Source organism: Triturus cristatus, chromosome 5_2 (assembly GCF_964204655.1).
Source record: "Triturus cristatus chromosome 5_2, aTriCri1.1, whole genome shotgun sequence".
In the NCBI taxonomy this organism is placed as follows: Eukaryota; Metazoa; Chordata; class Amphibia; order Caudata; family Salamandridae; genus Triturus; species Triturus cristatus.
In genome coordinates, this window is record NC_140588.1 from 268,661,451 (window position 1) to 268,805,629 (window position 144,179).

Consider the following 144,179-nt stretch of genomic DNA (forward strand, 5'->3'; position numbering starts at 1 on the left):
TGTCCTGGAAACCCCACTTAGCAAAGATGCTGTTGGGACATAAGAGAGTGGCTGTAGTAATAGGGAAAGAACACCGCCTTTAACACACTAGGCCGGTAGCCCCCGCCCTCCAAGTTTATTACGCTAAAGCAGTTAGCTCTGCTCTCTACGGAGCAGAGGTCTGGGGTTTTGAGAAGCTTGACGAGCTCTGTCGATAGCAACACAAACTTTTAAGAGATCTGGTCACGGTACCCAAATATGTTCCCCTTACCCCTCTAGTGTTGGATTTGGGCAGGCGGTCGATTGGTGACGTAACAAGGTTACGCCCATTACTCTTTTGGGCTCGTATTAGGCAGACCCCTGAGCTTCTTCCTTATGCCGAAGCCCTCTCCCAGATCATCCACCTAGACACTGGCTGCAAAATAGGCTGGATCTCCAATATTAAAAAAATGTTGGCAGCCATTGGACTCTGAGCCTGCTGGGATAGCCAGGAACCCCCAAGAAGAGAAAAGCTTGAACGCCTATATTGGGAATGGGTGGACCAACGAGAGAATCGCAGACCTAACGCGGGCAAATTAACAACAGAATTCTATTCTCACTAACAAACCAGACAATTTGAGCCCTTCCTCAACATAATTCAGATCCTCAGGGACAGAATGTTGTACATACACTTTAGGTTTGGAACCCTTCCTGTTCACGAGACGACAGTGAAATGGCACCCAAGCAATAGAAAAGATTGCCCATGCTGCAAAGTCTTGACAGAAAGTATTGCCCATGTAATGTTTGCCTGCCCGGCATACAATTCATCATGGGCCAAATGGCTAAAATTGATATGCCAGCAATTGGCCACAAGGACCATCACACAGCATTGCATATCCTCAGGTCCGATCCTAGGCCCTTTTTGCATGTTGTGAAGAAAAGTGTTTAGGACAAGCATGGCTTATAAGGTGGAAAGCTCTCTCGAAAATGTCATAGTTTAATAATTACATATAGACAGACACCTATGAAAATGATAAATGGATAGTAAAAGTGTTTGTACAATGTGCCTTTCAGTCCAACCTCTTTCTTGCTTTTGATACATTACCTTTCGGTTTATGTAATCACTGATGAGATCAGTGATATCATTCCTTTGTTATATGTGTAAGATAGATGTACTTTGTGTGGCTACATTAACAGGTACAGTTACTGAGGCTTTATATAGTCCCCTGAAGGTTGTCAGAATTATATATTGTTACAAGAGGTGTGTATAAAAGAACAAATGTAAACATGCATACCAAGAACACATCCAGTTTGCTCTTCAGTTCAATAATAGTATGTTTTTTACTTTGTCTATCCAGCCTATAGTTATTTTGTGACCACAAATAAGCCATCAATTGTTAACCTAGCTATAATAAATAGCTAGTGCTTCTGGAGACTCTTAGAAAATGAGATGTTGTGATTGGTGTTCCACGCTCACCTGTGTATGCAACACATGCACAGGCTCCTCTAAACTTAAGTGGCTGTGATACATCTGCTAAGGAAAACATACAAGTGGAATCATAACAAACTGAATTTCCCAGAGCGCCCTTGGACTCACTTGAGTCATACAGTATGTTGATATCCAGCTGAGATCCATTGAGTATAAATTCCTCATGGGTCAGAGCAGTCCTTGCTAAGCAATTGTGATACTTAAATGCTGCAGCCAGAATCTAGTTGCCAGGAAATTGGAATTAATTGTGCTTTCATGTTGTCAAGGACCTTGTTCTCAGAGAAGTGTTCTGGGTAAACATTAGAGACCAAGGACTTGTTTGTGCTATAGAATTTGGGTCATCCTTTGAAGAATTGTGAACTCTATATGATGGAGTCATTCTTTCTAGGACTATGAACTCAATTGCACCTATTCACAGGAGGCTAGGTAATTCTCTCTATTGTACAGATTGTTTTTATGTCACTTGAATCATATATGGTATTAGGTTATTGCTTGTGGTTAAAGAGTGAATGTATATTGTTGGGAGTGAAAACACAATGCTAATGAGCATTCATTGTGTGATAGCTGATGAACTGTAATTAATAAATATCATTCAGATCACAGACTCGATTTTTAAGTTACTAAAGGTAATTATAGATATAAGAATGTGTAATACAGTTGAGTTTTTTTCTGTACATTAATTATAGAAGTTATTATTGTCTTTAATCTCTAGGAAATTATAGTTTTTAGCAACCACGGATATTGCCACCTGGTATTTCAGATGTCATATCAGAAATAGAGAATCGTTATATTGACAAAATACTAAAATATTTATTTATTGCTCTAAATATCAATGCCTCTTGAGTTTTTTGGATTTTGGAGTCCAGTCCTGGTTTTACCGCTGACCGCTGAGACGCGCGAAGCTCAGAGGAAGAGAGGCTGCTACCACCGTGGCTCCTGCTCAGGCCCATTTTAGTATCTCGCAATTATCTACTAGAACCCACTCTGGTCGGATGGAACTTTTTACTTGCCCAATAGCGTGGAGGGAATAAACACAATTATCAAAAATGCTGTCCGCAATTTGTCATAATTAAGGACTCGAGACTTAATCTCTTGGCTCTCTGGCTTTTATTATCAGCATAAAGATTTGAAGATACAAAGTCCTCAATACGAGGCACAACAAGTACATAGGCACTAACACAAATGCTACTCTACGAAGAATCCGCATACGGCTAAAAATAACTAAAAGCACAATCTCTAAAAGCATGAGGTAGAAAACTACCAAGCCAATGTCGATATTAGGGACACTGGACCATACCATCTCTGTCCCTACTCTGTACTAGATGACATCCCTACTTAGCAATCCCTTGAGACCCTCAATCGAGTAAAAGGTGTCAGAGTGAAACTTCCTAAGAAGTCTTCTCTTAGAGAGCTTTGTCTAAGTTGCCCCCTCTAGCTCTTCGCCTAGCCTTTCTCTGCTCTGGGTTGCTCTGATCTGCTGTCCACCCTCGGGGCGCTTTCCCTAATACAGAACCCCAAGTCTCAGAACACGCCCTTTGCACCTCCTCTTCTGCGGGGTCGGCTTTCAGTAATTTTCCACAGAGCGCTGTCCAGTTCCATCGTCCATCGCTTGGCCTTGAGTCCCAGACGCCATCCGCACTAGGAGTTACGATTGGCACATTCCAATGCACTCCCATGTCTGGCTTTTACTACATAAGTCAATTCATGAACAAAGAGCTTCTCTACTAACGAGCAACTGTCCTTGCACCTGGGGTGAGATCATGCAAGGCAGACATACTTCACATCTTTTAACTTGCAATTTACTACAGCCTAAAACCTCTACTGGAATAAATCCCTTTTGGCCTATTGCCCTTGGCTAACATTAGAAAATACCAGGCCTTTCGCCTCAACGATATATGCGAATTCTGGCCACTACTACGGTTACACAAGCATGTCTAAATCACGGTATTGACATTTACGTCTTTCTTTCATGTGTGGTCAAACTAAACAGTCTACAGACACGAATTCTAAACTACACGTTTTTAGCATCACATTGTTCTAAATAACTAAACTCTATGGGCCCGATTCACAGAACAAACTTAAGACTAAATCCTAAACTTAGTACCATTCTGGTATTCACAGAATGCACCTAGTACTTCTGGTATTCACAGAATGAACTTACTACTTTTGCTATTCACAGAATGAACTTAGTACTTTTGCTATTCACAGAATGGATTTACGACTCCTAAACTTACGTCCGCACTCGGGCCGGAAATTCCGGCCCGGAGGCGGAGCTTCCGGCCCGGAGGCGGAGCTTCCGGGCCGGAGGCGGGGCTTCCGGGCCGGAGGCGGAGTTTCCGGCCCGGAGGTGGGGATTCCGGCCGATTTAGCTATGGCTGAAATCTCCACCTCTGGGCCGGAAGCTCCGCCTCCGGCCCGGAAGCTCCACCTCCGGGCCGGAAGCTCCGCCTCCGGGCCGGAAGCTCCGCCTCCGGGCCGGAATTTCCGGCCCGAGTGCGGACGTAAGTTTAGGAGTCGTAAATCCATTCTGTGAATAGCAAAAGTAGTAAGTTCATTCTGTGAATACCAGAAGTACTAGGTGCATTCTGTGAATACCAGAATGGTACTAAGTTTAGGATTTAGTCTTAAGTTTGTTCTGTGAATCGGGCCCTATGCATTTCTTTAATACATTCACAATATGCTTGTACATAGCTAACACTTCTATTGAAATCAATATAGATTATACAATTCTTAATACATTTGCACACAAAATACCTGAGTACACATTTGATTATATGCGGGTGCCGACTAACAGTGAATATAACGCACCCCTACGATTTTCAACCTTTTAAGCGCTACATCAGTTCCCCCCTTTGATGACATCTGTCATCACACCATCATAATCTTCTTCTTTGGAACTGATTTAAACCGTGCTGGTCATGACTCTGCCATGTCGAACTCCCTCCATTCTCTTAAGACTCTCATATTGCTGCTCCTGAAACTTCGCCATCCTTTTCTCGTTTGCCCTAAGAGCTCTTTCAACCTTGCCTCCCTGATACCACTTCCACGCTTTCACGCATCCCCACAAACAAATCACACAAACTGCAGCGATGATAATTGGCTTCAACACTGATCCAAGAAATCCTCTTCCCAAATTCGCAAACCACGTTCCCATTCTTCCAAATCCTTGTCCAATCTTTTCCCACACATTCTCCTCCGTCAAGTCCATAATCTCCTTGTGAATAGTTGTGATGTTATCTATGTACTTCCCTAACTCCTTCGTGTTGTCTGGAATATATGTGCAGCATTCTTGAACCTTCAATAATTTGCAGACTCCGCCTTCCTTGGCTAATAACACGTCTAACGCAAGGCGATTCTGCATAACCATATTTCGTATCGACAACATCTCTCCAGCCACCAACAACAACGACCTCGCCGTATTCATAGACAACTCATCAACTACAGTCGCCAGCCTCCTGATCTTCACGTCATTCAACACCACACCCATACTAGGTATCATTGCTCCATATATATCACCAATCACTGCACCTGCGTTTACAGCCCTACGTCTTCTAGAATGTTGTTTCGTCTCTAACAACTCCAAGTCCTCTGTGTGATAAATCTTCGGGAATATGATAGCCAAATAGCATATGCCATACCAATTTGCAGGTAGCCTGACATAAGCATTCTTCCCACATACATAATACACCGTCGGAATTACTTGTACTGGACCTTGCATAAAGTCCTTAACAGAAGCTTCCAGGGTGAAGGTCTGAGAACAGGTGCTATGTCCTACTGCAACCTTCTCCGTGGCCGATTGAGGCCGCCCAATACACAAATTCCCTCTCTGCACTTCATCTAACGCTATTGGTCCATAACTTCCCTTGGACTTGTGAGCCTTCTCCTCCTCTGTCCAATCTACTGGGCTATCTCCGGTGTCTCGTGTCTGGGTCAACTTTCTATATCTGTCCTCTACTTGATCAATGAATTTCTTCTCCGTCCCAGATAACGCACATGTCAGGTTATGCCTGTGAGCATGCGCAGTATCCAACTTCACAGTCGGTCTAAAATACTTCAGGAGTCTGTCCTCTTTCTTATAATAATCGTATTTATTCAGATGCTTGATTGCTGGAACTTCAGGAAGTACCGTATCAAAATTTGAAAAGAAATACTCGAACTGTCTCCTGTCGTAAAATAAACTGAGCAATAAACTACAAGAAATCCCATATGTTAATGGGAGATGATGATACTTGATACCTTCATCCACTGAAGCAGGCAACTGCATACACACATAACAATCCTTCACATCCATCGCATCCACATATTCGTACAACTTCGCATAAGCATTAAGCTTAAAATCACCCTTCGACAAATCCATGTGGAGTCTGCGATCCTCACTTAACTTTGATGTTCCCTGTTCCCTGATACTGACACCTCTCTGCTCTGGGGTACTAGGTGTAGGTGCTCCCTGAACCTTCCCCTCCTGCCTATGAGCCACCATGTACGAACTTATCACCACTGCAAATATAGTGGCTATCACAACCCCTATCAATGTGCCCATTATCAATTTAGCCCTACGGTGTGTGTTTGCAGGATCTGCCATCTTCGGAATATACTCAATGTCCAGTACAGTCTCTGGAAAGGTAAGTCTCTTTCTCATCAATGTCTCTTTCGTGAACTTAGGCAAACCCTCCCTAACTTTTCTTCGTTCTATAACGGAAAAATCCCTAATTTTGTTCTTCTTCCGCTCGGATCTAGGTTATCTTCTTCCCTGCTTGCAACCCTCTCAAATCAGTCCAACATAACTGCTGGTCCCAACAGTTCCAGGACTCCCTGCAATATTTCGAGCTTAAGGATGATCAGTTCTTGTGGATCTGGCACAGTAGTGAACGTCGGGAACTCTAAATTGTCCAAGATCATACCTCGAATGACACTCAGGAAAGGTGGACTCGGAATGTGGATCGTTAGAATTCCTTCGATCTCCAGTCCCGGAACTTTCAGTAACACTTCCACTCTCTGGAGCGGGACACTGTTGACCAATGTCATCGACCTCAATCTTCCCGTGCTCGGTAACCCTGGCATCAGTCACTGGATATGCCCACTCTGGTGAAGCGTACTTCCGACTTGGCACTCTAGTTCTCTTTGACCTTCTCACACTACCTTGAGGATACTCCTCGTCGCCTGATTCTTCGTCTGGCTCCTCCGAAACTGGTGCAAGATCTGTGTCCGGTACCACCCTCAGGTTTACCCGTTTCTGTCCTGCGGGCCAAACCCTGTCTGCTTCTGTGGCACCTCCGGTCTTCCCTTCGATACCCTCTTCGGCAGAACTTGATTCCGTACTACCCACTGCACCTCTTGCTCCTTCGCCTGTTTCTGGGTCAGTACTTCTTTCACGTCCTTCCTCAGCTCGATTCAGTGCACCACCAGCTGCTTCAGCAACCCTTACAGCTTGACTGGCCCTCTCAGGTGGTTCTGTCGGCTCAGCTAGATTCTCGTTCTCGAGAGGGGCTGTATCTTCTAAGGGTGCTGGAACTCTACGGGTATGGGAAGCATGCACCCAGTTCGGTAAACCTCCACACTTGACTGCTGTGTTCGTGATAAGAATCACTTGGAATGGTCCTCGCCACCTAGCATCCAGGCAACTCTTCCTCACGTGCTTTCGGACTAGGACCCAATCTCCTGGGCTTAAGTCGTGGCACAGGTCGCTCGCAGCTGGAACCGTTGCTGTCTGCACCTGCTGAGACACAGAACGGACCACGTCAGCAAGGCCTTTACAATAGTCCAGGATCATATCATCAGTGATATTTATCAGGGCTGTAGCGGGTATTGCAGGCAAACGCATCGCTCTTCCCATGAGGATTTCATGGGGTGACAACCCAGTCCTCCTATCAGGCACACTTCGGAGGCTCATAAGGACCAGAGGTAATGCATCAGGCCATTTCAGAGACGTAGACGAACACACTTTCGCTATCCGAGCCTTCAGAGTTCCATTCACCTGCTCCACTATCCCTGAAGCTTCTGGTCTATAGCTACAATGTAACCTCTGATCTATATTCAAGGCAGCACAAAGCAACTTCATAACTTCGCTATGGAAATGAGTTCCTCTGTCCGATTCAAAGGACGTCGGGAACCCGTACCTTGGAATGAGTTCTCTCAATAATAGTTTTGCTACCGTTAGTGTGTCACATCTGCGTGTAGGGTATGCCTCCACCCACCTGGAAAAGACACATACTATCACTAATATGTACCTCAACCCATTACACTTCGGCATTTCAACAAAATCCAGCTGCATCCTATTGAAGGGTCCACCTGACCTCCCTAAGTGACTCAACGTCACAGCGGTCCTTTTCCCTACATTCATCTGTTGACAAGTGACACACCTCTGGCACACGGTTTCAGCCACCGCCCGAAACTTTGGGTTATACCAAGTTTGACAAAACACTCTCATCATTGCGTCTCTACCAAGATGTACAGCACCATGTATCAACCTCGCCATGGGATTCAACAAACTTTACGGCAACACTGCTCGTCCATCATTCGAAACCCATATATCCACATCTCCTTTCTCACATCCCGCCCGTATCCAACTGTCTCGCTCCTGATCCGAGACTCCTTCCTGAAGCTGCTTCAGTTCCTCCCATGAGTCTGCCATTGCCAACATCTGATCATACACCAATTCTTCCTCAGTTTCTTCAATGTGAGTCTCCGTAAAATTGCATCCCTGCTCTGCACAAAACCGAGCTACCTCGTCGGCATAATTGTTACCCAATGAAACAAAATCATTTCCCTTCGTATGAGCAGCACATTTAACAACGGCAATTTCATCAGGTCCTTGCAATGCTTCAAGCAATTTTCGTACATGGTCACCATTTCTTATGGGTGAACCTGAAGACGTCATTAACCCTCTCTGGGACCATAGCTGTCCGAAGTCATGAACCACACCAAACCCATACTAGCTGTCCGTGTAAATCGTTACACGGATCTTATCGGCTGCTAAGCAGGCACGAGTCAAGGCAATGAGCTCGGCCACCTGCGCGGAGTATACTCCTTCTAAACAAGCGGCTTCAACCACACCCGTGATGGTGCATACAGCAAAAGCTGCTCTCAATCGACCGACACTGTCTCTTAAACATGAACCGTCCACAAAGAAAATCTCATCCGACACTGGGAGCGGTTCATCGACAATGTCAGGTCTCGGTTTGGTGCATAGTTCCGTAACGTCGAGACAATCATGGTCCTCACAATCTTCATTATCATCTATTTTTGGAACAGGTAACAATGTAGCAGTATTTAAAACAGCACACCTCTTCAATACCACGTTATCGGCTGCAAGAATAACTTGCTCATAACGAGTCAGCCTATTATTCGTGAGGTGCTGCGTTTTAGTCCTAGTCATCAACAATTCAACAGAATGTGGCACATGTACAGTAAGAGGATGACCCATTACAATGCTCTCACATCTCTCGATGCTGACACCTGTTGCCGCAACGGATCTGAGACATCCGGGCAACGCAGAAGCTACTGGATCTAAAGTAGCTGAGAAATAGGCAACTGGTCTACGGACACCTCCATGATTCTGAGTTAACACTGCTAATGCGCAACCTTCTCTTTCGCAGCAGAACAATGCAAATGCCTTGTTGTAATCCGGCATTCCCAACGCAGGAGCGCTACATAAGGCTTCCCTCAGCCTCAGAAATGATTTTAAACAGTCGTCGTCCCATGGTACCGGATCACTTACATCCTTTCGCGTCAGCCGCTGTAAAAGCTTTGCTTCAAAGGAAAAGTTTGGGATCCACTGGCGGCAATAGCCCACCATTCCCAAAAACATTCTAACTTCCCCCTGCGTCGAGGGAACTGGCATTCTCAGAATCGCATCAATGCGATCTGGAGACACCTTCCTTTTACCCTTCTCGATTCTGTGCCCCAAATACTGTACCTCAGGTAAACAGTATTGCAGCTTGTTTGGAGACACCTTGTGACCATTCTCTCCCAAGAAATTCAACAGCGCAATGGTATCAGCCCTGCAAGCGTCTTCTGTTTCTGACGCAACAAGCAGGTCGTCAATGTATTGCACCAAAACAGAGTTTCGCGGCAACACAAGACTTTCAAGATTCTTCTTTAGGAGCTGATTAAAAATCGATGGACTCTCCGTATACCCCTGTGGGATACGACACCACGTTAATACACGGTTTTCTAGTCTAAATGCAAAAAGAAATCTGCTCTCTTCATGTAGGGGAATCGAAAAAAATGCCTGACACAAGTCAATCACTGTGAACCATTCAGCTTCGCATGGGATCTGGAACAGTATCACAGATGGATTCGGTACCACTGGACAACATGGAACAACTATGTCGTTTATTTTCCGCAGGTCTTGCACTATCCTGAACTTCCCACTTGGTTTCTGCAGTCCCATAATGGGCGAATTACATGGACTACCCATGATCTCCACCAGTATTCCCTGCCTAATCATAGACTCGATCACAGGTTTAATCCCTGCAATCGTTTGAGGGGATAATTTATACTGAGGCGTTCTCGGGAATTCCGCGTTTGGCTTAACCTGTATCCTCACTGGTTCCACTCCCCTAACTAAGCCAATCTCCTCCCCACTTAGGTCCCACACGTCAGCCGATACTGACTCCCTCAAATCCTGTGGAAGCTCCTCCACTGTCAAAGCTGGGTACATTTCCACGCACACCCGCTGATTTGCAACCTTAAAGGTCGCATCATCATCCCTTGTCTGCACCTCTACTCCTTTCGGGGTACAGTAAATTGTGCAATTGAGCTTGCACAATAAGTCTCTTCCCAACAAACAAACAGGACTAGAATCACACACCACGAACTGATGTCGATCCCTAAAGTTTCCTATCCTGACTGGAATCGGTTCTGTCAAGGGGCTAACTAGCCTCTTGTTCGCCACTCCAACCACTTGTATGCTTTCTCCAGAAAGGGCTACCCCCGGAACTACCGCTGATCTTATAGTTGACCTGGTAGCCCCAGTATCAACCAAAAAGGTAGTAGGGTGTCCATCAAGTTCTGCTTCCCCAAAGGGTCCTCTCTGATCTACTTCTAAAATGGCCCTAAGTATGCAGTCATCATCTTGGCCTAAACTCAACCGAGCCAGTAAATCCATATCCTTCTCTTCGCTTACTTCAAACATGGGCATCTGCAAATAAGTTTGAGCTCCCTGCTGTATATTCTGTATCCTGGGTGGCTGGGGAATCTGCACTTGCGGGATGCCGGTCCCCCCTTGCATCATTCTCGGTACAGTCACCGTCTGTACCTGTTCCGCCCCAGGGACCTGACCCATTCCTCCCTCCATCTGTGGCTGATTATAGGGGTTCAAGGGACACTCGCGCCTCCAGTGTCCCACCTGATGACACTGGTGACAAGCTGTCGTCTTTTTCAGTATTGCTACGTCTATACCTGTCCTAGGGTCTACGGGCCTCGGCCTCCCTTGACCCTGCACGTTCTGATTCCCTGTCTGATAGTTTCCTTGTCTCCTCACCACTGGACCCCCATTCGGCGGTCCCTGAGCAGCTTGCATCTGAATGAGCAATAGGTTATCTTTCATCTTCTTGTGCTTCGACTCAATCTCATCCGCGCAGTACCTGGCGTACTGCAAGATTTCATCTACGGGCTTATTCTGCCAACAAATCAAATGCTGCTGTATCATAAGACTAACCTCGGGCTTCAAACCCAGCACGAACTTGGACACAAACTGTCCCATATCTTTTGTCTCTAACTCGTCTAGACCACTGTACTGCTTGAAAGCCTTCAAGAGTCTCTCATAAAATTCATGTACTGTCTCCTTTGGCTCCTGCACCGTCCTGTCTATTTTCACCCAATCAATGTCTTGGGGTGAAACCTTCGATTTCAACCAAGTAATTACTTTCTCATACAGCCTCATCACCGCTGGCGACGGACCATTTGTAATCATATTCCTCTCAGGCTCATAGTCCGGCCAATCAACAGCAACCTTACATGCGTTCCACAGATCTCCCGGAACCACAATATCGAATAAGGTATTTAGGTCTATCCACAATACCTTCGAAATCTTAACAAAACGCTCAACCTGCTTGTACCACTCTGCAGGCTTCTCCCTGAGCCTGGGAAAATCATTCGTAAATGATGCCAAATCCCCCCTGCTCCATGGTACATGCACATATCCTCCATTCGCCACTTCCCTCAGGGGAAAGGTCTTTGCTAGTAACAACCCCTCACCCGGAGTTCCTCCTTCCGCTCCCTTAGAGGTCTTTTTCTTTGACCATTTCTCCTCCCATTTTTCAAGCATCAGCCATGGCCGCATGGCTAGAACCAGTTCTCTGGCATGTGACCTCAATCCAACAACCCTCTTCTCCTCCAGCTCCCGCTCGGTATAGTGCATCCTATGACTTCCTTGCAACACCCTAGTCTTGGTTAAATCCACCTCATATTCCTTCGCCAATCCCCTCAATTTCTCGTGTGCCGTTCGTGCTTTCCGAGTCACATCTTTCGCTACAAAAAACAGTTCATCCGGACTGTAGGATACTATTCTCTCAAGAGGTAGACTTCCATATATAATTTCGTCTACCTCTGCCTTGAGCCTTACTATGTCTATCATGCCTGCCTTCAAGGCTCCTTTCAACACCTGACAACTTGCTCCACGTCTCTCGTCATATTCACATTCTGGTTCCTTCTCTCTCCTCTCTTCCGGTGTTTCTATAGGAGCAGAATAACTCCTAAAGTTATCCCGAGCTCTCTCCGATTGGACCACATTCGGGTTCAGATGCCTCTCTGACGGTACCCATGACCTTAAATCTGATCTCGACTCCATCAGATTCTTCGGCCTCACCGGTCTCGGTTCCTCTTCGCCCCTAGATGTATCTGATACCGCTACCAATGGTGTACTCCATTGTACAGGGCTTGGAGGTCGGGCCATTGCCCCTTCCAACCCACTTTCCTCGCTTTCTCTCCTCGTTCTTTCTGCCACTTGTGCAGACCTCTCTCTTTCCTCCGATTCCGGACTGTATATTGACACAATTGGTCCAATGGTGACCGGTACCCTCAATGCATCCGGTAACCTCATCTCTCTCTCAATCCTCCCACTAGCCTCAGACTGACTCCGTGGACTCTCTGTTTCAAACGAGACCAATCCTTCCACTCGAGTCTCGGGTTGCATTGTTACTCTTCTAGTTTCCCCTCTCTCACCCCACCTATCGTCTGCTTCATCTGGATTATAAGGAGGTGGTCTTTCGTCTAACAGTCTCTGCAATACTCTGTCATCGGAGTCACTCTCTTTATCCTGTGCTTTCACATGCCTTATCCCCGTCGAGTCTATCAATAAGGGATACAGTTTCTCTTCCTCAATTGTCTGCACTCTCCATCTTTTCTCCGCTGCGTCCCACTTGGCATCCTGAATTGCCCGGATCGACTTTCTCATCCTTTCCTGACTTCTTCCCTTTTCCTTATCATGCGCTGCTCTAATTCACGCATGTAATGCTTCGAACTGTGCCGGTCTCGGCAAGGGTCTTAAGGACCCCATCACCGACTTCAGCTGGTACAGCACCGCTAGTCTAAATGAGCCATACCTCGGGAAAGCTAGTTCCCCTTCGCCTTGTGTAATCTTGTGCCAATTCTCGATCCAAACTATAGTATGTAACCCCACATTCTTTGCCATGTAATGTGCTGGGGTGTCCTCGGGAGGGGCTTCTTCTCCCTCTCGAACAACCACATGCTTATCGCCTCTACACAATTCTCGCAAAACCCTAAGACACTTCATAACGAGCGAATTTGATCTCGCGCTCTGTTTACTTCTTGTTCCTAAATCCTACAATAACAGCGCGACTCACACCAACCGGCCTATCACAGCGCGACACTCTCTGACGTCACCTTCCTCCGTTCGCAGCAGTTCCCTTCTCCAAACACGTTTCACGCCCTTTCATACACTGAAATAACCGATTAAGTTACTTCTCTGGCTGTCCGTCCACAGCCTCTGACTGTTCGTCCACAGTCTCTTGACCTTGTTGACCTCGATTGGCGCCCGTCTGCCCCTGTCCGGCCAGACAGATCGCCACTGATAGGTTACTAACACTCCGATACACACACAACAACCCACGACCAGCGTTAAGTTGCCATACACACACACGTTCGCTCCCCCTATCTCGGTCCAGGTGATCGATGGTACCTCACGATCTCCTTTGGGTGGTCAACAAAATCTATCTCAGGTGTCTTCTACACCACAACTCCCGGGCTGCGCGCGCTCACAGCCTGATCTCACAATCACACGACATACACATCAACTCCGTAAGACATCACACAACAAATCAACACCGCAATCTACAACACCTCATTTTGTTCATACTCACTCCTGGAACTGCTGCTTCCTGCCGCACTGCTACTCGCCGTCGATGCTCATCTGCTGCCGTCTGCTACTCGCCATCTGATGATTCACCATCACTTATCGTCTTTTGGGCCTCAAGGATCACTTATCCCTATCTAATCTAATCGTTCCTCGCTATCGGAAGTAACCATCCGTCTCTGCTACCAACTGCTCAGGCCCATTTTAGTATCTCGTAATTATCTACTATTACCCACTCTGGTCGGATGGAACTTTTTACTTGCCCAATAGCGTGGAGGGAATAAACACAATTATCAAAAATGCTGTCCGCAATTTGTCATAATTAAGGACTCGAGACTTAATCTCTTGGCTCTCTGGCTTTTATTATCAGCATAAAGATTTGAAGATACAAAGTCCTCAATACGAGGCACAACAAGTACATAGGCACTAACACAAATGCTACTCTACGAAGAATCCGCATACGGCTAAAAATAACTAAAAGCACAATCTCTAAAAGCATGAGGTAGAAAACTACCAAGCCAATGTCGATATTAGGGACACTGGACCATACCATCTCTGTCCCTACTCTGTACTAGATGACATCCCTACTTAGCAATCCCTTGAGACCCTCAATCGAGTAAAAGGTGTCAGAGTGAAACTTCCTAAGAAGTCTTCTCTTAGAGAGCTTTGTCTAAGTTGCCCCCTCTAGCTCTTCGACTAGCCTTTCTCTGCTCTGGGCTGCTCTGATCTGCTGTCCACCCTCGGGGCGCTTTCCCTAATACAGAACCCCAAGTCTCAGTACACGCCCTTTGCACCTCCTCTTCTGCGGGGTCGGCTTTCAGTAATTTTCCACAGAGCGCTGTCCAGTTCCATCGTCCATCGCTTGGCCTTGAGTCCCAGACGCCATCCGCACTAGGAGTTACGATTGGCACATTGCAATGCACTCCCATGTCTGGCTTTTACTACATAAGTCAATTCATTAACAAAGAGCTTCTCTACTAACGAGCAACTGTCCTTGCACCTGGGGTGAGATCATGCAAGGCAGACATACTTCACATCTTTTAACTTGCAATTTACTACAGCCTAAAACCTCTACTGGAATAAATCCCTTTTGGCCTATTGCCCTTGGCTAACATAAGAAAATACCAGGCCTTTCGCCTCAACGATATATGCGAATTCTGGCCACTACTACGGTTACACAAGCATGTTTAAATCACGGTATTGACATTTACGTCTTTCTTTCATGTGTGGTCAAACTAAACAGTCTACAGACACGAATTCTAAACTACACATTTTTAGCATCACATTGTTCTAAATAACTAAACTCTATGCATTTCTTTAATACATTCACAATATGCTTGTACATAGCTAACACTTCTACTGAAATCAATATAGATTATACAATTCTTAATACATTTGCACACAAAATACCTGAGTACACATTTGATTATATGCGGGTGCCGACTAACAGTGAATATAACGCACCCCTACGATTTTCAACCTTTTAAGCGCTACATCACTCCCGAGGCCGGTAATTAATGACCACGGCATATGAGGGCAACCGGCAGCTGCCACGTACAGCCACAATCATAGCCGGTATCCGGTATCCACCCCCGCATCCTCCGCGGTCTCCCACGGTCCTTTCACATTCCTCACAGCCTGCCTGCCGCCAGCCTGCCTGGTGCTGCCAACATCGCCGCCGCTCCCCTGCTCCTCTTGAGCAGGAGCCTGTTCCGGTCCCAAGGTCCGTTGGTCCATTGGTCAGCTGGTGAGTCCGTTAGGGTACCGGTTGATGTCTGCTGCTGCTTGCCTCCCCCGCTCCCTGACCTCCGGCTAGGTGGGGCGAGGTGAAACGACCGAATCGACTGAGGTGGCTCGTGGGAGGCTTGTGCGAGGCTTGTGCAAGGCGGGCAAGTGAGCGGTAGCACCACAAGGTAAGGCAGCAAGTAGTAGAGTGGGAGCACCGAGCCGCCGCTGGAAAGCATTTAAGCGGATTAAGGGATGCTCGTGCAGAGGGAGCTGTTGCGTTACCATCAGGAGCCTCCCTGGCTTCTGGATTCTGGATTCAGTTCCCTGAACTCTGGACTCTGGATTTGGATTTGGATTCCAAAGTCCCTCGGAGTCTCTCATGACTGCATCCCTGTACCTGTGCCCAACCCTTGCCTGAGCCCGGACAAACATAGCGGCCCCTGCCTGACTGGCCGACTGTCAGCTGCCAGGGGGTGCTAGGTGGCTAGGATAGGCGAGGACAGGCAGCCACTGAGTTAGAGGTAATCAGGACTACCAACCTCTCGCAGCACCCACAGTTGTGGTGGTGGTGGTGGCTGCGCCTGTGGTGCTCGTCCTTGTGAATCTTGCCGCCGCCATCAACGCTGCGACTGGTTTTAGACCCTACGGAGAAAGTTGAGAGAGAATGGAAGCGGCAACAGTGACAGGAGCCGCATGAGCCTTCCCAGCGAGCAGCCTCAGGCGAGTATCCACAACTCTCCCTATAACAACAGGGCATCCTAGCCGCCGAAGCAAAGCCACAAAAGCAAGTAAAAAAAAAAAGGAAAAGGCAAGGGTAAAACACTAGCACAAGAACAAGCACTAGAACTTTTGCTCAGGATTTCTGGTCCTTATCTCATTGAGTTTCCTGCAAGAAGGGGGCTCCGGAAGCTCTCACTAAGAGAGAACTGTGCTCCGTAGGAGAGGGGGGGCACAGAAAAGAGTGAAGAAAAGTGGAGAAAAGTGGTGAAACCGGGGAAAAGTGGTGAAAGCGGGGAAAGGGGGCTGGTAAAGAAAAATGTAAAACAGCACAACCGCACTCGACCGCATTTAACCACAAACCAAAAAAAAAAAAAAAGAAATGAGATCAGGTAGAGTCAGGCAGACTCCAACCCAGAAGGTTAAGAGTGAAAAGCAAAGTAAACAAAAATACTCTCAAAACAAATAACCAAAACTGAAGGTTTGGATTTTAAGGAAAACAGCCCATTAATATCCTCAATAATAACAATGTTCAGAAATATAGAGGAAGACAATAAAAGGAAGTCAACTTTGAACGCAAGATTCTCACTCCTCAAAGATCCCAGATCAGTCATTTACTCAACATCAGCAGAGGTGGAAGGCCTTATAACACCATTAGCACCTCCAGAAAGCTACCTCAGTTTTAATTAAAAAAATATATATATACAAAACAAAGCCATACAAGATACAATTGAACCAATTAATCCATGGAGCACGCAAAAACAGAATGAGGACATGGACAAGTTAGGCACAAAAACAGTAGACCCAGAAGAGGTGTTTAAGGAAGTCAGCATAGATAAGAAAAATAAGGAGAAAACGCTCTTAAGCAAGGAACTGTTCTTGGGCAAAAGGATAAAAATTTCAGGTAACATAAGAGAGAACAAGGAAGGTAGAACGGATCACAAGAACAAATCACCAGGCCTACAACAGCATTGCCAAGAAGAGTTTGGATGTGGGGAAAAATCCGACTACCCCGCCGCAAACTTTATAATACCTCAAGATAACTTGATGTCCTCCACTTTTAAGTTTGAAAAAAACGAGATAACATCAAGGCTAAAAATAACAGCTAAATTCCATCAGGAGGACCAAGACGACCTCGAAGAGCAGACTGACCCATGTCAGAACGCTCCTAGGTCCGCATCAACCAAAGACTCTATACAAATGTCCATCATCGAATCAAGCGCCCCGATGGGGGAATGTTTAATGATAATGTACAAGACCATCCGGACTTACAAGTCCTAAAACCCACTCAAGTAAACAACAACAATAACTCCTTTAGGTTGACAAATTACATTGTTTATTCATATAATCAAGAACAAATGCTCAACCAAGAAACAAAATCAAAGATTCAACAAGGAGAGATATTGAGTGATCAAAGCAGCCTTTTAGAGCTTTTCAAATCATTATTACAAACCTTACAGACAACTACAAAGGCATTCAATATGCAAACAGATAAAATGGACATTCAAATAGACCTAATGAACATCATAGCACTACAAATTCCAGGAATAAACACAAAACTGGACAAAATGAATAACCTTATATGAAGAGTTCAATCCAAATACTCAGTCCAGTGTGCTTGCAGCCCAATTATTGATAAACTGAGTCTTTTACCAACACTACTAGAACAGATAATACTATTTAATAAATCAAATTTGGAAGCGAGAGACAATAAAGCAGAAGTTCAAAAAAATTATATAGTCAATACCTCGCAACTCTGCAAGCCGACACCAAAAGAGGAGCTCAAACAAACTAAAACTGACCTTAAGTCAGAAGATATACTAGATCAAACAAGTCAGGTTCAACAAAAATCAGAAATTCTAGACGAGTTACCAGAAAGCACTGAAGTAATTAACCTGGAAAAAAAGCAAACAGAGTACCAAAGCTATCATGGAAACAAAAAAAACGTGACAGAAAAGCAAGAAATAAAATGGCTTCATTAGCGAAACAGCAGACCACTAAGGTTTATCCAATTTTCTGTTCGGTCGGGACGAATAAGGCTGCAACAGGCCAGGTTAGTCTAACAACAAGTGCAGACGAAGACTCAATTAGCATTAAAAGATTCGAAAAGGCTGACAAGGACAAAACTGCAGAAGTCAACCAGTTACCAGGAAGAGGAACAGACATCAACCCGGTATCAAGTACCAACCTCGGGGGATCCCAGGAGACCATAAACAGAAAAGGAGATAAAACATATGGATCCGAGAAAAAACACATATCTACCAGGAATAAAACAGGAAATAAGCAACTGACTCAGACAAAGGAAATTAGCAGGGCACAGCCACAGAAAAAAAAAGCAGGCAAGGAATTGATCCCAACAATGAAGACCGGAAGATCTACAAATAGTCTAAAAAAACAGAGAGGAATCTACCGGATCATAATATCCTTGCTCAAAAAGTGCCAACAATAAGGCCGCAAATAGACAAAGAAGCCCGAAAAACGGACACGGACCAATAGAAAACTGTGAGGCTGGATGGCGAGAACCAAAAATGGAATACAAAAAAATAGAGAATTCAAACCCAGATGCTTTCAACTACAGAAATAGCATCTTGGCTGGAAAGAAAACAGAATATTCTGCGGCCCATGACCTCGATGATGGAGAAACTAGCCCAAATGAAAAAATACAATCAAAACCACAATTGGTTTATAGATGTGAGAACAACCAAGGAAACTCTGGGCAGGAATTACAATTAATCTTAACAAAGAGATCATTCAAGAAAACAAAGCACCATTAGAAATCCCAGCTCAAAACACCAGAATGGGAAACACGACCCAATGCGTAAACATAAGAGTCCATATAAAAGATGAAAAGAAACAAATTAAAGCCGTAAACGAGAATGAGGACCCAATGTTACAAATAGAGCAATGGCATCAATTCCCGAAACAGCAAATACTCTTGACACCGGAATATGACTCAAAAGGGCCACAAGACACGCTGAATAGGGGGAACATATTGAAACTAACAGCTAACATTCCAGCCTTAAAACACTTGAACTCGTCGAACTTATTGGCTGTAGAATTTATATTAAAAGGAAAACAAAAAAATATAGAGCAAACGCTAACTACATGACAGTCAGAAGAAGACGCTCAGCTCATCATGAATTCCAATTTACAATTTGAAGCTTGGGGAATTAAACTATCAAGGCCAACAACACCACATTATCCAGGCCCTTTGACCATAAACTCTAATTACAACAGAGTTATGGACAAAGTCAAAGAGAAAATAACGAGTACAAACATACAGTCCTTAAAGGAGCAAAAGGCAGCAACCTTCCAACTTTGCTGAGGAGAGAACAGCTGAATGATCAGATAACCGAAATTAACCCATGCCAGGAAAGATGGAGCTGGCTGCCAAGAGCGCTAAGTTCAGATAAAGAACATTGACCATTGGAAGAGACATCAGACAAGCAAGACTTAGGAAATATACAGCTGCTCTCATGGAACATTGCGGGGGCAAAAGAATGGCTAGAAAATGTCTGTCAACCTAATAACTGGGAAAAATTTGATATAATAGCACTGCAGGAAACATGGGCACTAGAATACTTCCCCCTGGCAAAATACATACACTACACAATAAAAACCAAAATGTATGGCCGACCCAAAGGGGGACTTGCAGTATATATATCCACAGCACTAAATATTGAATCAGAACAAATTGTCTCTTCAGGTTCAAACATTCAATTGATAAAACATACCTCAGGGACTATCAGCAGAACAAAAACCGTCCTGCTGATTAATACATAAGCACATCCACTAGCACGGAAGAAAACAGCCCACAATGCCCAGTTGATCACCACAATTACAAATATAAGGAGTACACATCCCACATGGGACATGATACTGACAGGGGATTTTAATTCTAACCTAATATACACCCCGGATGAAGATGAGATGTTAGCAGCCGACAATACATACTGGAATGTCCCACAGCAATATCAGCTACAGAGATCAACACCGGACCCTGAAAGTCGACGACTGGTAAATGCCCTAGAATTCCTTGGCCTGAGAGTGATAAATGGTAGATCAACAGATGATTTCCCTACAAAACACACATTTCACAGAGGAAAGACACGATCAAGACTGGATTATACAGTTATCTCAGTAGCATTGATGTCATTTCTCGCTCACTTTTCCATAGAGTACACAACTAGGAGTGATCATTCCTACCAGCACATACATTTCAGGTTAAAAATCGCCAAACATCAAGCGAACATGAAAATAGAAGGAAGTATCCATACAATTGACCTAAAACGCTTAAAATGGTCAAATGAAACGATAGATACACTTCAGAGCAATTTAAAGATGATGATAACGGCTAGCGAACTAGAGGTCTCGAACAAATTCCAAGCTTGGGTAAAATTCACCTTGGATCTCACAACATTAATGCCAAGCAGACAACAACAGACTAAAAATCAAAAACACAGAAATGAAATTAATCGAAAATCAACGATTGGGCTGGGAGACTTGAAAAGCGAACTCAAAAAAGCCATTAGGAGGCCAAAAACACCTTGTCATGACCAAGTAGCCTGGGACAAGGTACGTCAGCTGAGGAAAACTTATAAAAAACATCAATGGGAAGAAAAAAGAACACGCAATGATAAATTCTGGGCCGAACTGCTTTGTAGTGCTAATAAAACTAACTCAAACACATTTTGGCAAATCATAAATAAACTACATAGGCCGGTGAATGAGTTATCATCAAATATTCAAGAACATGAGTGGGCTAGATTTCTAACCACAAAGTTTATAGAAATAGCAACCCCTGACATGTTAGAGGCAAAGCCTAAGGAGCACCCAAAGGGAAAAAAATACATCTGAAAATATCATACAACGAGTTAGTGACACAAACAACTCAGGAGAGGACAGCAAACGTACATACGAGAAAAAAAGGCCCCAGGTCCTAAGCCAATGGAGACAAAAACCAAAACTCCGGGAAAAAATGGCACCAACTCCCCAAATGCAAAGACAAGCGAGTCCTCCATGTTAGCCGACGGAATTAAACACATAATTAAGAAAGGCAGAGGAGATGGCGCTCCAGGACCTAATGGAATCCCACAAGCCATTTTTAAAAATGATCCATCTTTTTGGAGCAAGCACTTATTCAAGCTATACAACGAAATAGAGCTCCTAAACTGTATTCCATCGAATTGGCAAGGCTCGATACTGACACCTATTTTTAAAGGTGGAAATAGAGTGAACCCATCGAACTACAGGCTAATCGCCCTCCTGGACGTCGAAGCCAAATATCACGCCGCACTCATTTTGGCCGACCTCAAGGAATGGACAGACAACCTCAATCTTATTCCAGTTAATCAGACAGGTTTTAGGCATGGTATAAGGACAATATCAAACATCTTAGCCCTATCCTTAATAGCAAACAAATTCAAACAGAGGAAACAACAACTTTAACTCTGTTTTATAGATTTAAAGGCAGCATTCAACAGTGTAGACCGTCACCTCCTTTGGAAAAAATTGCGAACCTGGAACATTCCCGAAAGGATATTACAGGGAATAATATTATTCTACTCGAATACATGGATAAGAATTAAGATAGGAGACGGCACCAGATTATCAAGAAAAGCTGATTACGATTAAAGGTCTCAAACAAGGTTGCGTATTGACGCCGCATCTCTTTAATGTGTTCTTGTCCGACCTTGCACAGAGGCTAGACTGCACTAATTCTCATCCGCCAAAACTTGGTAGGCTAGTACTCATGCACCTCTTGTTTGTCGACTATGTGGTGTTAATGAGTCTAACAAAGATCGGCCTTCAAAGCGTCTTAAATGAAATGTTAGCCTACATCTCAGAGAACAATCTAGAAATAAACATATTAAAAACCAAAACAATGGTGATTGGAAGTCACCGGAGATGCAAGCAGAACAGCTGGCTTAACGGCAATCAATTAGAGGAAGTAAAGAACTACAAATACTTGGGATTTTATGTAGACAACTTACAAAATCACATAGAGCAAAAACAGTATATGACTCAGAGAACTAGTGCACTTATATTCGCCTTCAGTCAACTGGCAAAAAAGTTGAAAGGCCCATCACACAAACCACTACTAGCAGCTGAAATTTATAAGATCCAAGCAAGGGGAGCCTCAATTTATGGAGCTGAACTTTGGGGACATTGTTCGTCTAACATTCTATCTGTAACAGAGAACACGTTCATCAGGCAGCTGTTGGGTCTTCCCAAAAGTACTCCCTTAACCCCACTAAGGATGGATCTGGGCATTGGTCCCATTACCAACTTAATTGCCTCCCGTCCACTCCTATTCTGGCGTCGCCTATGGAGCACGCCCGAGTTAGAAAGTATAGGGAGGAATTGAAGGATGTTATGTCCATACTTGGAGCTGGAACCTACCTTGGTTGTCTTATATTAGGAGTACATGCCACGCAATGGGGAGGGCAAACGTGTGGCCAACACCAGAAGAGACCTGCCCCTCCGTCCCAAAAAAATCCTTATCCCTTGCCTTTAAAGAATACAAATTTGCTCACCTGTCCCAGAGTATGAATTCTTGCTGCCTGACCTCTAGGTTCCAGGATACTAAACAGCAATGCAAGTTGGAGTTGGCCCTTGACAGTATCCAACCTTTTATGGCAAAGAAATTGTTTTTACAATTTAGAAAGGGGACACTCCCGCTCCGCGCATTCACAAACAAACGGAAGGGAGCCACCAAACTAGGTTGTCCTGGGTGCACTTTGACAGAAGAAACAGAACTCCATGTTATACTTTTCTGTCCTGCCTTCAGAAGGTCTTGGTTCAAGTGGGTCATCCAACTTTGTAGAAATCTGGGGCTTAGAAATTACATCGAGGTCTTTAGGCTACTGAAATATGAGACACATCCATTGTTTGTAGTCGCAATCTCGAAATTCTTATTCGCGATGTGGTGCATTATAAAGTAGAGGCATTATAAAGGGGAAAAAAGCTGGGTAATATTCAACAGTGCCTTCTTACTAACTGTCAGTGATTTGTATCTGCAAATATCTCCAACTAGGGAAATTGTTTTGATATTTTTCTACTCATTTTAATGTTTTATTTTTAAATTATCTTTTTAAAATATTTTTTTTTATATTTTACTGTCTCAAATGTCTTTTACCCCTGCTTACAAGATAACCTGGCTACAGCTGATGCTTAGGATGGTCAATCAAAGGGTGTGGAGTAGTAGTGGGGTTCGAAAATAAGTTATACAATTGTAGTATATCCACCATGGTTTTAATGGTCTTCAGTATCATCATTTTAATATTTAATTGTCAGGCACTATGAACTTTGTAAATCATGTACTGTTATAATTATGTGCTTTTATGGCTGTATAGCCGAAATAACGTTTTATGACTGACTGACTACTAGCAGTGATGATGGCAAAAATTCTCCCTACGATAACATATGCTAGTGCCGCTTTTCATGGCAAGGATGCAGAGTTTTTAAACCAACTATTAGTTTCTACGTAAAAAAAAGGTTTCCAGGTAGAACGGTCAGCCTGTCCAGGACAGGTTTGTCTTGAATTTGGCCTAACAAATGAAACTATAAGGCGAATGTATGCAACTGTAAAGCTTTGGTACCGGTTGAAACTGAATGCGGCGACATCACCGATCAATAAAGCCCTCTGGACCAAAGTAGACGATGACAGAAAATCACCCTATAATCAATATCTATACAAATCCTTGTCAATAACCTGTACCAACGACTTATGGAAAAAAACTGCCATACCAGTCCTTCAAACTAGCAATAAATAAAGTAGCAAAAATTAATTCACTGCTAATTGACAAAAACATCTTCAGGTCAAGGTCGCATTCTTAGATAGTGATTAACAATTACAAAACACTTGCACCAGCCCATTATTTGAACACGGCATTTTCTATTTATCTGAAAAAGCAATTAATGGCAATACGCTTCGGAAAATTACCATCAACAGCGGATCAGCCTACTTGGGTACACAAAGGGCCAAAATCATGTCGACTCTGTGGCTACCACAAAGAAGATTTCATCCATGTAATCTGTATATGTAACAAACTTTACAATGCTCGAGCTACCCTACTCAGACAAACTATTAAAGTAAGAGGCATCAGTCCTGCAGAGCCGCAATAATTGCATGTTTAAATCCATCGGACCCACAACTGAACTGTAAATTGATCAAATTCCTCAAAGTTTTTGCACAGGCTCATAAAACTGACCACAAAAAAAGCGACTTCAAAGGTGATAACGACTGAAGAATAAAAAAGGAAAAGTTCGTTAATAGGACTGAACTCAGAAAAGGGACAAAAAATAATTATTAAATAATGATATCCTACGAGTTTTTATAGATGTAAAGTGACTTACTATTTTTGATATGTGTTTACATTGTTAAGGTTTTAATTTACCAAACAATAAAAATTTACTTACTTACTTAAATTGAGTTTGGTAGTAAGTACAGGCAAGGTGAAGTTATTCAGTGTCTGTTTCTTTCTCTCATTTCCCAATCTCTATTCCCCAAGCTACTGTGGACCTGTATAGATAATCTTTGCATGGTCTTCAGTGGGGGTTCAGGCAACTGCGGATGCTAGCATTGCTCCTGTTGCATCTGTATTGCCAAGCTACTGCAACAGTAACATTAGACAAAATTAAAGTGATATATTGAATTATTATGCGTCATTGATAATTACTCTGACATTTAAATTACATAAAATGTGGTGAATAGAATGCTTAAACGATGCTCAGCAATTGTGATTACATTGTCATGCATTCCAAGGCCTATTGTTTTTTTAGCTTGTATGTGCTTTACAGATAGGGACCAGCCATATGCATATCACTGTAACTCCACCACATAAAAGATGGTCCACACTAAACCAGGTGCCTCAGAAACAAAACACAGGCAACTTCTGATAGGTTTTTGCCTTATTGAGCCTCATCTGGGTCATGCCGATCGATTCCAATGTCACAGCAAGTCTACAGCCTTAGGTACGCACTACCTCTTTAGGATGGAGTAGAACCTCCTCTCATTCAGAGTCGTCCAGCTGGCCCAGGTACTGCTCCCATTGGGATCTAATTTCATCTAGATGATCCAGAGAATTGTTCGTTATTATCCTACAAGTCATGGATACAGCACTCAAGGTGTGTGTCTTTTGCTTTCTCGCCCTAAGTGCGCCAGATATGCCCAGACGTGGGTCCTGGGCTCACTGTGCCACTGGAATCAAGCTATCCTGGCTGAAGAGGGTTGAAACCCCGAAACTAGTCCTAGGATGCTTGTTTCCGGTCTAGGGAGGACCTGGCTTGGCAGTTCGGGCTGGACTGTTCCCATGAGGCACAGGGTCAAGACTGAGTTGCATATGGCCAGGTCTAAACTGGGGTGGCATGGTGAGCAAAAGAATGATGGATTTAACCCAGATCTCTTGACTAGGGGTGAATGTTTTGATTTGTTCTGCATTCCGTCCATCAATTGTGTGTCTTTTGCTACTTTAAGTCAGGCATGTTGCTCAATTGTCACTGCAACTGCACTCTGCATAAAAAAACAGTGTGACCGATCTGTGCGCTACTAAGGTTGCAAGTCTACCATAAACCAGCAACATGCCCCATACTCTGCACTGCTGCTATCGCCATGCCGGAAGTGCAGAATGAAAATGAACAGAGCGCAGAAAGCATGCTGAGCTCGATCTTCAGATGCCCATTGCCGTTTTACCTGTCTGAATTGCAAACGAAGGGTGCTCGATGGGAGAAATGAAGTTGGCACTTGGAGCACTATCTGTGCTCCACCTGCAAGAACCACACGGATGATCAAGCCAGGGACCTGTTCCTACACCTTGTCGGCAATGATATGGAAGATCTGCTCATCATATTCCCGTCTGACTCAATCACAACATACAAGGGCCTAATAAAATGTTTTACCGACAGTTAGGACCCCCAGCGAAATGGGGCCCCTATTTTTTATATTGTGGTATTTAACCCCACGCTTGGGGTCCTCGTATAAATATCAATTGAGTAGTGCTCTACTCCAACCATCCAAATAGTCTGGAACTTACTTTGGCATCCAGAAGTGCAGGGTCTGACTGGCTTATAGGGCAATCTGGCAGTGCCCGAAGAGATGGTCGGAAAGGTCAGTTTGTGAGATGTTCTTACCCTGTTTTGAGTCTGTGTTATGGTTGAGTAGACTGGTTTTTACTGTTAATTTCCCTGGTATTACCAGAAACATTGCCTGTAGATAGCTCAAATCCATGCAGTCTTCCATACCTTGCAGAATACCTATAATGATCGTTGTTACAAGTTTAAATCTATCCTGTTTTGCAAATGTGGGCCACTTTCTTAGCGTTCTGATTCGCTAATGGAGGAGCCACCTTTAAGTCCCAGTCCAACCTTGCAGATGTCCCATGTCCTCCCATCTTTGGCCATCTCCTTGAAATAGGAAAAGGGTGTAGATGGGCCCTTCTGTACCCCTGCCTAGCATCAAATAGGCAAAGACAGGGTGGGGGGTCAAGGCCCAATTTAGAGCCACAAAGGGAATTCCTTGTTATAATAAATTCCTAAACATAGTAGTCTATTGATATGAGGATGGTGTCCCAATTACATGGTGCTCAAGGTACCAGGACACCAGGTACCAGAGGAGCTGTCTCACAACTTAGGTGGTCAACCAAGCATTAGAAAACCCACAATGCCCGTTTCAGTCAGTATCAGGCCAAGATGTATCTCCAGGTCATAATCAGCTCTGGTCAAGAATCTGCCTGGGAAATGCAAAAGCCTCAGTTGCAGGTGGGGACCTGCCTCTATCAGCATGTGACCAGGAGGAGGGGGGGACAGCTGGGAATACCAAGTCACCTTCTATCCCCAAAAGGCCCAAACAGAATGTCAAGCTAAACTCCCCAGATCCCACTTCACTTTATGGACACTTCTGTTCGGCTTTGGTTGTGGCATCTTCTGGCCTGTCTATGTGCCCCATCACATTTTGCCATAGTTTCATGGCAGAAGAACTCCAAGAGCTATATCAGTTCCTGACCGTTGCACTGCTCGGGTTGCTCTTGGTTTGTGTTTTTTACACCATTTCTGGAGGAATGCTCTCATAATGGTCATCAAGTTGCAGTGAGAGGTGTGATTTAGGGTGAGAAGTAGAAGCAGAGGCAGAATGTGCACAAGGGATATTGGGGCATATTTACAATAAAATTGATGGAGCACTTCATTAGCCTACGATTTCACTGTTTACTGAGATCATAGGACTCAGAGCATCCCATCCTAGCAGTGTATCAGTGCAATTTATAAATATTTGAATAAATAAATAGTACAAATATCCCCTTTGCTGCTAGCCCTTTCACCCCGTGCTTAGCCTTTTTTGGCTATTTGGCGTAGTTTGTGCTGAGGCCTCCATAACCTTTTGTCCACATAAGGTATCCATGCCAAATTTGAATCCTTTTTTGCCAACATCCTGGGGATTCTAAAGGTATCCAGGGTTTGTGGATTCCCTTCGAGAGGACTGAGAAATTAGTCAAAATATAGCTAAATTCTTTTTTTCTTTGAAAAATTGGAAAAAAGTGCTGCAGAAGAAAGCGTCTGTGTGTTTTTTCCTGAAAATGGCATCAACTAATCGATTGCGGTGATAAAATCACCATCTTCCCAGCTTTCAGGAATAGGCAGGCTTATATCGGAAAACCACATTTTTTAACAGAGTTTTGGCATTTTACTGGGAGATAGCCTGTTTTTCCTTCTGGTTGTGGGGATATATAGGGCTTGTACATTTTCTAAGAATCCGAGGTACCAGAGCCAACAACCAAGCTGCACCTTACAATGGTTTTTCATTGTGTACTGATTAGACAGCAGATCATATGGTAAATTATAAAGAATAGAAAAAGGGTATGAAAGGAAACACTGTATTTCTGAAATGTACACCAGATACTGAGTTTAGGCGCAGTGGTTGTTTGTGCATCTCTGAATTTATGGGTACCTTTAGAGGCATGTGTTTCAGAGAGCACTTTGTAAAAACACTTTGCTTACATTTGAAAGGGACAAATGTAGAGATATTCAATGGTAATAACAAAAGATCTACTATACTGTATTCCCACATATCTCCCATTAAAAATGGTACCCCATTTGTGTGGCTGGGCCTTCCACCTATGACACAAAACACCCCAAAAAGTGACATAGGAGACATCATATTTCACCCCATAGAATGCATGTTTTATTTCAAGATGACTACCTGTGGATTTTGGGCCTCTACCCGCCAGCACCGAGGGAAACCTACCAAACTAGCACATTTTTAAAAACTAGACACTCAAGGGAGTTCAGGGTGGGCTGACTTGTGTGGCTCTTACCAGGTTATTTTACCCAGAATCCCCTACAAACCTCAAACATTTCCTAAAAAACAAATTTTCCTTCCATTCCTGTGAGGAAAAGTCCAGGAATCTCTAGGCAGCCACAAATGTCCTACCACCCGGCATTCTCCCAAGTCTCCCAAGGAAAACAGTGCCTCACTTGTGTGGGTAGGCCAAGTGCCCGTGACATACAAGGGCGCCAAATGCAACATAGGCACATCGCATTTACCACCGAAAACAATGTTTTTTTTGCAATGTGGATAGCTGTGGGTTATGGACCCCAGCTGAGCCAGCACCTAGGGAAACCTACCAAACCAGTACATTTTTAAAACTACTCACCTGGGGGAGTCCAGGTTGGGGTGACTTGCATGGCGCTCACAAGGTTTTTTTTACCCAGAATCCCCTGAAAAACTCAAACTTTGCCTAAAAAACACATTTTCATTGCATTTATTTGAGGGAAAGTACTGGAATCTGCAGGAAACCACAAATTTCCTACCAGTCAACATTCCCACAGATGTCCCGATAAAGATGCTTTCTCACTTGTGTGGGTAGGCCAAGTGCCCGTGACAGGGAGGGGCCCAAAAATTATTGTGGAGACATAAAAAATATCTATCACAAGACGATCTGGTTCTGCAAGGGGGGAGGGGCACCTGGGATTTTGGTCCCAGGCTCGGCAGCCATCCTGGGAAACCTACCAACCACAAACCTTTCTGAAAACTAGTCATAAAGGGAAGTCCAGGCACATATGGCTTGTTTGGACCCCCCCCCCCCCCCCAATGGTTTCGTGCCCAGAATCAACTGCAAACCTCAAATTTAGCTAAAAAGTCACATTTTCCTCACATTTTCTATGTGGGAAAGTTGTGGGATCACCAGGCTAGCACACATTTTCTACTACCCAGCATTCCCCTAGATCTCCTGATAAAAATGCTACCTTACTTGTGTGTGTTGGCCAAGTGGCCATGACAGTGAAGGCCCCAAAACATATTCTGGAGATATCAATATTATATACCCTAATGACCTGGTTTTGCAAGGGGGCACCTGCATTTTTGGAGTAGGCTCAGCACCCATCTAAGGAAATCTAGCAAATCCAGACATTTCTGAAAACTAGACACCTGGGGGAGTGCAGGGAGGCATAGCTTACATGGATCCCCCAATGTTTTCTTACCCAGAAGCCCCTGCAAACCTCAAATTTAGCTAATAAGTCAAATTTTCCTCACATTTCTGTGTGGGAAGTTGTGGGATCACTAGGCTAGTACACATTTTCTACTACCCAGCATTTCCCTAAGTCTCTCGATAAAAATGATACCCACTTGTGTGGGTGCCCAAAGCAGAATAAGCCTAAAAACGTCTTAAATAAAAAACCGAGGAGGAACCAAAGTGGGTCCAAAAGAAAAATCACTACACATTTTGGACACTCCCCTGTCGCAGGCACTTGGCACACCCACGCAAGTGAGGTGGAATTTTTATCTGGAGACCTAATGGAATGCTGGTGGGTAGGAAATTTGTGCCGGCCCAGTGATCCCACAACTTTACCTCACAGAAATGTGATGAAAATGTGACTTTTTAGCTAAATTTGAGGTTTGCAGGGGATTCTGAGTAAGAAAACATTGGGGGATACACTCAAGCCACACCTCCCTGAACTCCCCCGGGTGTCTAATTTTTTTATATGTCCGGGTTTGACCAGAAATGCAGATGCCCTCTTGCAAAACCAGGTTGTTTTGTGAAAGATAAATTTGATGTCTCCACAATATTTTTTGGGCCCTCCATGTCGCGGGCACCCTTTCCACCCACATAAGTGAGGTTGATTTTCATCTGGAGACCTGGGAGAATGTTGGTTGGTAGGAAATTTGTGGTTTCCTATTGATTCTGGAAGAATATGCCACAAAATGCAAGGAAACTGTGATTTTAGCCACCTTTAACAGTTCACAGGGCATTGTGGGTAAGAAAATTTGAGGGTGTCCACAAGAGGCACACCACCTTGTACTCCACTGGGCATCTGGTTTACAAAAATATCTAAAGTTGGTAGATTTTCACCTGCAGACAATGTACATCTTGGCAGATAAACACAGAAAAGACAAAAATTTGTGCACAACCATCTATTCCTCAAGTACACACACATACTGGTTGGATTTGGCACGAGGGTGAGTGAAAGTTCAAAATGTAAAGTTTATTAACAAGAGATTTCACAGAAATTAAATGCACTGTTAATGTTAATAACTGAAAGTTAGGAAAACTGAAACAATGAATCACTGCTTGTGAGCTGTAAAGCCACAACTAGGCACCACAAAACCATTCACACCGCCAGTCACAGGCCCCAACACATTAAAACACTCCCAGCAACAGACAGTGCCATTCTGGGGCACATCACTTTCATATGTCCACATGACTGACACACCAATCACACCGGCTGGTGGCTGACGGAGTGTGTGGACTGGCGTTTGGTTGGTAATGTGTGTGTAGTGACCAGCATCAAGTCACCACACACACCACCAGCCAAATGCCAGCTCACACACACCACCAGACAAGCACCAGTCAGCGCACAGCTCCAGCCAAGCATCATCCACGCACAGCACCAGCCAAGTGTCAGTCTACGCACACTGCCAGCCAGGTACCAGTCCACACACACTGCCAACCAAGAGCCAGTTCTTACACCTCCAGCCAAGCACCAATCCACGGACACCGCCAGCCAAGCACCAATCGATGCACACTGCCAGCCAAGCTCCATCCACACACACCCCCAGCCAAACACCATCCACACACACTGTCAGCCAAGCACCAGTTCATGGACACCACTAGCCACGTGCCAGTCCACACACACCACCAGTCACGTGGCAGTCTACACACAGCACCAGCCAATCATCATCCACGCAAAGCACCAGCCAAGTGTCAGTCCACACACACTGCCAGCCAGGCAGCAGTCCACACACACTGCCTGCCAAGCTCCAGTCCACACACACTGCCAACCAAGAGCCAGTCCACACACCTCCAGCCAAGCACCAATCCACATACACCGCCAGCCAAGCACCAATGGATGCGCACTGCCAGCCAAGCTCCATCCACACACACCCCCAGCCAAGGACCATCCACGCACACTGTCAGCGAAGCACCAGTCCATGCACACCACCAGTCAAGTGCCAGTCCACGCACACTGCCAGCTAAATGGCAGTCCACACACACACTGCCTGTCAAGGACCAGTCCATACACACCGCCAGCCAGGCGCCAGTCCACACGCACCGCCAACACATTTTTTTAGAACATAAAACCACGAGCCACTATGAAGTAGATAAAAACCAGCTATGACCTCAAACACAACAGGTCTAACTAAAGACATCAAACTACTGCCAACCGTGAAACTGACAATAATTCAGTTGTGTGTGGTACAGTTTGAAACATGCAGGCACACATTGGCCAGGCTTAGAAGGACTATGGGGCAGTACACACGACTCTCCTTCCACATTCCTCTTTGGATACAGACTCTACATCTCCTACAGGGAAAGTGGTTTTGGGACATGGGAGGAATGTAATCAGGAAAGTGGCAATCTTTGAATCTAGCCACATCCTCCACCACTCCAACTCTTGGAACACATTCCTGCTCTACTATAACAAGGCTGCCTATCACAGCCTACTGAAACTGAACAAAAGTCATCTTTGAATCTGGAGAACAGTCCTTGAATACAACAAAACCTTTGAAGGTTGCCAAATGAAACAGATGGACAGCCAACTTCTTATACCAAATGTATTATTAACGAACAGCAGTGTAAGACTCCATTCTCTGATCTACTCTCTCTACACCACCCATGTGCCATTGTAGTCTAAAATGCACAAAGGTTTGTACACTTCAGCAACCTGACCCCAAACAGTCACAGGTGAAGTATTTCATTATGAATGGTAGTTAGCATGTAGACAGCTATCCTGTCTGAAAATTTCACAGCTAAAAGTTCATCATTACACAAGGCACTGCACTGTCCCCTCTGATGTTTTTTTAAAAGCAAGCTCTTGAGGGTAATCTTTATGGTTAGAGCGGATTGTGCCACATGCAACAGTGTTCACTTTGAACAATTGCACACCAGTGTAGAATTTATCTATGTATAAATGGTGCCCTTTGTTAAAAGGTCCTCTACGAAGTTCCCACACAATTTTCTCACTGACTCCAAAAGTGAACATACAACCAGGGGGGTCAATGGTGGAATCTCTACCAGTGTGCACCCTGAAATTATAGACATATCCAGTACTACTCTCAGACAGCATATAACACCTTAGTTCCATAACGTGCCCTCTTGCCAGGAATATACTGACTAAAAATAAAAAGACCCTTAAACAGAAACAAAGACTCATCCACAACTATTTATTTCCCTGGAACATAGATCTCTGAAAATTGATCTAGAAAATGATCAAGGACAGGCTGAATTTTGGAGAGATGGTCACAATCAGGGTGACCCCGTGGTAATGCTGAGGCATTAGCAACAAAATGCATCATCTGAAGAAGAAGCAACTACCGATCACGACTCATGGTTGCAGGAAATATAGCAGTTGTCATCAAGGGGCTAGTAGACCAATATGAAGCAAGCAACGTTTTCCTTGTCAATCCCATTAAAAAAGTTAAACCCCAGAACTTCTTCAGCTCAACCAGATTTGTGGGAGACCACCAGGTAGCTCTAGAGCGGGGCTTAAGTCTGTCACTGTTGTCCCTCAAATACTGTTCAGCATACAAATTAGTCTGTTCAAAAATCACATCCAAAGATACATTGTCCATAAACAACTGAAAGAAATGTATAGGCAAAAAGCTTTCAGTATTGACTCCAGACCCTGCGACATCACTAAAGGTGGTCAACACCGGCTGCCCATCTTTGGGGCAACCCAGAGTTCAGCACTTCCAATGGGATGCCTTTCAGCCCCAGGTTGCAACCCAGATGCCTCTTGCTGCACTATCAGCATATCAGTGTCCTCCTCTAAAAGAGGCACTTCCTCCGTACTGAAAGTGACTTCATCAAAAGATAATTCTACTCACACAGAAAATTCACAGCCAGAATCTAGGACTTCCTCCTCTGCCTCTGATACAGAGTCAGTCTCAGAACCATGGTCAGACATCATAATTAATATACACCATATATAAATTATCCAACCCGTAATTACGGGAGTGTACATTAGTAATACACAGGAGTCACGCAATCTTGATGAAAAAATCTTGATTTATTTCTATTCTTTTTGTAGATATGAATTCAGCACAGCCAACGCGTTTTGTCCTAAAAGGACTTCATCAGGGCTGAAAAGACGAAAACACTTAAACAAAGATTGAGATTAGATGTTTGCTTTAAAAATACATATTTTCAATATAAATCATTTTCAAACATTAATCAACAAATAATCAATACAAATAGACCGTGACTCCCCCATACCAATGGATCATATGTATAATCATTGTATTGATTATTTGTTGATTATATATTTGGTCTATTTTAATTATGATGTCTGGGCATCATCAATGATGGAAATGTGAAGTTTCTAAAAAAGATTAAGGATATTATCAATGATAACACATATGTAGATAATAGACACTCCTGTCCTGTATGTGCTAAGTAGTTTTGTGTAGTGATTTGTTGGCAGTAGAATCACAAACCGTTGAGTGTCTGGGTCTAACTAATAAACTAATACGGATAAATACTAGAGCGACTGTCCTATAGCCCTACTGCCTTTCTTTGTCTTATAACAAGAAATAAAACAGTTCACATTATTAAACACTATGAAGTGTGCCCATCACCACTCAAATGCCAGCCACAAACATTGACCGCCAGAAGTTAGTCAACACACACGGTCAGCCAGAAGCAAGTCGACCCACATTGCCTGCAAAATCTCCTGTTGAAACACACCATCAGCCAAATGCCAGGCCACACACACTGTGCCAGTCCACAAACATCCCCAGGCAAACGCCAGTCTACAGACACCGCCAGCCAAGTGCCAGTCTACACACACCGCCAGTCAAGTGCCAATTCACACACACCACCAGCCAAGTGCCAGTCTACACACACCGCCAGACGATCTCCAATTCTCACACATTGCCAGCCAAATGCCAGTACACACACAGCAAGTTAAATGCCAATACATTCAGACCATCAGCCGAACTCCAGTTCACACACTCACAGGAAGCTTCCTTGGTATCTAGTGGCTGTCTGTTCCCCTTGGAGGAAGATGGACCTAAAAATATTACTGATCTGCCCACAAGGGGGACAGAAACAGCCAAAATATATGTCCCAATAAAGGGGAGCGACCCTTGCACAGGGGACAGCTCCACCACATGCACATAAATTCATCCCTGGTGGCTAGTGGCTTTCTGCCCCATGGGCCTAAAAATGAGGCTGATCTGCCACCAAAGGGGATGGATACGGCCAAAATATATGCACTAATAAAGGGGAGAGACCCTTTCCCAAGGGGCCGCTCCACAACATGCACATAAACGTATCCCTGGTGTCTAGTGGCTTTATGCCCCCTTTGGGGGCACACTGGCCTAAAAATACAGCCAATCTGCCCCTAAGGAGGGCATAAATGGTCAAAATATATGCCCTAATAAAGGGTAGCAACCTTTGCCCAAGGGGCCACTCCCCAATATGCCAAACAACGTATCACCGGTGTCCAGTGGCTTTCTGCTCCCCTTGCGGCCACATTGGCCTAAAAATAGGGCTGATCTGCCACCACGGAGGGCAGAAACGGACAAAATATATGCTCAAGGGGCCGCTCCCCAAAACAAAATAAAATCCCTGGTGGCCTAGTGGGTGCATTCCTGCTGCGTGATCGCAGCCCCATTCACGATCACGCAGCAGGAATGCACTGCAAAGAGACACTGGGGAATAGGGAAAACTCTTACATTGTTTGCAGTGCCTCTCTTCCCTCCCCGAACCGTCCTCGAACTGAAACATACCTGTTTCTCCAAAGTGCTGGAAGTAAACATCTTCCAGAGCATCCCAGTGTCTTTTGATTACGTCAGTGTGCGCCGTGGGACAATTGCAGGACTTGCATGAGAGCTTACACTATACGCAGGTGATGAAAGATATGGTAGTTGAAAATTCTCACCAGTCACCCCAACCCACCCCAGGACAATATTAGAAATAAATATGCCAGTATTTTCTAAAGGGCAGTCGTCTCTAAATTCATATACCCTTGTCGTGACAACCGGCATGACTCTGTTGTTTAGCAGACTTTTGGTGCTCAGTGGCGTAACGTGAGTCCCTGCAGCCCCTGCAGTGTGGGGGACCCCCAAGCTCTAGGGGGCCCATCACCAAAAGTGCTTGGTGGTGGGTCAGGGAGGGGGGCCCTCTCTGTGTCCTTTGCTGGGGGGGCCCCCTCAGGTTTTGTTATGCCACCGTTAGTGCTATATTCTATCCTGTTGGCTATGTAACAATCATTAACATTATCCATGTAGACACAAGGGACTGTTTGGTGTTTGAAAGATGTTCCCAAAATCGCTTGTCAAGCAGCTTCTAGGCATCTCCTGTCTTTGGTAGGCTGCAAAACTGTGCATTCACATAGGAGAGGTGGCCTCACCTCTTATGGGGTGTCCACTGTGACAGCACGTAAGCAGGTTCTCAAAAATTTGCAGCACACACTAATGATATAGAACTGCGAGGTCTCTCTCTGGCCATCACTATTATCTCTTGAATAGTGTACCGTGATATTATTTTTAATTATTTGTCATGCACTGATTTGTTCCACTGCTACAATTACAGTTTCTAGTCCCTGGCTTCTACTTCCTACATTCTCCTGTTCTTATACTCTCCCATCCCCAGTACATCTGCTGCTCCCTTACTCATTAACGACCTGTCTTACAATGTCCTATGCTTTGTCCAATGTGGTAATAGACTTTTGTTGAAGGCCACTGCATAAACAAGTGTCCTTCTCAGTCTCTTCATTTTAAATCTACCTTTCATCACCCCGTCCTGCTCATTTCTATCTCTTTTTACCACCTCTCAGTATTTTGAGATGACGTTAGAGTTGTGCTGAGAATTAAAAGCAACATAATATAACTTAAGTTAAAACCAAGTGCTTCCCTGAATCAAGTAGATAAAAGGCCTTGTCGAGCGTTTGGCACGTAGCATACTCCGTCAAAAAATCATAGACATCCCATCTACCGAATTACAAATGGCATAGGCTATAATGCACATGTATTGTGGCAAGCGGGACAGCTGCCACTTTTGAAACAGAGGATTCTGTCCGCTAAACTCCAAATAAGGTCCACTTTTTTTTATTTCAGTGATGCCCTTTCTTTCTATGTCATGTGACTGAGATATGGCTGGGACATTCCTCATTGTAGCTTTATTTTGCTATAAATTATAATGAAAGATCAACAAAGAAGTGGTCACCAGTTTGCTTTCAAGGTCCATAGATTCACTGGATTGGTAGCGGTCATTATGTCAATGAAGACCTCAAAGTGTATAATGAGAAAAACAAGAAAGTGGAATATTCAGGTAATCAAATTTTCGTTTCTCTCTGTGTAATATCCTAGTGCTTTTTTTTAAAATCCAAAAACAGAGGGAGAAGGAGGATAGGGCTAGGTTCACCCTCCTGTGTGTTTTGAGTACAGCAAAAAAATCCATAAATAATGGATTATAAATACCTAGCCAGGGAGAAATTGTGGGTTCGCCAAATTTGGGTGAACCTTAACTATCAATAGAAAAGAGAAACTTTCTTTTATTGTGTACCCTCACTCACCCAGGGTTGCCCCTTGGTGATATTCTTCATCATTGGGGACATCCCAAGCATCTACTGCTTGGGGCGTGCTGCGACTTGCGAAGTTACGTAGAAGCACTTGTTATGTGAATATATGTGTAGTGCAGTGTAGGGGGAGAGGTATTTGTGCAAGTTAAAAATACCTAACTAGTGAGCTGATTCTTTTATTCCTGCTCCTAGCTGGTAAGGATAAAAAGGGGTTAATGAAAGGAAAAATAACAGTTATGTGGTTATAATCCCTAGTATTTTGTCGACATGTTTTGAGGTGTCCCCTAACCTCGCCTTCAGGACAGCATGGGGGCCAGCCCCATGTGTACCACTCCCTGTAGAACCTAAATTAGTGTGAAATAACAAAATATTAAATGCACACCTATTGTGTGCGCACTGTTGTCATACATACGGTTGACGCTGAACACGTAGTATCTGTTTTAAGGAAGAAAAATAGATTGCAAATTAGTACATACTGCCTGCCCCGGTGGGCAGGTATGGTCTTACACAGCGCCTAATCAATGCTGTTGGTGCCTCTAAAAATAGACAATAAATAGTGCTCAGGTGCCTCTAAAATTAAACAATAGTTAGTGCTCTGATTTTATGTGGGAATCAATCAACCGCACTCATTGGCTCTATTTAGAAAGAGCAGAAGATTTTTTTTAAAAAGACATTGTTAGCACACTCATGTTTCTGGACATACACTTTGACAAACACAACATATAACATTACACCAACCGTGAAAAAACATACTTATGTAGTAGGAATAATTTCCTAGTGCAACAGATATGACCAATCTTGGGTTACATGGTTCACTGTGTCACAGGATTCAAACCGCACCTCATGTTTGACATGGTCTCCCACTCCATTCTCACCCTACACCAACACATCATCTCAATCCAAGAACATGCACTCTGATGACTCTGCAGTTTCATGACTGGAAGGATCCAGTCAGCCTGGCACCATACACCTCGGATACCCGCATCCTTATCCGTGGAGTTCTGATACGATCCTCCCTGAGCCCTACCCACTTCAACAGGTGCATGATCCGTCTAGCCAGCATAACCCACTCTCACAAAATCAACGTCATTTGCTATGCCGGAGATATGCAACTTATTCTCTCTCATGGGCAAGACATGGTAAAGCTCAATGCCTGCATGACTGACATCGCTCACTTGAGGAAGACCAACTGCCTGAAGCTGACCACTGAAAAGACTGAAATCGGGATTTTTCGATAGAGCACTTCAACATGGGACTCCACATGGTTCACAACAGATATAGAACTGACACCTGCCACCCAAGTCAAGAACCTCAGGATCGGCATCAACAACATAGTGGACATGACTGACCAAGTCAATACCATCAACGTCTTATGCTTCCATACCCTGAAGATGCTGAGGAAGATTTCCAAATGGCTCCCAATTAACAATCTGAAAATTGTCACTCATGCCCTTGTCACAAGCAAGTTTGACTAGGGAGCACCCTCTATGCCAGGATTTTAAAAACTCACGAGAAGGCTGCAGACCATTCAGAACTCAGCAGCCAGAATCACTCTCAACATCTCATGTCACACTCTCATCACATGAAAGAGCTTCACTGGCACCCCACGCACAAACTAACAAATTTAAAACTCCTCATCCACGCTTTTAAGCACTACATTTCAATGGCCCAGCATTCTTCATCAATCTCATCTGCTTTCACAAACCTTCCATACACCTCTGCTCGTCTGGACTCTTACTTTCACATATCCCACGCATAAGGAAAACATCTCCTTCTCCTACGTCGCTTCTAAAGCATCGGACGAACTCCTGCTTCACACAACAGCCTCCTCCTTACTTTGCAATCTCCAAAAGAAGCTGGAGACCTGACTCTTGAAGTAGACCCGCTATGCCCTAGGTTTGGCTTTAGTCTCACACCTGCTCAGATCTATGATACCCTCCCAGGCGACAGTGCGCTCTGCAAATATGCATAACTAATGAAGCCTAAGAATACTGAAACCAATCAGGTGTTCCTGTTCAATGGAAACATGGCCTGAGACATTGGGCTGGATTATTCCTTTTTATCAGGACCAAGGCTTGCATCTCGGAGCTCCCAGCATGGAGTGGCACAAAGAGCAAAAAACTGATGGACTGGAATAGTTCAGGAGTAATTACTAGTTGCTGTGTTTAATCGCTGCAGTTTACCAATCCGTTTCTTATTTCCTTCACTTTGATACACTAGTTGTGATGGGTATGCCCATGAGCCACGGAGTAACAAAGGCCCCCGCAGCCCCTGCAGTGCGGGGGGCCCGAGCTCCAGGGGGCCCCCTCAGCACAGTACCCTGGAGTGAGAGCTCCTAAGTGAGTCCGGAGGGGGGATCCTCCATGTACTTTACAAGGGGGGGGCCTCAAGTTTGGTTATGCCACTGCCCATGAGTTGACCTCAATGCTCACTGGGCCCTAGGATTCCACCTGCACTTCACTGATAAAGCCTCACCGGCTAAAAGCAGTCTCGGGTTGCTTGTATTCTAATTCAGAGGTGGCATGTTGTGGCCTGGTTGTTATACTGTAACTAGACTGTCACTATTGAGGCTTGGCCAACGCTGATTTGCATTTAGTTGCTTTCTGTCTGGCACGTCACAATGAACCAGTAAACAATGGTCTGGTGTGTGGTCCAGGGTAATTACCACTGACTCAGATTAATTCAAACATCCCACCCATCACGTTTTTGTTTCTTTTAAGACCGATAGCGTCACTAGATGACAAATGCGAGAGAAACGTGACGTGTTGATAAATGCTGAGGAAATTCGCGCGAGCTTTCGCTCGCTGCGCTTTCCTTCTGTTTAGACATGAGCAGCCTTTGCATGCACGTGCTTCACCCCTTCGCTGAAAACGGTCCATTCAGAGCTCAGGAATGGGTGAGCAAGGCATTAACCGCCGCTTTTGTGTGCATTTGTCGTAATTGGCAACAGAGAAACTGTTAGAACAAAGCTGGGGTTTGGAAGAACAGAAAGGCATTGCTTTGCAGCATTACTCAGCAACAAATGACAGGCGGTGGCCCCCGGCTTGGGAGAGTCGAACGGGTGCGGTAACAGTGCACCACAGAGCCAGCTGGGTGACCTGAGCCACCAGCAGCAACAGCAGAGGGCCAGGGACTGGCGCCCGGAGGGCAGGCGGTGGCCCCCGGCTTGGGAGAGTCGAACTGGTGCAGTAACAGTGCACCCCAGAGCCAGCTGGGTGACCTGAGCCACCAGCAGCAACAGCAGAGGGCCAGGGACTGGCGCCCGGAGGGCAGGCGGTGTTGACCTGACAGGGGATGTTTTGTGTATGGCTTCCTGGCAGGAGAGAGGAAATTGGAGAGTGACTGAAAAACGAGCTGGGAATGGGAGTAGAGAGAGAGACAGGTGTCTATGCTACAAGGCCCCATTCATTTAGGATTTTTAACATGGGAGCACATTGTAGAAAACCATGCCAGTTTTGCACACTATGAAAGAGCAGACAATTAGGATTGGTAGGTATGTTTTTAACAGTTGTTTTTTTGTAGGAGGGACTTTGTGAAATAAGAGAGGACCTGTAAAGGTCTTTTCTGGCAGAACAGAACTTGTGTTGAATAGACAGACTCTGACCAATGTTTGTGAGGTAATCCTTCTTAGAAACTGTACAGACCAAAAAACATTGCAGAAACCTAATCCTACCGTTCTTGAATTTATTTTCCTATGAAGCTAAATGAATGGAGAGTTTTTGATGCGTCTTCTGTGATACAGCGATTTCTGGGCCCACTTGCTTACCATTGGTCCTCCGATGGATTTTTTAGATTCGTCTGAGAGGTGATGGGAGTTAGCAATTTCGTTCAATCAAACTTTCAATTAACAGCACACCCCATTTGGCTACACAACGAGGGCCCTGAATTGGTAGCGAATTTCATACGTTTTATCACAAATTGATAATCAAGTTCAAATAAATAACTCATAAAACCATGCTGTAAAGCTACAGAATAATGATTGGGATCCGCAGGCGCCTGAAGAAATTGAGACAAACCAGTATTAAACAAACAAGCAATTCGGTGATGGCAATACAGAAAAATAGCATCAGAATCTGGTGTGCAGACGATAATCTAAGACTCTCTCACTTTACATTAGTAATCTAGAATTCTTAAGTCCAGAGGATGGTTAGGGAACAAAAGATTCACTGTTAGGGAATTTCCATGAAGGAAGTCAGGACAAGACAAAACTAAATCAAGTATAGGAGCGTCAGCATCACAGAAGCTCGGTCAAGAGTCTTCTATGGGTCAGAAATAAGGGTTTGCCTAAGCCACACTTAAGCAAGAATCAAAAAGAAGTCTAAACCTCTGAAAGTCCATTTAGGTAATAAGGAATCAGGGAAGGTGACTGCAAGGAATCCACACAACCCCTCAACATTTGAGACCGCTGGATCCTTTGGTCCTGAAGAAAGCCAACCAACCCTTTTAGACGACACAGGCTGGAACATGTCGACCAACCACTTACCAGGTGTTTTGGACCTATAATTATCCAATAAAGCATCACCCGCTTTTTTAACCTTATCCATCCCACATGAAAATAAAAACAAAGTACACAGGAAAGAAGATATTTTAAATATTTTTTTATCATTTCAACACTCTTCCCACTCACGACTGTCACACAACAGACAGTCTTCCTCCTGGTGAAGGATGATGAACACCTGGAGAATGGGACACTCAGGTGCCAAGAACCTGTGATGATTTATCCCACTTAATCAAAGCGGAGAACCAAGATATACCACTGCCATGACTGTGTGGCTGATGGTTCTCATCAGAAAATTTCCAAGAGACTCTGGAAAATGACCTAAGTGATTCATTCTTTTTGATTATTTAAGTACTGGATCGGGAAACTGAATTATTCTCTGCTTCTTTCTCCCTTTTCCTGTTTTTTGGTATTGCAGGCCTAAACAGTTGAGTGAAGTTAAATGCTAAATCAAAGGTGCACATTTAATATTCATGGGTACATTTAAACATAAATGAATATAGATTCCAATGTATTGCATTAAGGTAATACTACCTGCAGCATACAGTAAATCTTTAGGTGTAAACATGACTGAGAACTAAATATATGTGTAACATTGTTGCACACACCACATTTTGTGTCAGGTAAGACCACATTCCACATATATGAGGATAGTTTTTATCACAGCTACACGTCATAAAGTTATTTATATGTTATAACACACGTTTAGAAAAGTCGAGTTACCTTTTCATAATAAGTACATTATTTATTAAAAGAGGATGGTTTCATTATTCATCAAACTCCATTAAAACATCTAAATTCGCATGGTTAAACACACACTTGTGAGTAGATTCTCTAATTCTACAGTGAAAGCAGTCTTTAATAGTATGGTCAAGGGAAACATTCTAATTAATCATTGAATTTAGTAAGAAACGTGCTAAGTGCGCATAAATGTCATGTATCTGTTAACATTTTTTGTCATAATTTGTGACATGTAAAGAGTGGGCAATTTTGCGCTGTACTATCTGTAAAGTTCTTCTTAAACAAAAAGAAAAGATTCTCTCGCCAAAAGTGAACACATCTAAAACACTGATTCAAGGGTCTGAACGCTAAAACCTCTCTTTCTCCAGAGGTCTGACCAGCCCCCAGCAAAATCTTGTTTAAAGAAAACATTATGGATCTCTAGTGACGTCAAACTTCAATACAATATTAAATGTGCTTCTTGCAGTCAAATTCTTTATATGCTCCACATTTTTCGTCTGTTTTTGCTTGTAAGCCACCCAGCTGTCTTTGAGTGATGTGTATGCTGCAAATACCTCAAACAAAGGAAAACACATCCCGAGGGGTCTCTCAGTGCTTAATTTGTAAACGAATATGGGCCGGGCCAAAGCACTGGTCAGAAGCCCACAACTGGTGCTTTAAAATGGCTGTGTGCCGATTACCAAGGCTGTGCAGTCTTGAATTCACCCCAGACACTCCTCACCCCTTTATCGCACTCAAGCAAGTTCATGCTTTCTTCTTTTGAGAAGTTGTTTTTCTGTCTTTCTCTTCCTCCTTCTTTTAGCTTTGTGTGGGTTTCCCTCTTGCTCTTGGGAAATGTCTGATGCAGAAAAATATGGCCAATACCCACAAATGAGTGCCAGGCCCCCCCTCCCCCGCTAAAATTAAAAACGAAGGGCTATGTGTAAGAAAGTTAGGAATAGCAATTTCCTATATGCAATTTCCTGCGAATTGTAATTAAGAAATCGCGATTCCTAATGTTTGCAACTCTTTTGAGTTTCATTTAGCGATTTGTAGTGGGTCACAATTAGACCTATCTTATGAATATTAAGGTAGTAGGTCGCAATCTCCGACCCATTAGGAATCAAAGCCATCACGGGAGGGTGGCCTGCTGAGGTCAACTGACCACCATGTCTGTGATTGCTTTTAAATAAAGCATTTCTTTTAAAAAACGTAGCTGTTTTACTTAAAGGAAAACAGGAAGTGTTTAAAAAGAAATAATTTAAACTTGGAAGTTTCATTTTTTAAGAGCAGGCAGTGGCCAAGGGACCACTGCCTGCTCTCAAAAATATTATTTTGCTCATTCTCAAAGGGGTAGTAATCCCTTACGGACTCCTTCCCCTTCGCAAACGGGGAACCACCAACTTCCTATTAGCGGTAAATTGCAAATGTTTTGTGACCGTATTTTAGTCACAAAACATTTGTACATACCATTCTAATTCGGTACTAGGAAGGGATGCTCTCAACACACCTCTTCCTAATACTGAATCGCAAAACCCAAATTGCGATTTGGTAACAAGTCACCGACTTGCAATTTGGACTTTGTACATCGCTAAAAGCATTTTTGGGGATTGGGCCATTTGCGACATCAAAAATGCTTTGTTCACATAGCCCTGGGTCTCATTTATATTATACCTTGTGTAGCAAGGAATATAGCCCAGTGTTACTATATCCCCTCATCCATACTTGGTGATGTTCACAAAAAAGCATATTTTGTGATTTATGCATCGGCATAAAAAATAAGCAGTTAAACAAGTGGCAAATCAGATATAAATACCACCTCCTTTGCCAATTGGTTTAAAGCATATTTAATCACTCCTGATGCACAATTATTACTTTGGCAGGGCAACATGTCAATTATAGCAGTCCCAAGGAGTAACCTGCACTCTGCAACACAATGCCAAATGGTTCACATTGGCATGCCATACACCAGTTCTGTCCAATGACTGTTTATATTCAGTGCTATTTAGCAAAAATCTTGACGAGCACCAGCAGTATTGATTTTACTGTTACCAGATTGTGATTTTGGTCCCTACGTTTAGTATTCCTGAGACTTGCAAGTGTTTGACTCCTGCTTTGGCGGGGCTGGCGTTTTTGTGAGCCATTTTTGTTGTTTTGTTTTTGGCTAACTTTTAAACTACAATATTTAATGCATGTGGTATTACCACACAGAAAGCATTTTCACGAAGGGAGTTTTAACATAGTTGGGTTAGAAGACCAAAACTAATCACATACAGCACCAGTTGTCTTCATAATTTCTGTTTTTAACATGAAGAGGAGTTCGATTTGGGCCCCTATCTTTGTTATTTTTAAGTACTCCTAGAGTTTACCGCCTTCAATTAATTATAACATATTCCTAGGGTATTTTGAGCTATTTCATGTTGTTGTGTGACTTTAAATATGTGGGATTAAGCGCATGAATATTATTCCAGTATTTAGCGTGTAACCACATAAGGGGTATTATTGGTTTAAGGATAATATAGCAAAATGTATGGTACTTACATCCTAAAATGTCCTGTGGCAACGAGTAAGACATTTGAAAATGGCTGAAATCCTGGTGGTTGAGTTAGACCACAGTGGTACATTTTGTAACATCAGAACTCTGATGCATCAATGATAGAGAGTAGGGAGTCTGAGAAAGAGACCATCTGAATTTCAGAGAGAAGGTTCGGTCATGATGGGTTCAGCAGTGCCCCCTAGGTCTTTGGGAACATAACAGTCAGATAAATGTCCTTCCCAGATGTTTTAACTGAGCAAACAAAAGGGTCCAAAGTGATCCCAAGCAGTCGGTCAGGGACTGAGACTCAAATGTTGTGAGAAGGATCAGACTGAGGGTGGTGTAGTCATCCGCAACTTTAGACTGCAAGTAAGGAACCAACAGTTATGACACCTTGGGCAAGGTAAAGCGTGGCACTGCCTTATGTTTTGAAGTAGACAATAGACAGATATTGGCATACCAGTAATCCTGATGGTGTCAATTAGCCCATGTCGTGATGCCTGCTGACCTACCAGATCAGCGAGACTGTGGCTTTTGCTCTCCTGACCTTCAACTACCTGCCAAATTTTGAGATTCCTGCCAGACAGACATTCTGCCTGTCTGTACAGTGCTCACTGTTTTATTGTACTCAAGCTGCACTTTACTAAAGAGGACCAAAAGGACGAAAGCAGTATGGGATTGCTTGTGTTCACTTCTGGAGGGGAACTGGTCTGGCATTTCAGTCTGGACTGTTTCTCTTGGAGCAGGAACAAGACTGATTTCCACTGGACTGATCTCTATCTAGAGAGTTGTAGTGGAAAAAACAAACACAGACTGGAATTCTGCCATGAGTAATTACCAGGGGACCGGCTGAGATTAATCCAAGAATTCCAACCATGACTTTTTGTTCTTTGAAGTGGGATGTCCTAATGACAATAGGTATGCCCAGACCTTTGTCCTGTGCTCACCATCCACTTGAAGTCAAAATGCACCTCACTGATGAGGCTCAAGAGACCAAAACCACACAGTCTTGTGTTACTTGTTTTCCCACATTGAAGGGACGTGTTCTTGCAGTTCAGGATGGACTATTCAAATTGAAGCAATGCCAAGACTGATTTGCTTCTTGTTGGTCTCTGTCTACAACTGCATAATGTGCAAAAAAAATGGACTGAAATAATGCCCTGAATAACTAGGAGTGGCCAAAATTAATTGCAATATACCACACATCACATCACTTTTTAGGTTGAGTCTACCAAACAGTGCAGCTGCAGGGATGCAGAAGACATACTCTGAGCTTACCAGGAAGATACATGGGCTTAGAGCCCATCCATTGCATACAATTTGTTGACTTTCCTGTCATTCTCATTTGCCTACTTCTTATTTGAGTCCCAGCTTAACAATCTTGCGTTTGTCCCTGCTATGGAGCATAGCCTCCTTACCACCTCTTTTGATTGTCTGGCTTCTATGCTTCCACTGTTTACTTTCGAAGCACTACTTTTTTCTTTTGGATTAAACACTCCATGACATTGTAAATGTTTCCTAGTTGTCTTACTCGTGTACATCTCTCCCTCTGCACTCTGTGTTACTCTGTGTTGCCCATGTGCTTCTCCCCCTCGCACTCCACATTGCAGTTTGCCACTTGCACCCACTGTGTTGCATCCGCTCACCCACATGCAGGTGCGGCTGTTACAGGTGAGAGAGTTGGGCTGGGGCAGGGGGAAGTGACATACGACGGGATAGGGAAAATAAAATAAATAAATCAGACCACTTACCTTGCGCTCACTGCATCGCCAAGTCGGTGATGCCACCAGCACAGGGTAAGTGGTTTTATATTTTTTAAATTTTATTTTCCCTGTCCCGTCATATGTCAACTTGCGCGGCTCCACCGCTCTTCCCTGTACTGGCCTCGCCTGCCGACATGATCCTTCTCTCTTGCCCATTGATTCTCCTACCCACTCTGGCCTCTGTTTTTCTCCTGTCCCCTAGAGTTGCTTCCACCCACCCACGCACTCTGTGTTGCTACCCCCTTTGGCCCTCCATGGAGCTCCTCCCCCAAAACGCCTTTTGTGGTGTCCTTCACCTGCACTTTAAAAAGAAAACCTTTTGAACTACTTTGTTTTCTTTTTTTATTTACCATTCCAACTTGGTAAATTAAATAAACGCATCTGTCATTTTGTAGGCGCAAACTAGTCATTCATAAAAAATTGAAACCTAAACAACATTTAAATAATGCATAGCATATTAAAAAAAAGCATTTTTGCCTGACATAAATAATATCTTTTCAAAACTTGAAATTGTCCAAACACAGTGTAAAACACAAAAACCTCCCATACAGTACATATCTTGACAATTTAGGAACTTGCATGGAAAATGTCTTTCTAATTCATTTTAGTAAATTCAAATCAGCAACACATAGTGGAGGGGATTTGTAAGTGCACTTTACAACCACACATTATTAACACAAGATAACCAAGTAATATGATTTGTTTGTTCCTCGGGAAAAGACCCAAGAGCATTCTTAACAGTAATCTCCAAGCCTCAGCAACTTGCAACAGAGTCAAATATCCATTGTGGTCTTGCAGATCAGAGTTGTAGCATGCAGAACGTACAAAACATTTCCTCTCCACATGTAACCAGTCACCATGGCTGGAGAGCAATCTTGGCAGTATTTTTTATTTATTTTCCTAGCATATTGGCTTCATTCATCCTCGGTGACCTGGAGGTTCACAATTCAACATCCATGCCAAAAGTCTCAAAGGTTTATCTAGGACCTTCTTGGTTCGAGAAACCAAAGGTACTTTGCAATATTTGAGTTGTGTAAACCACTACCCGCTCCTGTTGCCTCATTCTCTGATAGGGTACATAAAACCTTAAATCCAAAGAATCGAATGTTTGTTTCACAGATATCAGCCAGAGTTATAGTTTCATCCAGCACTTTCCCTTCCCGCAGATAAGGATTTATCTTGAAACTCAACATCACAATGAAGTAGCCATAGAGAAACTGGGTACAGTTTTACTTTTCTGCCTTAACAGGGGCTCAACCAAGAGACCCTCATAGGTGGTTGAGAGACAGTAACCAAGCTATGGTGATCAATTTACTACCCGGTACAGGTTGTTGAATATAATCAATCTCAGGGACCAGTGTCTGGGTATGCCTGGAGACAGTCATTTCCCAACCTCCCCTTCAATGTGATGCTTTAATTCAGTCACTACCATCTTAGTCATCGCTACGTTTACCTTCAACATATAAAAATGCAGCAACACTATGCGGAGGTGCCTGGTTGACATTAGAGGCCTACTGTAGTCCTATCCAACATCACAGATCGTCGAAATAGAGGAGGACATTGATATGAAAAGCAAGAGCGTTCGGAGAACACTTCTAGTAATTGATAACAATTTTGTAAGATTGTCTGAGAATGAGTTAAAAAGGACAGGTTCCAGCACACAGCTCTGTTTCTGGTCATTACAAGTGCAGCTCTGCTCACTCAAACATCTGTCACAGTCAAGCAAGATCCTAGTCCAGGTGTACTTGTCAAGTTTGTTTGGAGCATATATAATAGCCTTGAAGGAATACATGTTGCTAAAAAAAGGCTTTATCAATATGAATAAGGAAATGCTACCACATAAATTATGAAGTAACAGTCACAGTAACCAGAGCCCTCTACCACTGAGGAACTAAAATCAGCAGTGTGTCCCCCCAACTCAGAATGCATTATTACTGAAACATGAACTTTAAATAGAATATGGAAATGCAATTATTTTGACCCCAAACATCAGCCTCACATTTCCTCTAAAAAACACACACTTTACTACAGAATGTCAACTTTTCTATTTTAAGTAAATAATCTCACTCTTCAAAACTAAGACGTGTACATTTTTTAAATAAGTTTTGGTCACCAAAATATCAGCCTTTTATTTTCAATGAATGTACGAATTTGGTCCACAAATGCCAGGAATTGACTTACATCAAGTGCTCACATGTGCCACTGTCCTACATGGATAGAATACACCCATGTGTCACAGAAAATACTAGGGATAGGCACCATTTGTGCCTATATGACCTACATAATGACGAGGATGATGAAAATATGCCTAAAATGGGTGTTTTATCCTAGGGTCACCATTCTACTTATTTTTTTTTATCTACAATGACCACCATTTTGCCCATGATGCCCACTAGTGTGCAGATGATGGCCATCTTCAGCTAAGGCCTTCATATTGCCTACCCATCAATATGCCTAGGAGGATGACATTATGTCATGACCCCCATATTCCTCAGAATTTCACCAGTATACCAGGGAGGATCATCAAAATGCATATAATGCCCTCAATATAAAAAAAAGGGATGGCATATGCCAGAGTCACCAAAATGTCTGAAAGGCACATATCAATCTCTCCGGAGGTCACTGTTACCTCAATCTCCCAGTTAAATTCCCTTCTCTACTGCTCTCTCATTCAGTCACTTGCCTTTCTCATAATCTCTGATCTCAATTTTCCGAACTCCTATGACCTACATCTTTTGACTCTTACCTCTAGATAGCCCAGTTTACTTCTTTAACCCTAAACTACTGATTCTTCCCCACTTCACATAATCTTTTGTTTGGTACACTTTTTATCACATTTCTATCTCAATATTTCTTTTTTTAATTTCTTTTTTTAATGTTTTTATTGAGGCCTGCTATGTTCCAGGACAATATTTTCAGTTTGTTCATCGGACAAAGAGATAGGCTGGCGAGATTAGTTAAATTGTGATGAGCTTGTAATATCGGGTGGTATAAAAGTCTCGAATTACATAAGGGAGAAGTACCCTGGGCGGCGGGGCTTATACTATTTGTATTCTGGACTAAGTAAGGTACAGAGAGTCAATCATTTCTATCTAAAGAGGATAAGGGTCCTCCCTTTAGGGAAATATTATGTGGTGTCAAAGTGCATCGCCTAAACTGGATTCGAGAGGGATCTGGGAAGGAGGTTCTATATTCTAATTTAACCAAATTCTCAACCAATAGGGCGTCTACCAAAGTTATTTCAATCATATCCAGATTGGAATCAGGGATAGGACGTCTCTTGGCTTTCACGATGTCTTCCCTAATAATGGAACGACACCCTCGGACATGACGAATCCAGTGAATCGATTTATTAATTAATGAATCACTGGACTCGTGATGGCCAGAGATGGGTATTTTTGGGACATTAGTCATAAGGATAATGTTTGAGAATTTCTGACCAGGGCCAGTTTGGTCCTGGTCCGAAAAAGGTCTGGGAGTCTCCTGAGTCCCTAGGTTCAATGTTCTAGGCTTAGGGCCCAAATATTGCGTGCCCCCCCAATTTGGAGTGATAATACGATCTTTGTGAATAATCTTGGGGGCTTCCCCATCCTCCCTAGAATGTTGCGTCAAAGTCTCTTCCCCAGCTAAAGTATTTTTTCCAATACCCCCACCAGTGGGAACTAGGTCTTTTTCATTAATGGTATGATGTGGGTTCTCAGAACGTGTGGATTGGGTAGGGACCAAGAGGTCCATTAATAGACCCCTTATACTCATAACCTCTCTTCTGAGATCCTTAATCACCCTTTCTAGTTCTCCTATGGTGTGGTTACAAGTGCAACAGTGACCCAGGCTAGAATGCTCCGGAACAAGCACTGAAGAGGAGGAATCATGATTGTCACTGATTGAAACTAAGGGGGCAAATCTATTGGAACAGATAACAATAGGGTTAAGTTCGCTACGTATCTCATCCACTACCTGAACAACACCCTCGTTATTTTCATGTGATTCCACAGGCACATAGGGGTCCCCAACAACCTGCTTTGTCCCACCCTTTTTGGATTTAAGAAATAACTGTGGTATCACTATATTTTTCAAGGAAGGTGCAGAAGGGTTTCTAATAGATTCTTCTACGTTGGGGCTTGGAGCATTATCTAATATGCTTTCGCACTCTTCAATGACATTGTCGATTCTGTCCATCACACAGTTAGCTGCAGCCCTTTTGGCCGATTTCTTTTGCCTCTTTTTCTTGCTTTGATTTAGGATAGGACCATTTTGGCCAACCATTCCCTCCATTACTTTCCTCTTCCCCATCAAACCTAAATAATACCCCAAAACAACCCCGCCAAAAATTTAAAACAATCCCCACAATATAAACACAGTAAAAAGGTGAACCCTGTGACTCCCGTAGAATACAAGGCCCGACTAATGGGTCGGCTGGGGGAATTCCAAGTGCTTTAAGGCAAATAATAGAACACAGGAACAGTACCAGATAAAACCGTAGAGTCCGGGCCCAGCCCTGCCTCAGTCTGCCTCAGACGGCCCGCCCTTTGCCCGGGCTTAGCCCGGTGCACGCCCGCACGCGTTCCGTGTTGCGGGATGAAGGGCCGGTATTATTCGTCCGCGCTGCCCCTCAGGCTCCTGGGGTTTGTGGTCCTGTTTGGAAGCGTCAGCTGTGCCCCCGGTCGCTTCACGCTGCGTCTCCCGCGAAGCGGGAGGCGCGAGGTTTGCAATAAGGTCCCCGGTGTCAAGGGGGCGGGACCTCCGGTGCAGGCGCTGCCCCTCAGGCTCCTGGGGCTTGTGGTCCTGTTTGGAAGTGTCAGCTGTGCCCCCGGTCGCTTCACGCTGCGTCTCCCGCGAAGCGGGAGGCGCGAGGTTTGAAATAAGGTCCCCGGTGTCAATGGGGCGGGACCTCCGGTGCAGGCGCTGCCCCTCAGGCTCCTGGGGCTTGTGGTCCTGTTTGGAAGCGTCAGCTGTGCCCCCGGTCGCTTCACGCTGCGTCTCCCGCGAAGCGGGAGGCGCGAGGTTTGCAATAAGGTCCCCGGTGTCAAGGGGGCGGGACCTCCGGTGCAGGCGCTGCCCCTCAGGCTCCTGGGGCTTGTGGTCCTGTTTGGAAGTGTCAGCTGTGCCCCCGGTCGCTTCACGCTGCGTCTCCCGCGAAGCGGGAGGCGCGAGGTTTGAAATAAGGTCCCCGGTGTCAATGGGGCGGGACCTCCGGTGCAGGCGCTGCCCCTCAGGCTCCTGGGGCTTGTGGTCCTGTTTGGAAGCGTCAGCTGTGCCCCCGGTCGCTTCATGCTGCGTCTCCCTTCCCCTTTTCATCCTATCCTCCTGCTCATCAGACTCCTTCTCACTCACCTTCTTCCTCCCTCTCCTCTCTCAACCTATCCTGTATCATTCCACCCTTTTTAACTAATTGTCTGTCTCTTTTGTGTCTGCCTAGATTTATTTTTCTTGTTTCACCACACCATCTATTATATTCCCTCCTCTTTTCTTAATTCCTTCTTTTCTTTATTTTTGAAATCCTCATACTGAACTTGAAGGCACTCCTTTCACTTCACCGAAGGTGTATTTAGAGTCATCTATGTAGTTTGAGCCTTAACCAATCTCGTAATCCAGGAATTTCAAATGGGAAAAAGTAAACCTGTAACACTGGCATACCTTTACAATACATTATTGCTTCCTTCTATATACCATAGAAACCACCCCAACCAAAGGTTACCTTCACCTCACAGCCAAATAGTTGTTAGTATAATATTGTTCACGTGGATCCATACCACTTCGTATCAACCATATTGTTTGTTATTAGGGGCGAACTCATCTATCATTAAAGCTTCGGAACGTATACTAGCATGCCCATTCTATCTAAAATCTATCTTTCTCAACAAGAGTAAGATTCCAATCCCTATCTGAAAACATAGGACAAGGTAAATTGCCCAGTCGAATTTCAATACTCATCTATGTTACAACTTGATGTACTTGCTACCATAAATGTCTTAAGGTTAGTTTCTAAAATTGCGGCTGCCCTCAATACTGTGCTGTCAGCATCTCTAGAATTTGTATTTTTATTGTTTTCCTTATAATATTGCTGTTTCCCTGATCATTGTTTGTTGCCCTGACGGGGGCATCAGGGACGCCCAGCTAGCACTTATTGAGGACAAATTAACCCGGGAAATATGGCTACCTTGCAATAATATTACATCTTGTACTGCTTCTTTTAAACTATAAAAAAATCGGTACCCTTTTCATGCAGTTAGAGAGAAAGTCAATAACATTCAATGAACTAACCCCTAAATTCCTAAATAGATTGGTGGAATCATAGAGCTAAGTTTGAAGATTCCTTTTTTATTTTCTTCTCGTAACTTTTCCTTGTGTTACACCCCAGAGTTTCATATTTCCTTCTGTTATTCTGTCTTTACTTCTATCTTTTCTTCCTCTTTTTTCAATTTCTTTCTTTATTCCTTTTCATTTCTTTTCCTTTCTTTCTCCCCTTATTTCCACTTTTTCCCATTTAACTTTCCATCTTCCTATTTCTATCTTATTCTCCCTTTCTATGTTCTCTTTCTGCTTTTTAGATCTCCATTTCTCTTTCTTTCCATATTCCCTTTTCATCCTTTCTAATCATATTTACTATACTATCTTAGAGAGGATGTGTTGTAATGGGCAGAGCTCCTGACTTTTGACCTGGGGAACCATGTTCAAGTTTTAACTCAACATCCTGTGAATGTCCTTTTGTAATGTAACAGGTGCTTATGTTCATCTTTGAATTGCATTGTCACTAATTAAAACTTTAAAAAAATGTTTCTTTACATCTTTTGTCTTATTTAACTCTTTTCTCTTTCCCCTTTTTTTCTCTATCACTTTTTAATTCCTAATTTTATTTCTTGCTTCCTTTTCTCCCGATTTTTTATTTCTTTCTATGTATGCCTTTCTTTCCACCCCTCTTAATTTCCATCTCATTCTCACATAGTCTTAACGTTCTCTGCTTAGATACTCCCATTGTATTACAAATATTCGATGTATTAATTTCTTTGAGTGTACATCTCTCATTTATGAACTCGTGCCTCATTTAGTGTTGTTGGTATATATATCTACTGTATACCATTGACGTCATAGTGTGATAGTGCATCGAATATTAATATATATGTGTTCACATGATTTGTAATGTTCTATATAGTATTAATTGAAGGCGCAACAACATTAATGTGTTAATTGTTGACTTTGACATAATTCGATGTGAGGTTTGCTTTGGCTCGAGTAAGTGCAGCTGAAAACATCCTTTGTGAAGGGCTCAGACAGGCATCTTGGAGCCAGCCTGGCCTTGTTGACTTGCTAGCAATGTCATAACGTGCTTAGCACAGAGACATAGAGCGACCTTCTCAATACAGAACAAAAGCATGTGTTGTTCATATAACCTCACTTGGTTTTAACTCATGTGAACTGTGTTCTCACATTTTACGTTTACTTCTCGGAGCATCTTCTTGAAACATAAATGTTGTCATTGAAAACCATTCTATATTATTATAAGTAATAACATCAGGTATCACATCTTAGCTTGGATTCCGTGCTTATGTCTCTCACCTAAACTCTCTCCAGTCATTAATATATTATGTTCTGACTGAATCCATAAGAACCAATGTTGTTTATACTGATCTTTAAACGAGGCCGTAACTGATTGTTTTAGATTGTATTATTGATTAGGTATTTGACCAGTCATTGATGACATAGTTTTCTATATGTGTAAATGGAATCTAATTCCGCAGTAAACACCTCTCTCCCTTTCTCTCTCTCTCTCTCTCTCTCTCTCTCTCTCTCTCTCTCTCTCTCTGTCAGTCTCTCTCTCTCTCTTACTACTATGTTGCCCCGACCACTTAATCTCTGCCAGGACTAAATTCCTTTCAAGGCTCTGACTCCCTACTTTTCTATCAACGGTCCCTTGAAACTCCCTACTTTACTGCTTTCTGACACCACCCTTACCTCTGTTGTCCCCACCTTACCTTTTCTGATCTCACCTTCTAGAGCACCTAGTCAGATACCTAAGGTTGGCTACCTATAATGCATTATTGCTCAGCCTAGAAGTGCAGTATGAACGTTTCAGAGATATTCCACACTCTTTTCTTCTCCCCTAATGCCTCCTTTATGCTTCCCTTTTTTCCTACTTTGAGAAAGCCTCAGGGCTGCTTTTAAGGGTTTTACAAACAGATAAAACAAACCATGACATATTTTAGAAACTGTTATTTTTCCCCCAACGTTAATGCAATGTTATGCACCTAATTTATGATATGTTACGTTGAGTTTGAGGCCCATCGTCTAACAATAAGGATACACTTTGAAATCGGGGTAAGTTGACCAAAGTACGTTTTTCTACACTTTTATTATAATATACCTTGCTCTAAAACACCTGAGAACCATATGGGGACCAGTGCTAATAGCTCTGCAGTCTTTAAGCTGATTGTTTGTCTGGTTCAGTCCATGTTTACCAGCACTGTGAATTCCATGCTGGTTCCATAGTGTGGGTCATGCCTGTCCACTCATGCGTGTGTGAGTATATTAGTGTGCCTGTCTATGCCTGTCTTTTAAACAGAAGTTATCCAAGTGAAGCAGTGGTTGCATCTCCATGCTCAAAGACCATGTTACCTCATTTGGGCTTCTCTTCAGTATGCTGAATGATTGGCCTCATAGTTGGCTGCGATAATCAACAAAGCCTCATCTGGCTGCAGGGTTTCATATTAGTGATATCTATTCCATTTTTAGGTCCAGGTTGTTATTGCCACTGTCTACACTCCTTACATTATATGAACAGAAAAAGAGCTTTAAGTAGCACTACAGAGAGATGGTTTTGGCTCTGCCCACATGTTGATTTTCCTCCCTACTGGATTTGACTGGGCGTACGGCTTTTGAAAAAGAGTGCTTGAAATCTTGGTAATATTTAGAATTTTGTGCAGTTTTTAGTTGTGTGTTCATTCCAGTACTTTTCTTTTTTAAAGAAGCAATGAATGGACATTGATTTATTATTTCTGTGTGTTGCTGAGGTTTGCTTTTCTAGTCCAAGTCACTTCACTGAGGCAACCCCATACTGCTTTACCTCATTACCCTGAGATTCAAAAGGTAAAATGAGTACGGGGTCTCCAGTTTTGCAACCAAGGTGTAAAGGATCAAGGACACTAAAGGAGAAAGACTCCCATATATATTTAATAGGAGACCTTTAACTACTGACTGCCAGGACTTCTCAAAGTGGGTTTCTGGAACACAGTAGGAAGTGGTTTTGCATTGTAAACTCTCTGATGAATACATAGGAAGGTATATTTCATTGTGAAATGTCTATTAAAGGGGAGCCGCTTCGTGAGTGAGAGAGGATGCTGTGAGCCTGCGAGGGGGACTGCAAGTCCCAGGAAGCCTGCCTGCACCTCTGGCACGCCGCACCCGGGCAGAGGAAAGCCCTTATTACAGCTCGCAGCACCCGCTTCGCGGGAGCCGCTTCGTGAGTGAGAGAGGACGCTGTGAGCCTGCGGGGGGACTGCAAGTCCAGGAAGCCTGCCTGCAACTCTGAAGTGCCGCACCTGGGCAGAGGATAGCCCTTATTACAGCTCGCGGAACCCGCTTCGTGGGAGCCGCTTCGTGAGTGAGAAAGGACGCTGTGAGCCTGCGAGGGGGACTGCAAGTCCCAGGAAGCCTGCCTGCAACTCTCACGTGCCGCACCTGGGCAGAGGACAGGCCTTATTACAGCTCACGGCACCCGCTTCGCGGGAGCTACTTCGTGAGTGAGAGAGGACGCTGTGAGACTGCGAGGGGAACTGCAAGTCCCAGGAAGCCTGCCTGCAACTCTGACGCGCCACACCTGGGCAGAGAAAAGTCCTTATTACAGCTCGCCGCACCCGCTTCACGGGAGCCGCTTCGTGAGTGAGAGAGGACGCTGTGAGCCTGCGAGGGGGAGTGCAAGTCCCAGGAAGCCTGCCTGCAACTCTGACGCGCCGCACCTGGGCAGAGGAAAGCCCTTATTACAGCTCGCCGCACCCGCTTCACGGGAGCCGCTTCGTGAGTGAGAGAGGATGCTGTGAGCCTGCGAGGGGACTGCAAGTCCCAGGAAGCCTGCCTGCAACTCTCACGCGCCGCACCTGGGCAGAGGAAAGCCCTTATTACAGCTCACGGCACCCGCTTCGCTGGACATGCGCGGGTGCGTGCCGGGCAAAGCCCGGGCCAAGGGCGGGCCCGTCTGGCCCGTCAAAGACCGGAGGAGACTGGGCTGGGGCCCCCCCCCCGAGACCTATATCAAAAGAAGGTACTGTGAACGGCTGCTTTATTTATTTTATCCTCTTTACCCCATGATCCATTGTGTCAAGACTGAGAGCCCCTGTTCAATATTACGCTTGTCTAACTATAAAATATTAAGATGAGCAAACGTGAGGGGAAGGGGAAAGGAGTGCAACCAGCTGGCAGTATCGCGGGGACTCTTGACCAATTTTTGAATAGGGCCACCTCCGTACTTGAACATGAGATTGTGAGGGCGGAACGACGACTATCCTTGGAACCTTTAGTTAATAAAAGATCTTCACTAGGGGGCATGACCGCCCTAACCTCTCAGGTTTGTGGTCCCATCATCGACTTAATGAGCGAAACTTCTTTCGATGCAGTAGCCGAAATAGCCCCCGATATAGCTCTCGGCCCGATACCCTGTGAACCTGCGATAGAGCTAGAGCCAATGCGCACTACAATTTCATATTTATTTATTTTGGTTTTAAAGCCTAAAGAGTTTCCTTATTGATTATTTAATTTGGTGACAAAGGTAGTGCCCACTCATTTTACATTTTGAATTACTTAACAAAACTTATCGCCTCAATGTGTTTGATTTTGAAAAGCCTCATATTTTCCAATAGGCCTAAATATGAGCACTGCTGGGTTTTAAGCTAAAATCTGCTGGTGCGCACTACATTTACAGGGTAAGAGGCTCCCCTGTGATTTTTTTTGTGATACATAATGGACATCCTGGCCATTCTGTGAGGCCCCTAAATGAGTTGTTCCAATTTGTAATTCTACCTAAAACCATGTGAAATGTTCTTATTTTGAGTGTAGTTTTAGGTGTTTGTGTATTAAAGGGGAGATGCTTCGTGAGTGAGAGAGGATGCTGTGAGCCTTCGAGGGGGACTGCAAGTCCCAGGAAGCCTGCCTGCAACTCTGACGCACCACACCTGGGCAGAGGAAAGCCCTTATTACAGCTCACGGCACCCTCTTCGCGGGAGCTGCTTCGTGAGTGAGAGAGGATGCTGTGAGCCTGCGAGGGGGACTGCAAGTCCCAGGAAGACTGCCTGCAACTCTGACGTGCCGCACCTGGGCAGAGGAAAGCCCTTATTACAGCTCGCGGCACCCGCTTCTCGGGAGCCGCTTCGTGAGTGAGAGAGGACACTGTGAGCCTGCGAGGGGGCCCGCGAGTCCCAGGAAGCCTGCCTGCAACTCTGACGCGCCGCACCTGGGCAGAGGAAAGCCTGGCTTGGCAGTTCGAGCTGGACTGTTCCCATGAGGCACAGGGTCAAGACTGATTTGCATATGGCCAGGTCTAAACTGGGGTGGCATGGTGAGTAAAATAATGATGGATTTAACCCAGATCTCTTGACTGGGGGTGAATTTTTTGATTTGTTCTGCATTCCATCCATCAATAGTTCTTTTTGCATTTTTCACCCCAAGTGGGACGGGTATGCTCAGACGTGAGTCCCGTGCTCTCCATGCCACTAGAATCAAGCTATCCTGGCTGAAGAGGGGTGAAACCCCGAAACCGGTCCTAGGATGCTTGTTTCCGGTCCAGGGAGGATCTGGCTTGGCAGTTTGGGCTGGACTGTTCCCATGAGGCAAAGGGTCAAGACTGATTTGCATATGGCCAGGTCTAAACTGGGGTGGCATGGTGAGTAAAAGAATGATAGATTTAACCCAGATCTCTTGACTGGGGGTGAATGTTTTGATTTGTTCTGCATTCCGTCCATCAATAGTTCTTTTTGCTTTTGTCACCCTGAGTGGGATGGGTATCCTCCGACATGAGTCCCGTGCTCTCCATGCCACTGGAATCAAGCTATCCTGGCTGAAGAGGGGTGAAACCCCGAAACCGGTCCTAGGATGCTTGTTTCCGGTCCAGGGAGGACCTGGCTTGGCAATTCGGGCTGGACTGTTCCCATGAGGCACAGGGTCAAGACTGATTTGCATATGGCCAGGTCTAAACTGGGGTGGCATGGTGAGTAAAAGAATGATGGATTTAACCCAGATCTCTTGACTAGGGGTGAATGTTTTGATTTGTTCTGCATTCCGTCCATCAATAGTTCTTTTTGCATTTGTCACCCCGAATGGGACGGGTATACTCAGACGTGAGTCCCGTGCTCTCCATGCCACTGGAATTAAGCTATCCTGGCTGAAGAGGGGTGAAACCCCAAAACCGGTCCTAGGATGCTTGTTTCCGGTCCAGGGAGGACCTGGCTTGGCAGTTCGGGGTGGACTGTTCCCATGAGGCACAGGGTCAAGACTGATTTGCATATGGCCAGGTCTAAACTGGGGTGGCATGGTGATTAAAAGAATGATGGATTTAACCCAGATCTCTTGACTGGGGGTGAATGTTTTGATTTGTTCTGCATTCCGTCCATCAATAGTGTTTTTTGCACTTATTACAGCTCGCGGCACCCGCTTTGCGGGAATCCGCTTCGTGAGTGAGAGAGGACGCTGTGAGCCTGCGAGGGGGACTGCAAGTCCCAGGAAGCCTGCCTGCAACTCTGACGTGCCGCACCTGGGCAGAGGAAAGTCCTTATTACAGCTCGAGGCACCCGCTTCACGAGAGCCACTTCGTGAGTGAGAGAGGATGCTGTGAGCCTGCGAGGGGGACTGCAAGTCCCAGGAAGCATGCCCGCAACTCTCACACGCCGCACCTGGGCAGAGGAAAGCCCTTATTACAGCTCACGGCACCCGCTTCGCGGGACGCGTGCCGGCGCGCGCCGGGCAAAGCCCGGGCCAAAGGTGGCCCCGTCTGTGCCTGTCAAAGACCGGAGGAGACTGGTCTGGGCCCCCGAGACCTACGTCAAAAGAAGGTACTGTGAACGGCTGCTTTATTTTTTTTATCCTCTTTACCCCATGATCCATTGTGTCAACGACTGAGAGCCCCTGTTCAATATTACGCTTGCCTAACTATAAAATATTAAGATGAGCAAACGTAGGGAAAGGGGAAAGGCGTGCAACCAGCTGGGAGTATCGCGGGACTCTTCACCAATTTTTGATTAGGGCCACCTCCGTACTTGAACATGAGATTGTGAGGGCGGAACGACGACTATCCTTGGAACCTTTAGTTAATAAAAGATCTTCACTAGGGGGCATGACCGCCCTAACCTCTCAGGTTTGTGGTCCCATCTTTGACTTAATGAGTGAAACTTCTTTCGATGCAATTGCCGAAATAGCCCCTGATATAGCTCACGGCCCAATACCCTGTGAGCCTGCGATAAAGCTAGAGCCAATGGGCACTACTCAAAGATCATCTACCAGGGTACCAAGACTGACCAAAACTAGAAGCCCGGAAATTATTCCTGGGCCTGTCATGAAGAGGAAGAGGGGAGAGGGCCCACAGAGACCCAAACCTGCAAAACCTGCCAAACAGTCTAAAAAAGTGGGGGAAGTTACAACCAAAAGAGCCTTAAACTCTGCGGGTCTATCAAACACCGATACCCCCCAAGCAGCCTGCCTACCCCAAGATGAAGCCTCATGGCAGAGGTTGGAAACATTGATGCTTACCATGTTAAGTCCAATCACTCTGGGACTGGCCAATATAGAGGTCAAGTTAAACAGCCTCGAATCGCAAACTAAAACAAATTTTTGCACTACAGAGACGCTACTAATTAAAATTAGGTCTTTATCCCTGTTGAATGATAATGCCCAGATCCCTGAAGACTTTAACCAAGAGAAGAGTGAACGGGCGCCCGTCGCAAATCCAATAGTACCCAAAAGAAAGAAGTCTGCACCCCAAAGCTTGGCATCCCTTCCTGATTCCAACCTAGCTAAGAACATGGAAGAATCCAATATCCTAGCCGACACATCTGGAGAATTTGCCCAAGGCACACCGAGCCAAATTGGTGCTAACAACCCAAATAACATCGACGATGTAAATAATATCTTAGTGATTAACATTGCAAATGCACCTATTGGGCAGGGCACAATACCGCCAAGACTAGGAAGCACAGGAGCTAGCAGGAAGATTGAAAGATCAGACCGAAGTACAAAAAGGACTGGCAAGCAGACCCCAACCCTGCACCTCCCACCGGCAGCTGCCCCCCTGGTGGTGGTACTGGGAAACGTGCCACTACTGAGGGAGGGCCAGGCAGAGTCTACAGCCCAACTAATGACTAAAGCTATGCACTGGGTAGACCAAAATCTGAGGGGGGCGGGAGTTTGGAATGGGGCAATACAAAGCCACCTGATTATGGCCAGGAGTGTTACTTGGATAGGGCCTACAAGAAAGGAAAAGGGGGGAGACTGTGTGGTCTTAAATTTTAACAATGGGCAAATTGTAAAAATTTTATTGGATATTTTGGTCATCGACCCCGATAAAAATCCCAATAACATCACAGCGCTACCCTTGGGCTACCTCTATAGGCCACCCCCCCTAAAATTATCAGGGACTATCCAATCATGTCTGATGCCGGAGATACAGACCTGGGTGGTCCCAAGAGGTTCACCCCTGGTTTACAATCTAAGCTGTGAAAATAGATTTGCCCCTCTCTCTAATTTAGAAGCATGCGATTGACTACAGCCGGTACAACTGAATTACCTCAATAAGCGTGAGAGTAAACCCCTAATAGTCTCTCCCATTAGAGACAATGGACAGGTAGTACCATTAAATCTAACAGAGGGTAGAGGGACCCTATCCTTCTTGGCCTCTACTATAAGTAACAGGTCACAGCTACCTGACAGACCACAGGGGGTCTCAAATCGTGGGATTTAAAGTAGACCCTAGGAATACACTGGGAATTGACCCAATACAGTGGGACAAACATCAGTCAAACACACAGGAAAATCAGGACTGCCCAACTCCCTTTTTGTATAAAATATGAGAAATGGTAATCCTAAAACAAATGCAACAAAGGCTATTTTAACAGAATATCGTGATACAGAGATAGAGGTAGCACTCAAATATGATTACAGTGACAACCCAGATAACCTGTCGATAGCTGATCTTGGATCACCACTGAGTAACACCTTAAAAATCATGACATGGAACATAGCTGGCATCAAAAAAAAGATCAATGATGCCAACTGGCAAAACATACTGGAGGGTTATGAGGTTATATTATTACAAGAAACTTGGTGCCCTAAATCTTTCTGTATAAACTGATACCAAAGCATTTGTACAGGTGCAACACCATCTAGAAAGGGAAGGGCGAAGGGAGGTTTGGCTACATCAATTCCCGTTACCTCTCCCCTGATTGTTAGGAAAACCTTTACGGCATCACCACATTACCAATTCTTACAACTACATCTTAAGGAAAATCAGATCTTAGTTATAATACATTTTTATAATAATGTTTTTGATAACTCAAGGAGCACTGTAATCGATTTATTAGAGAAGGATTTGGACCGTTTTATGAAGGGAATTGTAGGGTCCTATGTTTTAATCTGGGCAGGGTATTTTAATTGTGTTACATGTGATTTGGAAGCTGGCGAGCCATGTGGGTACTGTGACCTTTTTGGTGAAAAGATCCCACATTTTAATCATGATAGATATGGGGAAGCCATCAACAATGTAATACACAAATACGATTTAATAATTTTAGAACCAATAACCTTAGACGGTGAAGATAATGCACATACCTTTGTGGGCACAAGGTCATCATCAAATATCGACCATGTAATAATATCATCAAACGGTAATGACTTGGTCAAGGAAGTTTTGGTAAATATTAGTATTTTTAGTGACCATCACTCCCTAAGTTTGATACTGAAGGTGAACATACCAACAAAACAAAGGGGCAAGAACGTAGTTGCTGATATTGACACTCACGGTAATAACGGTGTCTCAATAAAATGGACAGGTGTCAATCCATCTCTATTTATGGAAACCCTTAAAGGGAAAACGCAAAAAGATTTAGATATCTGTCTGGATGGTTCCTCTACTCAAACAGCTGTCATAACAGCCTTTGCTACTATCACCGAAGCAATTTCAGGCGATTTAAAAACTAAAAGAAGGAAAAAATTGAGCAGCCCAATACAAAGGTGGTTTAACCACGAATGTATAAGGTTAAACGGGGAACTGAAACTCACACTCAAACAAATACCTAGAGACCCCCAAAAAATAAGTGCCGCCAGGAAAGACTATAAAAAGACACTGGAAGCAAGAAAAAGGGAGGTCCGTGAAGAGACCTGGTAGAAATTAAATCAGGCGGCAGAGCTGAAAGACCAAGCCCTCTTCTGGAAGACTATCAATCACCCATATTTTATGTTTAAAACGTTTTTATTGAAACAAAACAAACCATGGGGGAGGGGGATAGGAGGTTAGGATACATAGAATACAATCAAAGAAAAAGGGTGCAACTCCAGAGGGTTGGCAATGGATAGCTCGGTGGGCCAGGGGAAAAACACAGTAAATGCAAGGCTAGAAATGCAATCTGTGGAATCCCCGCATGCATATCTGACACCCCAAATCTAAGCATGAAAACCAGCAGCAATTCAACAAAGCACAATCCCCCCCTCCCCATCCCCCATCCCCCCAGTAACGAAAAAACAACACCCCACTCCCCCCGTCCTATGGTCCCGCACCAGATTAATCCTCACCAAGAAGCCCCGCACCCCCCCCCACCCCCCGGGAGGCCCCCGTCTCACATGTGAACTAGTCCGCTGGGGTCACCGGCGGCGTCAACCTAAGAAGCCTAAGATACCTCGGGCAGGTGAGCTCCCGGAATTCAGTGGACAGCAGAGCTAGAAAGGGTTGCCACAGCTCTTCAAATTGGTCTATGTCACCCGCAACCGTGAGCGACAGCTTCTCCATCCCCAGCACATGCCAAAGCCTATGCAACCAACCCGTGATGGAGGGGACGGTGGCGGTGCGCCAGTGGATAAGAATGTTCTGAACCGCAGACCCCAGCGCAATCGCGATCTGCCTACCCCTGCGGGACTTTAGTGGGTACATTAGGTCATTGGGGAGGCCCAGCAGGACATACGCCGGGAGGCGCGGCAGCTCTATCCCAAAGTGCTTATCCACCTCGTCCAAAACTTCCTTCCAGTAGGCGGTCAGCGCTGGGCAATCCCAAAGAATGTGTGAGAGGGTACCTTCCTGCCCGCAGCCCCACCAGCACCCCTTGTCAGTGTGTTTATGCATTTCATACAGTCTCTCCGGGGTGTAGTACCAATATGTGGACACCTTAGTAAAGGTCTCCGTAAGGCCCGTGTGGTATGCAGAGTGCCGCGCCCGATACGCAATTTTATCCCATTCCTTGTGGCTGAGTGTCCTACCCAATTCCCTGTGCCAGCGCTCCCTCCCCGGGTTCTAATAGTGAAACGGCGGGGGTTGTAGGTACTTGTACAGATCGGTAATTAGCTTAGCGTCGGAGGTCCGAGTAGCCAGCCACCTCTCATACGGTGTAATTTGACAGGCGGCGGTGGCACGCACCTGGGGCTGGAGGGCCCAATGCCGAACCTGCATGTAGCGCAATCTGTCCAGCTCCGTCAGGCCGAACTCCTGGCGGAGTTGCTGAAAAGGAACCACTCCCTCCGGGCCATAGATCTGGAAAAGTGCCCTGCAGCCTGCCTGCACCCAGTGGGAGAAAACCCCCGGCTCCATCCCTGGGGAGAAGTCCGGGTTGCCCACTATGGGCGTGAGCGGCGAAGGAAAGGTGGTGAGGCCCCGAGCCTCACAGACTGCATCCCACACACGCAGGGGGACCCGCGTGACAAAAGAAGCGTAAAGATTAGGGGGGCGATGCGCGCGGCGCAAGAATGGAACCTCTTGTAAGGTGCGGCCCGCCACTGCCTGGTCTTGAAAGAGCCAGTGTTTGTCGGACTCCCACCTGCTCCATTCCACCAGATATCGCAGCTGTGCCGCCTGAAAGTACTTACGGAGGTCCGGAATACCGAGACCCCCCGCCTCCGGAGCAAGCGTGGAGAGGACCCTCTTCATTCGGGGCTTGCGGCCCTGCCAGACAAAGCGGGAGATGTCCGCCTGCATTTGATGTATCCAGCCCACCGGGGGCTGGAGAGGTAGGGCCCGAAAAAGATACAGTATCTGGGGCAACACCGTCATCTTAACCGCCGCGATTCGCCCCAGCCAAGACAGTAGGCCCTTGCTCCAGCGACCAAGCTCCTCCTTGATCTTCCTACTGAGGGAAGCATAATTGGCCGTAACCATCTCTGGCAATGTGGGCGCCAGCAGAATCCCCAGGTATGGCACCGTGGACGAGGACCACTGCATGGGGAAGAGCCGCTGAAGGTCCCTCCTGGTATCCGCAGCCAGGGACACGTCTAACGCCATCGACTTGCTCATATTCATTTTGAAACCGGCCACACATGCAAAGGCGTCCAGTTCCCGGAGGCAAGCAGGCAGCGACCTCCTAGGGTCGTCCAAGGTCAACAGGACATCGACCGCGTAGAGACTGACAGTGTGGACGTACTGGCCCATCCGGACCCCAGTAGCATCCGGGTTATTGCGAATCCTCTGAGCAAACGGCTTCATGTAGAGGGCAAACAAAAGCGGCGAGAGGGGGCAGCCCTGCCGCGTGCCGCGTTCGATAGCAAATCCACCGGAGCTACACCCGTTGACCCGCACCGACGCTGAAGGATGTTTATAACAGTTGAATACCATGGTGCGGAACTTATCACCGATTCCCAATTTCTTGAGGACCAGCTCGAGATACGGCCAGTGAACTCTGTCGAAGGCCTTCTCCGCATCAACAGACAGCAACATCCGCTCCCCCGGGATCCGCGAGGCCTTCTCCAGAACATGCGTCACCCGCTTGGTGTTGTCAACCGTCTGTCTGCCTGGTACGAAGCCAGCCTGGTCCGCCTCCACCAATCCGGGGAGGTGTGGACCCAGCCTGGACGCTAGAATCCCTGTGTACAACTTGAGGTCGACATTTAAAAGCGAGATGGGTCGATACGAACCGCAGAGGGCCCGGTCCTTCCCAGGTTTCGGGATTACCGCGACCGTCGCCCTCAGGAGATCCGGTGGGATGGCTCCCGGTTCGGAAAAGGAATTAAATAGCCGGGTAAGGACAGGGGCCACAGCCGTGCAGAAAGTCTTGTAAAACAGAGACGTGTACCCGTCCGGGCCCGGGGCCTTACCATGCTTCAGCCGCGCAATAGCGGAAATCACTTCTTCGACGTGGATATCCCGCTCCAGGTGGTCCGCCTGAACCGGATCAAGCACCGGAAGGGTCACCGACTCCAAATAGCCTTCGGCATCCCGTGGCGAGGAGGGCTCTTCAGCATACAGCGCCTCGTAGAAGCCGCGGAAAGATTCCGCTACCTCCGCATCCCCAGAGACGACCCCCCCGTCCGTGTCCACCAGCTCTCTCACAACGCTACGCTGTTGCGTGACCTGGAGCCGGTGTGCTAGGAGCCTGCCACATTTGTCCCCCCCAGTGTAGTAGGCATGTTTCAAGCGCAGGGCTGCATACTCCGCCCTGTCAAGATCCAGTGCCGACAGGAGCTTCCTCGCTGCCTTCAACTGCCTCCACACCCTTGGCGCCCCCGTACGGCGGTGGACCTGCTCAAGCTCCCGAACCTGAGCTGTCAGCTCGTCCCTCTTCCGTTGCCGCTCCCTATTTTCGGCTGCGGAGATAGATATAAATTCCCCCCGGAGGACTGCCTTCAATGCCGCCCACTGTGTCGCCTGCGAAGTGTCGGTGTTGCTATTGTGAGTGAGGTAGTCTTGTATGACCTCCCCAATGCGCTGCACCACCGACTTTTTGTGTAAAAGGGTATCCCGGAGGCGCCACACCCCCCGAGAGGGGGAGGCCGCCGGCCACTGGAAAACGCCGGTGACTGGGGAATGGTCAGATAGGGTCAGGACCCCGATGTCCGCCGCCGTGGCAGCGGCACGCAGCGGTCCACTCACCAGAAGGTAGTCCAGCCGTGAGTAGGTTCGGTGTGCGTGCGAGAAGTAAGAGTAGTCCCTATCCGTGGGGTGCATGGAGCGCCAGAGGTCGTGCAAGTCCATTTCCGCAATCCGGGCCTTTACAGCCTGGGACAGTTCCCCCGTCTGCGGGAAGCGCTGCGCCGATCTGTCCATCACAGAATCGAAGACAATATTAAGGTCTCCCCCCAAAATAACGTGGCGGTCGGGAGAAGCAGTGACATCCACCAACACGGAATCTAGGAAGCGCTCTTGGTGGTCGTTAGGGCTATAAACGGAGCCGACCGTAAACGCAATGCCTCCTAAGCGCATGCGATACGCAAGAAGCCTCCCCTTCTGTTCAGCACACTTATACAAAACCTCCCCCCGAAAGGAGCTCGCTAGCAGAATGGCTACCCCCGCCGTCTTGTTCGCTGCCGAGGAAAAAAACTGGGTAGGGAACTTAGCAGAGCGCAGCCTATGGCAATCCCGGGGCAATAAGTGGGTCTCCTGCAAAAGGCAAATGTCCGCCTGCGTCCCCTCCAGCAAAGATAAGATCGCTCTGCGCTTCACGGGGTTATTCAGACCCTGAACGTTAAGGGTCACTACCTTTAGGCCCGACATTCCTCTCGGGGATCGGGAGCGCCGTGCAATGGGCAGGGGATCAGCGGGTGGGGCGCGCGGGGCAGCCGCGCAGGACAAGCCAGAACAAGGTGGGCATGGACAACATCGGATGGGACCTCCCCAACCCCAAAACAACCCCCCCCCCACCCAAAACAGAACCCTGGCAACTAGCCACCCGCAAACTCAAACACCCCATTGTCCCAGTCAAGCCCCAAGACGGGCAAGTCCGTAGAAAGAAACGAAGTGGACGTCCAGCCACTCACCTCCATCCGCTCCCCCCCGACCCCCCCGCCCCGTACCAAGCATGTAAAGAAGCTAAAGGCATCTCCCCCCGGAGTGAGTGTTAGGCCGTCAAGGCCACGCCGGAGGAGCCGGTCGAGTCCCCGGCCGCCACCCTCAGAGCGTCGGCCATGTCCGCCCTGATGGTAGGGGAGTCAGGACGCCCTGCGCTGGCCGCTGAGCGCCGCCTCGTCGACCTCCGCCGGTTCCGTCTCTCCGAAGACCTCCACGACGGTGTAGCTCCTTCCTCCTCCGCCGCCGTGAGCCCCAGGACACCACAAATGTCTTGCAAGGAGCGTAGCTGGTGTAGCACCCCGTTCCACCGAAAAATCAGGCGGAAGGGATGACCCCAAGAGTACGGTGTCTCGTGTTCACGCAAAAAGTCAGTGGCAATCCTAAAGGACCTGCGTTTCTGCAGCGTGATGGCGGAGAGGTCCTGGTAAAGCGCCACCGGCCGATCCCGGAAAGTCAGGGGCTGTTTCCTGCGGGCCTCAGCCATGATGCGCTCCTTCAGTGGGAAGTCGGGCAGGAAGGCCAGAATGTCCGGTGGAGGTGCCGATGACTGGCGCTGCCGGCCGACCCTATGCGCCCTATCAATGCTGATGGGGAAGTCCGCAGCTTCCCCCAGGATCTCTCGGAACAGGGCCCGCAGGTAGCCCCCCAGATCGGACCCCTCGTCCGCAGTCGGCACACCACGCACTCGGATGTTGTTCCTCCGAGATCTGTTCTCCAGGTCCTCAGAATGGGCCTGGAGCTCCACACACTGCTCCCGGAGGCGGAGAACGTCCTGTTGAAGATGGACTATCTCCTCCGCTCGGTGGTGGGCCTCCGTCTCCACCGTGTCAACTCGCTCGCCAAGGCCCTCCACTTCCCTGCGCACTTCCCGGACCTCACTGGCCACCTCCCGCTTCAGTGTCTGGAAGTCCTCCCTGAGGGAGCTAAACAGTTCTTCCATAAAGGTCCTCGTGACGGGTGGCTCCCCCCCAGTCACATCCGCCGGGGCCCGGGAGGACCCCGGTGAGGGCTGTTTTCTGTCCCGCAGTTGCTGGGCCCTGCCAAGCATGTCCGGCAGGGTGCGGTCCCCCTTCTTCGGGCCGCCTTTCCCAGACATCGCCAGCACCGCGGTCGGGCACAGGTCCAGCCGCCCCAGGGATGCCCAGCCGCTGGCAAGCGCTCGACGTGGGTGTCCCCCCACAGGCAGAGTCGCTGCGTCACAGGTGACAAAATGGCGGCCCAGCCCGGTCACCGTCAGCCGCGGGAGCCCATTCGAGGCAGCAACGGGAGCCACAGTGGGGGGGTCTCATCAGCACATCCCCCAGAAAGTCAGCCCAGCAGCAGCGGGGGTCACATACATCCAGCAGCAAGGGCTCCGGCGAAGGCCACCACCACTGCTCCCTCGGGGACAAGATGGCGGCAGGGCGGAGCAGGGCAGAACGACCAGGCCCGGCGGCACCACCGGGGCTCCCAAAACGCACAACAGTCAAATAGGTTCCACCGCCGGCTTCAGTCTGTCACACACAGGGGCCCAGGTGGTCCGACTCCATCAGAGAGTCCGTCGTACCTCGGCTGAGGGTTAGGGGCCCCCGCAGTGCGAAGTGTCGCCGACACCAGTCCGAGTGCCAAGGCGCCCGTCCTAGTCCTTCCGCACCGTCGGGTCCCCTCCTGCAAGGCTCCTTCAGCCTCCGTCGAGCCAGATTCCCTACAGATCGCAACTTTCAGCACCAGGCCCAGCCGAGGCGCCCGGACAGCACTCCAATGCGCTCCGCCCCTCAGGCCATCCGTCGCTCCTTAAACTCGATCGGACTTTTGGGGGGCTTCCCCCGAGGCGATCCGAACCAAAACGGCAACAACGTGCGCCCCTGGTGCTCCGCCACGCTCCACTCCCACGCCGAGCCTCAGCGGGGGGAGAAAAGCATAAGAAAAGGGCTCAAGCTTGGCCGGGCCGGAGGAGCTACGGGAGGAAGCGTCCGCTCACCCCGCCATCTTGGCCACGCCCCAATCACCCATATTTTAAAGATAAAAACGCAGTAAAGTTCGATACTGTAGTACCGCCTGAAGATTGGGTGACACATTTTAAGAGCATTTTTAACCCAGGAGACATAAACTTCATAGATCGGAAAAATTAAAAATTGATAAAGTCAGTTAAAACAACACCATTCACCCCAGATGAAGTTAAACTTGCTCTTCAAAAAAGTGCAAACGGGAAAGCAGCAGGCCCAGATGAGGTGTCGATAGATGTTTTTAAGCACGATTTGGGCTTTTGGACACCAATATTAGTGACAGTTTTTAATGCCGCCCAGGAAGGAGCCTTACCAGCTACATGGGCCGAAAGCACTATTGTACCCATTTTTAAGAAAGGGAACAGGGAAAAGGCAAACTGCTACCGCCCAATATCCCTTCTCAACTCCTCGTCCAAGATTATGGGCCGAATTATGCTGGAACGGCTTGAAGCCTGGGCCAATGAAAACAACATACTAACAGAGGCACAGTCTGGTTTCAGAAGGGGTATTGGGACAGTAGAGTAATGTTTAAACTTAGACCTGTTAATTGGGAAGTATACACTAGTTAAGGAGGGCATACTCCATTTATGTTTCATAGATCTGACCAGGGCTTTCGATTTAGTTAATCACCAAAAATTATGGCAAACACTGATAGGGCTTGGTGCTACCATAGAAATAATTTTCTTTTTATCACAAGTGTATGCCTATCTAACATCAAGGGTACGATACGGAAAATTAGGAGAATGTACGTCCAACTTTGCGGTAAAGCGAGGTATCAGACAGGGATGCGTATTGGCTCCTTTACTATTTTCTCTGTACATAAACAATGTGGACTCGTTTTTACAAAAACTGGCAGATGCCCCAAAAGTTGGAATACGCCCCACCCCTGTTTTATTATATGCAGCCGATGCTGTCCTAATGTCCAGAAGTGCAAATGGCCTACAATGTCTAATAGAAAACTTTGCCCATTATATGACCAACATAGATTTACAGCTGAACCTAAAAAAAACATTTGTAATGTCATGTGGAGGCAAGAGACAAAAGTGTAGACAGCATCATGTGGGAGGGGTTTTTATAAACAGAGCTCCGACTTTTTCATATCTGGGGTTGGTATTCTGCAACAACGGCTCTTGAAATTCACACATTGAACCATGTAAAATGGAATTTTTAAAGACTTCTGAGTGAATTTTTAGATTTGCAGCAAAACTTGGGAAGAAACCACCACGTGAAATTTTAAATTTATATAGGAGTAAGTGTGTCCCAGCTGTCAACTATGGAGCCGCAATATGGGGGAGAGCAAATACGATAACCCTTCAAATGAATGAAAATAAGTTCTTAAAAAGATTACTTGCAGTTCCTAGTGCAACTGCAAATATGATTGTACATAAAGAACTGTGCGTGCCATAATTAAGCGATTCCTTGAATATAGCTGCTCTTACCCTCTGGCACAGTATATGGTTCAAAGACACAATTTTCTAGAGATCTAACCACAGACTGCCTAGCTTTAGATTATGGTATGAAAATACCATGGCTGTGTCACATTTTTTAACTTTTGACAAAATGTGAAGTACATACAGATAACCCCCTAAGTATACGGGAACACAGCAAAAGTGACCTGGAACTAAGATATATCACATCTATAGAATATGATAGGGATAGGATGGCTATGAAAAAACAGACAGCGGCAGCTTACTGTGAACGCCCCTACATGAGAGGTACTCAGTTACACCTTATCTTGGTGCAGAATGTACAGCATAGATTTTACCTGATAAGGTAAGGATGAGCACCTTACACTATCTAATTGCCTTCCCAAGCATAGAGAAATGGCAGAGAACCTTGCCACCCTGCCCTTGTGATGGTAAAACTTTACAGTCCACCTTGCATTTTATCCTCTTTTGCCCTTTTTATATGGATATTCGAAAAACTGTATTGAAACCACTCTTTTAAAAAAATATGCTTTTTAACTATAAGGACGCGTTTAACTTTAAATGCAGCTTGGATACAATGAAAATTATTAGCTCTGTAATCCGCTTCATACAACAATCAATTAGAAAAAGAAAAAAGACTATGCACTCTTGGATGCTTTGCTGTATGAAAAAGAAGATGATTAATATCTTTTCCTAACCGTATATTCTTGCACTGCTTGCACTTGATGGTATTAAATTGTGGTTGATCGTCTTTTTATAAAATTCCGGAAAATTGGATTTGCTATTTTATCGCACACTCTCCCCACAAAGTCCAAGTCTGTATTTATTTTTCCTAAGAATTAATTATTCCATACGAATATTCATCGGAATGTAATTCTCTCTTCTTGATATATATGTGTTTGTATGATTTTATGGTGCTTGCCTTGTTGTCAACGAATAAAGCTGTTTTGATTTGATTTGTATTAAAGTACTTTTCCGTGTTTTTAAAAGAAAATTGGTTGAGCATTGATTTATTGCGTGTTATTTTTATACATTGCTCAGTTACGAGTTTCTAGGCCACTACATTTTCTTGACTCAGCCTTGGACTGCTCTTCCTCCTCAGTACACTGAGAATCAAGTTTTACATTGAGAACACTTTGACAAATGCCCTAGGAAGGCAGTTTACAATGCAAGAGGAAAGGGTTTTATATTATGAACTTTGTGACAACTACAATAAGAAGAGCTTCCAGTTGTGAACTCTTTGACATTAGGGAGGGGTTGTATCCAGTAGCAGCTCCTGGAGGGAGTGCCGTGGTGCAGTGAGGCGGGGAGGGGGAGGGGCAGGGTAGTAAGCTAAGGCAAACGGCCAAACGGAGGTACGTAAATAAATAAATAAATAAAACGAATTACATTGCGCCCGCTGCAGCGCCAAATGTAATTCATTTTATTTAATTATTTCTTTACTTACCTCCGTTCGGCCATATGCCGTAGTTTACTACCCCCCACCCTGCCCCTCCCCTTGCCCCGCCCCACCGCCCCGCAGCACTCCCTCCAAGAGCTGCTACTGGTTGTATCAAGTATCAAAATATCAAAATGTATATATTTCCAATATATAATCTTATATAAATATAAAACAAGACATAATACAGAAATATAAAGCATGTTGGCCTGTTCAGAATCTCAATACAATTAATCTATACAATGAGCCACGGGGTTTACCCTTGACCTTAAACAAGCTGCCAATGGCTTATTTTTAACTTAAATATAGATCATTAGTACACGTACAACATTTAGCACTTCACACAGCTGTATGAATTTCTAGACACTAATATTAAACAATAAAAATTCAGTTCTGTATCAGGTTAGTGTGTATAGCAAAAACTATTTCAATAACTATGCTTTTCATTTTGAATAAAGTGATTCGTGATTCAACTCAATTTAATGCCCAGTGCCACCTTACCATGATACAGAGATTTTCACATCTCATCCAAGGAGAGCTGACAGTCTAAAAACATATATAGCAATCAAATACCTTGTAAACGCACTGCAGATCTAGAGGCACAGACATTAAGCATTAAAATCACTTTTCTGAATTGACTTAACATATCTTGAGAGGGCAATTCTTCTATCCAACATTTTCATTTTCAATAAAGTGGCTAAAGCTTCCAATTTGTCTGTCACTCGATATCTTTTAAGCCTAGGATGAAGTATTTTTACTTTCTCTTCCATAAAGAGCTACCAGTCTAAGATGGTTTATATTGTGGTTAACTTTCAGATCATATGTACAATACCAATTACTCTTGACAATTGTTCCTCTAAGAGCTTTCATTCGCCAGACTGGGTGCATCCCAGTTCTGATTAATGAAATTTGGTTTTGGATGCATTTATCAGGGATTTAGGAGAAATATGGAAAGATCTCCACATCTTGTATCCCTTCAAAAGAATGCAAAAGGGGGCGCAGCCGAGATGGTGACCGAGTAGGACGTGCCTGCTCATCGCTCCGTCTTACTGACCAAGCCTCCTGCCCAAGCATTGTGTAGCTGGTACGTGGGGGCCCTTCTCGAATATCGGGGGGCTAGCAGAGGACAGGGAGAAAACTCCACTGGCCTCGGAGCGCCACTCGACGGCCCTCGACTTCAGTAGGCCGGGCACAGACTGACCCTGAAGAGAGCCTCTGGAGATTAAGAGAGGGACGGCTCAGCAACAGGCCAGGGGCGAGCCCCTTCGGTGCCAGGGTGATAGCGAGGGGCCTCCGATGCTGGCAAGTTGGAGGTGAGTCGGCCCACAATAGTTAGCCTGAGGCTGCGGGTGCGTCACTACCGCTGAGAAGAGTCCACCGGCCTGCTGCGGGATCCCGTGAGGACAACGGTGGATCGTACTGCGACCCACTGGAGGTGAGGAGCTCGCGGGCCGGCCCATGGCGGCAGCGGGGCCGGCTGAGTGGAGCAAATTAAATCCCTTGTCGGACGACTGGACTCTGCTGTAACTCGTGCGTGGAAATCAATAATGTTAAAGGAGGCCAAGGTGGAGGGCCAGGACTGCTTTAGGGACGCGGCTAAGCGGTGGTTAGTACGTCTGGGAGCGTTGCCTGGTACTGAGGGCCCCGGTTCCGTGTCTGTAGCATGGTGGGGCTGATGGGAGGGGCAGTTCGGCCTACTTGCAGAGTGATCGGAGGCACCACCGGATGCAGGAAAACACAGCACACTGCTGGGGAGGCAGCAATCTACACCCGCACTATACCAGACTGAGGTCCACAGTCCAGGTGAAACTGGGGGAGTGAGGCCTGACAGGTGGCGACGGGACCTGGGCCAGCCCGGGCTCCCTTTTGCCGCCCGCAGCTGCGCCGTGACCCTGGATTAGGCTTGAGACTGTTGAATAGGCCTGAGGCGGCCTACACCGCATGCACAGACTCTAGTACGCAGAACTCCCATGTGAGCGGTATGTGAGCTTCCTGAGTGCCCTTTGCCACCGCGGGGGCACGAGGACCTATATCCAAGGCCATGCTGTACGCCACGACCGTTTGCCGTGTGTGTGCCCCCTGCAGAGCCTAAGGCTTGCTTACAGCGCTGACACCACATCGGCCGGCCTGGTGGGCCTCCTTCCCCCTGCTGGTGACCTACTGCACAGCTAGATCCTCACACCCCTATCAAGACTTTGGGGGGCCCTCGCTCCCCAGCTCTCCAGGCTACTTGAGAATCGTCTTGGAGAGGAGTCAAGCCTACGCTAGCGTAATAACTCTATTATTGACCGCCTCCTGGGGACGGACGCCCTTCTGTTCATGTCCAGGGGAAGATACCTAGGAGGTCGGACACGGAGGCCCAGCCGGCGGTGGCTCCATTTGCCCTCTTAACATGACAGGCAACAAGGTAAAAAAAGACCGTTCGGTCAAGGACCTACTGCTTAAGGTGTCCGGCTTCAGTACATCAGACATGCCAGAGCCTACTGATTTAAGAGACACGGAGGCACCATTCACCTGCACTTAATTGAAAACCTCTTCACCTCCCTGCGGGAAGACTTGAAACAAATGAAGACTGAGCTTGCTCAGGAGATCAGGGACGGGAGAAAAGATGTAGACGCCTTGGGAGATAGGGTTGACATGCTGGAAACACAGAGCACGAGCAGACATGAAGAGATTGAACACCTCCAGCAAGAAGTAATCCGCCTCAAGGACCAACACCTAGATCTCCAAGCCCATGCAGAGCATTTAGAGAACTGCTTGAGGCATAACAATATACGCATTTGAGGTATTCCACATGGAGCAGAGGGTCAGAACATTGCTTTATTCATGGACTTCCTCGTTAGATCAATCCAGGAGGCCCCGACGATCTGGAGATTAAACTTGACCGCACACACCGGGTGGGCCCAAGAAGATCTTCTCCAGCTCCCCCTGCTGATATTCTCACCTGTGTTCATGACTTCCAACTAAAGGAACGCATCCTCCAAAAAAGCCAGTGAGAGTCACCCAGTCCAATATCAGGGGCATTGGTCTCTCCTTTATCAGGACATTGCGGCCTCCACACTCCAGAAAAGAAGGGCATTCCGACCAATCACGTCACACCTTCGTGACATCAAAATCCCATACTCCTGGGAACATCTGTTCCGCCTAATCTTTTGCCTCAATGGGAAAATCCAGCAAGTTCGCTCAGTGAAGGAAGCTCGCCAACTGCACATCCAAGAGGACCCCTCGGCAAACCCACCATCGACTGCTGGCTCGGGCAGAGGGCGGGAAACCTGTAACTGGAAAACAATTGACCACATCTCGACTCAGCTGCGCTCCAATCCAGAGACGATAGTCAAAGAGTGTCAGGAGGTCCTGACTTCCCTGGTGGAGGACTCTGCTGGTCCAGCGTGAGTGGTTCCGTGCCCGTTAATGGGCTTGATAACATTATACTGACACAGGGCTAACACTGTGCCTTACTAACCCATTTAGGGTTAGTGAGGCACTATGAGGCAATCAGCGGGGACCTGGGAGGAACGGGGTGGCATGAGGGTCCAAAACATTTCCACCCCTTCCCGTGGGTATAAGCATCCAGGACATTTACAGTACTACCTTGAGAAACGTTGTTTGTTGTTTATTTGGGGTTGTTGTTGGGTCCCTTCCACTCCTCACGATCTGTTGACACGTCTCACTGGTCACCCGTGTTGCTATGTCATTAGCTTAGGTGGACTACTCTGTTACAGGCCCATAGTATTTACCCCTCTTTTCAACAGCGCACTTAGCCTCATACCAAGACCGTCGCAATGCCACAAACTCTTACAATCCTCCCCTTGAATGTCAAAGGGCTTAGTAGCCCCATCAAGCGTTGCGCTATCCCTTCTTATCTTGAACACTCAGAACTTCACATATGCCTCCTTCAGGAAACTCATCTACTCCCAGGGGACACACACAGGCCCTGCAGAAGTAGCTATCCTCATTTCTAATAAATTTCCTGGAATGCTGAGACCTAGACAGGCGTAACTCAAGGGCAGATTGTTAGCATCTACCTTTCATATAGGCTCACAAACGCTTACAATTGGTTCGTCTATGTCCTAAATGAAGGTCAGGAGGGATATCTACAAACGGTGGGGCAATAAGTCAGTGCATCCCCCGATAGGATGCTCTTACTGAGAGGGAACTTGAACCAAGCTTTCAACAGATCGGTCCAGAAACAGGGACCATCCGGAGTACTTTTCGATGAGGGACACCAGACACTAAAAAGGGCAGCATAACTGACATCTGGAGAGACATGCACCCCTCCACCCGCGAATACACATTCTACTCACACTCTCACAAGACTTATGCACGGATTGATTACTTCTTGGACATGTAAAGTTTACGGTCTCCCATCCAGCAAATAGAGATGCTACCACATACGCTCTCAGATCACTCAGCGATAACACTGGCTCTCTCCCTGCCAAGCACATGCCCTCGACCACGAACCTGGTGCCTCCAGGTCTCGTTACTACACAACCCTGAGGTGATCCAACAGACCTCAAAGACCCTGTGGGACTGCCTCGAGATAAACGATACCCCGAGACCCCCATAACTACTGTTTGGAATGTCCTAAAAGCAGTGGTTAGAGGGGAATTTATTGTGGTTGCAGCCTCAGATAATAAAATACATAAGAAAAAAGAGAGCTCCTGACGAAACAAGTACAGGAGTTAGAGCGTATACATCAGAGGACCGGTGCCCCTAGGGTTTGGAGACAGCTGGAAGCCACACGCATCCAGCAAGCCACTCTAGAAATTGACAGGGCATAGTATGCAGCTCTTATAGTTCTCCATACCTTCCACACTGGGGGGATAGGGGAGGTTGTTAGCCAACAGACTGAGGTTGCAGAGACAGGCATCCGGGATCGTATCTGTGCTTGCCCCTATGGTAGAGAAGAGGATTACTGACCAGGAGATTGCTGAAACATTCTGCCAATATTATGTAGGACTTTATGAAGCACGGGACCTATCTCCAGAGGCCCCTGCCCGGTATCTTCGGGAGTGTCCACTTCAACAATAACGCGAAGTTAGGCAGAGACCATTGCATCCCCTATTAAAATAGAGGAGGTAATATCGGCCATTTCTAAGCAGAAACCACTCAAGTCCCCATGCCCAGACGGCTTCACTGCTCTGTTTTTATAAAACCTTCTGCTAAATACCAGCCCCGGTCCTCACTAGACTATACAACGCCATTAGTGTCTTCTCCTCCTTCCCCCCAAACATGTTAGAAGCCTCAGTGGTCGTAATACACAAAACCGGAAAGGATAAGCACCAATGTGCCTCATATGGGCCCATTTCCCTTCTTAATGTTGATTTAAAATTGTTCACTGGTATCCTTGCATCACGGTTGTCCCCTCTTCTTCCTGGCCTGATAGATCTGGACCAGGCAGGATTTGTCCCCAATCAACAATATGTGGAGAACACTAAAAGATTACTCCACATAATAGATTAATCTCAGCAAATTGACACCGAATGCATGCTCCTCTCTATCGACGCAAAAAAAGCGTTTTGACAGAGTACATTGGATATAACTAGAGGCGAGCCTGCGGCATTTTCGGTCTTCAGTGGCTACACCAGACCAGTGGCCATAGTCCAAGTGATCGGATACACATCTACCCCCTTCCCCATTCAGAGAGACACAAGACAAGACTGCCCCCTCTCCCCTTTACTTTTTGCCCTATATATGGAGCCAATGGCCCAAAGGACTCGCGACAATCCACGTATTGCTGGAGTACACTTTGGAGGGGACAAACATGCACTTAGCTTATACGCGGACGGTGTGATAGCAACATTGGAGGACCCCTGGACTTCCCTTCCAGCCTTTTTGTCCGAGCTTGAGCAATTCTCCCTTGCAGCGGGCTTCAGGATTAATATCCATAAGTCACAAGCCCATAGTCTCTCCCTGAAGCCCCCACACTAACAGAACTGCAAAGCACCTACCCCATCCAATGGGCTCCTGTAGCAATACCATATCTGGGGATCCAACTCACAGCATCCATACAGCACACCGCAGCTTTGAATTACACCACCTTACTTCACCAAATCCAGGCAAACCTATGCCATTGGAGCCACAAACATTGTCCTGGCTAGGCCGGATAGCGGCTGTAAAAATGACCATACTACCAAAGATACTATTTCTTTTCCAGACACTTCTGCTAGAACCTCCTCCTGGCATTCTACGCACTTTACAGCAAGAGGTGGACTGTTTCACATGGGCCGATAAGAGAGCTCGATTACAACAGGACTTGAGCTACAAGCCCACAAATGAGGGTGGTCTTGGGTTCCAAATTTACTGGAGTGTTATTGGGCAGTCCAGATCAAGGCGTTCGTGGAGTGGTAACGCCCTGAATCAGAAAAGCATTGTTTTTCATGGATTGGGCGTTGGCGTGGCGGTCGCTGTGGAAGATCCCTTTTCTACCTAAACCAACCCTCCCCAAGAGCCTCTATCTCTTTCCTGTTACACAGGCCCCCTTGGTGGCGTGGGGCAAAAAAGCAGAGAAAAGAGCTCTAACAACATGCACATCCCTGCTAACTCCCATAGTGGATAACCCAGAATTTTGCCCTGGGATGGATGCGGAGCTCTTTACCCAGAGGACCCTGGAGGGTCGTAGGTCTATTATGCACTTCTCTGATGTGGCTGGTCCCTTGACCTATGAGGATTTTCGTTCACAGCAGGGACTTCCGGAAACCGAACGGTACAGATACCAGCAAATTAGACACTGGGTGATGCACCCAAGAGTTTGTCCCCAGGCACAACGCCATCATACAGCATTTGAGAAGTGGTTGCTATCTAAAACCTCTGATACTCACCTCACATCTTAGCTATATTCCTTACTAAGGCGCGCACTCACACAGCGGGAATGGGAAGACATATACTACAGAGCCAGGCACATGGCGCATCATGTTGCGAGTATAGAGACGGCCACCAAAATAGCTACCTATTGGTATCTTACATCCCTTAGACTGCACAAGGGTAACCCTGCGAGAGATCCCCTTTGTTGGCGTGAATGTGGGTCGCACGGCACCCTGACACATATACTGCGGGAGTGACCCCAACTAGCCACCTACTGGACTCAGGTACTTAAGGACATAGATACCCATCTTGATACAGAGCGTCCCTGCTGCCTGGCATACATCCTCTTAGGCCTACCCAACGCTCTCACATTCCCTATTAAGTCACGCAGAGGGCACCAAATAGGGCAGGCAGTGGGAGTGGCCCTTCAAAGTATCCTGGCACAATGGGGGTCGGCCCACCTCCCTACCTACTCAGGGTGGCTACACTGCATTTGGCACATTCCGAGCATGGGACACATTTTTCTCTCCCTTACCAACCAGAGTGCCTCTTTCCCTGACCTTTGGAAACCCTTCCTAGTGATGCTCTCCTCAGAATTTAGAGAACTCACATGCCCCAAATATTTGCGACTCCTACGACTCACAGATCCCATATCGGCAGATCCTTGAGAGGCAACGTACCCTGACTTGGAACAATCAGATGATAACCGAGGGGTTACGGGCGGGGGGAGGGATGGTAGGGAGGGACAAACTGGGGCAAGGTGGGAGTTAGGGGAAATTTGAATTGTTCATATCATATGCCTTCCCTACATCAGTAGGTTGCTACATCGCATAAGTTCTCTCTTTCTTCTGTGTTTATGTTGTTTCTGTATCTTCCATTAAACAATAAAGAAATGTAAACCTAAAATAATGCAACACATACTTCCTAGTAGACAGAAAAACTCTTGATATCTTTGTTTCTTTCAACAACTTTTTGTTCAAGATTTTTTAAATTTGGCTACTCAAAATGAGCTTTCCAATTTACAAATATTAACCCTAGTGCTTTGGTAGTTCACGTGAGGTAGCAGCCCTCTGGATTACTATGCCCCTCCAACACACCACTGAGTGTTTACCGTTATCTCTGCTCCTCACTAGCAAGCTGACAAACCTCAAGGCCGTGAATATGTCCTGCAATTCCATGATTAAAAGCTCAATCTAGTCTTAAGACCTGTAACATGGAATTTGTCAGTAATTGCAAGTCTCGTTCAACTGGGACTTTCGAGGTTCTCCAGTTAGGTGTTATGTCAAGGGTCAGTGGTTCTGCATCATGCAGGGCTTGTGGAAATTATTTGCCTCTGGTGGCCTTTTTTACCAAATCTGCTGAAAGGATGCCAAACCACGTATCGAACCTCTTGAGGCCATTAGTAAAAGAAAGTTATGTTGTTTTTATCACGGCTAAATACTTAACCTATTTTAAGTTCACTGAAAAGTGAAGATGAAGGTAGTTATAAATCCTGGCATGTTCTAACAGTGTGTCTTTTAGGAACCAGTCAAACTTGCTGTCTTTGTCTTTTCTACATACATTTATGTTTAGTCTGTTGGCTTTACAGTATTCACTAAGAGCTTTCACTTTTCTTTGTTCACCTACTCGGCCAGGTAATGCGACGAGTGCAAGGTAAGTGGTTTTATTTACTTTTTTATTTAATTTTACCTATCCCGTCATCTGTCGACTTTCTGCCCACCGCCCCGTCCACCCCCACCCAGCCACACTGCCTCACTGCCCCACTGCCCCACTGTTCTTACTGTGCCAGCCGCGCCTGGTGTAATCTAGATTTGAAGAGAAAGAATTCATCTTTGGTAAAAACAAAACTGGGGGATCACATATAAAGACACTAAAAAACAGGGGCACTAAAACCCACCCCTGTCAAAATCCATTTTCTACTGAGATTCTTTCAGATAGAATCCCAAGTTCATTAAGATCCACTGACTTGAGTGCAACTCTTGTTTCATGGTGAGCAGGTCTTGAGGGCTAATAAAATCCTGCAGTTTAAGCTATAGTAAGTTACAATCGAGCTGATCAAAAACAACCCAGAAATCCACAAAACACCAGCATAATTTACAAAATGTTTCTGTGATTATCCTGGTCACCGACCAAAGCATCATGCAATTGTCTATCATAAAATGATTTCTCCTCCAACCGCTTTGCTGTCTTGGGATGATACCAGAGCCAAATGTCCAGGGGGCATATTAACAAGCCAGGCGATAAAATTATCGCCACTTTAGCGGCAGAAAACTGCCGCTAAAACGGCGATAATGGGCTTGATAATATGCTCTATGGAATTCCAATTGAAGGCCATGTTAGACGTCCTTCACATTTAATATGGGCTTCAATTGGAATTCCATAGAGCATATTATTAAGCACATTATCGCCGTTTTAGCGGCAGTTTTCGGCCGCTAAATCGGCGATAATTTTAACGCCTGACTTGATAATATGCCCCCAAGTCTCTAGATGTTTGAAAAAGGCCTTTGCATCACTCTTAGAAGTAATATCAAGCAACTAAATCACTCTGTAATTTTCAGTGTCATCCAGACTTCCTTTTTTGTACTTTTGTTGGATGATAGCACTAAGTCAAGAATCTGTAATCTAACCCCTAGTAGTATCCCAAATACAACAAGCATTGGCATAGCCAATAGGTCTGCCTTTGGGACCTTATAAGTGTTTATCCATGCAACAGTTGCATAACTAAATACTTATCAGGTCCCAAAAGCGAGACCTACTGGCTATGCAAAGCGGCCGTGCGGCCGCGAAAGTGAAAGTGATCGTGATCACAATCACGATCACACATCAAAGCGGCCGTGCTGCCGAAAGTGAAAGTAATCGCGGTAAAACGCGGCGCGCGCGCCCGCGCACATGCACGGTGGCTCTAGGCTGGCCTGGTAGCACTTTTTGGAGCCCTCTCAATAAGTCTCGCCAGACCAGCGCATGCGCTGGGTCAGGCGAGACCTAAAAAGGGCTTAGTATTTCTGCCCACCAGAGGGGATCAACCTTAAATAAAACACTGGCAGGCAGTGCGGACTGCCTGCACCTGAGGATTACACATGGCTAATTATCTCAACTAGGATACCTCCCTTTTGCAGTGACATTAACTAGTATTAAAAGTTCAAAGATGTTCAATGTTATAGACAGCTTACAACTGAGAGGATTTATATAACTTCAATGTAAAACAATGTTCTGGTTCTTCTGAGACCTTATCCTCCAAGCTTTCTGGGGATATCTTAAACTCAATATTAACCAAACAAATAGCACAAGGCAGCTTTTCAAACTGCCTTGTGCTATTTGTTTTTTCTGCTTGAGTAGAATGACATATCAGTCTGATATCCATGAATGCACACTAAAATATGAGCATGATGTTATTTGACCTCTTGTATATTCCTACTTATTTTATAATATGTACTCCTTTCAGTTTGGTTGGGAATACATCAGTTCTGCATGTAAGCAGTTGATTACAACAGGTGTTTATGTAATTACATTTCCTCGGTTATGCTTATCTTTGTTCAATTACTTTAATTCTTATTATTTCACTGGGTGGGGTATTCCCCCGTTTGATGATGGAAGAAAGCCTGTTGTGTATTTGAGTTTAGTAAATGGAGCACATTATCTATGTGTTTTCTAGCCCTGATGAAGTCCTGAGAAGAGACCGGATGAAACACATGTTGACTAGGAATATTTGGAGAGGAACTATATGCAAGAATAAAAGAAGATTTTTGTTTAAGATTCTTTCTGTCCTTCAGTGTGCATTCAAGGATAATGGACTATAATTTCAGGGTTTCCATAGTTCAGAGGGCATTGGAGTTGCTGCTCTCCCCTTGAGTTTGCACCTTTAGTGCTAACAGGAATACTGGCACATTTATGGCTGAGTTTGTGCTAACATTATCCCTGCCAGCCACTTACACTAAAATAGTTTTTTTTTAACTACTTAGCTAAAGCGTTTATGTTGATGCACTCACAAAACACCCTATTTAATTCTCTTCTCAAAGAGAAACACTCCTGATCAAACCACCCCGATAACAAACTTCTTCCATTTGACTTCAAGGTGGTTTACCTACATTACAGACTAGAGTTGGGATACAAAGATATTTCGAAACTCTGAGGGTTGTTCTACTTTCTATTATGAATTTGAATGTAAACTTTCAGCAGTCACCTTCAAGTCCTCCTTAGGTCTATGCTCTAACCCAACTCTCATATTCTTTATGAGATTGATTTGTTTGGCTTTTTGAGTACTTACCAGCACTAAGGCTTACTACATGCACTGAAATGTAGTCTGCATCAAAGATAACATATGTGAAATGGATACCTCTGCCACCTGCCAGTATCCTGAGAAGCCAAGAATGAGTTACCAGCCTGAGTACATTTGTATTAAACTAATTCATCAAGCTGTAGGTTATAGGCGAACCATCGATAAATTCAAACTTGTATCGACCAATGGGTCCATTAGATCAATAGTTTCATTAGATACTACATTTACGCAAAGAGAAGATATGCATGGTGCTCTCTCATCATTCTTGTAGAGAGTCTCAGGAATCATATCTAAATTAAAGGTATCCTCAAAAGGTTGTATGGCCTATGTACTTGAGCTGAATAATGCATCTGGTTCTGATTCAACATTTAATATAGATTTTGGGGAGTCTGGCAATTGAAAATACTTCATTACAAAATTCAGTAAAGAAGAAGACTTTGCCAGGCATTTCTCCCTTTGAAGTAAATCAGGCAAACTGGTGGAGTGTGGTCCACTCCTCGTTCCACCGTGCCCTTCTTCAGCAAGGGTAGAGCACAGACTTCTTAGGTTACGAACGTACATTTTTACAAAATAATAGAGCTAAAGAGCAGTAACCAATTTTATTACAGTCACTGTTGGGACTACTGACAGCTGTATTCATCCACCATTTATCACACTCAGAAGCTGAGACATTGGACCTAAACTTGCCTTTGACTCCTATGGATACAACCTTTTTCACCTAGTCTGAACTACCAAAAAGAGCTTTTTGATTATGATTTTACAGTGCCAGGATAAACATACGGCAAGACAGCCCGGTTAGCAAAAAACTTTCAGTGTTGGAGATTATCCTTGTTAAATCAATCCTTGAGGGACATTCAATTTGCATTACATTTGAGTCCCATTTTTAGCAATTGGACAGACAATGCTTCTAAAGGGCATCCAGCCAGCACAGAGCTGGCCACGAATTCAAAGCCGCAAACTCCTGACAGCCCAATCCTTCACAGAATGTTCACAACTATTCCTGCTCCTCTGTCACTGTGCTTTCTACCAAGCTTAGACGGCACAACAACTTGCCTTAAGCAAAGCAGGAGAACTGTTGACCAGTGCTCCCTTACTAGCATTCGTACTCAGAACTTGAGTGAATATCAGCAATCTCTCAGAGTCGCTAGATATCCTCAGATTCATTTTTTCACCAGTTCCCAAAGGCCACTTGGTGTTTCTAAGCAACCAGTAAATAGCAGGCCTCACCTTCTCTTAGGAATTTTAGAGTTCCTCCAAAATGTTTGAAAGAATTGAGCGCTAAATTCTAAAACATAGCCCACAAGCTGCACCAGGCTGCCACACCTCACTCCCCACCGAATCACTCAAAACAGAGCCTACCACAGGCTATCTTGCCTGCTCTCAATAGACAGCAGGCAGCATTTTCGATGATAGGGCTTGAAACCCGCTGACAAAGCAGCTTCATTGCAACATGGCTCAGCTGTGTGGCTCAGGCTCAGCAGCCATGACTCTGGCTTAGCTGCCTTGGATCTGGCTCAGCTGTATTGTTTGAATCTAAGAGGCTTCCTTAAATAGTTTTCTAGTTCAGGTGGTGCTTGAGAAGTCTCAATTTCATTGTGTACATTTGTTATTTCATGTGTAGTATTTATTTGTGTGTGAATTAAAGTAATTTTTATTTTTGAAAGTAAAACACTGGGCATTGATTCATTAAGAATTAGTGTGCTCCTTGTGGGTTTTTTATGTTTATTTAATCCCTTATTTTCTTTCATTTGTTCTGTTGAATTTAATTAATTTAACTACATTATTCATATTAAATCCCAGATTCAACAAAGTGGTAGTAACACCAAGTTTCCCTTTAGCCTTTGGAATGTCTTGATTTATTAGTCTGTTGGGTGCCCATTAACCATATGAAGTTGAATTCAGATAAAACAGAGGTGTTGGTTCTAGGAAATCATCCTTTGGCCTGACCTCCATCTTGTAGTCACTGGCTCTTAGCCCATTCCTAGCCTCTGCTACTATGACCAAAACTACTAGTTTTACTATCAGTGCTGATCTTAACGTTTGCCTGCAAGCTCCCTGATATACATTTACTCCACTTCAAGGAGCTTAAGGAAAATTTTCACTGACTTTTAGTTAAATGGAGATCGGTAATCCAGACAGTTGTATCATCTTGATTGAATGCGCTCTTGCTTGGCGCACCTCAATATCTTATTTTTCACCTTCAGATTGTGCAGAACGCAGTTGACATATCTAAATTAGTTTACTTCAGTGTGCTTCTGTTACATTCTAGTTGCTATTTCTCCACAGATTACCAGTGAAGAAAATAATATTTTTTAAAACACATTGCATGGTGCAGAAGGCACTTGATGGCACATGTACTGAGGGGTATATTCACAAGAACGTGAGATAACTATCGCAAGAGTAGCTTAACACAACTGTGGTAAATTTTAAATTACCTGTACTTAATTTATGCGGTAAAGTTCAATAAGGATAACTCAGAATAAATAAGAGGCAGAATCCGTGATATTAGAGGTTTTAAAAGGGGTTTATTCCTTACAAAGGAATTGGTTCGAACCAGGCAATCGGATTCCGTCACCACGAAGGTTCGGGAAGGGATTGAGCATATTTTATTGACAGGTTATCATATATATAGTCAATGCATTACAGTAAAGGCAGATACAGAAGGCGTAACAGCTGAGAGGAGAGATAAGAATACACATGCGTAATGAAAAAGGCGTTACAATAGGCATGCATAAGGGCGTGTACTAGAAACGTCATTATGAGGATGTCACAGGTGGGTGGATCCATAAGAGAATCCTGCAAGGTCAGCAGAAATACATGGCAAAGATGCGCGTACAGCAGCATGACGTGTGTCTGACGTGTAACTGGAGGGTGAAGGGGACTTGACATTTAGCCCTACATGAGGAGACAGAAGTCTGGGATGTCAGAACAACCTAATCCCAAATCGTATCTAATATCTTGTGTTTAAGGAACTGTATTATCTGGAAGGAAAGGTCTCTCAGGCAGAGGCTATCCTATACTGACTGCTAGTGCGTGTATAAGCGTCTATGTGTCTACATGAGATGCGAGGGGGCATGGGCCTACCATGGTAACAGGAGCTATGAATTACTTGCACGGAGACAGTAAGGCCGGGCCCTTTGCTCTGCAGCTGGAAGGGTGTTTACCTAAACTACTAGATAGGAATGTATTTTTCGAGGAGCGGAGCAGATAACTTGAAGGCTAAATACAGTCTTGGCGGGCAACAGGCCGGGCCAGGCACCGTTAGCCGCGCAGGGAGTAAGACAAAGGTCATGGATACAGATGCAGGTCCAGGCTGGAGTATTCAGAGGCAGAAGGCAGGAAAAGGCTCGATGGCAGAATTCAGGGCCTAACTTGCCAGAGCTGAAAAACGTGAAAGGTGTACCACATAAAGACGGTGGCAAGGCATACTTAGGAACGGAATATTCGACCCATTCATGGTGGATCTGAAAGAGGACATGTTGACGTTGGACACAAATGTATTTGCGTCTTCATAGCTGGAAGTGGAGGGAACATACATGTACTTGTAGCACGTACATAGAGCCGTTGGGGTCTAAGATAGGGGACACAATTGATCATAAAAATTCATATTTCCTCATTCCCTCCTTGTCCCCTACGGACCCTTCATGATATATCGATCCTCATGAATCCATCAATCTGTTCATGTAACATCATTTGCTCTTCTTTCTTCTTACGGGATTTTGAATGAGAACTTGAATGTGGAATACATGATGTGGCACACAGGCCGCAAATCGCTGGCCCACATTGTAGACACAGGCAGCAACTGAATACTATGAGAAGGGCAATACCTAGGAAGGATAGGACTTTCCATCCCCAGGCAGACAACACACTCCAGAACCAAGCGGACCAAGTCCAGGTGCCTGGATTCTGGTGTATCTGACTTGCAATCTTATGAAGACGAGTTATGGCTTTATATACTGATGGCGCGTTTTCTGGAATGAAAACACAGCAGCTCGATCCGATGACTCTACAGGCTCCGCCCCTATCGGCCAGGATGACGTCAAGGACAAGACGATTTTGGAGAACAACAATCCCCATCGCAGACTGCTCCTCCGTTAAGTTGCCTAGGGCAGAGGTAGTTTCATTCACTACTGCTTCAAGGGTTCTGGTTAATTTACGTATCAGTTTACTATTAGAGACAACACCTATGTAGGGAAAGAGACCTTTATTGAAGTCTGTGTATTGTTCCCATGCCGTTTCAGTGTAGTCGACAATCGGGAGATCTCTCTGGGGTCTATTGTGTACTAGATGGGTATTTCTATGATAATCAGGAGGGGCTAGGAAAACAGGTGGCAGAAGGAATGCAATGTAACAGGTACCATCCCAATCTAGAGGTAAACGTATATATGCGGTATGACCACAAATGAAGTAGGAATGACGGGAAGCTCTAAATGTAGACTTGCCTTGATCACTGAATTCGATCACAGTAGTACATTTACTATGACCCAGGTGTACTGAACCATTCTTTCTTACACATAATTCACCTTTGACGGGTAATACTGACATAGCAGGCAAGACTGGTACAGCTTCGGATTCAACATTCAGAATCATGAAGTTAAGTGTAAAGTTACCTAATCCATATACTTCATTTTCTAGATCAGTTCCTGTCCTTTTGGGAAGTCCCTCTTTGTTAGGGTAGCAGGCTTTAAGCAAAACTAAGTTCAGGTTTCCCCATACCCAGTTGTCCTGGTAAACTACGGTATTTGAATCTAAAGAATTAATCAAACTAAACCATGCACCACAGGAACCATTGTGTGTGAATGGATACGGAAAGAGGGGCAGAACTCCCTTGTATTTCTGATAGGGAGGGAGTCGGCCACATATCCAACAATTTGTAGCGTTGTTGGTCTGATGGGAGTGATGTAACATACTAATGAATGTGTTGTTGCGCAGCGCAAGTCTGTAGGGCAACTCATGCGGAGGTAATTCGCTAAAAGAGTGTTCGGCAGTAACATTGAAAGCAGAATGTGCACGCTTGAAAATAGGGTAGTATATGTGCAACAGTATACTTGCAGCAATAATCAGAAGATTTAGAAAAAACATAATCAATAATGTCACTATACAGTGACTACGAAGTGATTTACAATATGCACGTTTCTTGAGCTGTTTCTGTCTATCTCTCTCTCTATTTCGGTCTAGGGGATACATGTCAGAGACTAATTTAACCGATTCACCTAGGAGAGGACTTAAACAATTAAATTGTCTGACTTGCTAGACCTTAGTTTCAGTTTATATTCCTGGGAAGCAGTTTTCTCGGCCAGGGGGAGTTTTGAGTCAGTCTGTGGAGGAGGGCAGGGCTGAGAGTTCAAATCAGAAGGCAGTCCGTGAAATTTCTTGATATGGCTCGAATGTAGCCAACCCTTGCGACCCTCAATCTTCACTGCTGTCCTCGTGGTCAGAAGTACTAGTTTCGGCGTTTGCCAGCGAGGCTCCAGCGGGCTCCTCCTGTCGAAATTTCTTATAAACACGTAATCTCCGGGAACCACTTCATGGGGCTTCACCTCGGTGTTGTCGGGAAAGGCTGCAGCTACCTGTGAACGGCAAGATTGTAGTGCAGACATCAAGGAAGCAAGGTAATCTGTCAGCATATTACAATCAACATCAGTGATTTTACGAGGTATAGGCGTCCCCCACATATTTGGTGGCCTACCGAAGATCACCTCGTACGGGGATAGCCCTGTTCGAGAATGTGCTATCATTCTCATGTAAAAGAGCGCAACTGGTAAAGCTACCATCCAGTCGACGCCTTTCTCTCTGCAGATTTTAGAAAGTCGTATTTTCAGAGTCTGATTATGACGCTCCACGAGACCTGCTGCCTCGGGATGCCGGACACAGTGGAATTTCCACTGATAGCCTAACAGGAGTGTAATGTGTTTCATTAGCTCGGATGAGAACGGCTGACCGTTATCTGAGTACACGATACGGGGCAAACCATACCGTGGGAAGAATTCACGAACCAGCTGCTTGGCAGTGGTCGGAGCAGTGTAATCCGGGACTGGATATGCTTCTGTCCATCGGGAAAGTGCGCATACAACTACGAGGACATATTTGAATCCTCGACAACGTTCCATCTGGATATAATCCATCTGGAGGACTTCAAAAGGGTGATCGGGAGGTTGAAATCCACCTTGCTCTACAGGAATGCTTTTACCTGGGTTGAACTGACAACAAATCATGCAAGTACGCACTTTCTGTTTGGCTGCTGCTCGTAAGTGTTTATTGAACCAAATGTTTTGAATACTGTCTAGCATGGCTTTCTCTCCTAGATGCGCTGGACTATGTATTGTGTTAATGATAACTTGAACCATGGAGTCGGGGAGAAACCATGTAGATTTTCCCTTCGTCATCCATCCCTGATCTGTTTGGATCCCTCCTAGTTCAGTCCATTTCTTGATTTCCTCTGGTGTAGCATGTGTCTGTATGTCAATTACATCAAGGGCAGGATCCCTAACTGTCATGCAGTGTGTCGATGTCGGAACTATTGTTTTTGTCAAGTCAGTTGCATGAGTCCGATTCTGTGCTGTTTGCTTAGCTGTTCGGTCTGCCAGGTCGTTACCCTGGGAAATGATATCGGTGACTTTTGTATGGGCCTTGCACTTCATGATAGATATCGCAGTAGGCAGATGTATTGCATCTAACAGAGCTTGAATGAGGGGACCGTGTTGAATGTTGGCACCGTGAGAAGTTAAATAACCTCTCTCTCGCCAGAGGACTCCGAAGTCGTGTACAACTCCGAATGCATAACGTGAATCTGTGTATATGTTAACTCTCTTATTTTTGGCTTGAATACAGGCTTGTGTCAGAGCGATGAGCTCTGCTGCTTGAGCTGACAATGTGCCAATACAATTCGTTTCAATAACTTCGGTGTCTGTCGTGACTGCGTAAGCGGCCACTAACTCTCCTGTACTTGTTCTCATGCATGAACCATCCACATAAAGTGTCAGGTCTGGGTCTGGTAATGGAATGTCTGTCAAGTCTTGTCTGGGTTTCGTCGTAATAGTAATGACTTCAATACAATCATGTGCCAATGGGTCTGTTCCACTTAATGGCAAAAGTGTGGCAGGATTTAATGTACTACAGCGTCTGATTTCTATGTGTGGCTGAAACAATGTCAATTCATAACCTGTCAGTCGTGCTATAGTCAAGTGCTGGGTCTGAGTTCGGTTTAAAAGAACTTCCACGGAATGTGGAACTTGCACTGTCAATTGATGTCCTAATACTATGGAATCGCTTTGTCTGATCGCTAAAGCTGTTGCTGCGACTGATTTCAAGCACGTAGGCAGAGCCTGGGCTACTGGATCTAATGTGCTAGAAAAGTAAGCACACGGTTTGTGTGAACCTGCTTGTTCCTGAGTGAGTACTGACAAGGCAGTACCTTCGCGTTCTGTAACCAAAAGTGTAAAAGGCTTACTGTAACATGGTGTCGCTAAAACAGGTGCTTGACATAAAGCTTTCTTTAAGTCTTCAAAAGCTTGTGTATGTTCCTGAGTCCAAGGGAGGACAGTCGACGTCGCTGCCTCCTGGGTTGTCAACTGAATGAGTGGCTTTACTAGAAATGCATATTGGGGAATCCATTGTCTACAGTACGAAGTGAGGCCTATGAAGGCCCGCACCTCCTTTTGTGTCTTGGGTGGTGACATATTTACAATTAACTGGATGCGGTCAGGTGTGAGCTGTCTCCCCCCTTTGGACAGCAAGTGCCCAAGGTACACAACTTGCTGAACACAGAATTGCAGCTTCGAAGGGGACACCTTGTGCCCCTTGTCGGCCAGAAAATGTAAAACCGTCAGTGATGCTTTTTCACATTCGGGCTCGCTTCGGGCGGTGATCAGCAGATCATCGACATACTGAAGCAGGGCAGTGTTAACAGGCATGTGGATACTGTCAAGTTGTCTTTTCAGTGCTTGGCTATAGATGCTGGGGCTTTCTGTGAATCCTTGAGGTGCGCGTGCAAATTTGAAGCTTCGTCCATTTAAACAGAATCCGAACAAATATTGGCTTTCCGGATCGATTGGGACGCTAAAGAAGGCGTTCTTGAGGTCAATTACAGTAAAGAACGTTGCTTCTGAATCAATAGCTGTCAATAATGAAGAGATATCTGGAACCACGGGATACTGTGGTACAATGCATTTATTCAATTCGCGCAGATCAATAATTAATCGATAAACTGGGGGTGCATTTGGATCAGTACGTTTAAGAATTGGAATGATAGGAGAATTACATACATTGGAGTCGGTTTCCACAACCACTCCTTGTGCAATGAGCTCGTCAATGATTTGCAGCAAAGCCACTACAGCATCTGGAGGTAACTTGTATTGTCGAATTCGTGGTAATACCACTCCTGCTTTGAGTGTGACTCGATATGGTGTAATGTGCATACAACCTACATCAGTGGGGCCTTGTGCCCATAAATGTGCAGGGACATTCTGTAACCGGTGATCCATGTCTCTAAATACGTAGTGACCTTTAAAGTCACGCAAAAATAGTCGTACCCCTTCCGGGGAACAACATATTACAGCTCCTAGAGCTTTCAGTGTCTTTATACCTAACAAGTTTTCTGGGCATGATTTTGTAAGCAATAAATCTGTAGTCCGTGTCAATGGACCAACTGCAAGAGGAAGAGGTTGCGATACTTCGTTAACAATAGGCTTTCCTGAAAATCCAAGGGAGACATTCTGTGAGCCTGAGAGGGGTGCCCCTGGAACCTCGTCGTGACTTATAGTTGTTCTGCTTGCCCCTGTATCAATTAAAAACTTTCTGTCTTTCCCTAATACTTGACTATGTACATAAGGACCCTCTTGATCTACAGGAACCTCAATAAGAGGCAAGCCAACCTCCCTCTCTAGGCTGTTTCATGTGTATCGCTGATAATCGGGATAGTCATTTTGTGCATACTGGTACATCTGTTGTGTCGTGTTTTGTGTTGCGGCACTAGGCTGTGGCTGTGGTACTGCTACGGTCTGTTGTGAAGCTTGCATAGGCTGTACATTCTGAGGTACTTGTGGTTGGATCTGATCCTGTCTAGGTGGACGCGGTCTCTCCTTGGTTTTACCCGTAGAGATATTATGTTTCAGAACTGCACAATCGTTTATATAATGACCTGGCTGTTTACAATAGTTGCATGTCCCTTTAACAGGAGCCGCTGAATTACTGGACTGTGTCGCACCCTTTTTATGACCGTCAGCTGGAACTGACTGGGCGACGAGCATTTTCATTTTCGTGTCTTTCATACGTCTTTGTTCGTGTTCATGTTCTTCTCTGATTCTATTCTGGTGGTACTGTAACATTTGTAACATTTGTGAAGGGGTATTAGCTTGCCAAGAGCTCTCGACTTTCAATACTCTGTTCTTAACCTGGGGCAGGGAACTCTCGACTAATTTTGTTACAAAAAGATGTGGATATGAATCGCTACTTGCTTTCAGGCCGCTATTAATACCAAAACATTTTTCAAATCGGGAATAAAAATCACTAGTGTCTTCATCTGGTTTCTGTTTGCAGGCTGAGATTGCACCCCAGTCTTCCTTTTTCGTAGTTAATAAACGTGGCAATACTTGTACTAACAATCCTGGTAACGCTTTAGTTTTGTCCCCAAGCCCTAGGCCTGGAGTTCGGGTATTTTCTTCGTTTTCTAATGCCGTCCAATCAATCTTTTGCTCTCCCACCTCCCATTCTTTTTCTTTGAGTTTCTCTTAAATACCGGCAGGCAATAATACTTTTAATATTTTCATAATGTCAGGATAGGTATAATCACCCATGAGTAACATGTCTTTTATTTCACGGTGAAAACCTGCTGGATCTCTGTCATGGCTGGGCACTAATTTTTTCATTTCCAATAGTTCTATTTTAGTTATGGGCGTGTACACAAACACGCGTCTAAAGGTATTATCATCATTTCTAACTGGGTGCACTTCGCGTAAGGGATTCTGTCTGTCTATGTAATACATTTTTCTTTCCATGGAGGGAGCTGGATCAAGCTGTGGACACAGGAAGGCACTGTATCTGTGTCGATGTTCTAGAATTACTTTAATTAGATCGGTACCTAGACCTCTCCATTTCTTCAAGAGTAGTTCTATCAGTATATCAGGTAGGGGACCAGGATCGGAGTGTTGGCCTTTATACAATATAAGGAGGTGTTGTATCATGTACATACCAGCTAAACGCTGTTCGTCTGGTGAAAGATTCAGAAACGTGTGTGCCAGCGCGTCATCACTATATTTATCAGAACTGTCAGCCCATTGTACTGCTGACCTGGCTAATTCTTGTTCATCCATAGAATCGAGTACATGGTACCCCATTCGTTCTTGAAGTATTTTATCAGTAGCCTGAAATAAGTGTTATGGGGTCTTTGGATTTGACATGGCTGCTTGAAAAATTCTCTTACTTTCTGGACGTATCGGACGCATTGAATTATTAAAAGATCTTCCCTTACCTACATAAGCTATCATTTCTCTAGCTGGTAATTGTAATTGTCCTGTTGTCGTTTCTGGTTGTTCCTCCTCCTCCGAGGATTCTGTCTTATCTGCATCTATTTCTCTTTCAGGCTGTTCTCTTTCACGTATTTGTTCTACTGTTTTTCGGATCCTTCGGTACATATTTTTTATACTATTCTGTTTATCATGTTTTCCGTCTGCTATATTCTGACCCCATTTGTTAAGTGCTTTCATTTCTTCCGGGTCTACACTAGGCCTATCTCTGTTTCTTATCAGGCAGTTTATGAAGAAGCGTAACAATAGTTTTTGCGTGTCCACTTTCTGGTATGCCATGGCCTCGCCAATACTTTCAGGACCTTGCCCTGTTTGGACAAACTGATATATTTTGTCTAGATGATCAATCATTCCTGGTAGTATCATTAAATAGTTCGCAACTCGTCGTAGACGTACTGATGATAGCATCATTCTGTCGTCTTTACCGGGTACTGGATCATATCTACAATCTGTAAGAGGCTCTTTAAGTATGTCGTAATTCGCTGTTTGAGGTGTACGTTGGTGTGCTAAATCCCTATAAGTCAATCGATGTGCTGGTGGTGGCGTATGAAAACCTCCTGTCGCACCTCCTGAGGTGCCAGGTCCAAAAGGATTTGTTGGGTGTAAGGTAGGGAGACTAGGTGCAGGAAGGAGTGGAGGAACAGGCGGAAGGTTTGGAACGGAAGGAGGAGTATGTTGCTGCAGAAGTGGGGGCAGATTATCTCGGGGTCGAGCGCCGTTTAGCAGGTGGTGTGCGTGGCGGCGGAACATTAACATATTCGGGGGCTGCATCGTCTAAATAGGAAGAAAGGAAAATGTCCTTTGCGGTCTTGTGGTGCAATTTAATCGGAAGCAATGGAGATGGCAGGTCTTTTGGTACTTCCAGGGTGGCCTTAGGTAAACCCTCGGCCAGAAGAGGATACATACCATTCATAAGAGTGTTTCGTTGTCTGTCTACTTGTTCTGCTTTTACTCGGATACCTTCCTCAACTAATACGTTTTCTCGGGCTTTGTCTGAATCCTCCCTACTTTTCTCTTCTTTTCTGAGCGTTTTCTCTGTGCGTCTATGCTATTCTTTACGCCATAATTCAATGGCATCTTTCTGTGACTGTCTGGCTTTCTTTTTCCATAATGCTTCTTCTACTCTCATGATGCAATCTGCATCCCATGTCCCAGCAGCGGGCCATCTCTGATTCTCTGCTAAATCCTTGGTGTAGTCCACCCACAAATCGAGATATAATACGGCATCTAGGCCATGTTTATGGTACATAAAGTACCCTGGAGTGTCCCTAGGTGGAATGGGAACGGCTTCCTCGAGTATTCCTTTTCTAGTTTTTATCTGTCTTAATTTTGAGAATAACGGCATCTTAAACCTTGCTACTTGATTCTTACTCGGACTTGAACACAATTAATACAATAAACACAGTAATGAAGATCGAACAATCACTCATACCACGACATTTAAAACACATTAAAACATTTTAAAACGAACAACGATAATTAGAATAAAACTAGCTAACTGCATAATACTGGATGTACTGCTAAACAGTACAGATACACCGCTAAAACAGTGCAGACCGGGTCTGTGTACCCAAACTCGTCTTGACCGGCACAAACTAATGCGCACGTCTAGATGCGTCCCCAGCAACGGTACTCACCGGGAAGCACGGAACGGAAGGCCTCGGAAACTCTGAACTGGACTGGACCGGACTGGACTCGACTCGACTCGTGACGTAGGTACTTCGGAACTTCGGAACCTGGTGGGCCTCTGTATACCTCGGATCTTGCTCTCTCAGCTAGGCTCTGGTCGGGATCCTCCGCACTCCTCACCGCCTCGTCTGGGTGTTGATCGCAGCCTCAGTCACCTCCGTTGGCCTGAGGGAGGTACAGGAAATCCTGCGGGTACGCGTAGTTGTCCGTCCGGCTGTGGCAGGGGACCGGGTCTGCAACGCACCTCCGGCGCGTGGGGTGGGGGAGGAGTCCCTGTTCGGGCGCCAATTATGTGGTAAATTTTAAATTACCTGTACTTAATTTATGCGGTAAAGTTCAATAAGGATAACTCAGAATAAATAAGAGGCAGAATCCGTGATATTAGAGGTTTTAAAAGGGGTTTATTCCTTACAAAGGAATTGGTTCGAACCAGGCAATCGGATTCCGTCACCACGAAGGTTCGGGAAGGGATTGAGCATATTTTATTGACAGGTTATCATATATATAGTCAATGCATTACAGTAAAGGCAGATACAGAAGGCGTAACAGCTGAGAGGAGAGATAAGAATACACATGCGTAATGAAAAAGGAGTTACAATAGGGGTGCATAAGGGCGTGTACTAGAAACGTCATTATGAGGATGTCACAGGTGGGTGGATCCATAAGAGAATCCTGCAAGGTCAGCAGAAATACATGGCAAAGATGCGCGTACAGCAGCATGACGTGTGTCTGACGTGTAACTGGAGGGTGAAGGGGACTTGACATTTAGCCCTACATGAGGAGACAGAAGTCTGGGATGTCAGAACAACCTAATCCCAAATCGTATCTAATATCTTGTGTTTAAGGAACTGTATTATCTGGAAGGAAAGGTCTCTCAGGCAGAGGCTATCCTATACTGACTGCTAGTGCGTGTATAAGCGTCTATGTGTCTACATGAGATGCGAGGGGGCATGGGCCTACCATGGTAACAGGAGCTATGAATTAATTGCACGGAGACAGTAAGGCCGGGCCCTTTGCTCTGCAGCTGGAAGGGTGTTTACCTAAACTACTAGATAGGAATGTATTTTTCGAGGAGCGGAGCAGATAACTTGAAGGCTAAATACAGTCTTGGCGGGCAACAGGCCGGACCAGGCACCGTTAGCCGCGCAGGGAGTAAGACAAAGGTCATGGATACAGATGCAGGTCCAGGCTGGAGCATTCAGAGGCAGAAGGCAGGAAAAGGCTCGATGGCAGAATTCAGGGCCTAACTTGCCAGAGCTGAAAAACGTGAAAGGTGCACCACATAAAGACGGTGGCAAGGCATACTTAGGAACGGAATATTCGACCCATTCATGGTGGATCTGAAAGAGGACATGTTGACGTTGGACACAAATGTATTTGCGTCTTCATAGCTGGAAGTGGAGGGAACATACATGTACTTGTAGCACGTACATGGAGCCGTTGGGGTCTAATATAGGGGACACAATTGATCATAAAAATTCATATTTCCTCATTCGCAGCCTATCGCGGGCAATATTCACCAGATAACGCGTCAAATGTCAGTATAAAATTCAACGCCATGCCGCAAAAATGTGAAATGCGAATGCAAAAAATCATGCAATGAGGGCAATCGCAGTAAAAAAATCAGCGAAAACCAGCCACAGGCCTGCAAATTCCACGCGTCTGGCGGGAAAATGCACTATAAAAGAAAGGAAAGAAAACACCAAAACCAATTCAAACTGCGTAGCACCATGGATGCACCCGGACCGAGTGCAAAGGACAAGCAGAACTCCACAAGCCCCACTGAGGACCAGCCAGGAACCCCGTGTTCGGGGAAGGGCAAGGAGAAGCGGAAGAGGAAGACGAGGTTCAGTTCGCAGGAAGACCGGATCATCGTCATGGAGGTGATAGAACACCATCAACAACTGTTCGGCACCTCCACTGCGGCACTGGCACCGGCAACCCAAACGGAAATATGGCTGGCCATCGTCACCAACGTCAATGCAGTCGGAGTGGCGAGGAGGTCACTGGAGGAGGTCAAGAGGCGCTGGCATGAAGTGCACAGCCAAACCAAACAGAAACTCGCCACCAACAGGAAGGCAGCAACGGCGACTGGAGGTGGGAGTCCAGCGACACAGGAGGAGCTGGATGAGCTGGAGGAAATGGTGGCCACAGTCAGCAATGTGGAGACGGTGGCAGGATTTGGGGTCCTGGACACAGCTCAATACGACCCGACCCAACAGCAACAGGGTAAGTAACGACCAGGGACTGGGGGACGGAGGGAGATGGGCACAATGGCACACATGCAAAATTATGTGTAGCACACTGCACACCCACAATGATTGTGGAACATGTCTGTGATAGCCTTGGCACACTGCAGCACACATAGAAACACCACGTAGGCCCCCATCCACAATGTGCACAAAGGGCCCCCCCTCCCTATCACCAATATCACAACAGACCCATGCACATGTGCTGAATCCAGAAAAGCAGCGGCTCTGTGACCCACACTGACTATGCAAGTAACACTGCATGCCCGATAGCATTGCAGCAGCCCAAACACATGACATGGCCCACGAATCGACATGGAGGTGGCACAGCGCGGATCACATCCATAAAGGAGCAGGTCACAATCTGACATATCCATGTGCACCCACAACCCATGCTGTACAATACACCAAGTCCAACCATCCAGACTATGTGGAATCTATCACAAATAATGGGCCATTTTAAATGCACACACTGTAAAGCCTGCCAAATGGCGATTGAGACCAAGTCCTTCGTATACAAACACCATGATATACAACTCAAAGCGCACACCAACTGTAATTCATGCGATGTCATTTATGCCATCCTGTGCCCATGTAATCTACTATACGTGGGTCAAACCAGACAAAGAGTCAAGAACCGCATATTGCAACATTGCAGCCGGATCCGGTGCAACACCCCAGGTGCACCTTTGGTGGAACATTTCAAAACACACGCACACCCACCAGACTCACCAGACTCCATTAAATGGCTTGACCTTGAAAAGGTATCTTTAGGACCAAGGGGGGGGTGACATTGGACCTATCCTTAATACCAGAGAATGCAAAATGATGTACCTATTAGACACAGTGAACAATGGACTAAATGAACTGGACGTTACCAATGCTCAGCTTGCAGGCCCTGTATCCGACTAGGGTGCACCCTTAATCCAGTCGTTCATTAGCCTTCTTCACGAACTGATAGTATACCCACCATTTATGTGTTCATCCTATAACCACACACTTAGATACACTGAGGGGCCATTCCGCATACCCCCATAGTATCTGGTTATAGAGCTATGTATCAACCTCTCTAATTCAACAGTACACATACCACTTTATGAGTGTCTTTGATCCAATGTATTGTATTGTTCGACAACATGGATGCACTATTCGTTATGTACTTTCCATTAAGCAGATTTGTTTCTAATTTTTTATTGTAACACGATGACGATCAATCCATGTATTTTTCTTTATCACACTACTGTAATATGGTGTCATTTATAACAACTTCTTGAAATATCTTATGATTGTTTTGACTCTTCGCATTGGAACATTTACCGTTAGATTAATTATATTCACCATTAGACATTAATACCCCACCGGGTATGGATGCGACATCCCTTGATTCATTACTACCGTCCCCTATCACATCATGATGAATAACACCACTTTTCAGCTCTCATAATGCAGCCCGTTTGTAACACTCCACACCCCCTAGTACTCCAATTTAGAGGCGTCCTACCTTTTAGACCCGATTCCTCCCTTCCATACATTTTGGGGATCTTTTACACACTCCCTGCTGAGGCCTTTGGACTTGTTCTGTCTCTTCCCTTGTTCCGATGACGCTCCATGGCAGCGCGTCATTTGACACACCCATCAGGCCCATCACTTATCCAGGCAATCTGTGACGGCTCGGTTGTCTCGATGAGCACAGAGCCTTTCAACCAAGGTAAGCCGTCCATCCTTCCTGTTTTTCACGATTCATCCAGCCGGCCCAGTCGAGATAATGATATTCGGCACTGCTGGTTTTTGATCGTTTAAATACTCGTTTACCTCCCACCGAACCTCCATCTGTTTTAACACTGATTTCCTCACCCTGCGCTCAGATCGCTGCGTTCAGTATACTTTATGTGCTCTGATCCCGAACGCTCAGTCACATGCCCAATCCAACCCTTGTCTTAAGCTCCTTCTCATCCTTTCTGTGCTCGGCCGCATGCCCCGCTCTCACGGCATCTGGCTGCCTTCACACCCTTGGTTTTTCCCGCTTAGATCGCGGAACCCACTCTGCCTACCTAATCTACTGCCTATTTGTTTGTCCAGTGCTATCCCTGATCCAAGCAATCGTTCTCATTCAGTGTCTGACCGCGCGCCCCGCTCTCACGGCTTGTTTTTCTTCCTCTCCTCTCACCGAGCCCTGAGCCTTTGTTTTCATCCTCCACCATCCCATCGGCGTTTCCAAACGTGCATTCCCAACCCCAGGTCCTCCGAGCCTTACCGGCCCCCCACCCTTATTTTTCCAAGACACCTTTTAATACACCGCTTTTAATTATCCTTTCCACGTACCCACATTGGTGCATTTCACTACGTTTAATCCGCTTGAATTGTCTTTTTGTAATAATTCCTCAGTTTCCGTTTCCGACCATGACTAATGAGAACCTCCCGTTCTCTTTTACCATTCTAGAATTCATGTGATTTGTTCCCTCGTTTGCAAGCCATTCATGCTGCATACCTAGGAAATTAGTAAGTGATCTCATGTTCACTTTGGACATTAACGCTCCTGTTGCCGGAATTTGTTTACCAGCACACATTTGACCCCTTTTCCCTCTCCCTTTTTTATCGTAGGAGCTTCATCAAGCCCACATTCCATACACACACGGTGGAGGTCTCCCGTCTTTGCAAACAGAGTAGGTATTCTCCAAACCTCTTCCATCAAGTAGCAAACACCATTTCAGACCATTTGCCCTCACATCGATATTCTCCAATTATTCCTCAGGTGCTCCTCCCAGTCCTGAAGAAGACCCCACTGCAAGGACAACAACCAGTCCTGCCACAGGGGTCGAAACGTCGACAACGCATATTACACAAACTCCAGCGACATTATCTAAGAATAATTTATCGTCCATTTGAGTTATGTGTACCTTCCGGAACAATTGACCTCGTTGAGGCTGTAAAAGAATCATACCAGGAAATGTTGATGCACTTATGTCACAAATATCTTTTCCCTGTCCCTTACCCTCACGTTACCACTAAACCCCTACTTCCCTTATTTTTTCCTCTTCTATACTGAGAGCACTGCAACATACTGTACTCAAATAATAATGAATAACAGCATTGTCTGCAATTGGGATTTCTTCCCTTTTTTCTAAATTAAAGTATTTGAATTCATACCAGATAAATTAATATTATGTGTTTTGCTACTATTAATTCTCTTTGTTTTAAATAGTACGCTATCACGACCTTATGTTATAAACTGTACAATACACACAGCAGACGAACAATGCACCAGGCCTTTTATTTATGTTTCAAAAACAAAACATAAATAAAAATTATTGTAATTTACAATGACAATAGCTCAAACTCGTGTAAATGCAGACCTGTTGCATTGCAAATGCTTGTTAACATCCTACGAGGGGGCGCGTCTATTCATGTTGCGCCACTGTGGAGAGAGGTGCAGAGGGCTCTGAGGGTGGCAGAAGAGACGGTAGAGACAATGCGTGATAGATGTGCCGTCCCCCTCTGTCACCTTGCCTCAGTGCAGAGTGCGACGTCACGTACCCACTAAAGCCGCCGTACACCTATCTGACGTACAGACTGATCTTCTGCGATGCCCACTCATGTATGTATTGTGAAAACAATAGCTACTCCCCTCTGCTCAGGGAAAACCAATAAAACCAATCTTACTGTTGAACCTAGCCCCCACCTCATCCTCCTATCACGCTATGTGCTCGGCGCTGTTGCTTACCCCCCCGAATTCAATACCCCCCATACCCCCAACTCACAATGCCCCCACCCCCACGCTCCAGAGGTTGATATGCCCATTCCAGGTTTACCAGCACAGCCCTATACACAGGTGAAGGTAGGTTTGTAAACTGGTAACTGGAGAGGGCTGTCTTTAGAAACGCTTTCACACAGCTGCATTTTTAGCAAAACCAGTTTCAGACAGAGAATAGATTAATCAGCCTTGGGCAGTAACCGAATTAAAGTTCATGTCAGCCATCCAAAATATCACGCGACTTCAGAAACATTTAGGGCGCTAATGTCAGGGAGAGGCTTCCTGTGAATTTAGAACAGTGACACCGATTCTGTGCGTTCAAATCAATGAAAGAGGTTTGTTGATTTCTGGACATTCAAATACGCCCATTGAGTTTCCTCAAAATAATTCGCCCATTAAGCGAGTTTTATCCAGTGAGGCAGATTTAGTGAGATACAAGGAGACATACCGAGTTTCATGCAGTGGAATAGGCGTCAGCATTTATTATAGTGAAATTGAGTTAGTCAGTTCCTGGTACTAAGGAAGACTTAGTGACACTGAGTCACTGGGGCTGATAAGTGACATTCTGACAGTGCAAGAACTGCACGGGCCAAGTCAAACTAACCGCGGTCTTGTCCAAAGCCAGTGAACCGAGTAGTTGTACTGACTTGCGTTATCCACGCTTCTGGTGGGAGAGACCTACCCTCACTCTGCCAGTCCCGGGAGGTCCTTCCTCCTCTGTGTTAGCACTGCTAGTACGTCACCCTCGCTAATGCCCGGAGCCATGTTGGAAGTGGCGAATTGTGTACTGCCACTCGGCATATTAGGAAAGCAAAGGTGGACTATTGATGTAGGATAAATATACCTATCGGGGCTCAAAAGTATGAGTAGGTAGGTGTATGTGAATAGGTACTTCGTAACAATTCGCCTTCAGATTCAGGTCATGACAGTTGTGTAGTGTAGTGCTGAAGCTGTCGCCCATTGGGATCGTAACTCGGAAGGGTTAGTGTAGGGTTATGTCAACAAGGTAGGCTAGCATCTAGTCAGTGCTCCCATGGATCGTACAGGTAGGATCAGGTTTACAGCAAGCCAATATTGAGTCAAATATTGGGGGGTTGTCAAATGTGTTAATGTTGAGGACAGTATCACAAAAACATCATTGCAACAGAAATCAATGTAATGATAAGGCTAAAGTCTAGTCAGGCTGTCATCTAGTCAATGCCCCCCATGGGATGTCCTCATTCAGGCCCTGTCTGTCCAAGGCTAATCGCAGCACCCACCTTTGTTTGATTCTGAAAAGAGCGTCTTTGGTTACGCCGGGGTGTGCTTCTAGAACACACCAACTGATTGAGTCTGTTGGTCAAAATGTGTAGTCATTTTGGTGTTTGTTTTGTGGCACCTGAAATTACTACGGTGTTCTGTGATCCGTGTTCTCACTGGTCTGGTGGTCATCCCTATATATAGGAGTTGGCATGGGCACGTTAACACATAAATACAGTTGGTCGTGCTGCAATTTGTATGTTTATTGATTTGCTACTTGAACCCATTCGCGAATGTGATCTCTTTTGTCACTTTTGTAAATGGACAAACAGTGTATGAACCGCAGCTGTAGTGCCCCCTCACAGGTGGTAGGTTCCATAGAGATCTCTGTACATTAGTATTTTGGATCTTAGGTCTGGTATGTATGAGCATGTCTTTGAGATTGCTCGCCCATTTGAAAGCAAACCTGGGGACTGAAAGGTTTAGACTACCTGTGTTACGGATGCCCCAATGTTTTTTGATGATGTTTTTTACTCGATTGGAATCAGGTGTGAATGTAGTCACACACGTGAGTGAGTCACACGGTTCTTTCTGTTTGGTCTCTAGCAGGCTTTCTCTGTTGTTGTTTCTTGCTCTTTTCAGAGAGAGAGATATGTTGCGTTTGGGATATTCTCTTGTGCGTAAGTGTGTGGCCCGGACTTTGGACTCCTTTTGGAAGTCTGTTACTGAACTACAGTTCCTTCGAGTACGGAGGAACTGTCCAAAAGGTAAATTTTGTTTGCGGGCTCTTGGGTGGTGGCTACTGAATAGCAACAGACTATTCTTATCTGTAGGTTTGCGATAGAGAGTAGTGGTAATCTGACCTCCATCTAACCTAATCAATAGATCCAGAAGCGGTATCTCAATTTCAGAAATGGTGCTGGTGAACTGTAAATAAGGATTCAGGGTATTCATCCACTTACAGAAGTCTTCACACCTTTTACGATCACCTTTTCATAGGCTCAAGATGTCATCAATGAATCTCTTCCACAGGAGCACATTCGTCATAAAGGGGTTGCTGGAATTAAGAATCTCCCTCTACTCGAACGCTGCCATGTACATACAGGCCAGGCTCGGCGCGAATGTGCTCCCCATGGATGTGCCCTGTGTTTTGTGATACAATTGTTTATTGTATTCAAAGAAGTTTTCTGTAAGGGCTAGAGTGGCACACTCAAGTATGAAAGCCACCGGGGTCGGGGAGTTCCACTCCATCCTGCTTAATGCATCCTCAATCACATCCAAGGTCGCCCGCTGCTGGATATCGTTGTAGAGGGCCTCACCATACAGGGTTACCAGTATGTTCACCTCCTCTGGATGTTGGACCCCTCAAGTAGACGCAGGACGTCTGAGGTGTCTTTCACAAGAGAGGGAGTAGCCCTGACCAGGGGTTGAAGAAAATGGTCGCAGAACTTGGACAGTGGCTCGATGATAGAGCCGATCCCTGAGACAATGGGTCTCCTGGGGACTGGGGAGACCCCCTTGTGCACTTTGGGCAAAGTGTAGAAGTACGGGGTCTTTGGGTTTTTCATGACAAGGAAAGTGGCCTCTTTGTTAGAGACCCAACCCTCTGTTTCAGCTGAAAAGACCATGGTGGAAATGGTAGTGGTAAGACTTGGTGTTGGGTCTTCTCTTATGTGGGTATAGTATCTCCGGTTGCTCATTTGTCGTAGGCACTCTGTGTCATAGTTAACAGCAGACATAATGACAGTAGCTTTTTGTTTTTTGTTTGGCGTCTGCCCATTGCCCCGTGTGAGGGGGCACGACTCACTGCCCATGGGATCATGTATAGTGCTCTGCCACTGGAGTGAGCCGACTCTCTGCTCTGCCCACAGTGATCAGGTGAAAGGGTCCGACAGGTTCACATATCGTGCTACATTGCCATAGGTGTACTCTTCCCCAGCAGTGTGTCCGAATTGGTAACGTTGCCAAACGACGCTGTGTTGCTCCGACCATGGACCTGCATCCCCTTGCACAGGTGTGTGTACACACGCGTAGTTCCACGCACATGCATCCAGAGTCCTGACGAAGGCAGACATGTCCTCTGTTGTGGTGGGATATGTGTGCATTCCCCACGATGCAACAAGGTGTTGGGACCTGTGCTGTGTGTGACAATCCGATGTGGCTGCAGGTACGTAGTTACTCGTCCACGAATGCCCGTGCAGCTTCATGTGCAATGTGTTCCAATAGTACGTCGTTGTCGTGTTCAAGGAACACCAGGGTGAGCCAATCCATTAACTGGTCCGGGCAGGTATGCTCAGCCCACGCCGTTTCACCAATCCGCAACACAGCCCAATAGGGGAGCACCTCGATGTGGTCACTGCACACGAGAAATCGTGCAATCTCCCATGCACAACTGCCAATACATACGCAGTATGTCAAAACATGCCATGCCCGGCTGTCTCGATTACACTCCTGTTCGTGATCCAACAGGTCATAGTCCAATTCATCTACAGTTGTGTTGGATAGGCAGACATTCATGGGACACTCATATGTGTATGTTCGGCAGTGGAACCAGGGCTGGACGCAGGTCACGTAGGCAAGGCAGAAGCTCAGCCAGTAACTGATCCGCAGCACTGCCAGTGGCAGTGCGCCCAGTAAATGCAGCATACGTGCATGGTACTCTTTCACGTGATGGGGGTTGTGCATGCCATTGCGTTGGTGTGGCTCGTGGAACCGGCACTCTTCTGTACTGCAGCAGTTGTGTGGAGGATATGCCACAGCTCTGAGCAATGATTCTAATGTGTGTGCAACGCTGGTGAGAATGGGTTGCTGTTTCCGTGAGTGTCAAGGGCATCCAATGCAGGGGTACCTCAGGCAGGGGCTTCTGTGTGAAGGGTGTGGATAAGTCGGATAGTTCATTTGCGCAATAGGTAATGTGGGAGTCGTCCCCATCTGCCATGGCATCTCTCTCAGGGTGTTCCAGCCACGTTCTGGACCAAGGTCAGAGGTGCAGGTGTCCTCCCGCCTTCTGCATTGGAACAATGGAGCTTATATCCCTGATGTTTGTCTGACTACTACTTGCGTTTTCGGAATGTGATGTGGCTTCGGCGCTGAGATTGGGACAAGGCCTTGGGCTCATGGTGTACGGATGGCGATACACACACACATGTTGGCATGTGGAGCCAGGTGCCCGCGAGGCCTTGCGCTGCTTGTGCAATCTCACTCCGTCTCTCTTCCTCGCTCTCTCCCTCCCTCTCTCCCTCTCTCTTTCCTTTCTTGGGTGCATGGCACACCTTCTTCTCTTGGATTTTGTCTTCCAGGCTGTGTCCTACAGATTGTCCAGTGAGAACCCGCTAGGACTCATCCGAATAGTTGTTTTGGCTTTTGTTTGAATGGTGTTTTGTGATGGTGATTACATTGCTGTATGACTGATTCTCCATTTTCTGGCCACGCAATGTGTTGATTTTCCTACTTCCGCAACATCAGGCAAAATATTTGTTGTGGGATTCGTGGTGTTGGTGTGCAGTTTCTTTGTCTGGGGTTGGGCCGGGGGGGGGGGGGGGTGTTGCAGGCCTGGGTGTGGTGTCGGTGGGTGTTGTGGCCCTCTTGGGTGTCCGTGCTGCATGTTCAGTTGCTCGGGGGCATCTGTTGTTCTTCATGTGTGACTCTGGGCTGTGCTCCCTTGTCTGGTGCAGGTTGTGGCCCGACTTTGCACCAGGTCTGAGCAGGTCTTAATTCCCTGCTGCTAACGCGCCTTATCGCCTGTTTTGTGTTCTTATTAGGCCTGGGCAAAAATTTCGTTCCGTTCGCGGAAATTGCGATAATTTGACATTTTTGCGTTCCGCGGAAAGCGCGAAAATGTCAAAAATTCCGGTTTCCGCAGCTTGGCGATAATTTGTTTCTTGCTCGCGCTGTAAAATGATACATTCTAGCGCGCGTGATCGCCTTACCTGAATCCCTGCGTTCGCCGACAAGTTTTCTTGATCCGGTCGCGTTCTCCATGAGATGTTGTATTGTTTTTAGCCATTTGCGCTGTCTCGCGACAGTTCGCGCCCGCAGTGACGTCATGCGTCGCGCGATCACGTCTTTCTTCTCGCGATCATGCACCGCGAGAACAACTCAAAACAAGATGGCCGCGCCCGCAAGCAACCACATGGGTAAGTTGGCGACCCGCAACCATGCAGAAAATCTCGCGAACATGCCGGAAAAAAACTTCCGCATCTTCGCGATATTTCTGCTTGTTTGCGATAATTTTAAACATTCTCGCGATAATTTGCGAAGGTTAATTCCGCAAATTCCGCCCACCCCTAGTTCTTATCGCAGATCTGGCTGGTGGTTGTGAATGTTGTGGAGTGGTGTTGTCGTGGCTTTTTGCTTGGGAACGCCTACTCTGCATCTCATTAGCAATAGTTGCCGGGGTCATCCGTGGCGATGTTTGTTGCGGATGCTAACGCGGGAAAAGTGGTGCTGTCGGCTGTTTGCACCGGCTTGTGAATGGCGAGGTACATTTATCACGACTTTGGCTGCGCTAAAGTGCCGATGAATCGGAGATAGATCCTTGTGAATATCCCCCTGAGTGTCTTAGCACTCAGCTTCAGTCCTATTTACCCCTCACATGCTTCGCTCTTCTTCTCATGCACCCTTGGTTGTGTCTATGTTCCCTTGCACCAGAGCAAGTGGAGATTCTTCCTTAGTTCTTGTACCCATTCACAGTATTTTAGAGGTAAAAAAACTCTACCCATGAGTGCTGGATGAGCGGTGTGCCTGTGAGAGTGCAGGGTGCAGCACATTATGCCTGACCTTTTTTCACTGCAAATGCTTGTTCATGATGTGTCATCCATTTGTATTTTAGCTTTTGCAGCAGGCTGCCATTGTTAATGAATGTCATCCTGGAAGTCTACAACTGTTGTATTTTTCCCATAGTATTCCTGGGATTATTAGTGGATGCCATAAAAGTTGAAATGGTAGTGCACATGTAGGAGAAAATCTGCAGGAGCAGATTTCTCACCTGTTGAACCTCAGCTTTGTGACTCATCCCTAAAGTTTGTGCCTGACTATATCGAATCAATCACGTGGTAGAAATATCCGCTTATAGACAATGTTTATTGGTCCTAATTTTAAACATGTCTATTATATACTGCAGAAACTGTTTTTCCGGTATTAACAGCACCAAGAGCAACTTCTGGAATATTCTGAACATTTCCGAGTATCATGGGCTATAACTGGACATCTCATTAGTATAAGGCGTTCCTTAGAGCACAACACTGCTGGTGATATTTTCGTTAATTAATGTGAGGTGTGCTGTATTTTTTAGGCACCTCCTTGAATAACTGCTATAAATCCTGATAATTACCGTGGATGTTTGTAAAGTTTCAGAGAGTAAACAAATCCAGTAACAGTAACCTGATTACCGGCCATTTCTCCTCATGGGCATTAACAGAAAGCGCACAATGACCTCGTTAGCCTATCAATGCCTTCCTTATCTGGATAAGCTCAGCGCCTACACTGCTATATTTGTACATGGGGGCATTAAGTATATGATCCTGCCATAATTAGAAAAGCGGCTAGCCTAATCTTGGATTCCAATGCCATAAATTGCTGCGGGAATTATCAGGACAATCGACAGAGCATATTCTTCAAGGTTTTTGTTCCAAATGATCATGTACAATAACGTCACTTGACATAACATGGCGGCCATCACAATCTGGTGTGCAATATTGTCCGCGCGTGCGAGATTAAAAATGCCAGGAATAAGATAATGTGAGAAAGAAGTAACACATTAACACTCAAATTGTTGGATGAGGGCACCAGCACAGAAGCCCAGTTCTTTAGGCGCTATTTCCCATTGGCCTACAAATCGACTGTGCACACGTGATTGGTGAGCTGAGATACGATGCGAGCTGACTCATTTTAGCTAGAAATTTGTACTTGTGTTTGTGTGTTTACTTATCTCACAGATATTTTGTGAAAAGGACAGCATAGACATTATTCTCAATAATGCGCCACCCTCTTGAGCTCACACCATTTTAGGCAGCCTTTGTAACTATACATGACAATACATATATCAAGTGCTTCAAGTGGGTTAGAGTACCTCGAATCACTCTCCGTTGATATTTAATTATAATGTAATTCGAAAATGAGCTAAAGTGACCACGAGAGGAAGTCATTTTCCCATGGTATCATCACAGGAAATTGCTGTATGTCTGGATGTGATTAACATAGTGGTGGAGAGAGGACGAAATGAGGAGGAGAAGAGAGAAAAAGGAGAGAGGAGCAGAACGCCTGGATTTGGCAGCATATATATTATGTTATTAAAATTTATAGAGAGTGCATAGCTGCCCCAGCACTATCCACCGATAACAAGTATAATCTGCCCAAGAGATAAGAGGAAGGAGAATACTGAATAGCCTAATAGGCGAAGAGCCAAGTTTTGAGATTTTTCCTACAATTGAGATGGCTCTAGGTATTCCTTAGATCGAGGGCCAAGCTGTTCCAAAGGGTGCGGGACTAAAATTCGAAAGGAGCAGCCACACCGCCTATTTTCCTTTGGAACCGTGGAGTAACCGCAAGGTTTAGCTCGACCGAGCGTACTGCTCTGTTTGGGAGATGATGTTGCATTAGTTCAGACAGTATGGGAGCACTTGATGCATTCATAATCTTATGTGCCATACTGAGGGCTTTAAATTGAATATGTCTCTCAATAGGTAGACAATGGAGCCTATGACAAAAGCCCCAAAGAGGGACATAATTTAGGGAGGGAAAACAGTAATCTGGCCGCCGCGTACTGGACCGACTGTAGCCGCTTTAAGATCGATTTACTGCTAGCTAAATACAGAATGTTACAGACATATGCGTCACGCACACATATCATGTCTGTTAACCTGGCATCCTTGACATGGTTTTCCCCTAACTTTTGCCTTGAAATCTCCTGGTTTTGTGACTTCATTTTTGCTGGCCTTCGGATTCTATATACTTTACCACTGCTAACCAATGCTAACATGCTTGTGCTCTCCCCTTAAAAAGTTTTATATATATATATATTTATATTAGGAGAGTTCACCAATATACAAATTTCATTGACACATAACCGACAGAATTAGTAAAAAAATCACTTCAGTCTCACTGCTTCCAGCATCTCCAGCATTTAAAACATATCGCCAGAGCATAAAAGAATATAATCATTTTAGACGATCCATCCCATAATTTTTCTAATTACTTTTGGGTTTATCAACCTTCTATACCATAAACGCCCCCTCCTTAATGAAATATTTGCAACAGCTTAAGAAATTTCCTGTATGACCCCGATCTTTATGCATACTTTTTTTCAACAATTTAATCGTACTTATCTTAGATCTAAACTGTTGAAATGTGGAAATTACCTTGGATCGCCATTTTAAGAAGATTAAAGACCTAGGTATTAAAGATACAATATACAGTTGTTTTTTCACTACAAAATCTGCTTTTACTTCAGATGACTATCCGAGAATGGCTGTCAGAGTGTCTAATGGTTGTTGCAGTCTCAATGTATGGCAACAAAACTGATTAACATTGTCCCTAAACTTACTCAACTTTGGGCAAGTCCAAACCGTATGTATCCAATTACTTCCTTTTTCAGCCTCCCACCTGAAGCAATTGGCAGGAATATGCTGGTTGATCTTATGGAGAAAGGCGGGGGTTCTATATAACAACCATTTAGTGTAGAATTGCATGCAGCGCATATTCGCGTCCTTGAGTAATAAAAATTAAACTCATTTATCCTACCCCACACTAGCGCTGATATCTGAAGATTTTCTTTAGACTGCCATTTAGCTTGCACTTTCTCATAATGATGCCCCATAGCTGCGTAAGAGTAAGACCCAGTAACCAATTGACCAAATCTTCAACAAGTTCTGCCGATCTTGTAATCTGTGTGGGGTTTAGATTTACTAAAAAGTGCCTTATTCTAATAACGGACCATTGTAATGATACTGTATAATACTGGATGCTAGGTTTTATTTCATTCCACTTTTTCTAGCACCCATCTAAAAAATTCTGTATCTTTTCATACTTATTGTGCAACTACCTTAACACATTTTCCCTCTCAAGTGGGGGAACTTCCCCAACATATATTTCTGATAGCCGGGTTGTCGCATTTAGTATCGGAATAACGTAGTAGCTAAAGAATTGCTGTCTACATTTTATCTTCCACTGTAAAACCTTATATATAACTTTTTTAGGAGTTTTGGTTAATCGCATAAAATTGGTTATATTATATTCTTGAAAAATTAAATCTAGAAAAAAGTTATCATATCTGTCGGTATTTAGGGTTTTATCTAATCTGTATACAGTGTGAGCAAAAGTTGCAATTTTCTTTCCCTCAAATCAGGAAGGGCCACTACACCTTCATTCAATGGTTTGTACAATGAATCTATAGCCAGTCTAGGCACTTTACTCGCCCATAAAAAAGTTGAAAACATGCCCCAGACTTCCTTAAAAAAGTTCATCAGTACAGCACTTGGAATAGCAGAGAATAAAAAATTACATAATGGTAAAATAGACATGCGAATCAGTGCAGTTTGACCAATTATTGACAGCAGTAGCCTATTCCATTTTAAGAACAGACTTTTGATTTTATTTAACAGAGGAACAAAATTTAAAATGTATAAATCATTAATATCCTCTGAGACATATATCCCCAAATATCTCTTAGTTCTAGTGTTAACTGCTAAGCGAAATTCTGGTATTAAAGTCTCAAGTGCAGTATTACAAAGTAAAATCTCTGTTTTCGATTTATTTATCTTTTAGTCTCACAACAATTGATACCTCTAAAAGATTTCAAATATGTCCTTTTGTATCGCTGGGTCTGGCTTAAGAAAGAGGGATATTTCGTCAGCATACAGCTTTATGTTTGTCATACCACGGATTAGAGAGGTTGAATTGCTGCATGCGCGAATGGCTATTGCTAATGGCTCTATAAAAAGTGCAAAGAGTATTGGTGACAGAGGGCAGCCTTGCCTTGTCCCTCTGTACACATTGTACATATCAATTGGGAACGCCGGTTCTTGGCTTCGTCTAATTAACTACAAGAACCTACACAGGTCGCCAGGATCTTTTTACTTGCAGAATAGCGTAGAGGGAAGAATCACAATTATCAAGTCGTATTTACCACAATTGGACATCTCAGGAAAGAAGACTCATAATCTGGGAGGTTGACCTTTTATTATCAGCAAAAACATCTGAATATATAGGCACCTCAATACCAAACACAAAAGATATATGGGGATTAATACAAATGCTAGTCTGCGAAGAATTCGCATACAACTGAAAATGAACAAGATTACAGCTTCCAAGAGCATCAAATACCCTATGGCAATCGTGATATCAAAATTTAAAGTCATCAATCAAATCATTTCTGTCCCTACTCTACTCTGAGGTGACATACCTACTTAACATTCCCTTCCAGGTGAGGATCGCATAAAAGGTGCCAGCAGTGAAGCTTCCTAAGAAGTTTTCACCATATGAGAGCTCGATCTATATTGCTCCTTTCCGTCCCTCGTCTCTCTCCATCCACGGGGCTCTGTCCCTAATACAAAACCCCAAAAAGCGGTACACGCCCTTCAACACACCCCTTCAGGCAGCCTCTTTCTTCAGTATATTTCCATTTGGGTCCTTTCTTCTTCCATCCACGAATTCGACCTTGGGTCCCAGGCCTTCTCTGTACCAGGAGTTGCAACTTTACATTCCAATCCACTCCCTTCACGTCTACTCCTTCTGTCTCCATTCCATTTGAACAAAGGCTCTTTCTAACTAACGAGCTACATGGCCTTGTACCTGCAGCCAAATGCTGAATAAGAAAAAACCCCTAACATCATGAGGTTTCACAATACTCTGTATTTTAAGCTCTGCTAGAATCCTGCCGCCTTAATAAAACATGGCTAAAATAAACGAGGCCTTCACTTTACACTCTTGGTTAGGCCTCAAACTAAACACTCTATCATTAGTAACTCTAATTATTCGTTCTATACTTCAGAGGTTTACGTTCTTCATCCCTCTAATCATGGCTTTACGTCACTTAATGCACAACATTTTATACTAAGCATTACATATACACATTTATATATCAAAATAACTAAAGGCCCTTCTCCTCTCTCGAGGCCTGTTTACATTTCTACTTTTCTATTTCATTGAATACATTTCCATTATACTTGGGTAACATGTTCATATATATGTGGGTGCTGACTAACAAAGAATATGGTGCACCCCTATAATTTTCGCATCAGTCCCGCTCTATCAGTCCCCGCCTTTGATGACAACTTGTCATCACACAAATCCATCTACATAGAAGTGGTAACCATTCCACTCTGTTGGAAACCTTCCATTCTTTTCAACTCTTGGTACTGATTATCTTGCATATGTGCCATTCGTCTTTCATGTCCCCTGAGAGTCCTCTCAGCTCTGTTTCCTCGGTGCCACTTGTATGCCCTCACAAGTCCCCACAGACAAACCACACAAACCACCACAATCAAAATTGGCTTCAGCACATATCCAAGAATTCCCTTTCCCAAATCTGCAAACCAGCTTCCTACGTGCCCAAATCCTTTTCCAATCTTTTCCCACACATTCTCTTCTGCTAATATTGCAGTTTCTTCATGAAGTGTGGTAATGTTGACTATATATTTCCTCAACTCCTTGCTGTGGTCTGGAATATATGTGCAACATTCCTGAACCTTCAATGTCTTACAGACTCCGCCCTCTTTGGCTAACAATACGTCCAAAGCAAGATGGTTTTGTAAAACCATTGTCCTGATCGATAACATCTCTCCATCCACCAGCAACAATGACTTCGCTGTGTTCATTGACAACTCATCCACCACAGTTGCTAATTTTCGTATTTTCAGATCATTTAAAATCACACCCAAACCAGGTATGATTGCTCCAAAGATATCACCAATCACAGCTCCTGCACTAGCATCCCTGCGTGCTCTGGAGTGTTGTCCTGTCTCTAGCAGGGTCAAATCCTCAGCATGGTATATCTTCGGGAAAATAACAGCCAAATAACAAGCCCCGTACCACTGCTCAGGCAATCTCACGTATGCATTCCTCCCGCACACATAATACACCGTTGGGATTACCTGTATCTGACCCTGTAAAAAGTTCCTAGCTGAATCTTCTATGGTAAAGGTGTGGGAACATGTGCTATGTCCAACCCAAATCTTATCCTTGTCCGACGGTGGACGAGCAACACACAGATTTCCTCTCTGGACTTGGTCTAAAGCTATGGGTCCATAACTTCCCCTTGACTTATGCAGCCTCTCTTCTTCTGTCCAATCAGTTGACTCCTTTCCCCCATCTTTATCTTGGGTTAATTTTCTATATCTGTCCTCGACTTGACCAATAAATTTCTTTTCAGTGTCTGACACTGAACATGTCAAATTATTTCTATGTGCATAGGCAGTATCCAAACTTTGAGTCGGGATAAAATAAGACCGAAGTCTTTCGTGCGACTTATAATAGTCATACTTATTCAAATGCTTGAACGCTGGTACATCGGGAAGTACCGTATCATAATTTGAGAAGTAGTACTCAAACTGCTTCCTTTCATAAAACATGCTAAGCAATAGACTGCAAGAGATCCCATAAGTCAACGGAAGGTGATGGTATCTAATACCCTCATCTACAGAAGCAGGTAACTGCATGCATACATAGCAATCCTTCGCATCCATCGCATCCACGTACTCATACAACAGTTTCGCATATGCATTGAGCTTGAAATCACCTCTCGACAAATCCATGTGTAGCCTACGACTTTCTTCTATCATCATCGCTCTTTTATCTCCTGAGATATCGTTCTCTGTACTGATGGTAACAGGTGTAGGTGTCCCTAACATCTTTCCCTCCTCTCTGTGAGCCACTACATATGAAGTTATGACCACTGCAAAAATAACAGCTATGACTACTCCTAAGAGTGTACCTATCACTATCTTCGCCCTACGGTGTGAACTTCTAGGTTCTGCCATCTTTCCCCCACACTCCGAATCTAGTTCTATAACAATGGGCGGGAGTCTCTTTCTCATTCAGTCTAATATCTAAGTGTTCAGTTCTCTACCTTCTTTTTCGGATTCGCAAAGGCTCCCTTCCTTTATCTCCCTCCTAACAAAAGTCAACTTCAATCTACAATAACTGCGGGTCCCAACACCTCCAGGACCCCTTGCAATATTTCAAGCTTAAGTGCTTTCAGTTCTTGGGGAGAAGGTACAACTGCAAAGTTCAGGAAAGCCAATGTATCCAAAATCAGAAGACGAATGTTACTCAGGAGTGGAGGGTCTGGAATGAAGAGAGTCAATACCCCCTCGATTTCCAATCCTGGAACCTTCAGCAACACTTCTGCCCTCAAATTCGGTGGACCACTGACAAGCGTGATCGATCTCAGCCTCCCTGTACTCATTGGTCCTAGCATTCGTTGCTACGTACGTCCACTCAGGCGAAGCGTACCTGTGACACGGTACTCTGGCTCCCCTCGACCTCCTCGGGGCTTCAGGATCTTGTTCTTCCTCGCTCTGCTCCAACTCCTGCACCTCCGACACTGGGGCAAGATCTCTTCTCGGTGTCCCTCTGGAGTTTTCCCGTCTCTGTCTTACGGGCCAAACTCTTTCTGCTTCTGAGACACCTCTGCTCCCACTTCTGATACCCTGTGCACTATCTCTTGCTCCAGGAAGATTTGGCTCTTCCCCACCGAATGCACCTTCTTCTGGTTCTGATTCAGAATCTCTCTCTCCTTTGCTTACAGCTTGTTCCAGTGCACAACCAGCTGCGTCAGCCACCCTTACAGCTTGACTTGCCCTCTCAGATGGCCCTGCCACCTCAGCTGGCTTTTCACTTATAAGAGGGGCTGTATCTTCCAAGGGTGCTGGAACTCTACGGGTATGGGAGGCATGCACCCAGTTCGGTAGTCCCCCACACTTCACTGCAGTGTTCGTGACTAAAATGATCTGGTAGGGACCTCTCCAGCGAACATCCAAGCAACTCTTCCTCATGTGTTTCCGCACTAACACCCAGTCGCCTGGGCACAGGTCGTGGCACAGATCACTTGCAGATGGAACAGCTACCGCCTGCACCTGCTGGGACACAGAATGAGCCACATCAGCCAGGCCTTTACAGTAGTCCAGAACAACATCATCAGTGATATTTATTAATGCAGAGGCTGGTATTGCTGGCACACGCATCGCTCTCCCCATCAGTATCTCATGGGGCGATAATCCAGTCCTCCTATCTGGCACACTTCGAAGACTCATTAGCACCAGGGGTAGCGCGTCTGGCCACTTCAGGGGAGTGGAGGAGCACACCTTTGCCATTTGGGCTTTCAACGTCCCATTAACTTGTTCGACTATCCCAGAAGCCTCTGGTCTATAACTGCAATGCAACCTTTGATCTATGTTCAAGGCAGCACATTGCAACTTCATCAATTCACTGTGGAAATGCGTTCCTCTATCCGATTCCAAAGAGGTCGGAACCCCGAATCTCGGGATGAGCTCTCTCAACAGCAACTTAGCTACAGTTAGAGTGTCACACCTGCGTGTCGGGTAAGCCTCCACCCACCTGGAAAAGACACATACCACGACTAATATGTACCTCAACCCATTACACTTTGGCATCTCAATAAAATCTAACTGCATCCTGTTGAAAGGGCCACCTGACCTCCCTATATGACTCATCGTCACAGCTGTCCTTTTCCCTACATTCATTTGTTGACAGGTGACACATCTCTGGCATACAGCTTCTGCTGCTGCCCGAAACTTCGTATTGTACCATGTCTGTCGAAACACTCGCACCATCGCGTCCCTGCCAAGATGCACAGCACCATGTATCAATCGCGCCATTGGATTTAGCAAACATTCTGGTAACACTGCTCTTCCATCATTTGAAACCCAAACATCCACATCTTCCTTTTCACACCCAGCTCGTACCCAACTATCTCGTTCTTCTTCAGACACCTCGTATTGCAACTGTTTCAACTCCTCCCATGTATCGGCCATCGCCAACATCATACTGAGATCAGTGTTCTCCTCATTTCCCCTCATGTGTCGCTCTGTAAAATTGCACCCCTGCCCTGCACAAAATCGGGCCACCTCATCGGCATAGCTATTTCCAAGAGATACAAAATCATTTCCTCTCGTATGAGCAGCACACTTCACTACTGCAATCTCATCGGGGCCTTGCAACGCCTCCAACAGTTGTCTCACATATTCCCCATTTCTAATGGGTGACCCAGATGATGTCATGAATCCCCTCTGGGACCATAACTGTCCGAAGTCGTGAACGACACCAAACCCGTACTGGCTGTCCGTATAAATCGCTACACGGATCTGGGTTGCGGCCACACAGGCGCGAGTTAAAGCAATGAGCTCGGCCACCTGTGCGGAGTATACTCCTTCTAAACAGGCGGCTTCGACCACCCCAGTGATGGTACACACAGCAAAGGCTGCTTTCAACTGACCCATATTGTCTCTTAAACATGAACCGTCTACAAAGAATATTTCATCTGGTTCAGAAAGTGGTTCATCTACAATATCAGGTCTGGGTTTGGTGCACAATTCAGTCACATCGAGGCAGTCATGATCCTCACAATCTTCTTCATCAAAATTTGGGATTGGCAACAGTGTAGCAGGATTTAAAACAGAACACCTCTTCAATGTTACATTTTCAGCAGCTAGTATGACTTGTTCATAACGTGTCAATCTATTATTCGTGAGGTGTTGTGTCTTAGTCCTGGTCATCAACAGTTCAACCGAATGTGGTACATGCACAGTAAGCGGATGACCCATTACAATGCTCTCACATCTCTCGATACTGACACCTGTTGCAGCAACGGATCTGAGACATCCGGGCAACGCAGAGGCTACTGGATCTAGTGTAGCCGAAAAATAAGCAACTGGTCTACGGACATTCCCATGGACCTGAGTTAACACTGCCAATGCGCAACCTTCTTTTTCACAGCAAAACAATGCGAATGCCTTCTTATAATCAGGCATTCCCAATGCTGGTGCACAGCACAAGGCTTCTCTCAACTTCAGAAATGCCCTTAAGCAGTCTTCATCCCATGGTACCGGATCACTCACATCTTTGTGCATCAGCCTCTGTAAGGGCTTTGCCTCAAAGGAGAAGTTTGGGATCCATTGGCGACAGTAGCCAACCATTCCCAAAAACATTCTCACTGCCCTCTGAGTCGTAGGGACGGGCATTCTCAAGATCGCCTCTATGCGATCTGGGGATATTTTCCTCTTGCCCTTCTCGATCCTGTGACCCAAATACTGTACTTCACTCAAACAGTACTGCAATTTATTTGGAGACACTTTATGCCCATTCTCTCCCAGGAAATTCAACAGTGCCACCGTATCAATCCTGCAGGCTTCCTCAGTTTTTGACGCCACTAACAAATCATCTATGTATTGGACGAGAACGGACTCCTGGGGAGGCACTAGACCTTCAAGATTCTTTTTCAAAATCTGGTTGAAAATAGATGGGCTCTCAGTGTACCCCTGTGGGATACGACACCATGTTAACACACGATTTTCCTGCCTGAACGCGAAAAGAAATTGCCTCTCCTCATGCAGAGGTATTGAGAAAAAGGCTTGACACAAGTCGATCACGGTGAACCATTCCGCATCACATGGGATTTGGAATAGGATCACGGATGGATTCGGTACCACAGGACAACATGGGATTACGATTTCATTAATCCTTCGCAAATCTTGCACAATCCTGAATTTCCCGCTCGGCTTCTGCAATCCCATTATGGGTGAATTGCACGGACTACCTCTGATTTCTCTCAGAATCCCCTGCCTCAGCATGGACTCAATTACAGGTTTGATCCCCTCAATAGTTTCCGGTGACAATTTGTACTGGGGAGTTCTCGGGTATTCCACATTCGTTTTGACTCTTATTTTTACTGGATCTACACCCTTTACTAATCCGATCTCTTCCCCACTAAGGTCCCATACTTCAACTGACACAGACTCCCTTAGATCTAAGGGGAGTTCCTCCACTGTAAGTGCAGGATACATTTCCACGCACCAAAGCTGATTCGCAACCTTAAAGGTCGCATCATCATCTCTTGTCTGGACTTCCACTCCATTCGGGGTGCAATAGATGGTACAATTAAGTTTACACAATAGGTCTCTTCCTAACAAGCAGACTGGGCTGGAATCGCACACCACAAACTGGTGTCTATCACTGAAGTTCCCAATCCTGATTGGGATTGGTTCCGTCAGTGGGCTAGTCAATTGCCTGTTCGCTACTCCAACAACTTGGATTGTTTGACCAGAGAGGGGTAGATACGGGATCACTGGAGACCTTACAGTCGACCTTGTAGCCCCCGTATCAACCAAAAAGGTCGTAGGGTGGCCATCAATCTCTGCTTCTACAAATGGTCCCCTTTGGTCTACCTCTAGGACTGCTCTAAGCGCACATTCATCATCTCCTCTCCAGTACGATCTTGTGGCTGGATCGGAATCGCCTTCCCCATTCACTTCGAATAGAGGCATCTGTACATACGTCCGAGCTCCCTGCTGCATATTCTGTATTCTAGGCGGTCAGGGAACTTGTACCTGCGGGACGTTTGTCCCCCCTTTTGCCATTCTAGGTGGCGTCACTACAGGGAGTGTGTCTGCTACTGGGACATGGGTCAACTCTTCTTCCTGCTGTATCTGATTTAATGGATTAAACGGACACTCGCGTCTCCAGTGTCCAATCTGATGGCAAAGGTGACAAGCTGTGGTCTTTTTCAATACTGTCACATCTATTCCGGTCTTAGGATCTACTCCTCTCGGCCTCCCCAGTCCTTGAGCATTCTGTGCTCCTCCTTGGTAATTTCCCTGTCTCCTTCCCAGCGTTCCTCCAGTAGACTGTCCCTGTACTGCGGTCTGCATCTGTACCAATAACAGATTGTCTTTCAATTTCTTATGCTTAGATTCGATTTCATCACTGCAATACCTAGCATATCGGAGGATCTCATCCACAGGCTTATTCTGCCAACAAATCAAATGTTGCTGTATCATCAGGCTCACCTCTGGCCTCAATCCCAACACAAACTTAGACACAAACTGCCCCATATCCTTGGTATCCAATGCCTCCAAACCACTGTACTGTTTAAAAGCCTGCAAAAGCCTCTCATAGAATTCATGCACTGTCTCTTAGGGCTCCTGTACCGTCCTATCTATCTTCACCCAATCGGTATCTTGAGGCGAGACCTTCGATTTCAACCAAGTGATTACCTGCTCGAACTTTTTCATCACTATCGGCGACGGGCCATGTGTAAGCAAATCTCTGTCGGGCTCTGAGGCCGGCCATTCAATCGCAACCTTACATGCTGACCACAAATCCCCCGGGATCACAATATCAAACAAGGTATTCAAATCAATCCACATTACCTTCGAGATCTTGACAAAACGGTCAACCTGCTTGTACCACTCCACAGGTTTTTCCCTTAGCCTGGGAAAATCATTTGTGAAAGCAGCCAAGTCCCCTCTACTCCAGGGTACATGCACGTATCCTCCATTCTGTACTTCCCTTAAAGGGAAACTCCCTATCGCCATCGCGCCTCCTCCTGGAGGTGGCGTCTCTCCCATTATTCCTCTAGAACTTTTCTTTTTGGACCATCTTTCTTCCCACTTATCGAGCATAATCCATGCTCGCATCGCTATAATCAAATCCTTGACATGGGTTCTTAGTCCCATGAGTCTCTTGTCTTCCAGTTCCTGATCACTATACTGTAGCCGGTGGTCACCTTGCAACGTTTTAGTTTTGGACAGATCCACCCCATATCTTTTTGCCATCTCCGCCAATTTCTCATGAGCTGTGCGTGCCTTGCGAGTCACATCTTTCGCTAAAAAGAGTAACTCATCTTGTTCGTAAGTCTGTATTCTTTCTAGGGGTAGATTTCCACCTATTATCTCATCCAATTCAGCCTTTAGCCTTACAACATCCAACATTTTCCCTCTCAATGCTCCCCTCAGGACTTCTCGACAAGCTGTACCATCCCTGTCATTGTATTCACATTCTCTTTCTTGCGACCTACTCTCTCCTGATCTGCCCATAGGAATCGAGCGATTTACAACCGCCCCTCGATCCCTTTCTGCATCTAAAACACCCTGACTCTGAGTTCTCACTGGTGGAGTCCACATTCTCAAGTCAGACCTTGACTCCACTAACGACTTTGGTCTAATTGGTCTCGATTCTCCCTGTCCTCCTGAAGAGTCCGCTGTAGCTGGCATCGGCGTACTCCATTCTATAGGCTGCGGAGCCCTCTCCATTCTCCTCACCGAGCCACTTCCCTCCGTCTCATTTCTCGTCCTGCCCTCTGACCGTTCTGAACTCCCTGCTGTTTCCGGCTCAAGCTCATACATCGACTCAATAGGTCCGATGATAACTGGTATTTTCAACGCATCTGGTAACCTCACTCCTTTCTCCACTTCCGAGCTGCTGACAGACTTATACCTAATATTCTCGGTTCCCATAGAGATCTTCCCTTCTACTCTTACTTCTGATCGAGGTACTGTTCCCCTACACTCTTCTTCTTTCGTCTCGTTGCCTTCTGAGGCATCTGGATTGTACGGAGGTGGTCTCTCGGATAACAACCTTTCTACCAGGCTATCATCCGTGTCACTGTCTTCCTCTCCATCTACTGTCTTTTCCTTTGGTTTTCCTGTCGTCTCTAACAAGGGATACAATTTATGTCCCTCTATGGCCTGCTTTCTCCATCTTTTCTCCGCGGCATCCCATCTAGCATCCTGTAACGCCTGAACTGACCTCTTCACCCTTTCTTGATTTCTGCCTCTCTCTTTATCATGCGCTGCTCTTATCCACGCATGTAGTGCTTCAAATTGTGTGGGCCTCGGCATAGGTTGTAAAGCTGCCATCACAGTCTTTAGCTGATACAACACTGCTAGTCTGAATGAACCATACCGTGGGAATGCTAACTCTCCTTCTCCCTGAGTCACCTTGTGCCAATTTTCAATCCAAACTATAGTATGCAACCCTACATTTCTTGCCATGTAGTGTGCTGGCGAATCCTCCGGAGGGGCCTCCGCACCCTCCCGAGTAACCACAGGTTCATCTCCCCGACACAATTCTCTAAAAACTTTAAAACATTTCATCATGACCAAATACTAAACGCACACAACCTCTATTACTTCCTGGTTTCCGTCCGCCAATGACAGCGCGAACTACACCAACCAGCCTATCGCAGCGCGACACCTTCTGACGTCACAGTTCCTCCGCTCGCAGCAGTTCCCCTCCTTCACACCTCTCGTCTCACCCTTGCATTCGTCCCATTTACACGCTGAAATAACCGTTTGATCCCAAACGAATTACTCCTCTGGCTGTCCGTCCACAGCCTCTGACTGTCCGTCCACAGTCTCTCGAAATTGTCGACCTCGGTTGGCTACTGTCCGTCCCTTTCGAGCAGACAGATCGCCTCTGATAGGTTTCAATTACTCAATTCCACATACTACAACCCACGACCGGCGTCAGGTTGCCACACACTCATACACTCGTTCCCCCTATCTCGGTCCTATTGATCGATGGTACCTCACGATCGGTGGTCAACAAAATCTACCAGGGGTGTCTTCTACACCCTCTTGCTCAGGCTTCTCATCGCCTAAGACTTTCCCGGGCTGCGCACGCTCACAGCCTGATCTCACAGTCACACAACACTCACACCGACTCCGCAAAACATCTCATACAATACAACACCGCAATCTACAACATCGTATCCTGTTCATACTCACTCTTCGAGCTTCTGCTTGCTGTCGCACTGCTACTCGCCATCTACTTCCGTCCGCCAGGTCTTCTGCCGCACGCCCTCCGATGATTCGATCTCACTTATCATGGATGGGCCTCAAGGAGCACTTATCCCATTCTTGATCTTCCCTCGCTATCAGAAAGAAACCATCCTCGTTTGCTACCAACTGGGAACGCCGGTTCTTGGCTTCGTCTAATTAACTACAAGAACCTACACAGGTCGCCAGGATCTTTTTACTTGCAGAATAGCGTAGAGGGAAGAATCACAATTATCAAGTCGTATTTACCACAATTGGACATCTCAGGAAAGAAGACTCATAATCTGGGAGGTTGACCTTTTATTATCAGCAAAAACATCTGAATATATAGGCACCTCAATACCAAACACAAAAGATATATGGGGATTAATACAAATGCTAGTCTGCGAAGAATTCGCATACGACTGAAAATGAACAAGATTACAGCTTCCAAGAGCATCAAATACCCTATGGCAATCGTGATATCAAAATTTAAAGTCATCAATCAAATCATTTCTGTCCCTACTCTACTCTGAGGTGACATACCTACTTAACATTCCCTTCCAGGTGAGGATCGCATAAAAGGTGTCAGCAGTGAAGCTTCCTAAGAAGTTTTCACCATATGAGAGCTCGATCTATATTGCTCCTTTCCGTCCCTCGCCTAAGTCTCGTCTCTCTCCACCCACGGGGCTCTGTCCCTAATACAAAACCCCAAAAAGCGGTACACGCCCTTCAACACACCCCTTCAGGCAGCATCTTTCTTCAGTATATTTCCATTTGGGTCCTTTCTTCTTCCATCCACGAATTCAACCTTGGGTCCCAGGCCTTCTCTGTACCAGGAGTTGCAACTTTACATTCCAATCCACTCCCTTCACGTCTACTCCTTCTGTCTCCATTCCATTTGAACAAAGGCTCTTTCTAACTAACGAGCTACATGGCCTTGTACCTGCAGCCAAATGCTGAATAAGAAAAAACCCCTAACATCATGAGGTTTCACAATACTCTGTATTTTAAGCTCTGCTAGAATCCTGCCGCCTTAATAAAACATGGCTAAAATAAACGAGGCCTTCACTTTACACTCTTGGTTAGGCCTCAAACTAAACACTCTATCATTAGTAACTCTAATTATTCGTTCTATACTTCAGAGGTTTACGTTCTTCATCCCTCTAATCATGGCTTTACGTCACTTAATGCACAACATTTTATACTAAGCATTACATATACACATTTATTTATCAAAATAACTAAAGGCCCTTCTCCTCTCTCGAGGCCTGTTTACATTTCTACTTTTCTATTTCATTGAATACATTTCCATTATACTTGGGTAACATGTTCATATATATGTGGGTGCTGACTAACAAAGAATATGGTGCACCCCTACAATTTTCGCATCAGTCCCGCTCTATCACAATGCAGCTAGAATTAATACTTATTTGCGCTGAGGCACCTATATAAAAACCTAAGATCAGGCTGATAATTCTGGCAGGAAATTTAAATGTTGCCACGAAATACAAAAGGTCAAACCAAGTCAAAAGCCTTCTCGGCACCTAGCAGCATAATTTGGGCCAGGATTTAATTATGACTAAAATAATCTAAGGCCTCACTTAAAAAGGGGTTATTAAAAGATAGCTGCCTCCCTAATAGAAATACACATTGGTCTGGTTGCATGACTGACCTTATACACTTACTCATTCTGTTAGCTAGCAGTTTGGCTATGATCTTATAGTCTGTATTTAACAGACTTATTGGTCTATATGAATTCACATCCTCCCTATCTTTTTTTTTTTTAAACTGACTACTACCGCCATTTTAAAGGAGGGCGGAACCTCTCCCCCTCGCTGAATATAATTGCCTAAAACTACCAATTCAGGGTTTAAAACTGTAGATAACTTTTTATATAACTCAGATGGAATCCATCTTCTCCACATGCTTTACCATTAGCTAGCGATTGCAAAACTTCCTCTATTTCTTTGAATGTGAGATCTGCCAACATATCCCTTACATGGTTTACCTGTATTTTGGGGACTGTGTGCTCATCAAGGAACTCCTTAAGTTTTAAAATATTAGCCTCCTGTCTCGTAGAATAGATGGGTTTATAATGATTAAAATAGTGGTCATGAATTTGTGCTTCTTCTGTCTTGCGAACTGTTGCATTTTTTCCACCAAAGATGTTACCCTATTGGATGCTTGTCTCTCTCTCATTTGCCAGGCAAAAGTTTTCGAGGAGAATTCACTTTCCTCATACACTTTTTGAAGGCATGTGGAATAAGCCAAATAACCTATATTATAATAGTATTTTTGCATCCTTTTACGAGCATGTATGAGAGCCAATTTGTTTTTAGCATTCTTATTTCTGATATATTGTTCATTTGCTTTATGAACCGGTAACTCTAATTGGGACCTTTCTATCTTTTGAGAGCGCCTTATTGCAATTTCCTCATGGGTTATGTACCCACTGATGGTTGCCTTAAAGGCTTCCCAAACATTTTCTACTTTTGCCGTTTCTCTATTCAGTCGAAAGAAACATTTTATTTCATTATGGACCTTGGTGCACCAATCTTCATCCTCAAGATGGATTTTATTAAAAACCCATCTCAAGCATATTTTACCTATATCAAATCCTGCTATCTCCTTTTTTATCAGTGCATGGTCAGAAAAGCCATTCTGAACATGCATATACTTATTTAAACTTCAATTGCGGGAAGTAAGAAAATAGTCCAGCCGAGCTGCGGTTTTATATTTTTCAGAAAAATAGGAATACTATCTCTTTTCTGGGTAACTAGCCTGCCAGATGTCAATCAAGTCTAGTTTCTGCATGTATTGCGCCAAAACCCTAGCTATTCAGGGCTTATTTTGTTTACGGGTCTCAGAGGATGAATGCTTTTCCGGATTTTGTAGAAAATTTAAATGGTCACCTATTATTACTGCCCCGGTAATCTGTATAAGTGCATGGCAAAGATCTAATAGTGGTGCTGGATTATCTTCTATGGGTGCATATATTGAAGCTATCGTTAATCTACACTGATTGATTAACCCACTGATCAGAGCCAATCTCCCTTCTTTAACTGTGTGAAATGAGGTGGTTTGAAAAGGGAATGATTTATTGATAAAGATAGCAATGCCCCTATGGGCAGCGTTAGCCGAAGAAAAATATTGATCACTTGCCCAGTATCTAAACATTCTGAGTATGGATTCTCTTTTTCCTGTATAGTGCGTCTCTTGAATTAACACAATATCGGGAGTATGGCCTCATATCCATTCATGTATGGCCCGAGCTTTAGTCCTATTGTTAAGGTCATTATCATTTATGGAGATAATGCAGATGAAATCTTTATACATTTAAGAAGTAGATGTACCTACTAGTCATCCCAACTCTCATTCCATTTTTTTATGTGCGCTCTGCAATCATTATGGATGGCCATTCCTTAAAACATCATCCCACCCCAGACCCTCTAGAGTGCATAGAAAAGTGGGATACATATCCTGCATCAGCAATTTTATCATAAGCAATCATAATGGCCGATTAGGGTAGCAATTCCGGCTAATATAAAGTGCATTTTTAAAACATTTTTTTTACTTGTTATTAAAGTGCCTATGCAAGATAAAAGGTGATTCGCAGAGTGTATAATGCATAGGTAGTATTGCACATACTTATATTGCACATACTTATACATATAGCTAAAAACGGTCTTGGTAGCATTTTTACTACCAATTAAAGTGTCTGTGCAAGATAGAGTGCAAAATGAAAAACGTAAAGTGCAGAGTGCATAGGTAATTTTACATATATATATAAACATAGTATATAGAGCGCATATTGCACTCTAAGCCAGGGTATAGCAAAGAACCGAAATCATATTTACACAAACAGACAAAACCGAACTTGGTAATCTCACCAGCACAGTTACATGATATCTCTTTCCAAATACCTCTATATTCAACCATGTGCATACAGAGAAACAATGGATACCTAAAGTGCTTTGCAGACTGAAGGCATGTGGTTTATTGACACCTATTTCTATAATTGATATTTGAAGGGGAAAGCCCCTCCTGGCGCGTTTTACATCAACCATTTGTCCATCTCTTACAGACCTATTTACTTTTGTCAAGACGTAAAGATGTACTCTCCAGTGCCCTGTCCTGTTCCCACCCAGCTCACCCACCCAGTCCCACCCGCTTGTGTCTCTTGGAAAAATAGCCCACACTTTTTCCCGAGTCCCACTCAACATCCAAGGTGCCATGACTTTGCACCTGTGGTTATCTGCGCCTGGTTAGCAAGAAGACACTAGGTCTTCCGGCTCCTGATGACTACCCCCATACTGCTCTAATGAGACCTCTTAACCCAACCAAAAACCAACCCCCCTCTCTCCAGCACCCCCAAAAGTGCAATCAACAGATGTTAAAGTTTTGCCAGCATATGCTGATTTTTACAGTGAACTAGACATTTGTTGCAGGAGTTCAGGTGCTTTCCCTACATCGTCGAATGTGTGAAATTTGCCATTAGCAAGAACTTTCAGCTTGGATTGCTGCACAATAGTCGCGTGGCTGCCTTTAGTTTTGAAAGAGTCAATATATTTGTACAAAGTTTCTTTTTCTTTTTGCAGCCAATGACGTCATATCTGAAAAAATCTTGAATTGAGGAACCGTTTGTGTCATTAAGGATCTTTTTTTGATGGCTTTAGTTAATATTTTCTCACGTACTCGATAGTCGGCAAAATTAACCAATATTGTTTGAGGATATTTTGCATTAGAGAAACGGGAGGGTATCCTATGTGCCATTGTAATTGTTAAATCCCCAGTTGGCTCTGGGATAGCCTCTTTCAGTAGGGATTCTACCCAGTTTTGCACTTGGGGTCCATCAGCTAATTCTGGATTTCCCACCTAACGAAGATTCAAGTGTCTATTATAGTTCTACAGATTCTGAAGCTTGGACTCTAAAGCGTCTTTACTTTGTTTTATCTGCACAAGTTCCTGCTGAAAGATCTCCGTTTTATCCTCCAAAACAGAGGCACGCTCTTCGGCCTCTGTCACTCGCTCCGGAAGTTTACTCATAGCTTCCTCAATATTTGACAGTCTTGCGTGGAGGGAGGCAATTTCCTGAGATTGCGTTAAATGGAGTTCTTTTATCTCAGAAAGGATAAGCTCAAACATGTTCTTCACCGTTTGGCCAAATTGCGCATCATGTAGATGTTGTTGTGCATCTTGGATAGGAGCTTTTCCTCCAGCTGATATTAGTGCTGTGTTTCTATCGGTTGCTTACCCACTTTCTGCATGCGAGAAATGTTCCTGAGGCTGGGGCGGTGTTGAAGCGGGCTGATGCAGCGGCTGAGTTTGCACCTGATCACTAATGCTCGAAGGTGCCAGAGCTATATGCAATTTAGAAAAGAGAGGATACTGCTTACAGTAGAGGGGAGTTGAAAAAGACTCTGCTGCAATCGATTTCGGATGATCTTCCAATAGATTGCTATTTTCTGCATTTTCTGTATTCTCGGCACGCGCCATGCTGCTATCTCTACTGTTCTCCATTTCGAACCCACTTTCACTCCCTGTCTGAGTGGCAGGGGACCACAAGGTGCCCAGCTTCTAAGATTTTCTGCACTTTAGTGTCCATTTTCTGCTGTGCGTGTCGCAGAGTTCGTACCTTCGTAAATGGTTTCTCTGAGGCGCCCTTTTGACGTTGTCTCGGGGTGGGAGTGGACTGGTTCGAAGAAGCTGTGTTAACACCGGGAGGCTTGCGCTTAATTGTGCGCATACTGTCATTATAGTTACAGCAGCCAGCAAACAGTAGTTAGTTTCCCAACCTCTACTGGCTTCCTCTTTCGTGAGTGCGTTTAATCCCTAGTTGTAGCCCTGCAAGTAAGGCCCAGGGAGTAGAGGGGTACTATTTTATTTCAGGTGTGTACATACTTCTTTAACAAATGAAAAAATAGAGTGGCGCAACTCCAGTAAAACAAGTAGAAAGTCCAGGAATCAAGCTCTATAGTTAATATGTCCCATTTTTATCTCATGTAGAACCACATTGGGTTAAGCACCATGTAGCCACCAAGGGGCCACTTACCACTCACCTGGATCTCCTGTAACCGCCTGTAGCCACCCAGATATTGAGCCAGCAGTCGTCAGCATACACACTTCAGGGGCCCTGGTGGAGCGTCGCTGTGCCGTATTGTTCATTGCCGCATTAATATAATCTCGGCCGCGTTGTAAGCGAAATGTGACTTTGCACATTTTCACTTTCCGCATTTTTGGCATTTTGGCGGTCCTGCCATTGCGGCGTTCAGCGTTCTGCGTTCTGCTTTCTCTGGCTCGGAGCAGGGGGCATGGCCGGACTAGGTGCGCTAACGAGGACGTGCATGGGAAACATCCGCCATCATTCACCCTCCCTCCTTAAACGCGTGTTGAATTGACTGACACCCAATTGGCCTTTTTAATTTACTTGTAAGTCCCTAGTACAATGGCACTACCTCTGCACAGGGCCTGTACATTAAATGCTAATAGTTGGCTTGCAGTACTGATTGTGCCACCCTCTCAAGTAGCACTTTAAACATGTCCCAGGCTTGCCATTACAGTGTGTGTGTGTGTGTGCGCATGTATGTGTGTGTGTGTGCGTATGTGTACATGTGTGGGTCTGTGTTTGTGTGTAGTTTTAAACTGCCAGTTTGACCGGCAAAGTAAATCATTTGCCAGACTCAAACCTTCCTTTTTAATACCCCTACAGTAGGCCCTTGACAGCCCAGAGGGCCAGGTGCCATGTATTTAAGACGTAGGACATGTACTTTTACATTTTACAGTCCCTGGCAAAGAAACCTCTTAAATTAATTTTTCACTATTGCAAGGACTATCTTTCCCATAGGCTAACATTGGAGTTACCTTACTACATTTTATAAGTGTAATTTCCAAATGGAAAAAGTTAACAAGTTAATGTTTGGTGACTCTGGAATCCCGATTTAAAATTCAAACTTATGGTGAAGTCGGATTTTAAATTGCAATACTGAAAATGGCACTTTTAGAAAGATGGCATTTTCTTGCTTCAGCCATTTGGTCTCAGCACACAAAAGGAAGTAGGAGTGAGAAAATAATAGTAGCTTAAAGAGTTATAGTAGGCAAAGTCAACATGTTTGAAAGACTGCCCACACCCACACAAATGTGGCATGCTTCATCATAGGGCTGCTAACACATCCCTGCGCAGACCAACGCCTGGGGTGGAGCAATAGGGTGGGGGAGACAAAACAAACATAAAGAATATTAGGGATCAAGGGTATGATAAGTGCAGGAATATATGTTAAAACTAGCGCAGGGATGTCCCAAAGCATTTTTTATTCCTGGACTCCCTGGCCAGGGTTAAGAAGGTCCAACGACCTAGAGGATGGTGGTGAGCACTGTTTATTACGCACCGTTCACCCCTCCTCACTGCAGAATGGTCAACATGTTTCAGCTGGCTATTTGTGTCTTCCCCGGATTTCTTCAGGACTGAGAGGTGGTCCCTAATATTTGGACTCCTCTTGAAGTAGAAGAAAGGTTTGTCCAGGTGTAATCTATTTGAATTCAAAATGTGCCCGTTTTTCAGTATGATGCGCTTGATATTATTGGACGCGGTATTGAAAGTTGTAACGCAGATGGTGTTAGTGACCTGTGGTTTCTTCACACTTTCCAGTAGGGCCCCCCTATTACAGTTCCGCGCTTTACTGGCGGAGCTCAAATATAAGGGACCACCTAGTTCACACTAGACCTAGACCAGAGTCAGGGAGTGATCAACAAAGACTATGGGACCTACCCCCAGTAATAGGTCACACCAAATGTGGAGCATGTGATATCTGCAAGCTCACTGAGAATACGAAGGGCGTAGATGTGGGACTGAGCTACCCTTGGGAGCAGGACAGACATACAAACTGTAATTTAGAAAATGTTATTTGCGTGATCAAATGCCCATGTTATCTGTTATACGTGGGTATGACGACTCGCACAGTCAAATTCAGAACCGTGGAGCACAGGAGCAATATCAGGTGACAGAAAACCATGACACGATTCACTGAACATTACACAGAGAAAGAACACTCGGGAGATGACATATACCCCAAAAATCTTTTTCCTAAGGGAACAGAAATGGGTTTAGAGGGAACAAAGTCATGAAATTGAACTAAATGACGACATTCCCTGGTGCGCCCTGAGCAGACTGTAAATAATGCCTTATGAACATCACAACAGTGAGAAATATATATATATATTAAGTGTATGTATATAAAAAAAACTACAGTTATAATTAATGCATCTATCCGCTGCAGATATACATCCATCGAGAGATGCAAGCGGGCCCAAGCATTTAAGTAAGACACTGGTGGACATCAACAATTTTATCCCTGCAGAGTACACGATGCGAGGTCGGCGTTCAGCTGACCACTAAGAGTACCTCTAACACCCCCTATCTTGTATCTGGATCGGATTGCACTCACTCAGGTATTCACCATTGTAAAACTCACTATGGGGTGAGGTACATACGTGTCGTATAATGAAAGTGGCATGTACCTGCCAGCACATATAGAGATATTTTATAATAATAAAAGTTCCAAACTGTGGCGATTGTTATGCCACAACCTCTCCAGAGAGATCTTGTCATGTCCACATGGGGGGTTAAGAGACGAGCATCATGTGACTGGTACTACGATCACGTGATGGGAAGTGAGGGAGTTATCTCATTGCTCCTGGGCAGAGCACGACAGCGTTCTAGCTTTTGAGCAGAAATCCCGACCACGTGATCTCCTCTGGGTCACGTGCTGCAAGCGGAAATCCAGATAGAGGAAACTCCAAACAGCCAATCGGTTTCTCCACGGCGTACGAAGCGATGCATTGCTGGTGGCAGGCTCACCTTGACAAAGTAAGCAGGGATCAGTGGGTGGGCCTGGATGGAGACGGAGGCCACTGCTCATTTTTTACCCACAGATCGGACAACCGATTAGATATGAGAGGGGGCTATGAGACATGCCATCTGTGAGTCTATCCTCCCAAGTGGTGCCACCACAGTCCTGGACCCTTGGAAGTGGGCATAAGGTTCTCTACCAGCCTCTGTCGATCCAGCATAACTGATGCATCTCTTTTGCTGTGTGGCGCACCCCCAAGAAGAAACGGTGCATCTCCACTGCTGTGTGTATTGGACCCGTTGCTACAGCAGCCCACAAAGCCATCGGAACAACCACTGTGCAATGCATCCTCAGCTTGGGCCCTTACAGCCCTCATCAATGGCAGCTTCGACGATGACAAAAGACTTCACATCACAGCCTCGCAGCATTTCGGACCTGATGCATTGGCCCGACTACATGCTGCATACTCGATGCTGGACTTCGCATCTCAAGCCCCGTCGACAGGCTTCTCAATGACGACACAGACCCTCGCATATCAGCCTTGCAGCATCTCGGAACCGATGCATCACTTCAGTTATGTGACGCATCTTTGACATAGATCCTCTCAAATACTCCACAAACCAAAATCTAAGGTACTTTGTTCAGTGGACCTAACTGGGTCCCTGTATCTGGCCTGCCCTCCACCTTGGTCGGCCATACTAGTGACTTTGCCCCAGTCCGGCGTGACCAGATATCCACAGTTCGTACTTTGTGGCGCTATTTTCACCCAAAGTCCTTAAAATTGCATATCTCTGGATCTACTGATTGGATTTTTGTCATTTTGTCATTTTGTTCTTGTTTTATTTATTAAAGAAAGTTCTATTTTTAAAACTTGGTGTGGGATCCTTTTAGTGTGGTGTTTTCACTTTATAACTGTTTGAAGTGTTGCACAAATATTTTACACATTGTCTCACATAATCCTGACTGCTCTGTGCAAAGCTACCAGAGGGAGGAGCACAGGTTAATTTCCAAATTGGCTTGTGCTCCACCCTAACAAGAATTGTGGTTGTTGCTTGACTATGGCTCACACCCCAGTCAACCAACAACCCAATTTTTCACAATGTCCAAACTGTTTGTTTGCATTATTATTATTAAGTAAATATGTAGAGTAACTTTAAGATTTTTTTATGGTACCTATACTTTTCTAATCTTACTATATGTAGAATGACCTGGGGTGTGTATTGGGAAACCAAGGATACACTCTCAGTTGAACTTGACCTAGCAAGCCAAGCACAGCTTAGAGCATTTAAGCGAATTCCATCGGTGTATCAGTACGCTGTTTTTGGCTGTGTTTTACTTTACGGGGGAGGCCAAACTCAAGCCCCCATGGTGAGTTGCTGGTAGGAGTCCACCTTGACACCAACTGACTTAAAGCATCAGTGAGGTGGAGATGCGTCGCTGTGCCCAAAAATTTGGTAGGCAATGAAACATGTCAGCCGTTCCAGCTAAAATGGTCTAAACATGCTGTTTCGTTTAACCTGAGTGTGGACACTATTAAAATAAAGAATGTATGGAATAGTTGTTCACAAGTCATTTATAACTAGGAAATCTATTCACTTTTCTTCACATTACGGGGCTTAGACGGTTGATAGATGACACTATTATCTACAAGTTATCATTTCTTCACCATTTCACATGAGCCTGAGAGTTAGGAAACACTTATTTTTCTTTCTGTCAAGAAAGTTGCCAATGATGACAGAACGAGCAAACTGGTGAGTACCAACCAGCAGCTCCATGGATGGTGCTTACTTGAGGCACTTTCTGACTTCTCTCACATTTTTTCATTAGTGGGTATGAGATTAGTTGGGGATGGTTGATACATACAATTCTTAATGAGAGCACTTAGAGGTGGGCATGACTGGAACAGTGAGACTAGCCATACTTAGGAGTATATAATACCAGCTTAATATGTCACAAAGATTTAAAGTGTTCTGTGTAACCAGGTCATTTTTGTATGGATTCTGTGAGTGGAGGGTGACCTGGTGATATTCCCTCATTTGCTCCAATCCTTTTTGCTCACACCCCAGTCAACCAACACCCCATTTCTTACAATGTCCATGGTATGGTACCTATGCTTTTCCAATCTTACTATATGTGCGAAGACCTGGGGTGTGTATTGGTTATTGTGTATTGGGAAACCAAGGATACACTCACAGTTGAACTTGACCTAGCAAGCCAAGCACAGCTTAGAGAATAACATGTGTCTCTGACTTTTTGGTAGTCTCTTATGATCGTTAGAGTCTCTTGGGCAATTTAGGGTCACTATGGTGTGTTGCTGGTGCATGTAGGGGGAGTGTGTCACTGGTCAGTTGAAGTTACAGAATCCAGCTTGGCTGGAGTAGCACTGCCCTCTGTGAGACTGTGGGTGCTCTGAGAAGATGTTTCTGCTTCTCTGTTGTTTGAAGTCATCTCATTGTCATCTCATCAGGGTTGCCAGAGCACAGTAGCAGCTCACAGTTGTAGCTTAAGTCAGGAGCTCTCAATCCGTATCTATTTTGTTTGCCTGTGGGTGCATGCTCTTCTGTAATGGAACTCTAGAAAAAACGAAGTCGCAATTAGAAGAAAAATATTCGAAGTGATCTCACATATATAATAAACTGAGCAAAATACTTAATATGATTGCATATGACAAAGGTATGTGGTGATAAGTCACCTCCTCTTCAGCTGATAAAGGTAAGTGTGCACAGACGTAACAGTCTTTTGCAACTAGTGCCTGTGTGCACTCTGCACTAATCTAGAATAATCGTTAGTAGAATAATCTTCTGGTTTGTAAATCACAAAATGAAGCTTTGAATTTTGTCTCATCAATTGTGTGTGCGGATGATTTAGTTTCAGGAGTAAATATAGACTTCTGGTGTCAAATAAAACTCTAATAATGTGGTTATAATCACTAATGCTGTTACAAAAATGTAATACCAATAATAATCTTGCATCAAGCTCTTGTTAAGAAACACATGTTTGTCTGTAGTCAGTACATTAAGCAAAAAATATAGCAGCAATATTTCACAGTTTGTTTTTTCTGATTTTCTAATAGCAGTTTCCTAACTTTTTTTGCAGTTAGTTCATAATAAGCTTTATTACTGTAGTCTTCGTACAGCCATCCCTAACCCTGCCTTCTTCTAAATGTTCTATTCCTACTCTTCTTCTGCATCCTTGGGCCTAGGGAATCTTCTTTAAAATAAAAATAAAAATCATTGCACTTTCTTGTTTAACAAAGTCTCTCAAACCTATATTTTCTTTCAGAAATCTTTTCAAACAGCTTTTCCCACAAACTCATTTTAGATTGCTGTCATAGGAGTTCAAATAGCTCTAATCTCAAGGGAAGCAAGTCTTCCACTGGCTTAATTAACACTTGATCGATGTAGTATACAGTGGTGACTGGTGGATTTTAAAAGTAATAGGTCAGAAATGTTATACCCAAGTATAATTCATGTGCAAGGCAGCAAAGAAGCCCAAACTTAACAAGCATTGGCGTAGCCAATAGGTCTCGCTTTTGGGACCTCATAAGTATTTAGTTATGCAGCACAATATCCTTGGCGCAACAACATCAACTGTTGCATAGCTAACCACTTATAAGGTCCCAAAGGCGAGACCTATTGGCTATGCCAATGCTTGTTTTTTTATGCACTTCGACCAATCTCTCAAGCCTGGACCTTGGGAACACCATATTACCATTATTTTCCAGAGACACCCAGGGCTTTCAGTGGGCCAGGTCTTTACAGGTCTCAGACAGGTTAGTAATTAAAAACGGGCATTGAAAGGTGTCTCTATGAACCCTATATTCATGTCCCTAACCTCACTGGCAAATAACACTTATGGATTTCTGAGCAAGTAATGTAAAAGATACTCCGGTATTCCATTTCAGTGATTTACCTCCTGTTTATATTTCACATATTTGACATAATCTTGCACCAAAATACCAGTCGTGTGCGACGCTATAGAAATCACACAAAAATTAGTTTTCATGTTGAAGCCACTCCTTTAATGAGAGAAGCCACGCCCCCTTTACAGACCTGCACTTTTTTGCACCCCACTTAAAGCCCTGGAGACATCCTAGGCCATGTGTGAATGTTGGTGATAAGGCCCCTCAGAGAGATAGCTTATGTGGCTGCCTTGAGAATTCCAGCGCACAGGGCTCCTGAGAAACAGTCCTGACCTTGTGAACATCATCGCTTCTAATTCTCATAGACACAGCATGGGCCTACTTTATCTGTACACAGTGCTCCCCTGAAAATGGACTCCACCCCCTGAGAGTCAGTTTATGTGTCTGTGAAATGGACAACATTACCCTAGTAAATGTCTGTGGCAGGCTCCCAAAGAGACTACCCAGGCTTAGGTTTTGAGAATGCCAGTGCACAGGACTACTTCTTAGGCGGCATCCTTGATAAATGCCAGTGAACTTGAGAGCAAAAAGACACACAATTGACACACAATTGATGAGCGGAATGTAGAACTTGAGAGGCCTGGCCCTGTTAGATGTCAGTCCTTGTCTTTCTCGTGGAGGCAGCATGGCAGCAGCATACCGCAAAATGATTGCGTGGCCCTGCAGAATGTGTGGACGGCCCCCTTAGTGCGCCGTTTCTCATATATATTAATTAGCCTTGGGATGAATGGGGGGCCCTGAAAAGTTGCTCCCCCCTTTGCACCGCAGGGGTTTGCGGTACGCTCCTGTAGCATAGGACTTGTGAACGTCCTTATGCAGGGATTCCTTAGCTAGACTCGACCTTAAGAGTGTCAGTGCGCGTGGCTGTCAAAGAGACAACATGGGTCTAGTGGATGTAAAAGCGCAGGACTCCCGTGAGACAGCTCTGCTCCGGCCTTGAGAATGCCAGTGCGCACAGCCTCTGCAGATGTACAGTCCTCACCGATGACGAATCTGAAGCAGGGTGAATGCCAGGTGTCTCAAAAGACAGCCCAAGCCCCGGTAGTGCCATGCACCACGTCTCATTGAGGCAACTCTCAGTTGTAACTGTAAACAACATTTTGTACTCTGCTTGTAATCGGGCACTGGCAGCGCCGCAGAAACCAATGTGATGTGTTTTTTTTTTTTTTAAGGGATGGAAAGCACATGAGACCAGTGAACTTGAGAGCAAAAAGACACACAATTGACACACAATTGAAGGGCGGAATGGAGAACTTGAGAGGCCTGGCCCTGTTAGATGTCAGTCCTTGTCTTTCTTGTGGAGGCAGCATGGCAGCGGCGTTCCGCAAAATGATGGCGTGGCCCTGCAGAATGTGAGGACGGCCACCTTAGTGCGCCATTTCTCATATATATTAATTAGCCTTGGGATGAATGGGGGCCCTGAAAGTTGCTCCACCCCCTTTGCACCGCAAGGGTTTGCGTTACGCTCCTGTAGCATGGGACTTGTGAACGTCCTTATGCAGGGATTCCTTAGCTAGACTCGACCTTAAGAGTGTCAGTGCACGTGGCTGTCAAAGAGACAACATGGGTCTAGTGGATGTAAAAGCACAGGACTCCCGTGAGACAGCTCTGCTGCGGCCTTGAGGATGCCAGTGCGCACAGCCTCTGCAGATGTACAGTCCTCACCGATGACGAATCTGAAGCAGGGTGAATGCCAGGTGTCTCAAAAGACAGCCCAAGCCCGGAAGTGCCATGCACCACGTCTCATTGAGGCAACTCTCAGTTGTAACTGTAAACAACATTTTGTACTCTGCTTGTAACCGTGCACTGGCAGCGCCGCAGAAACCAATGTGATATGTTTTTTTTTTTTTTAAGGGATGGAAAGCACACAAGACAGTTGTTCTTGTGCCTCACCTCTACCTCCTCCCCACCCCCCACCGGCGCTACCTCATATGGCAGAGCAACCCCATGACACCACCACAGCTGAGCCTGGAGCCCAGAGACAGCGCTCCGCTAACGGCAAAGCCGCGTATCCTAGCAACTTAAAAAACAAACGCTCGCCATGACGCATTTACTCTGCTTTTTCTGCCATCCCACTTGGATGGCCTCGCCTGCTAAAAGGTTTCTTGTCTTTATGGGGCCATGTGTTTAAACACATGGCCCCATAAAGATAAGAAACCTTTTGCGACGCAAGGAAGGCAGACGAGCCCGTTCAAATGGGACGGCTCAGAAAGCTGAGCAAAAACGTAACAAACACCTCTTTTCCAATGGCTGGCCACCGTTTAGCATAATCGGTGATGCTGGCCAATGGAAAAGTGGGGCGGGGCTTAATTCCCCTTAAAGAAAATAACCAATGTCATAAAATCTCGCTAGCGAGACTGCGCATGTGCGCAGCCTACGCTACGGAGGCCTAAAAATGTGTGTGGGGGGAGGTGGGGGTTGGGAGAGAGAGGGTGGGTAGGATGGTGGGTTCAGTGATGGAGGCACGGAAATCCAAATAGGGATCACATGAGAGCAAGTGAGGCAGAGGCACCCACATGAGTAAAACTTGTACATCTGTTGTTGTGTACATTGAACACAGCGTATTCAAGAAGCTTCAGCCACGTCATACAGACAAGAAGACAACACAGTACTTAAGCACATACTTGCCACAATTAAAATGGTCAAATGTCACTTTTTCTAAAATAGTCATAAATTGCCATTTGCCAGCCACGCACAGTCTACCAAGGTTCATCAACACAATGACGGTGACGTTAGTGTACCCACAACAGCCGCTACAGCCACAACATACCATAATTAAAGTCACCCGACAGGCCAAAACCATAGTTAACTGCTATTCTATGATAGCATTCACCCTTGAACTCATTATTGTTACCTCTGATTCTTATTATTTTGTTTCAGTGTCTCAGGCTGCTGCCTTTAGGCTTTTTAATGTAACACAGTCAGAAAGAACACTGCCAGGCATTTTTTGCAAGGTGACTAATATTATGTGACAAAGACAAGTGTCTGAATTGAAACTTAAACATTAATCTCTTTATGAGATGGCAGTGTGTGTGCTGGCCCACCTTTGGCGCCCTTTTGTAAACACAGGCATCCGAAAAACTTCAGGGATGTCACAATCCACCATAAATTCATTTAAGCACATTATCACAATTAACAATCCACAAACTACAATAGTTCTTAATGATAGGATTTCACTTACCGGTGCCACAACAATGCCATTGCAGAATGCCAATCTGCTTAATCATTACTGATGTGCTCAGGGGTCTTGAAACGCATGAGAGTTATTGTATTTCTGTGTGTTAGCTTCAAAGCATGGCAAGTTGTACTGTTAGCATTTTAAGTTTCTCTTGAAAAGCTCTATGCATGTTATTTTCAGAACTATTACTGTCCTATTCGAGCTCGGACAGGTCTGCAAATAACATGCACATTCAAAACTTTCATTTAGTCAAGCTGTGCAAACTGCTTTATTTCAAAACAATTATGTGGCACAAATAACATAACTGTAATAAAACCTAATTTTATTTGCAGAAAGAGTTGGAGGGGTCTGCTAGAGGTGCCTTGTAGCTGCACTGACTCCCCTTGTTTACACTGAGATGGTCTGTTACTCTGTAATCTGCAGAGGCAGTACAGCTCAGGTTGGCACTTTAGTTGGAGGCTGGCAGGACAGAGAGCACGGTAGGTCCGGGCAGCAATGTCAAATGCTCGATTCATGGTGAAGGCGACTTGCGTGCTGCTCTGGGCCATTAGTAAAATCCTGCTGCTGGGTTCTTTTCTTTGATTCCACATACACAAGTAAAGGCACACTACATGCTGCTCCGACGTGATTGTTCCCTCACTAGACCCCAGCCCGCCAATAACAATAACTAACAGCAGGTGCAGAGATCAGTGACTGCCGAGTCTTTCGTTATCTCCATAAACCCCCGGCCATTTCCTTTAATGGCGCTGCTCTAGACAGGACTCAATCAGCACTCCCACCACTATTGTCGTCACACGTCAAGCTTATGGTTACAGAGCGAGCAAGACTTTGCCCAGTGTAGGATCGTCACAGTCTATTCGCTCAGCCCCTCATCCCTCAGAAAACAAAGAATCAAACAGTTTTCAAACCTAAATTTTATTTTCAGCTGCACAGGCTTATTTTTCATCCTCTTCTTTCTCCCAAAGGATGGGAGGGCAGCGCCCTTTTCGACCATTAATGCCAGCCACCCTTGGTAGTATGTCCATTAAGATGCAGAATACCTCCGACATGGCACTCTTGCTCTTTTTGACCTGCTTGGCTTTTGCTTATCTTCTTCTGTGTCACTTATACCGCTTGACTCTGTCTCTTCTGCAATTGCTGGCGGTATGTGTTCAACTGACACACTTAATCTTAATTTCTTTTGGCCATAAAGTTGTGATTTATCAGCAGTGAGGGTAACTCTTCTCGTTCGAGTACTTGTTCCTTCACCCAGACCGTCTACTTGTTCTGGTGCTGTCTCAACTGTTCACTCAGAATGAGATCTTGTCTCTTCTTCTTCTTCAGAGATTTTAATGCCGCATTGGGAATTCACACGAACCTGAATTGGTGTGACTACTGTTTCCAATACAAGTCAATATATTATTGTTTTCATTTTATTTTTTTGAGATGACTTTGAGGTAAATCTATTTGCACTGAGTTTTTTCTCATTTTTCTATTCCCTTCATTGCACATCTCGGTGATTTGTTCTCCTGGACTGGTCTTTCCCTGGTTTCTTTTGGGCACTTACTCATTCATTTATTTGGCTGATTATGCACCTAAGCTATATGAGTGACCCCTTTCTTTGCTTTAGGTTATGTATTTGATTCGTTTTTTGACACCCATGTATATCTCATTACAGATGTTTTATTGATACCCAGTGGACGCTCTAATATATGTTCTGTCCTGAAGATGACCCTTTAATTTACTGTGGGTCGAAACGCCGTCAACGCCAATATGTGGCTTGAAATGAAGAAGATACCATTTTTGTTGTGTGTTTCTGTTTTGTTTTGAACCATTTTGATGTATATCCCTCAGTCACGTTTGTTTGTTTACACATGTCACTGTCTTTAATTTTAACACTGTTTGTGTAACTTTATGAGTGCCATGACTGTTTTATATCTCCCAAAAAAACTTTTCTGAAATAAACTTTATAAACTTAAAGTGATTCTATGTACATGAGTTCTTGGGTATTCCATTGTATGGCTAGCACAAGTTCTTGATTCTTCCCTTTTTTCTCTTAAAGTGTTTTGAGGTTTCTCTCCTTCTTCCTTTTGGTTTCTGATTCTGCCTTACTTTTAATGATGTACTTGAACCGCTGTTCGGATTCTAGTGTTATTTGACCCTTGGTTCAAGTTCTAGGGTTGCCCCTGTTGTTCACAACTACACGTCTTCTGCAAGCATCCAAAATCTGGGATTGAACCAATTCTGTCAGAATAGCCTCACCATTGCATCTCTTCCTAAATGTGTTGAACCACGAAAGTGTTGTTTCATGGGAAACAATAAACGTTCTGGTAAAACTGGTCTTCCATCTGCTGACATCCGAATTCTTCTCACAGCCCGCTCTAATACAACCCTGCTGTTTTGCTTCAGAAACATCTCCCTACAATCTTTTGATCTCTTCTCATATATCAGCCACTTACAACAACATCAAGAAAACCGTGTCCTCTTCGGATTCATTTGAGTAAGTCCCGTTAAATGTGCAAGCTACAGGTGCATAATACCATGCAACCTTCTGAGCAAATCTGTTTCCAGTAGTGACATAAACTTTGTCACTCCTGTGAGCTGCACTTTTACCAACTGCAACTTCTGCTGGTTTATGCAGTACCTCAAGTAATTTTATTACGCATTCCTTATTCTGGATATTGACTATCTGCGAATATAGTCATTTTCAATGGAGCTGTTAGACTGCATGCTCTTGTAAGGGCAGGTAAATCTGCATCTTGTGCTAAGGTAACACGTCAAAGCCATGAAGCTTCTACAACCTCTCGCATTGTATAGATAGCATAAGCCGCTCTCAAGGTACCTTCATTGTTTCTCAGATATGAGTCACCAACAAACATTACATAATCAGGCTCCATCAAGTTTAATCATTTATGTCTGGCCATCGCTTGGTGAGTAAGTCAGTGCAATTTAGACAATCAGGCTCAACTTCATAGCTGTTGTAATCTTCATTCACAGGTAGTAGGGTTGAAGGATTTAAAATTTGGCAACACTTTAAGATAATATTGTCTGCTGCCAAAATGTGTTTTTCTTACTTAGTAAGCCTACTGTTAATCATGTACTGTGCCTTTGTTCTGGTGATCAAAATGTCCACTGAGTGAGCCACCTTAACAGTTAAAGGGTATCCTATCACTATGTTCTCATGCCTCTCGATGCTAACTCTATCTGCTGCTACCGATTTAAGACAGCCAAGCAGTCCTGGGGCTACCTGGCCACGGGTAGTAGGAAACTAAGCCACAGGTCTTCTTGCATTTCCATGCATCTGAGTAAGCACTGAGAGAGAAAGAGTCTAAAACACCCAAATGAGAGGCAACAAACTAAAGTATATTAAAGTATTGTACTTAGCATATTTGTACAATAAACAACGGAGTTGAGGCTAGTGGGCTCCTTATGTTTATGTCAATCTTTTATTTGTGTTCTTCTTCAGAAAAGCACAAGCACAGCCAACGCATTTTGCCTCACCAAAGAGTCTTCCTCAGGGCTGCAAACATGTAAAAATCATGGATGTAAGAATATACATACTTAACAAAGAAACATACTTCAATAGTGTATCAGTTTACCCTAATCAACTTTTTTTTTATAAATGCATGCCTCATAAACCAATCATTGTGCAAAAACTAAGAAAGCAAACAGAAAAGGGTGATCTAATATAGACACAAAATGAGGAGGTTTCTTACACATAGCAATAACAATATCAAATTGCTGTCATACATGCTAAAGATCCAAAAATCCACGTTTCACAAACATAATATACTACTAATATTAATGCAAAAATAATTACTATGAGCAAGCATGTAAAGTATTTAGAACAGCAAAGACGTCAGTGACAAATACATATAAAATACCTATACAAAACACAACATGGTACACAAACTGAAATAACACAAGAAAGTGAATAAGAAAGGACATTCCTTTAAAGAAAATATATAGATATATAAAACCAAATATTAAGAGAATGATTAAGAATATCTTAAAAGAGAGAAAGAAAACACAGAAAACCCCAAAAGTCATAGGAATTAATAAAGAATAAAACATAGTGTGAAGCAGTGCACAGTGCCTGACATTACATTACGGTGATCAAAAGTCATACTCGTCTATGTAACAGCCCGTCATTCTAAGAATGTAGCCTTTGTACAATTACTGGGATCTAGTACAGTCTGCATTATGTTCATGTTGTGTAACCTGCATGTTCCGCAGGTATCGCAATTGTTTAATGACTCTGATACTCCTGATTTATTTTATTTCTTACAGGTACTTGTAGCGCTATGGCCCAGATTCCTTCAGGAAAACCGGATAAAATTTGTTATTAAAAAAAAGTCATCCTCGTAAGTAACACCTTCAAATTCTTACCAACTTTCCAACAAAAAGCTTATCAACCGCCAAATCACAGATACACCGTTGCAAGGAGTAACCAATTTTCAATATATGCTATAACAATGAACAAGACAAACTTGAATAGTTAAATATATTTATAAATCTCACAGCCAACTGAACCAACTATTGTCTCACCCAGAATAAGAGGAAGGATTTTAGAACAGGCAAGCAACTGAAGGATAACCAATACCAAAGACCAAATATGCCCACGTGTCTCCAGACAAGTAAACAAACAAATGGTTAATATAATCCAAGCTTCTCATACAAATATGAACAATACCTTCTATAGCAAGTTTGTGTACTATACAAGCTTTAAACAATGGAAATCCTATGGCTCATTTTGTAGCAACGCATTAAAAAATCAGCAGTCAGTTTAATACTAAATAAAATACAACAGAAAGAAAGAACAGGTTCATAGATTCTACCAGTCCTATTAATAACCACACATCATTCAATATAAGGGAATCCATATGCCAACAACCAAGCACTACAAACTGTTAAACCGTATTACCATCAAGTTGGCTGCCGATAAATAAACATACATATTTACGGGGTGTTTTCCACTAAACATGTCCTTACATATTCTCCATAGATTGTTAAGAACTAGAGATGACAACCTGTTTTTTAGACACCAGTGGGGCTCTGAGCAAGTGAAAGAGAGGATTAGTGTAAGTGATTATCCAGACAGGATACAGGAAAAACGTATGACAAGCCCACATTTACTGTGTTCTAGACTGCGTTTGGGCCTGCATTGGTTCAGCCCCATAAAAACACTTGCTATTTTGGCAAAAATTTGAAACATGACCACAAAAATGAAGATCTCCCAAGGCTATCGGTTAACCAACACATCCTAAAAACTATTTAATGTGCTCGCATAGTTCCAACATGATCATGCTGTCTCAAGGACAGATGAGCATATGTCCTTTATTTCAAAATAAAACATTCCAAAAAAGTTGTTATAAGAAGCAGCTTATACCTAATGGGCCCACATT